The sequence below is a fragment of the Podarcis filfolensis genome (genome assembly GCF_964270895.1).
Source record: "Podarcis filfolensis genome assembly, chromosome: 12".
In the NCBI taxonomy this organism is placed as follows: Eukaryota; Metazoa; Chordata; class Lepidosauria; order Squamata; family Lacertidae; genus Podarcis; species Podarcis filfolensis.
This window is the reverse complement of record NC_139614.1, coordinates 39,267,881-39,394,216: the sequence shown is the minus strand read 5'-3', so window position 1 is coordinate 39,394,216 and position 126,336 is coordinate 39,267,881. Positions and strand designations below refer to the sequence as shown.

At 44.7% G+C, this 126,336-nt stretch overlaps 1 protein-coding gene and 1 long non-coding RNA gene across 7 annotated transcripts; both read right to left on the bottom strand.

The window, feature by feature from the left end:
- Window positions 1-5,131: 5,131 nt before the first annotated feature.
- LOC310746370 lies at window positions 5,132-19,744 on the bottom strand. Its single transcript, XR_014540679.1, has 3 exons — window positions 19,657-19,744; window positions 10,419-10,467; window positions 5,132-5,224 (listed from the first exon to the last, which is right to left on the bottom strand). It is a non-coding gene; the product is annotated as an uncharacterized lncRNA (long non-coding RNA).
- Window positions 19,745-22,746: 3,002 nt separating this feature from the next.
- On the bottom strand, window positions 22,747-99,758 carry JCAD (junctional cadherin 5 associated). 6 transcript variants are annotated; one of them, XM_083579259.1, is made up of 6 exons: window positions 99,274-99,758; window positions 99,028-99,165; window positions 90,310-90,464; window positions 36,075-36,432; window positions 28,625-32,313; window positions 22,747-24,877 (listed from the first exon to the last, which is right to left on the bottom strand). In XM_083579259.1, the coding sequence occupies exons 4-6, from the start codon at window positions 36,371-36,373 to the stop codon at window positions 24,843-24,845; spliced, it is 4,023 nt and encodes a 1,340-aa protein (XP_083435385.1). In that variant the 5' UTR covers window positions 36,374-36,432; window positions 90,310-90,464; window positions 99,028-99,165; window positions 99,274-99,758; the 3' UTR covers window positions 22,747-24,842. The 6 variants fall into 6 exon arrangements, with proteins under 6 accessions (XP_083435385.1, XP_083435386.1, XP_083435387.1 ...); XM_083579260.1 differs by lacking the exons at window positions 99,028-99,165; window positions 99,274-99,758 and adding an exon at window positions 98,744-98,819; XM_083579261.1 differs by lacking the exons at window positions 99,028-99,165; window positions 99,274-99,758 and adding an exon at window positions 98,682-98,736.
- Window positions 99,759-126,336: the final 26,578 nt, after the last annotated feature.

Sequence of the window (126,336 nt, the reverse complement as noted above, 5' to 3'; positions counted from 1 at the left end):
CAGGGGTCTTTTCCCTTTACCCTTTTAGTATCTCTGATGGGGTACATGTTTTGCTTCTACTGGGATAGTTTGCCCACGTTTGGTCCCCACCCTGCACTCAACTCTCATCTGTGGCTCTTAGAAGCTATCAGCATGTGATAGCAGACACACACCCTGGGAAATGGCTTCAGCTGGCCAGCTAAAACAAGTGATGATAACCAATGAGTCTCAAACCTTTGGTGAGTTAGGGACTTCTCCTGCATGCGAACACAGGCTCCGGAGGACTGAGCAGACAAGACCAAGAGTGGGTCCCACAGTAAGGAGGTGGTTTCTGCACATGCTGTAGAGAAAAGTGAGGGGCAGCTGGGGCTCATTGACCTGGGAAGGTAGCCCATCTGGCAAAAGGAAAACTCTGATCCCAAACCTCTGCTGCCTTGCAGGATATCTTCGGGAGAAGAAAAGGCTAAGGAGTAAACCTTACACAAATCTGGAATGGAGTCCCTAAGACGGCTGGGTGGTGTTTTGCACACCTCCTTCTGAAAACTCCTGCAACCAAGCTGGTGCCAAACATCTTGCTCTGTTTTCCTTTGGACCACATCAGCAAGGCTGAGAGGAGGGTCTTGTCATCTGGGCAGCCCAGGACCTCCAACACACTGCCCAAGCTTGTACCCCACGGAGGTCACGTCAGAGCTGCTAATGCAGCAGCTTGATTCCAAACCCCAGAGGCACACTCCATTGTCTCACGAGACAGACGGATGCCAACAACAGTCATGACTATCTTCCTTGCTTTCAACTGGTCTAATGCAAATAGGATATAATCAGGTGCTTCCAATGGTGCTAAGTTAAAAGTATTTAACTTTGGTTAGATTATACTAATTACGTTGCCCTAGCCAAAAAACTACAGCTGGCAGGTAAGCGCTAGCACAAGGTACAGATTTACTACACAGCAGCAGCAGCAGCAGCAGCAGCAGCAGCAGCAAGGTGAATCTTGACACAAGCGAGCCAAATATTTTTGGGAAGAGCTGGCAGCCCATAGGTTTGCATGCAAAGGGTCACAGTTTTTACCACAGGCATCTCTGAACAGGGCTGGAAAAGGTACTGGTTGCATCTGAAAGCCTGGAGAACTTATCAGGCAGTCTAAGCCAGGGGGAGTCAATATGGTGTCCTTGATGCTGTGGAATCTAGCTTCCACCACAGTCACCCTGGTGTAAGCAGTGCTGAGCCAGATGGACACATGAAATGATTTGGTTCAGGGGCCGGCAAATTTTTTTGGCCGTGGGCTAGTCCACTGTCTCTCGGACCTTGTGGCAGGCTGGAGAGGCAGCACCGGGGGGGGGGGGAGCTGGAAGAAGAAGTGAGGGGGGCAAGTAATCCTCCTCCCCAGCCCCCAGCCTCCAGCCCCCAGCCCCAGTGCTTACCTTCCCAGGGGCTGCTGCTTCTTGTGGGTAGGCAGAGGGAGCTCGTTCGCTCCGCTCTCTGGCCCACAGGAACACCAGGGCAGTGGCGGTGGGGGGGGGGGAAGATGAGGGCTGCAAAAGGGCTGGCTCTAGAGAGGGGCTGCTTAAAATGGTGCTTAACCAGCTCAGCCCAGGCCCCTTCCTCCTCTAGGCAGGGCGGGGAGAAGCCAGGAGGAGGGAGGGAGTAGGTGCCGCCGCAGTGTGTGTGAGGGAGGGGGGGAATGGAATGGCGCAGCAAAAAAAAAAAAATGGTGCAGCCCAAACAAACAGAATCTCCACACCAATCCATGGACAGTCCATGGGCCGGATCCTGAATGCAATTGGGCCCCCAGGCCTTAGTTTGCCGACCCCTGATTTGGTTCAAGGCAACTTCCTATGTATGCAGAAGGAGAAGACAGGCAGAGTAGTTTTGGAGACAGTCATACTGCTAAGGAAAAGTTTCAGTCCCCCTCCCCTCTGGGTTTCACATGATAAAAGAAGGGTACGTGGATTCATTTCCACATCTGTTCAGCTTCATATCAGGTGCTTTGGGGTTTTCTTCATCTTTAAAGAAGCCAAGATTAAGCCTCAGGGCAAAGCAAAGTTTAGTTCTGAATTTGCTTAAATAAGAAAAAAAGGAAAAGAAAGCAGAGAAGTGCAAATGGGCTAAGACTCAGGGGAGACTTATGATAACTGAACCACACACAACTGTGGCTCTGCATTCTTTTATATTTTCTCACACAGCCCTGCAAAACCAGCGAGGAAATCCTGACCAAACCAGCAGGGTGTTGCAAGTGCACTGCTGTTTTCAGTGGTCTGTGACTTATCATCAGCCTCACCAGGGATGCAAATTCCGTATTTGCAGCAAAACCAAGAGCCAAAAGTATACATGACTTTAAATTTGTTTTTGCACTGAACCTGGAGTGACAGGTCCTAGAATGGCTAATTAAACAGTCAGTCTGTGAGCACTTAGCCCTAGTTATGGTATTTCCACTGGTCCCTTTGACATATTCATCCAGTGTGAAATGACCGGCAAAATCTTTTTATTTCTGTTTCATTGTACCCCCTGAAATTTAATTTCACCCAATCTACCAAAGGAAGCACTAAATACACAGTGAGCTGCCCTTTCTCCTTTCCCATCTCTGCTTCTGCCCACCTGCTGCAAAATCTCATGGCCCTCCTCCTGAGCCAGATAAAAAACAAGGCAAGGGGAAGAGAGAAAGTGACAGGCTGAGACAGAGGGGCCACTTAAATGGAGATTAACAAGAATAACAGACAATCATGAACATCTGCTTCTGCCATTATCCCATTATGGGAATAATTACAACATGGGGCTTCTACTGCAGGAAGAACAATTCAAGGTAATACACTTTCCACTAACATTTGCTAAAGAAAAGACAAGGGTTTTCAGGGCCTGAACTCATTCTGTGCAGACTGTTTCAAATCTGCCTGGTCTCTAAGCGTGTTGATCAGATCTTTTACAATAACCAGTTGCAACATCCAAGGCTGGCACGATGCTGCAATTCTGTGCAAACTTGCTTTCAGCCCTTATGCACAAACCTGATCATTTCCCCCATTCCGTACCAATCTCTGTGATTTGGAGGAAGGAGCAGGTGTCCATCAGGTGTCAAAGTTAAGATGTTAAAGAGAGCAATCCGCAATGAAGTCTCTTGACAATCATTGCTGAAAACAGAGGTGGAACACAGAGGTAAAGAGGCGAAGGCAAGACCTTGCATCTGCGTTCATCACTGAGCTTAGAGGTTCTGAGTTTCATATTATTTTATGAAAGGGGTGTCAGAAAATATACTTTCATCATGTCTGACTCAGAACTTTTGAACAGATTGTTATGACGCCATACATTTTCCGGATAGGCAGCAGCTCCATGTTCAAGGGTGCCAACTTGAATAAAATATTTGGGGGGCAAGGTAAGCCCTGCCCCACATAATCTATCACAAGACACGGTGCGCACACACTATTTGAATGGAAATGCCCATCAATTTAGGGGGCCCAGCCCCTCAAACATTTTATGGGGAGGGACAAAGGGACCTTGGCCTCTAGGAGTTGGCTCCTATGTCCACTTTAATAAGGGTAGAGACCCAGGTGACCTGCACCCCAGCACAGGCTGCGGATGCTGGATGTCAACTCCCAAGTGGAACTTAAAAGAAATGTGTGCTGGGTGCTGTGCTTCAATCTCCCTGCTGCCATGCTTACAAAAATCAGTATACAGGGTATCAGTACCATGAATGTCCACACAATATTTATGTCACAAGGTTTATATCCTGCTTAATTTAAAATGCCACACACACACACACAAATTGGTTTACATAAAACAGTATAAAGCATTCATAAGAAAATACTGAAAAATCCAGCAAATTAATCTAAGCATGATCCTATAGTCGTGTGGTATAGTGGCAAAAGTGTTGAACTACCATCCAGGGAGACCAGGGCTTGAATCCCCACTTTGCCATGAAGCTTATGGGGTGACCTTGGGCCAGTCACTGCCTCTCAGCCTAAACTAGGCTTGTTGCAGGGATTAAAAGCAATAAATAAGCTTGCACATATAAATCAGCCCTACTTTTCCATTGCATGTGCAGGAAATAACTGCTACACAGTTCATTCTATACCATCACACCCCTGTCAGCTGCCAGCTCTGCTAAAGCACACCTGGGCTGCCTTCTCCTCCCCTGCACTGAGCACGCATTAAGCAGAAGAGGGAGAGAGATCATGGATGGAGTCTGGGTGCCTTCAAGCAGCTGATCCATGCCACCAGGAAGCCAGCTGGCTGTTTTCCCTTCCTGGGATGACTAACATCATGATCATGAAGATGTCAAACAGACTTTGGAAACAGTCCAGTTGGGTTCAGAGAACAACCATTAGCACATACCTCTCTAGTTTCAAACAACAACCTTCCCTACTGAGAGAAGGTTCTGCAAAAGTTCCCTTTCTCTTAAATTTTAAAAGAAACAGCATCAGTACCTGTTTCCAGTTCCCCCAGTCCTACTCCCAACAGCAATAAGCCACTGTGCTGCAGAAAGCTTTCCAACTGTGTAACCCCACAGGCAGGACGGCAGGCCCAGCCATGGATAGGTTTCGGCTGCTGGCATGCAGGTTGATGTGCATCCATAGGAGTCCCTTTAGTGCAACACCATAATTCAATATCTAACTCTGGAAATATGTCAGCGCAAATGAATTCAGTATGCCGGCACTGCCTCATGAGGTCTCTTCTAAAATATACATATGCCAAAATAAATGAGGTAGTCCCTGAAGATAGCACAAGAACCCATTTTGTTTTGTTTTTTGTTTTAAACAGACTGGCTCATTTTGTCAGAATGACTTGGGGATGAGTCAGCATCGTAGCAAAAAACGCAGAACAGACAGGAGCATCTCTGGCTGAAGGAATCTGGACAGGACACCTCACCATCTGATCTTAATAGAATTGAAGGTTCGCAAAGGAAACAATCCCTGAACTACACCAGTTCCAGCAACACATCCACTGCCATCGTTCTTCCAACTGCTTTCTGGACCCTTTAAGTATTAGGATCCTTCTACCTGCCATCATCTTCTTTTGTAGGACACTTTGGCATTAATCTAGGACGGAGGCAGTTAACACTATCACTTCCAGATGTTGTGGACCACAAATTCTTTTAGGTGATGGGGTGTCTGTACTAGCCAATCTGCCCGAGTCTTTGTCTGTTTTGCCACAAGAGATGCAATTCTTACCTGGTGGTGACTGAAATCTGTTGTATCCAAACAGGGCTGAGACGAGTGTGAGCTCTCATTCACTTGCGCAGGAGAAACTGGTTCTTCACCTAGCAAGGATTTTGAAAAAAAGGATGAGACATTGCCCCCTCTTCATGCTGACACATTCCCTCAATTTATGGAGTAAATGAGCAGAGAGACTTTTTACTACACTAGGATAGTTTGAAAATGGCAGAGTTTCTACACAGGGATTCACAAGATAAGCAGGGAAATCATGTGAGGCCCTGTGATTCAGGCCTGTAGTACAAGGGCCACCAGCGTGTGGAAGCTTCAATGAAGATGGTTGTTTGACTCTTTGAGCATATGGTTACCGTAGTATGACAGATTCAGGATTTCAAGGGACACCACTCTTCTTTGTGCAGAGGTTGTTGAAAAAACAGATGGCCGCTTGCCCTGCAGTTGTATGAAAACCTTCTGTAGCCACAGAGGGAGCTGGTTGTCACAGTGGTTCCCAATTAGCTAAGTATCACGAATCCTCTGTTTTTCAAAAGCCAAGCCATGGACCTCCTACTTTTGAAAATTTTGTTATCTCTTTGGTAGTTTTTGTTATGTGAATGGTGCCACAGACCCCCCTGGGTGGGTTATGCAAACCCCCTGGGGTCTGCAGACCACAACTGGGAACCACTGGTCTATAACATTCTGACAGGTAACAAGCCAAGGGTTAGCCTGGTCGCACAAACATAGTGAAACTTCATAAATGAGGAGTGAGGAACTTTTTCAGCCCGAGGGTCACATTGTTTCATGGGCAACTTTCTGGAGTACATGCACCAATGGTGGGTGGGACAGAAATGGGTGTGGCACACTCTCCAACCTCTGTCCAGTCCAGCAAGTGGTATTAGCACAGTTCACAGAACACATTCCAGCCAAGTAAAATCACCAGTGCAGAATACAGCCACTGAGCAGTGCAGTCTAGGAGGACATAAGCTGAGCAGGGTCCTGAGGACCACATTCAGACCTGCCATAGATAGGGCACATATAGCTATCTTCTTATGTAGTTTGAGCAACCAACTAGAGCATTTTCAGCTTATAATTTTATGAGCCTAAGAAGAACTCTGCTAGATCCAACCAGCAGCTTATTTAGCCAACATCCAAGTTTGCACAATGGCCAAGCCGACACTTCCAGGAAGCCCACAAACAAAGCATGAAGGTCACAGCCTATTCAGCCCCAGCAGAACACTGCCTCTGAACCTGCCTGTTACACCTGTCAGTAGTCCTAGCGTCCATGCATTGGTCTAATCCACTTTTAAAGCCCTATAAACTAAAGGCGATCAGCACTTCTTGTGACAGCAAATTTCATACGTAAATGAAATATGTATTGCGTGAAGAAAGTAGTAAATGGCTTTCTGCAAAGTTTGTGGCCTGTGAACAGGGCAGATGGAGGCTGGAATTCGCTCGTGCAAGTATGTGTACATGAGCAAAACCAGGATTTTTTTGTTGTTGACAGTCTTCTGAACTTTATGACCTTAAATTGCTGAACTCCATCCTCCATTATCAGTCTCCATCCTGATAAACTACTGCATACGGTTCACACAACAATGGCTCCTTTCATTTTAAGCTGCCGACCCATGAATGGATTGTCAGTAGCTTGCCAGATAAACAAGAGGATTCACCATCCCTTCAGAATGTGTGTGGAGAGGGAGAGAGAACAACAGAATAAGATATTAATAAGCCTTTGAGGAAGTTTTGTGTTTGTCAGATACAGAATCACAAGACTGAGCGTTTGATAAAGAAACCATCTTTCTTCAGTAAAAGTTGAACAGTTCATTATCAGCATTTTCTCACATGACGACTCTTTTTAGACAAGTAGAGGTCAGCCAATATGGAAGACAAATGGTATTTTTTCAAGTGATCCTAAACTGATGTTTTAAAAAAGAAAAAAAACCCACTTGCTTTAAAAAAATGATAAAATCAAATTCCCAGAATAATATTTCTGTTTCAGAATGTTGTAATATCAGTCAAATTATCAGATATGGCTACAAATGTTTAATTCCTTTCTGCAGAATATGGGAGGGGGCAGGATTTCCTTATATCATATCATATTGCTACACAATTTAAAATCCCGACTCAATGGTTGAATACAGAAGATTCAATTCTAATTTTAATTCAAAGTTATAGTAAAATGCTTATTGGAAGCTTTTGTCCATGTACCCAAGTGATTCCTCCCCCAAGCTTTACCTGGGCATTCAGAATTTTATACTTCAAGTTGGCAATGCAGATAAAGAAACAGGGTTTTCTAATGGAAGCAGCTTCCACACTCAGCTGTCTACGGTCAACAACTAACTTAATAAGGCAAATGCAGCTCGTTTGTGGCACCTGTACAGGTCACCTGGCTCTGCTTCTCCCTGTTGCACCGTTTTGTCTCCTCCTGCCTCTTTCTGAGGGGAGCAGCAATGTTACCACGAGGTGACAACAGCACCTGGAAAATTTGAAACAGCTACAGTCCTGCTTTGATTCCTCAGTAGTCAAGAGTAGACTATGGAAAAATGATGAAGCCCTCGAGTTTCTCAGTAGTACAGAGATACTTGGACAAACAAGGTGACTCCAAGCAGGGGAGTAGGAAGCGGGGGGCGGTCTGCCCCGGGTGCGGTCACTGAGGGGAGTGACATTTGGCATGCCACCCGCCCACGACTCTCAAGCCTACCCTGAGCCTACCCCTTCATTTTGACAGCTTGGTTTGGGATTCGTGGGCGGGCGGCATGCCGAATGTCCGCCATGGATGGCTCGCTCCGCCCCCGGCTGCAGGGTGTGCGTGCCGCTCTGGGCACCCAAGCAGCTATCCCATGCCTGAGAGGGCACCCTCTGTGCTATGCCACCCTCGGGAGCGCACTCACCCTGGGCAGCGCAGGCATATGTTCCGCTGCTGACTCCAAGGGTGCTTCCGTTCTTAATTGCTCCTCTGGGAGGATTGTTTACGTCTTCCTTACAGGTAAGTGATGTTGGAAAATTCCAACAAAAATAGAAACAGGAGCAGAAATTGTTGGTGCTTGCTCATTTGGCCCATGTCCAGAACATAAATCAACCCAATGAATACAAGTGGAATTTGCTGCCGTTGAGCCTACAAATGATATGCAATTAATTACGTTTCCCCTCCATTTGCGTTGTGCTTCCTTTGCGCTGTAGTGAATGGAGTGAAATAATGTAATGGCAAGGTAATTTCTGTAATTAACTACATAAGCCACACAGTGGACAGCGAGATGAATAACATGCTTTGAGGTGGAAGATGAAATGCAGCGGAACAGAAACACAGCTGCAGGTAGCATCTACAAGGTAGAATGGAAAAGAATGCCTTCTTACATCCCTACAGACAGTGCCCAAGGCCTCAGACAATAACTGCCTTCAGCGCAGGCTACAGCAAAGCAAACTCAACTTTCACTGGATGAAGAGGAAGAGACATCCTGGAGTTTGGATGCAGGCCATCAGGATCCAAGTTCAACTCGCCCTCCGTGGGAACGTTTGGGCTCTTTAAATAAAAGCCAAGCCTTGCAGCCATTGGGCATCCTCTAACAAAGCCCAAATTCCAAAACACTGAGGAACAAAAACCAAATGGTCTCCCAAAGTCCAACATAAACAAAACATCTCACAGTTTTGGCTCAGGGTACACAATGCGCATGGCATTGCTCTCTGCTGCCGGAGGACAAGGAAGGAAGGAAGAAGCTGCCAGCAGAGAGGAGAGAGAATGTGAGCTGTGTCTCCATTATAAACAGCAGCCTGTTTGAGTGCAGGCAGATTTCCCAGGAAGAGGACTCCGCTTTTCTGGGAATGAGGAGGATTGTGTTGTGAGAATATGAAGGAACTGAATGCTGAAAGTAATCAAATCAGCTGTTGAGATGCAGGGCAAGCTTCTCATCTTTGCCTTCCTTTTCTGAATGTGAGGATTGATCGGAGGTGGGGAACATCAGCCTGAGGGCCACATTGCTTCTGGGCAACCTTCCTAGGGCCACATCATGGCAGTGGTCAACTGGGCCAGAGGCAGAAGTGAGCAAAGCAACAAGCTTTTATAGAGTAAACTTGCTTATACACACACTCATGCCTCTTGCTTGTCTGGATGGAGGGCTGCATTATCAGAGATCAAGGAAGAAGAAGAGTTTGGATTTGCTATCCCACTTTATCACTACCCGAAGGAGTCTCAAAGTGGCTAACATTCTCCTTTTCCTTCCTCCCCCACAACAAACACTCTGTGAGGTGAGTGGGGCTGAGAGACTTCAGAGAAGTGTGACTAGCCCAAGGTCACCCAGCAGCAACATGTGGAGGAGCAGAGACGCGAACCTGGTTCACCAGATTACGAGTCTACCGCTCTTAACCACTACACCACACTGGCTCTCACACTGGGAACACAAAACAGGGCCGGGGTGTATGTGTCCTGGGAGAGTAGGGCCACACAGTGAGGCCTGGAAAGCCATATTTGCCCCCCACTCCACACCCTGGCCAGTCTGAGGCTCCCCATCCCTGCAGCAGAAGCTGTTTGCTCTTAGTTTTGTTCATATGTGCACAGGAAGATATTACCGTCTTTCCACCATTAAAACACCAAACACAAATACCAGTTGCTAAAGAGAGGCTAAAACACACCCTATTTAACTGGGGAATGCATGACAAAGCCAGAGAAACATAGATGCTGAATTTCAAAAATGTTGAATTGCTTTTTAAACACACACAGAAACACTCTCATTTTCTATCCACTTTGCAGAAGAGCAAGCACATTTCCCAGCAAGTGTTTGGTTACTTATATGCTTGAGTGACAGAAGGTAAAGAGAGTTTTGATATACATATGAGAAATTTGTTTCCCATCCAGACACCGTCCCAATCTGTCACCTAGATATGAATTTAATTTGCTACACAGATGTGCTACCATCATCTCTCATATGGTACATCAGGCAGCAAGGAGCAAAGAATTATCAACCAACGCCCAAGGATGCTTGCTAGAGTCCGTTTAGGTTGTAAATGAAGTGAAGAGTTTTTAGTTACCTAATCATCTGCCTCTTAATCATTGACAGATAGATGTGCCTTTTAGTTTGGGCAGCAATTCATTTAAAGCTTTTTTTTTGTCTGTTATCATAAATGAAATGACAGGTATATATAGCTTATCATTGGAGGTATGATTGCAAAAGTTTGCTATTCATCATACATATATTTGTTTAAAAACTTTTTAATATATAAACTGAACACATCTGTTTAAAATAATGCACTGTATAGCACTTATGTCCTTATCCCAAAAAATATAAAAATATTAGACACACACACAGTTACCAATGTAAAATTCCAGGACCCACTGGTCATGAGCTGTTCCTATGAACTCCTGTAAAAGGATGTGCTGTTAGATTACTAACCAATATATATTGCTCATGTGATCTTACAATGTTAATTAGGCACCTCACCCCATTTCACAGAAATCCCATGCATTCTGCAAAGACTTACAGTGGCAGCAATAACTAATAATCCATACATACATATATATATATATATATATATATATATATATATATATATATATATATATAAATACAGTGTAATAACCACAATGAGAAATGTGCCATAATTTCCTGTAAGACTATACCTTCAGATTCTTACATAACAAATATCCATTCCATGTCCTCATTAAGTCCATTAGGTGCTCCTGTATTTAATCTATACATCCACCTTCATTTTTTATTTCCTGGTGCCACATACTTTCTCCATTAAATGCACCATTAAAAAAAGCAGCAACTCCTATTACAACTTTTGTCTGTCTTGATCTTAATCTTTCTTGTTTTGACTATTTTTGGAATGCTTTTAAAAAACATTTTAGTACTGATGTGTTTGTTTCCCTGGGCTTCTTCAGGAGGAAGGGTGAAAAATAATGATGATGATGATGATGAATGTGTGTGTGGCATATCATATACTGGTACATACTGCAGAGGGAAGCAGACAAAGGTTGCTTGTCTTTTGCTCAGTAAATTCAAGTTGAGATTTGAACCCATGACTTTCTTGTTCAGACTCATCGGCATAATACTGCCCAATGCTGATACAATGGTACCTCGGGTTAAGTACTTAATTCATTCCGGAGGTCCGTTCTTAACCTGAAACTGCTCTCAACCTGAAGCACCACTTTAGCTAATGGGGCCTCCTGCTGCTGCTGCGCCGCCGTGTGATTTCTGTTCTCATCCTGAAGCAAAGTTCTTAACCCGAGGTAATATTTCTGAGTTAGCAGAGTCTGTAACCTGAAGCGTATGTAACCCGAGGTACCACTGTACAGTAAATAGAGCCTTAATAGGCTTACTGATCCCACAGAATATAAAATGCAGAGCAAATGAGGCTCCAACTAGGGCTGAAAATGCTTAAAACAAGCTTTCAAGTTACACTGGCTTTTTCAGGTTTAGGATTAAAAAAATAAATCAAAACAAATTATACAAGTTCAGTGTATGCACAGGCTGATATTGTTAATTCAACAAAGGAAAGTCTAAACAGGAACTATGTTAATCAGGTGATTACTTGGCAATGACATTATGGGTACTATCCAATAGGTGCTTCATGCCTGTACAAATACATATGCAGTTGTCATGCTTGCTGGAGCAGGAATAATGGATTCCCAGCAGTTTCGGTGAGCAGAGTTCCAGGAGGCGGTGATTTCACTACAGTGGCAGTGCTTACTGAGAAAAGGCCTGTGTCTGGAATAACATGGAGTCACCAAGGGCAAAGAAGCAAAGGGCTCCTGTATTTTTAAGATGCCCTTCTCAGGCAGGGGTAAGAAAAAACATGCCAGCTGAAATCTCCTCTTCGAGAAATATTAGTACCAGAGAACCCAATGTGAAGAGGTAACTATTGTCAAATGTGATGATTTCATTACTCTCCCTGTTTTCGCTTTTAAGAATATGAAAGCTGTTATCCCCTAACATTTCCCCTAGGCTTAAAATATCCAGTTTCTCTGCCCTTACTGCATCTAATGTACTTCGGAGACCCATCAATATCATCTTAGCTCTCCACTGCATCCTTCCTACATCCCATTATTGGCAAACCTATTAAAATATGGTGCTCAGAACCAGACACATTATCAGTATCCAAGAATGCTCCGAGAGGCAGGAACTTTCACCTCATTCAGGTTCTCCAAAATGCTTTTCCCTTAAGAAAGTTAAGGAGATCAGTTTCCTGCTTGGGGGTCTACAAGTTATGTAACAAATTGAAATAGCATTTGCTTCACATGTTTCCAGGTTGAATTCATTCTGACTTAGAAATGGATGCCTCTCTACATCAAAGTGGCCTATATATTAAGTTGAACCTTACACCTATACCACCACCTGCTAGTCTTCCTCGTATGAATTCATCTGGGTCTCTACAATTTCCACAGTATTTTCCAGCCTTGCTCCTAAGCATTTTAGCAGCAATATCTCTGCGAATTTCTCGAAAGCCTCTCTGCAATGAAGTGGGTCATTTTTCTTTCTTTCTTTCTTCTTCTACTACTTGATATACTCTGCAGCTGCAGTCAAAAGTAATAAAGGGTTATTTCCTTCTCTGCTAAATATTGAAAAAGTAGACATTAAGGATTGGCCTTCACTGTGCAATGGTCCCCTCCTAATAATAATACACCAGTTATTGGATCTCTGTTTCTGAAACTCTTCCTGTGACTCACCAGCCTGCACTCATAACTTAGTCCTGCACTGGTCCTTCATCCATCCCCACTGACCACTCCAAACTGCTAGTGATGGAGACTACAAGGTCAACAGAGCAGTTTGCATGATGGGAGCTGTGTGGAAAACATCCTCTCTGCCCCTGCACTACATAAACAACAGCATGTGCTTTCCCATTTCATTTGCTTTCTTCACCTCCAGAGCATGAGGAGGTGGGCTGGGCTGGGCTAGGGGCTGGAGAGACCCAGTTTCAAATCCCCACTCAGCCATGCAATGGCTGCCCCCTGCCCCCTTCCTATGCCCCTGCAGCAATGAACCTTCCTGGGGTCAGTCACTGTTTCTCAGCCTCCCCTACCTCACAGGGTTGTTGTGACAATAAGTTAGGGAGAGAGGAGAACCATGCGTTTGCTGGAGGAAAGGCAGGATATGAATGTAATCAAGAAATAAGATCTCTGGGATAAAATAGGCAGGTAGTCCTTTTTTACATGTTTATGTATTATGGGGTTTTGATTTAAGATTTCAACCCTAAAGTGATGGACTACAAAAAAGCAGCATTTGGAGAAGGAAACGGCTCAGTGGCAGAAAACAGAAGGTCTTGGGTTTAAATCCCACCCAATGAAGTACTTTAGACTGAACATATGCTCTCCTCCGTAGACGGTAGTATAAACGAATTAACTCATCAACCCTGCCATATGAGAATCCCTTGCAGTTTATTGCAGTGCCTGGAGATGACAGTCAGGTTGTGTATCCACAGGAGTGACGAGAGGAAGAATGATCTCTGGAAGGAGTGCAGAGAGAAGAAATGCCATGGTGCATCTGCAGCAGCACCACCAGATGCCTTCATCTGCCCCACCTGCAATACAGCATGTCTCTTTCGTATTGGTCTCTACAGCCGCTGTAACTCTTCAGCATGTCAGGAACAAGCCAGCAGTAAATCACACTGTGCAAGCTGGAGTTAACTCTTTCTTGGCAAAAACATGATTGATACAGGAGTGTCAGACCTAATGAGCACAGCAATTCATCTTCGGTAGGTCTTGCTCAGCAGTTGCTGAGACTGAAAGTCCCCACCCTCCTCTCCAGGGTTTTGCCCAAGCAATCAGAGACTGCATCTGGGCACAACCAACCTCCTCCCTTTTCATGTCTCTTCTGGTTCTGGGAGACCATTCCTCTGCAACCAACCAGTGTATAATGCAACGGTTTGACTTTACCCTCAAAGGTGCACTCTTCGATTGTCTCCCGAGACAAGACGGATGCCAACAACTCACTTCAAAATGTGGTGTCTGCGGATCTTTTGCTTCGTTCTGCTGGGAAGGGCCCTGGACTTCTGCCACAAGGTCCAGTCCTGGTGGCCCCACTGTCCCTGCCATCTTCAGTGAAAGGATCTCAGGTGGTAGAGGTGGGAAAGGCATGATGGAGACATGACTGTACAAGACTCGATGGACCCAATGCCAGTGGGGAGATGGACTCAGTTGAAGGCAGTGTCATAGATTCATATTCCTGCGGGTGTCAAGAGGCGTTCAGGGAAAACAGGAAAGCGAACTCATCCATTCAAAGAGGTCAACTTTGATATGCATTGCAAAAACTAAAAGTCCAGCTGAAGCAGGGGGAAAAAACCCTAAAAAGTGATGGGCGGGGGTAAATAACACGAGGCGTTTCACACAGGGGATCTCAATCAATTTATACCAAAGACTGAGCAAATAAATTAGCAGTTCCTTGTCTGATAAAGTAAATATGCCCCGAGAACACTGCTGATTGTAGCAAAATCATCTGGATGGGCTGGTAATCCAATGCAGATGTGAAATTGTGCGAGAGGAACCCCAGCCTTTCCAAAAACTCCCCCGGTATTCTCATGACAATGATTAGCTGGAGTATTGTTGTTGGCCTGGACCAGACAGCAGACAGCCCAGCTCAGCTTCAGATTGGAAAAGCAAAATACAGGCCTGTTTCATTAAAAGAAGATTTATTGGTGTTAGCGGGTTTTTCTTACAGAGCTCGTTTTCGTGAGATGTGCTGCGTACAGTGCTGGTTCCTGCATGCGCACAGTGGGAAGCAAAAATAAGAGGCAGAAGCTGAAGACAGCAAGGAAGGATCACACTATAATGTTGCCCAGGCCCTACAGAGCAGTGGAAAGCTTCTAGCACCACCCTCCGTGCCGTGGAGCACGTGGTACAGTCACCCATCAAAATGTCTCGTGCCACCTTTGAGACTAACAGGTCGATTTCCCCATATGCTTTCATGGATGACAGCCACGAAAAGCACCATATCATTTTATGTCAGAATGTCCCTTTTTGGTTTTGCTACAGCAGCCTAACATGGCTGCCCTTCAGGAATTTGCCACCATCAAACTGTGTGTCCCACTTCGGCCTCCTCTAGCCAACCACTTTGTTCGGCACTCATCCTGATTTGCTTATGCAAAGCTTATACAGTGCTTAAATTACACCTGGTCTTTATTGAGCCTTTCTTCTAATTGGTTTATGTGGTGGTTTTAGGACAATGAGCATTCAACCTGATATGCTGACAAGTAATTTAGGGGTCTTCCTGTAAATCGCTTGTCTGCCCCGAACTGCAAAAAGTCAGGTGTTCTTCTCATTTTTTAAGTGGATTTGTTGCACTAGGGTAACAGGGAACTTTAATCCACTCTAAACATGAAAATGTAAAGTTCTGCTCTGTGCATGAATCTCTCCCACAGAATACTGACAATCTGGAGGCGTTCTTCACTTTAACTTCTCAACGAGAACACAAAAAGAAACCGGGGGGTGGGAGTGGGGAATCCACCCCAGTACGTGTAATACTACCTTCCTCCTACTCCTGTATCTGGAAAATTTCTCTGCCCCTCTTTGGCAGCTGTACAGACCTTGCATCCTGAACATGTCCATTGTTAACCATTTACTAAAACCCTGAAGCAGAGCAATCGCACACAGTACTGCACATCAAAACAGATTCCAGATATCTCTGGGTGCTACAGTAAATTCTGGACGTGCTTCATACCTTGCAAAGATTAGATTTATTCGGGGGGGTGCTCTTTGGAGGGAGGGGGGAGTTGCCTAGGGCTGACATATTTCAAACTGAAAATCCGGAGAAAAAAGTTGTTGAGGTTCTTTTTTGTTTTGCAAAATCGCTCCCGGGCGTATGGCAACCCTTGCCCAACCTAGCATTTTCCTGGATTTTAACAATTGGGTGCATATTGTAACCAAGTCAGGGCACTCCAGGTGCTTTTAATTGCTACTTTGGCAGCATCTTTAAAATATCCCTCCATGGGGCAAGAAACAAAGGTGCCTTGTTTGTTCAACGCAACATCTGTAGGTTGTGAGATTATCCCAGCTCCTGTTAGTCAAGCTAGTTTATTGGCAAAAAGTCATTCCTAGAATAAATGAAAGGTTTTGAGTAATGACAGGTGGGATAAGGTTTTGAAACCCTGTGCATTTTTTCTATCACACCCCGGATTCCGTCTTTTTATCCCTCTTTGAAGTGGTTTGTCTGCAACTCAGTTACAGAACAGAACAAACACAGTTCCTACAGGATTTACAGTGAAAACGTTTAGGAGATAGCTACACCGTTAAAGGCACCGGGAGCATATGCTCGAACGTTTCTATTAACCATCCAGTAGGTGGTGCTATTGCAAAACCTTTACTCCACCGGAATAATTCCCCACATTTAAAAGGAACCAACTGAGACAGAATGGAATAGGATGTAAGCTCCAACTTTTGCTCGTCAAGGGTTATCTGAGAGAGAGACACTATCCTCGTTTGCACATAATGCTAAGCCACATTTTAGTGGCTTAGGGGTGCATGTGTATTGAAGGTTTGCTGATGCTTGTGCACATAGCATTAAGCGACAAGTTTAGTGTTCTGTGCAATCTCAGCTGCTGGAGGTGGCAGCTCTCCATGTTTTTGTAAAATCTCGAGTCTTTTTTGCATGACCAGTGGGATACTGGATCAATGGGAGGGGGAGGGGGAGGGGATGAGATTGCATTGGCAGGCTCCACCTCCAACAGCCACATGCCAATTGGCTACACAGCATGGCGCCTACACATACGCAGCCTAAATAATCAATGAATGTGGCAGGGGCTGAGATCCTGCTCCTACCCAGAAAGGTATTCAGTGTGTGACCTGCAGAATCTTAGCTGCTGATTCAAGAACGCCACAGACAATGGCAATGTGTTTATTAAATAGAGTTACACACAGCTCACTGGCAGGGCTCTAAACACAGGCTTGCAGCGGGGTTTCTCCTAGTTCAGAGAAGGAGGGTGAGGGAGGAGTCTGGCCTGTATTTGAGGGCACAATATACAGTTAATACAACCCCTGAATACAACACACTTGATATCCCGTTTGGTCACATGAACAGGATTCTTGTTCTTTCTCAGCTCTGAAGCTCACAGGGCCCTAGCAAGTTTCTGTCCCTCACTCTTATCTACCTCACAGGAGTTTTGCAAGTCTAAAATGTTATCATAAACTCACAGAATCATAGAGTCAAGGGTCATCTAGTTCAACCCCCTGCAACGCAGGAATCTCAGCTAAAGCAGTCAAACTCTGCTTAAAAACCTCCAAGGAAGGAGAGTATACCACCTTCTGAGGGAATCTATTCCCTTGTCAAACAGCTCTTACTGTCATAAAGTTTTTCCGCATGTTTAGTCAGAATCTCCTTTCTTATCATTCCACCCATGACACCCTAGGCTCCCTGGAAAACAGGCAGGGTATAATAAATAATCCATGAATCTTTTAAGTCCCTTTATCTCTTTTTTCTACCACTCACCACCATGCCTGACCAATCGGACATAGCATGTCATTCTAAAAATGCTCAATCTCAGCAAAACACACAACAGAGAATTGCTTGTGTTGTCTCTTCCACTGAATGGCGCATCAACTATAATATTTTAATTGGCATTTAGGAACTTGCAAAGGCCCTTTAAAAGTACAGTTGGTGTTTACTTGCTTGCCTTATCTATGCTCGTCTTGCATATTTTGTAAAGCTAAATGTTAATATACCATTATATATAGTCCATCTTCTCTAAACAGTTATAAAGCTGAGCTATGCTATTTATGTTCTCCTTAATCGTAGTTTAGAGAAAGTTCATATAAACATGACTCCCTGACCTAGAGTGAAGAGAAAGACAAATATCTAAGTGAATAATCATGAGGTTACACCCAGTGTTAGTTCTATGCAGAACAGATCCTCTGAACAGAACCTAAATTAGCCATACCCATTCATTCCAATGGGTCTGCTCTAAATAGTACCAGCTACCATGTTAGCACACAAAATTAGGGCACAATTCAAGCTGTAACTTGAGCTCACAATCATCTGACATCATATGATGCCAGGTGATTGACAGATGGGCGCCAGTGGGTGGTCCAATTCCACATCCCATGTCATATTTGAATGGGTGAGACAAGAATAAGTCTCTTCACTGAATTCACTGAATAGCTCGCGGCCTTTCCGGATAACAGGAAAATTATTCTTTGTTATCAATAGCTCTATCTATGCTGACCTCAGTCCAAGCCTAGTCAATCTGATATGCCACTCCCATGAACAGGATGGATGGGTGTCTGCTTTGCTGCAAGGGAAGCATGAAGGAAATTGGAATGAAAAGGGGAAAGAAATTAGTTTCTGTACTGAAGAGGGGGAAGCACAGTGTGGCCAAAAGACACCCGGCAGCTCTCTCGTAATGCTGTAAGGGGCTTTGTGGTGGTGCTGGTAAACATCTTGGAAGCGATGGTTGCAGTGATCCTAATTTACAGAGGACAGGTCCAGCAGGGAAGCAATAGGAATGGGCCAAGTGTTTATGAGATTTCAGGAAAGGTAAAGGGACCCCTGACCATTAGGTCCAGTTGCAGACGACTCTGGGGTTGCGGCGCTCATCTCGCTTTATTGACCGAGGGAGCCGGCGTACAGCTTCCGGGTCATGTGGCCAGCATGACTAAGCCGCTTCTGGTGAACCAGAGCAGTGCATGGAAACGCCATTTACCTTCCCGTCAGAGCGGTACCTATTTATCTACTTGCACTTTGACGTGCTTTCGAACTGCTAGGTTGGCAGGAGCAGGGACCGAGCAATGGGAGCTCACCCCATCGTGGGGATTCGAACCGCCAACCTTCTGATCGGCAAGTCCTAGGCTCTGTGGTTTAACCCACAGCACTACCCGCATCCCTTTTATGAGATTTCAGAGAACTCTATAAAAAGAAGAAGCCTGGCTTAAAAACTAGCGCTGTTGCATTGCTACTTATGATACAGAACTGCATGTCTTCTGCTGCATCAAGGTCATAGAATCACAGAATTGTAGAGCTGGAAGGGAATCAAAGGATCATCTAGTCCTGCGATGCAGGAATCCATGGCAGATGGCCACTCAACATCTGTTTAAAAACCTCCAATGAAGGAGAGCCTGCCACTTTCCAAGGGAGCCTGTTCCACTGACCAACACCTCCCACCATCAGATAAACCATAAACGCATACAAAAAAGAAAGAAAAAGAAGATCATATTGGAACGCTGAAACTTGCTTGTGAGTAAGGATGGGTGACTCTGTTTCTCATTTTTTACAACCTGAAGTTCTGTTCTCCACATTTCTACATCAGTTTGCAATATTTTAAAAAGTCTTTGTGAAAATTCATCAACATTTTAGCACGGATTTATCCTAATGTACAAATCTTTGTATGCATTTTGGCCTGATATAATGTTATGTTCACAAACATATGCATTTTGTCACCTGCTGTACCCTAGTAAATGCATTTTTTTGCAGACATTACCTGGCTAGAGAACTGTATCGCAAAATTCAGAGAGGTGTGAATGGCAAAGGATGGCCGTGTTTCGGATTGCAGATTATTTGGGGAAGTGCACATCAGTTCACCTTTACTGTACATGCAAACTAAATTTGTGTTTCTCCTGCATCCCTACCTGCAGGTCTTCTGTCTCCAGCAGGTGTGAGCAGTATTCTCTCCATGGTCAATAGGAGGCAGAAGGTCTCCACGACTGAATGTTGTGCTTGGGGGTCACCCTGTTTTCACAGACAAGCCATGCTGCCTTCAGCGAATGAGTCTGGCTTTATCAGAGCAGAGAACAAAAGATCCATTCTCTTGACAAATGGATCTCTTCTCTCTCACCCCTTTTTGTGAGTTGTAGTTGGGGACTATTTGCTACTGTGCCACTACTTGCCACATCGACTTGGACTTGGGGCTTTGTCATGAGCCTGCAGTTTCCCCAGCTAGACAGTCAGTGTGGTGTAATGGTTATATACAGTGTCGGACTAGGACCTGGGAGACTAGGGTTCAAATCCCCACATGGCCATGAAGCTTATTGGGTGACCTTGGGCCAGTCACTGTCTCTTAGCCCAAGCTACCTCACAGGGTTGTTGTGAGAATGAAGTGGGGAAGAGAAAACCTATGGATGCCACCTTGAGCTCCTTGGAAATCAAGTAAATAAATCAAATGCATCTTTCATGACAATATCCCCACCACGCCTCACCAGTACTTATTTTCTGATGGAGTTTTTAGACTTCTCTCCTAGCCTTTCCTGCTTGCAGGAATTGCAGTTGGACCTCAAACCTCAAATCTGCCAAGCCAGCCTCCATAGTGCAGGACCTAGTCTGCCAGGAGTTGCAGAGCCACTAAGCTGTCCTCACCTTCCAGAGCAGAGAACCAAACAACAACAACAATCTGCTGCTTTTAACTCTGGCACTGGAAGGAGCTGGTTCACTGAGAAGGGGCAGGGATGAAGTGTCAGCTTGGAAGGAAGAGAAACAGAGCTGTTGCCACTTCTAACATTACCCAGCAAAGATAGTCCTTTTCGGATATTGCCTGACCATAAAAGGAGGCATGCAAAGCATCAATTTTATGGTATTATCCATAGGCCTGTGTGACTGCTTAGCCTTTCTTCCTTTCCCTTCTAGCTCTGAAACCTCCTTGGGTTGGTCTGCCTTGAATAAAACCTTTTAATTTATTTCTGGCAGTAGAAATCAGTCACAGGGTCTCTTTAGAAAAATCACCTGCTTTGCTTAACTATATCATCTTGGGGACTCGTCAAGATGCTACGTAGTGTTTCCATGCTCTTGTCTTCTCTGGGCTCAGCTGTTCCTCCTGGGATGGGTCTGGTTATTCTCACCAACAGGCTTCCAGCACAAAGACAGAGTTTTCTGCTGTCTAGGATGGAAATTTCTTCGTTTGTTTCATAAGCAGCATATTATTGTGGCTTCCTTGGCTGGAGGATTTCATTTTTATTTCTAATCTCCGCCATGTGTTGGTCAATACGAGTGTGGAATTTGCCTAATCTCTTCCTCCTTCGCCCATGTGCTCACATGTAATTCTCCAAGCTGCGTTGCCAACACATTGCTCAAACTGGGTAGGAGACGGGACTCTCCTAGCAATCTGAAAATGAACAATTGTGGTATGCAGCATTTGTTCCACTCCCCTACAGAGAGACTTAGCGGGCAATCGCATGAATAACAGCAATTAGCAATAAGTGTCTGCTTTTCCTCAACTGCTCCATAAGTTTAGCCAATATCTGCGGACTAAACAGGCATTAACTTGTCATTCTCTCTCCTACTGACATATGGTCTATACTATCACTCATGAATCTATGGCTATGTAAACACTATACATTAAAAACACACACACCCAAGAATGTTGGGAACTGTAGTTTACCCCTAGGGTTAAAATTCTCAGCAAGTTTAGCAAACTAGTTTCCAGGATGTGTGCTACTGTGAATGTCATAAAGCCCAAAATTTGTGAACGTCTGAAAATTCAGAGATATGCCAGTAAATGTTGGTAAGTCGCCTCAATATGGTAGATGACATTTGCTAGTACAGTGCTACCTCGGGTTATAGACCCTTCAGGTTACAGACGCTTCAGATTACAGACTCCGCTAACCCAGAAATAGTACCTCAGGTTAAGAACTTTGCTTCAGGATGAGAATAGAGATCATGCTCCAGGGGCGCGGTGGCAGCGGGAGGCCCCATTAGCTAAAGTGGTGCTTCAGGTTAAGAACAGTTTCAGGTTAAGAATGGACATCCGGAACGAATTAAGTACTTAACCCTAGGTACCACTGTATATGTTGCCAAAATGATTAAATATATATCATACCCAACTGTACCGGAAAAAATGGGACATATCCCCCCCCCCATGAGAGCACGGCAACCATTTGGGGTACCTTGCTCTCACACAATATCAGGCTGAGTTTTTGCCCTGAAAGAGTGTTTAATTTGGGTCTGCAATATTGCACCATGCCCGAAAAAGTGGTTTTTTCAAGTCCACAATCTCATGCAGGTGACATGACTAGCATGGGATTTCAGACCTGGAAGATGGTGTCTCAGATTTGGGCTGCATCACGTTTCAAGTCATGATGTATGCACTTTTGAATGACCTTAATTTTCCATAAGGACCGCTTTCACCCATATAAACCTAAACTGAGGCATAGAACTGGCTTTAGCAGCTCTGTTCCACCACCATGGGAAATACAGCTGGGGGACTCTCCAGTATTAGTGTCACAGTTGTGGACTGTTCTTCCTGGCAAGATCTGACAGGTTCCCTGTCTTCCTGTGCCTCGTTTTACTGTTCTATAAGTTTATACTGTCCACTGCAGCTGCTTTTTTTACAGAGGCTGGACTCCTATATGCACTTACCTGTGAGTAAGTCCGATTGACTTATTTCTGAATAGATATGTGGAAAATTCTATTGCATTTTTTAAAAAAGATGTTGTTGCTGAGCTTTTATTACTTATTTTGCAAACCATTCTTGCACAATATTTTACAACGAAGAGCAGCTTCTAAAGAATATGAAATTTGTAAATTAAATCGGCTACCTGACAATATTTATCCATTTGTTTCAGGAACCACTAACTTGCTGCTGCTGAACAGATTGTTCTCTTTTGCTAAGGAACTATTATGTCGAAGTTTTTGAAGGACCCAAAGGGTGAAGAGCTGCAGGCCACCCAAAACTGTAGAAGAAAGAAAAATCCACATGTTCCAATAAAGGAAACCGTACAACCATCTTGTTTAGATGTATAACAAACTTTAAATATTTAATAAAGATTCTATGTAATAGAATCAGGCATTACAGATAAGCAATTGTGATTGCCAAAGCACAAGAGGTGGGTTATTTGTATATTTGGTCAAATAGGACCGTTCTCCCAAAAATAAGATACTAGGAATTTGAAATGCTTAACAGATCACATGGCTTTAGGAGGTTGGGAGGGGCAAAAGCATATAAAACGCCCAATACAAACAGAAAGAGGGGGGAAACTGAGAGGTGTGTTAGCAAACAAAAACAGATAAGGTCGTATTTAAAAGTATATCTATATATAAATACATGTTGTACAGGTTAAATCAGCTGTAATCCCAGGGGAATGTACAAGGTTCTTTTAAAATACACTTGGAATATTTTGAGAAAGGAATGTTTTAAAGATTGGCAACAATAGGTCTATGTGTGGCCACAAGAACTATCATTTTAAAAAAACACACAAAATGAGTGGGAAATATAAGAATCCAGATGCATAGAGTGTGACAGCCCAGTGCTATGAGTTGCTTATAAGATCTGGTCTAAGAGCCCCAGCATGGACTTGACCCTGGACACACGGGCTGGTGCTCCCTTAACCCCTTTGCAGCACCTCAGTACCAGCCAAAGCCCAAATGGGTAAAGTTGCATCTTCTTGTGTGACTTCCTATGTGCCACGGGCAACTTGAAGACAGGTGAAGCAGCACCCTCCATATCCTGAAGTTAAAGGATGAGACAGGACCCCCCGCCCAACAACTAAGGAAGACACAACAGACTCTGACTCATTCCGTTCATAAATGTGCACTTCTTCAAGTCTGCAATATTGGTGCCACTGTTGGGTCCTTAGAAGCAGTGATCTAACCAATAAGAAAATAAAAACTTTGGCCTTTCTAAAAACATACATATTTGCTTTATAGGAGATATATATATATACACATATGCACATACACACATACCTCTTCTTTTTTTACAACAGAGAGAGTTGCAGCTGTGAACAGGATGGTATGGAATGTGCACTAGATATAAAAAGTAAACACTTCTTTGCTAGCTCCTGTGAACAGCCTGTCAGCTTAAGGGGTGGACGGACACCCCATATCTTAACTTGCTCACCAACGGTTAGCAAATTGCTTAATACTGTAGAAAAATAGAGATCACATTCTGTTAAAAAGTTGCCTTGTTACAAGGATCTGCTCTATCAAACCAGCAATTGGGTCATACAAAGAGTTTCTAGTCCAATCTACAAAAACATAACCACGGGAGAGAGAAAAAATAGAACAAACTTCATAATAGTGAGTGCAAAACAGTAGCCAGGGTGGTGGTTATAGTGTTGGTTTGAAACAGTAAATTGGGGGCAGAGGCTGCACAGGTTGTAATCACATGTAAAACAATGCCGTGACTTTGTTTTGTTTTAGATTTGTGTGAGAGAGGGGAGGGGGCATTTTTTGTGTTTGTTTGTTTGCAGATGCCAGGTAAGGAACTTAAAAAGCAAAGCCCCTTCAAATGGTAGAAGTCCAAGCTGATTTCCCAGCCAGTCAATCAGTCTTCATCCCCTTCGGCCCTCACCGCCCTCAGCTGGAAATGCGGTCTCTCGCCGGCTGCCTGCTTTACGAAGACCAAAGTTAAACAAAGCTGAGGGTGCAGAGGTTCGGAGGTTTAAGCTCAGAAAATTCACATTCTTTCAAAAATCATTTTGCTAATCTCCCCTGTTTACATTTTACACAGAGCAAAAGCCAGCTTCCCCTCACACCCCTCCCATCTTCATCCTGTTTACCATCCTGCCTGAACAGGGCTCAGCAGAGTTTTAAAAATGACCAACCCATGCCAAGTAGAGGCATTAAGGCCTAATGCTACAAAAAACAGATGGTTCCAAAGTGAGAGGTTTTTGTGCACTCTCTCTCTCTCTCACTCACTTTCATGCAAGCTCCGTAAAGCTGTGGGATATGAACTACTTATTTCCCCCACTGGCAGAGATGAGGGCTTTGTCAGTACACTCTGAAGTCACTGCTTGTAGGAAGCTTAAAGCTATTTCCCTGTGTTGGAAACCAGCAAAACATTTGCGGAAGGCAGACATCTCCTGAGACTCGTGTCTTTTCCACATCACACCCTTTCAACTCTGGTGGGATCGTAGGCATCTGTAAAATAGGAAAGGCAGCCATGATTATTACCAGCAATTTATAATAGTCCCCCTTTTCCGTTAATGCAGGTCCCTCAGGCTTCAACTGGAATGCCGCATGGTCAACTCATTTAAAACACCAAAGCCCACCCCAGTTGAGTAAGATGGTCCTAATGTGGCAAGCTTTTGAGTTCTCCAGGACTCTTCAGCAGGCAAAGAGGTCACAGAGGTTTGGGAAGGTATGGGGAACATTTGGTCCTCCAGATGTTGCTGAACTACAACTCCTATCAGCCCCAGCAAGAATGGCCAGCTATGACTGCAGTTGTAGTTCAGGAGCATCTGGAGAGCTAAAGGTTCCCTGCACCTGAGTTCAGGGGTGGTGGGATGAGGAGAAACAACAAACAAAAATGGGGAGCAAAATTAGGCTGCATGTTAGAGCCATGAGCTCCACTTACAGCTTGAGCCTAAGATGGAGACTGCAGGCTAATCCCTTCCCAGCTGGTGACAAAACAGGTTACACACACAGGATTCCAGGAAGAAAAAGAAGAAGAATGGCTTCTCCTCCTCCTCTTTTAAAATAGACTATTTGACAATTTTTACACTGCTTGTTCTATCAGCAATCCCATATGGTGGCCATCACATTTTACAGGCTAAGTCGCAAAGACCACATATTGTCCAGGGATACCCATTAAGTTAAATGGTACAGTAGGACTTGAAACTCCAACCACTGGACCACATCAGCTCTCAGTATTATTAAATATGGGCTGTGGTGCTCTGTTCACTGGGTCTTGTGAAAGAACAGAATATGTTTGCCATGTGGTTCCTAAGGCTTCAAAATTGTTTCAAGAGATAGCTTTTGTTGACAGCATATCACTTATTGGCTATAACACAGGCAAAATGATGTGTAAATGGAAAATGGAAAACCCAGTAATAATAATAATAATAATAATAATAATAATAATAATAATAATAATAAAAAGAAACAAACATAGGAAGCTTTCAAAGTTGCACAGAATTCTCCATGAAGCAGGGAGTCAGTTGTGTGAACCTGGTTTAAGGATGGATGAATCAGTCAGTCAGTTTCGGTTTTCTCCATCTCTCATTTTCCCATTCTTAATTTCAGTTTTATTTTATTTTTTTAAAATGTCCTGATAATTCATCAGATATACATACCGTTGTATGCCAAAAATGTACACATTTGCAAGCAATTTCTCTTCACCAAAGATGCATTTTGTTTACACTTTCCCCTATTATTTTTTTGTAAACATTACTTGGGTGAAAAACTGAACTATGAAATTTAGAGCAGTGTGAATCTAAAAGGAAAACTGTGTTTTGGTTCATGTATTGTTGGGGGATTGAGAATTAGGTTCTTCTGTATTAAAATGAGAACTGAAATGAGCCTCTCCTCCATTTCTAGTTTGGCTTTAATCTATGCACCAGCCAATTTTAATACTATGAGATGGGTTTTTTAAAAAATAAAATAAAAATGAACAGAAAGCTAACGTTTGTTTCATTTAAATCAGAATTCACTACTCCCTACCCACACAGCTGCCATCAAAATGTAACTCAAGAAATGTAAACAAATAAATGAGACTATACAGAATACTTTAAGTTTTGGAGGATAATGACTTCCATATCCTTGTAGATAGAGAAAGCCTTACAAGGAATAATTTACCTAAGTAAAGATTTCCAGATCCACTTGTTATTTGGGTATTGAGCTTTGACAGAGGGCAAGCAGCAGCTTTCATAAGCAGCTCGGATATATTTTCTCTCTGTTTCTCACTACCATGAAATAATTTTGTCCTCAGCTCCAACCACTACAAAGAAAGGAACTTCACAAATTCATCATGTTTTAGAAATGGGGGGGGGCACGCCGTCGCCGACAGCCTACCTCCCATGATGCTGATATTTTCAGCATTTTCTACATACCGATTCAGAATGCCAGCAGTCACATAAATGCAGACAGCTAATACAGTCGTACCTTGGAAGTAGAACAGAATCTGTCCCAGAAGTCCATTCAACTTCCAAAATGTTTGGAAACCAAAGCGCAGCTTCCGATTGGCTGCAGGAAGCTCCTGCAGCCAATTGGAAGTGGCAGAAGCCCCGTTGGATGTTTGGCTTCCAAAAATAGTTCACAAACCAGAACAGTCACTTCCAGGTTTGCGGCATTCAGGAGCCAAAACGTTCAAGAACTAAGCTGTTCGAAAACCACGGTACGACTGTAGACAGAAAAGCAACTGTGTGTGCCCTGCAGATTGATTGTAGCCGGGCATTCCAGCCAAACTGGAGGCCTGCCACTGCAAAAGGGGTGCTGTCTTATGGCAGAGCCAGGTTGACTTCAGGATTCCAAGCATGGAAAAGGGAAATGAGGGAAACTGAGATAACCGGTCCATGTTATTGGTCCAACACAAATTGGTAATGGTGCAGGATACAGAACTTTGGAGGAGGAAAGAGGACGACTTCTCCTGGGGACAGAATAGGAAGAACTTTACTGGATCAGGCTAAAGGCCCATGTAGCATCATATTCTCAGAGTGGACTCGTGAACTTTTTAGCTGCACACCCTACCTAAAATTCAAGAGAGGGAATAAAGTGTTTTGCTGAATCAATATGTACTTCATGTGAGCCTTCCTAAGGGAGCTGTTTCCAGAGGAAGAACTGTAAGGGGAATGGGACTCTCTGTTGACCAGACAAGGGATTTTCCCACCTGCCTTGCCCCACCTTCCAGCTCTTGGAGCTTTCAGAAAGCAGTTGCTGCCATGGCCATTATGTTTGTGATGAACTAAGTGAACTTTACTTGCCTATTTTTAAAGTTGTTTTCTTAAGAGTGTTTTTATAGAAGGTGGTTGTTTTACTGATGATTTGTGCATTATTTTATATGATTTGTGTTGTAATTGTGATGGTCTATTATGTTTTTGTTATTTATTGTTTGCGAGCCACTTTGTGACTCGTGCAAGTGAAAAGCGGCATAGAAATATAAGAAATGAAATTAATAACAAGAGATTTGGGCCGCTTAGAAAAATGGGTAAAAACCAGCTTGCCTGTTGATAAGGGTGGCAGAACGGAAGGGTGTTCTGACAATTTGGAGAATTCTTAAGACCACAGATATTGGTGGCTTTTTCGTAACATATAATCATAAAATTGTAGAGTTGGAAGGGACCCCAAGGGTCATCAAGTCCAACCCCCTGCAATGCAGGAATTTCAAAGCATACATGAGGCTATTTCAAAGGCTATCCAATGTCTGCTTAAAAACCTCCAAGGAAAGAGAGTCTTTCATTTTAAAAATTATAGGTGCTATGTATAGTCACCTTAGAAGTTATGCTGTAACATGATTAAGTGTCTTCTGAAGTGAGGAGACCACTTGGGGAGGGATGAGACCCAGCCCATATTTCAGATCACATGCAATTATTCCTCTGCAGTACCTACGTAGCTGGTTATCCATTCACTTAAAATATACAACTTTTATTTTTTACTTTTTTGCAGATCTTCGAAGTTCACTTCCCTCCCTTTGGGCAGCATCAAAAGTGCCGTATTTTTCCCAACAGTGCATATCAAACAACATACCAGACATGGATTTTACTAGGCACTGACTGGCAGCTTTTTCTGCTTGTACACTTGCTTGCAATTAAATGGCAGCTGCAAAGTTTATATTTGAGATGGTACAGGAAAATGCTCTTTCTTTTCAAGGAGGCTTCAGAGGAAGTGTATAGGCATCATCACCCATCAAAAGTGCTGACCACAAAAACCCTGGAGGAATTTTGGTCTTACCTAAAGAAACTAAATCCCTTCCAGTTTTCTTCTCACTCACGTTGTCCCAGAGCCCATTTTCAGCCAATGAGATGATGCGCTTGGAAACGGAACTCCTGTGGGACAGTTTGCGGGGCAATTCATTGCGGCCAAAGGAAATGTCGCTTCCTCTTTCCTCTGGGCCTTTTAGCTGCTTATCCTCATCTCCATCCTCCACTGAATCTGCATTTTTTATGCTTAGACGTCTCATACGAGAGACCGAGTCAACTTCTTTCATCCTCACCAAACGGTCCATGGCAGCTCGGCTAGGGGCTGATGCAAGTTTGCCTTGCAAGGTCTCAATCACCTTTGAAGTGCATCTAGCTCTCTTTTCCACACCAGGTGGAACCATATTTCTTTCAGCAAATGGAAGCACAACAGACTCGGGAGAGGGAGTCTGGTCAGCTTTGGGTCTACCAAGACCTCCATGGTGCTCAAAACATTGTTCAGCTATCAAAACTGCTTGACCGGAAGGCTGATCTTCAATAGACCCCAATGAGATGTTTCTGTCTCCAACGAAGAGGGAGCTTTCTGTCCAGCCACACTTTCGTCTTCCTTCGTAAGAAGATACTTTTGCTTCCACCTTGCCCTCTGACACACTTTCTTCTGGCAATTCAAGGCTCTGGGGGACATTGTCAGAGTGAGAGTGTTCACCCTGAAGAGTGCTGTTGTCAGGAATGAGGGACTCCACAGCTACCTCTATACCCAATATCCGAGCTGCTCTTGCCTGAAGCGATTCATTTGGGGGGATCTCACTGGTGATAGGTTTCCCATGACTATCTAGTTCAGTTCCTTGACCGTCATCAAACCCCACAGATCTCAGATCTGGCTCAGAGAGACCTTGGTTCCTATTTGTTAAAGACAATCGCCCTACAGACCCTCTGTCCAAAGCCAAGTTATTCCATGGCACTGCATTTTTTGTCAGCCTACCAAAGTTGATGTTGTCTCTGTGATTCTTAACTTGCATTTCCTCACTGAAGTTAATGCTGTTGAATGGATTGTAGTGATCCTCATCGTCATAGCTGCCCGGCAGAACTTTTTCGATTGGGTGTGGACTCACAACCTGTGTTATTGTCCTTTTCCCAGCTTCCTGATTCCTTGATTCTGCAACCACATATTCATTCGTGGCCTTAACTGAACCACCCACCTCTTTTGCCTGCAAGCAGCTTTGGGACCTAGCACAAGATATGACCCTTGCACTTGAGCTTTCAAATGCACTTAAACTTTCAGGTTTGGTTTTATCCCTCTCCTGTCTAAATATAGGAGTGACTGATATAACAGTTTCTGACTGCATGCCAGGTCTATGGTCCTGGGTTGGCCCATCAATCCTAGAGGTCCCACTGCTATCTGTCCTCTCTCCTTTCTCCCTTTCTGACTCCTGGTTGTCCTCATTCTCCATACTCTCATTCTCTACCCCATCTTCACTTTGTTCTTCCTGCTCTTCCTGCTCTTGAAGCTCCTTGTTAAAACTTTCCAGCTCACTTATTATATCCCAAGGACGGCGGCTAACAGGTTTCAAGAGGAACTGCCCAAACAGCTCCTTACTACTGCAAGGGGAGCCTCCTTCCTCCCCAACGAGACAACTAGTTTCTCTTTCCTGCCCAGGGAGAGGGGTGCACGAAGCACAAGGCAGGTTCTGGCATGCCTTTGGGCTAAGGACTGCAGTCCGAGAACACACATTATTGCTAGCTTTGTCAAGATACCCTGGAGCTTTTGCACTGAGTGTAACCTGCCTACATTTTCTGTCATCGGCAGGTAACACAGATAGATGTTCCGCTTCCGCAGTGGACGCCCCACATCTTGACAACTGCGAAGCTGTCGGTATATTTGAGCCGCTGGGTTGGAGACGATGACACAAGATTTTGGGTTCTTCTGTGAAGCTGGTCTGCGTTTGCTGGTCTTTGTACTGATCACCTGGCCATGAGCCAGAGTACTGGAGCTCCTTGTGCTTTGCAGGCTGCAGGAATCTGAGGTCATTCGTTTGTTTGAACTCTGGTCTCCACCACAACTCCTGTTTTTGTAGCTCATTCTTATTGGCCATGCTTCCTGTAAGGGCTTGGAGCTCCAAGTCAGTGGAAGAGGTACTGAGGAGGCTTTGTTCCTGCAGACCCCCGCTATCGTCAAACCCATTCTTCTCCTCGGCTCCCTGGGTTAAGTTGTTGTTCCTATCGGTATCAGGCAGGTTCAGTTCAGATTTAACTGGGACGGAGACCAAACAAAATATTGTCTCATTGGTTTTTTTCTTTGAACTCCTCTTGCTCTGAATCTCAGTCCCAGGTTCAAATGTTTTCACTTTAGTGACCGTCTCGCAGGGGGTTTCCATCTGTGAGCTTTGGACGGACAGCCTGCCTTTTGGGTATCTGTGATCCAAGCCATTACCTGCGTCATAACCGTCTCTTTGGATAGGCAAGGCACAACTGTCTTGATCGACGCTGGACTCAGCTAGCCACTTGCCGCCGTGTGCAGAACTGCCAGGGACCTGGTCACATTTCACAGCAGTATTTAGCGAGTCGAAAAAGGCACTGTTGTACTCTCGTTCCAGAGAGCTCTCTTGGAAGGCATGGAAGCCTGTCCTATTTGTATCCACAGCGTATTTCTCATCATCCTGAAGTTTGTCTTGGTGCGCTACTTTAATATGCCGGATTCGAGGGTCATCAAAAGGAATGTACTGGACGGAAGACAGGTAGCCCTCCCCATGCCTCGGGTGGCTTTTCTTGTCACGAGGAACCTGCTCACCTTTGCAGTAGGTACTGGCAGAGGGATGGTAACCAAGCATGGCTCTCGTTCTCTCCACTGGACTCTGCCTACCATTACTAAAGCACATATCATAGTCAGGCACTTCACCAGGCAAATGCCGGCTCATACTTGGCTGAGCTGGAGATTTGTAACAGGGAGGGGGTATGTACAAAGGGGGCTCCAGACCAGCATCTTGGCTGCAAGCATCCTGGATCTGATCGTTTGCTTTGGTCAAAGAGGAGATGGCTTCATCTTTCCGTTGGTCATCCTGGAGCGAGCCGGCCTCTAGGTTTCCCCTGGTTTGCTGATGCAGCTCGTATGACGGGGGCTTCAGGGGTCTGCCGTACTTAGGCTTGGGCAAGGGATGGAAGTGGGCCACTGGCTCAGGGTGTTTGGAGGTCTCCAAGCCAAACCCAGTTGGGGGGCAAGATGTCGCTTTCGTTCCACGGAGCGAATGCTTGCTGTTGACCAAGGAAGGCATTTCAACACACCGCAGGCTCTCTGGTGAAAGAACTCTTGGCAAAGATTGCGATTTCCCCTTCGCATGGGAGGCAATGGCAGTACCTCCTCGTCTCACCGAATACATCTCATGAAGCAGCCTTTCTCTGTCACCATCTGTCATGAGTCCTCCAAAGTTGGTTGGTTGGTTCCAACCTTCTGTCCTTAGACTTTGCCACCTGTAGTCCCCAGGGGCATTCCAGGTCTCCTGCAGGCCAGTTCTCCTCACATTCTCCATTCCACCTCCTACCTCCCACTGACTTTCCTTATCAAGCCCATACAAGGCACAGGGCACTGCCATGCCTTTCATTTCAGAGTCTCCTCTGTCAGTATAACCCAACAATACGCTAAAATCTTGGCCCCTTCTTCTCCAGTAGGCAAGATCTTTATCCGTCTTGGGACGTGAAGGCCAGGCTAACTGCGGTCGGTCATAAAACCTGAAAAACAAAATGAAATCTTACTAAAGAGGCCCATACAAAAACAAACAAACAAGCTTTCTTTTCTTCCATAATTAAAAATAGAATCTCTGCCACTCAGAATCATGAGCTTGTTTCTAATCCCAACATCCCCACAGATATGATGCACGTGATCTTTCTATGAGGAACTGCAAAAGAGTTCTTTACTTACAAGACATTTTATTTTACTGCAGTGCATACATGTTGTAAAACTGCATGCATAACATTCCTTTGCACAATCACATTTCCTAAACTTCATGGTATTTCTTAACATGGAAGTGATTTCTGCATTGGACGTGTACAACTTATGAGTTGTCTCTTAGTGAGAAATCCATACAAATTCCTAAAACTGTCAACTCTCTATAGCACATCAAGATGCAATGTTAGTATTCCTGCAAACTGGAGGATCAGACATGTAACTGCCATTGAGTATAAGCCAAAAGAAACATCAAACTTCACTGACAGGGTAAGAATGTAGCTCAGATAGGATCATTTTCTTCCATTCCTGTCAATCCAAATATGTGGAGGTTGTTTGTGAGTGAGAGGAAGAATTGTCCATGGATGGGGAACCCAAGGACTCCTTTCCTCTTAAAAACAGAAATATTCAAAAATAAAAATGTAATGCACCCCCAAAAAAGATTATTATTTTTTTTTAAATGAAATGCACACATACACATCTGGCTGCCAATAATCCTCATTCTAAGCACTGTTCAATTACTTTTGTTACGTGCATAGATTCATCCTATCAAGCAAAACTGTTCATAGACCAAACTCAGATAATATATATTTTTCATCAGAAAGATTAAATGAAATCATCTGGGCAAAATGTTCAGGATGGAAAAGTACATCCTTCCAGGGGCCAGAAATGAGAGCACGATCATGTCAACAATGTACAAGATTAGTCCAGGCTATATAAATAAAATCACACCATGAACAAGAATGCTTAGTATGGTTTGGATTAGAGCCAGGATCTCTCACTTAAATGAAGTGTGCAATTGACCACCATCAGCATTTTGAAATTATCACATTTGTGTTAATTTCATTAAAGGTCAGAGGATGTTCTAATACAGTCCATCAAAAGGTGTAGAAAGTGTGTTTTTATGACCTGCTAAATAATACTCTAAGACTGGAGAGCTCTATCCATGGAAGCAAGAAGGTCCAACAAAGAGAGGAATGATTAATACAAGATGCATTTGTTACATTAGTTATTCTGCCTTTCCTCAGTTGAGCTCAAGGTGGCACACAGTCCAACTGCTGTTCTAGTCCAACTGCTGACTGGATCCTCATGTGCCTTCAGATCATTCTGTATCTTAAGGTTTTGTATAAATTAAAAAATTGTCCAGCAGCACCTTAGAGATCAACTAAGTTTGTTCTGGGTATAAGCTTTCGTGTGCATGCACACTTCTTCAGATACCAGACGGACTTCCATTTCATGCAACTCAATGTGGTGCCTTCCATGATTCTAGATTCAGGTAGGTAGTCGTGTTGGTCTGACGCAGTCAAAATATTTAAAAAAATTAAAAAAATTGTCCAGTAGCACCTTAGAGACCAGCAAAGTTTGTTCTGGGTATAAGTATCTGAAGAAGTGTGCATGCAGACAAAAGCTTATACCCAGAACAAACTTAGTTGATCTCTAAGGTGGTACTGGACAATTTTTTTATTTATTTTGACTGCGTCAGACCAACACAGGTATCTACCTGAATCTTAAGGTTTTGTATACAACATGGGAAGCTGAGTCAGAACACTGGTCCATCCATCTAGCTCAGCACTGTCTACAATGAGTGGCAATGGCTCTCTCCAAGGCCCAGGTGGACTTGCCAGGACTGAACTCAGGACCTTCTGTGTGCAAGGCAGATGCTCTACTAGTGAGCTAAGAATAAAAAAACCCACAAGCAGGAATTGAGCACTCTCTTCTCCTGTGGTTTCCATCATCTGGTAATCGGAGGCATTACTGCCTCTAGTGATGAAGGTGAAGCACAGCCATCACGACTAGCAGCAATCAAGAGCCATCTCCTCCAATTTGTCCAATCCCTTTTTTTAAAGCCATTGCTGCCTCCGGTGGAAGTGAGTGCCATAGTTTAACTACGCACTGGAGCCTTTCCCCAGAATGACAACAGGAGACGGAAGACTTGAAAACGAGCTCTATCTATCTTGAGCTGTCACTCTTTTTGCATCGAGGTCATTTTGCACAAACTGCTTTCCACATTAAAAGAAAGAAAGAAAAAAGTGATGGAAAACACTGCACTGAAACCTAGAGATGGGTTCCATTTACTTAACCAGGATCGAAACACTTTTAAAGTCCTGCATTAGCAGAAGGAGTGACAGTGGGGTGGGGGAGAGAGAAAGCATTTGTTCCGGAGTGCTCGTTTCCATTTTTGTCTGAGCACAACCTGTATTTTCAGCATTTGTCCCTTAAAATAATCTCTGCCTTTCTTTTTGTTCAAAATTTTGTCGCTGGCAGACGGCTGCCAAAGCAGAGTTGCTATGTGTCCACCGCCAAACACAAACACACACACCCCTTCCAGGATGATTTGTCCCAGTTCAAAAGTGCATGGACAGTCGGCCGCAGGGAAGCGCAACTGTAACGGCACCATTTTCTGAAGTGGTGACAAAGCTATCCACAGGGTGGAGTTAGTTTCACGAGACCTTCCGCAAATGCTCCTGAGAAAAGACGACCCTCTTTGGACAGAACACACACAGCTGACTTCACTGGTATAAAACTAATTTAAAAGGAACGTCTGCGCCCTAAAAGGGGGCAACATATAAAGGCTGAGTTTGGGTTGAATCTACCTGTACTGCTGTACTAAGGTAAAATATGTACTGAGAAAAAGACACCCACAGTGGCTGGGACAACCCAGTCAGATGGGTGGGGCACAAATATTATTATTATTATTATTATTATTATTATTATTATTAATAATAATAAGGGTTTCTTTCTTTACTTCAATATGGTTCCCCAAGCAATTTCTCTCTTTCTCTTATCTACCCATTATACTCCTGTAACATTTTTTAAAAGCTCACTATGCAAAATGCACTAACTGATTAATAGCATTGATCAAGTATTAATTTAAAAGAGGAACCTCTGAAGATTCAGATACTTCAGCTGGCGCAGAATTCAGCGGCCAGGTTGCTCCTGGTAGAAAGACGGTCTGAGCACGCAACACCAATCCTGGCCTGACCGCACTGGTTGCTTTGCATACAGAAGATCTCAGGATTCAACCCCCTGCATTACAGGTAAGGATGGGGGTGTCTTCTGCCTGCAACCCATGGAGAGCATCTGCCAATCAGTTTAGACGATACTGAGCTTGATGGACCAATGGAATAAGACAGCTGTTCATACCATCCTACATTCCTCAGTTCTTATTTTCCCCTGTCCTCCAAGCTTTTGACAAGCCAACTCAAGAAAATCCAATCTCCGACTGGACATCCTCTGCATCACAATCTTACTGAGATACTCACTTAGAACCACCAACAGACTGATCGCATAATAAGCAAAGAAACTCACTTAATTAGAGATGCTTTGGATCTTTCCAAAGTCTCTCTCTGTCCTGTTCTGATTAAGGGCTAGACACAAAGAGGGTATTATTAGCAAAAACAACCACTGGTTGTCAAGGCTGGAGGTGGTCACAAGCAGAACAAATTAATAGTTGCTCTTAACATAATCAAGGCTGTTGGAAAGCTAAACTGAGACTTTGGCTTGGATTTGCACATGTCTAAGAAAATCTAGGAAGTGGGGATCTTACCGTCCTTCTGAAGCATGAGTATTAGCCAAACTCGAGAAGTCTTTATGGTAACTGGGACCCAGTTGCCTCCCTTGGATGGCATGCCTAGCTTCATTGTCATTCAGGTAGCTTTTAGCTACTGTCTTCTTGCTGCCAACACTGGCTCCAGAGTTTGTCGGGAACCCATTCACAGTTCTATGACAAACTCTCCTATCTGTGATCTCTTCCTGGAATCCATCAGTTTTGTTCTCAAATGAATTGGTGGGGGCTTTAGACAATTTGTATCCATGAGAAATCAGGAGATCTTCTACGCTGAACATGTTGCACTGGCTTCATTCACCTTGGTACCCCTGGAAGTTCTCTCGAACTGGGCCCATCACTAAAAAAAAAGAGAACGCAAAGGACTTGTGTGAGTATAGAAAGGCATATTGGTCCAACTCCAAAGCAGACAACCAGCCCCAGTTTATATATACATATATAAAAGATCTAACTGCATGCAGAGAGATTTCATTAAATCACCATCAAATCTATAATAATTTATAGAATTCTGTTAACATAAAGTGTGCTTTACCATCTTTATTTGGTTACTTCTTGCAATCTCCATGCAAGGTACGCTGCTACTGTTACATACTTAGGGAATTGAGGCTGAGTGCCAATGAATTGTGATCCCTGAATTTCTATTACTTGTCGACCAAGTCTATGACTGAGGTGGGATTTTAACCCAGAGCATCTGGAAAGGTATTTCATGGCAAAGAGATAAATGTTGTCTTGAATGGTCTTGGACTAGTATAAAAGGCTGAGATTTAATACATTTTGTAGCTCTTCCTCATGCATAATGTAAGAACACTGGTAGTACATTTCAAAGGCAAAAGCCCAGCAATGATACACTTGAATAACTCAAGAGTCGACCACATCAAATGCCTCTGCTAGCATGACCAACTTGAAGGTCCATGCATAAGTCATGTGTCTTTCCTGGCCGCGTGTGGCTGGGTCTACCCACTTGTTTTGCTGTACTGTTTCCTGAATCCTCTGCAGCTCTGGGGAGAAAATTACTAAATGCCTAGATGCCCACCCAAACTTCATAGACACCCAGGTGCATAGCATTTTTCGGTCCTGGTAAAAGCCAACCATACAAAAAGAAAAAGGAAAGACAGGACTTTGGAAATTCAAAGACCACAAAGCCAACTCCAATGTTACTTTCCCCACAGCTGCTTTCTAAAAGGAGATTTACGTGTGCATGGGCATCCCTTAGCTCTTGCACGTAGAAATGAAACGTCCTTTGCAAAAAGTTGCCATTGCGGCAATGCCAGACACCTGGTAAGCTTTGCCTAGAGCAGGGGTAGCCAACCAAAGGCCCGTGGGCCGGATGCGGCCCAATTGCCTTCTCAATCCAGCCCTTGGATGGTCCGGGAATCAGTGTGTTTTTACATGAGTAGAATGTGTGCTTTTATTTAAATGCATCTCTGGGTTATTTGTGGGGCCTGTCTGGTGTTTTGACATGAGTAGAATATGTGCCTTTATTTAAAATGCATCTCTGGGTTATTTGTGGGGCATAGGAATTCGTTCATTTCCCTCCCAAAATATAGTCCGGCCCCCCACATGGTCTGAGGGACGGTGGACTGGCCCACGGCTGAAAAAGGTTGCTGACCCCTGGCCTAGAGAGTCTGATCTATGATGGCCATTTCACCATGCTGGACATCACAGCCATTTGGTGATAGATATGCATCCTAAAGGGAAAAACGTATGTGGGGAATGAGGACAAAACTGCAAAGATTAACATCTCCTTCATGTCTGAATTCACAGGTGTTTTACACAGCCTTTGCTGGCTAAAGCTGTTGGGAATTGCAGTCCATAACATCTGGAGGGAACCAGGTTGGCAAAGACTGGTCTAACACTTACTTTCATCACACAAGGTTTATTGTACAGTGGATTTAAACACACGCAAATGCAGAATCAACCTTTGTGGTTTAATGGCATGAACATCTTTACTTTGAAAAGGATCATTCCCACCATTGAGTCGAGTGTTTCCAAAACCTGGGTCTCCAGCTGCTTTTGGACTACAATTCCCATCATCCCTGACCACTGGTCTTGCTAGCTAGGGATGATGGGAATTGTAGTCCAAAAACAGCTGGAGACCCAAGTTTGGGAAGTACTAATCTAATCCAGAGGCAGGAAGCCATCTTCATTCCAAGGGCCACATTCCTTTCTGGGCAACCTTTGTGGGGCCATATGTCAGAACAGCGTGGGGCCAGAGACAAAAGTACGTGGAGCAACAAATGAAAAACTCCACTCTTTTCACATTAGGGTACTTTCGACACTCCCTTCTCTGTACTCCATCCAGGCAAAGAAGATGCGTTATTTGAATTCAAGAATATGTGCCAGCCAAGCAAAAATATCCGAGGAGGCTGTAAAACAGGGACTGTCCAGGAGGCAGCCTGGAGAGAGGGGCTATGGCTAAGGAGAGGCCTGAGGACCAGCTAGAGAGACCTGGAGGGATAAGCTGAACTAGTCTAAGTAGTCGTCGGAGGCACAGCAGAAGTTTGAAAGCAGCCAAATCCACACAGGAGCAAGTCATTGTCAGTTGCAGCAGACGCTGCAAATGCAAGGAGTCCCATTCTTGAAGGGAGGTGGCAAAGAGAAGGAAGAACTGCCAATTCTGGAGCAGTCTTCTAACAGATGGGGAAGTTGGTTCAGGGCAACTTGCAATTATTTCTCCATCCCTAATTGTTTTTTCAAGCATAAACACCTGGGACTTTGCGAGGAACTCATAAGTACAGAACATGGACGAACAGCTGGCTGCTAGAACAATTCGCCCTCCAAGAGGAAGATCCACTTTGAGCACCGTGAAACAACTGCATGGTGTTGACAGGTCACAGGTGCAAGGAAGAAATGTGCTTTTCCTGGTGGTATATAAATTAACAGGAATGGTTGTGTGTGCAGTGTCCATTTTCCGGCCATTGACACACTGTTGCCTGGGCAGAAAATAGGATCTAAGAAGCCCTTGAGAGACCCCAAGAATTGGCAGTGGAAGTAAATCATTAGCGGCAAAATTGCAAGGTGATGAAAACCATCCCAGGATAACTCTGCAGACTTTCAAGAAACCTGGCTAGCTAGCTGTGAAGGGTGATAAACAAATACTCTTTGAAAGACACAAACTACTCCAAGATAGTCTCTTTGGGAGCAGGATTCTCATCTTGGAAGTTGGAAATGGTACCTTGGGTTTCATATTGCCAAGGGGAAAGAGGTCACCCCAGTGTAAAGAACAAAAAGACCCAAACTTGAGCTGTAAATCTAAACTTAAGAACTGATGTAGTAAAGCAGGTAAATCTCACTTCTGCCCCTAATTCAGCCTCCCCACCTGCAGCATAGGGACCCACTTTATAGGGATACTGTGAGGATAATTTATGCAAAGCACCCTGATTAGTGCTGTATAAATAAGTATAGTTCCTCCCTGAGGAACGGCTAAGGGAGCTGGGCATGTTTAGCCTGGAGAAGAGGAGGTTAAGGGGTGATATGATAGCCATGTTCAAATATATAAAAGGATGTCACATAGAGGAGGGAGAAAGGTTGTTTTCTGCTGCTCCAGAGAAGCGGACACGGAGCAATGGATCCAAACTACAAGAAAGAGGATTCCACCTAAACATTAGGAAGAACTTCCTGACAGTAAGAGCTGTTCGACAGTGGAATTTGCTGCCAAGGAGTGTGGTGGAGTCTCCTTCTTTGGAGGTCTTTAAGCAGAGGCTTGACAACCATATTTCAGGAGTGCTCTGATGGTGTTTCCTGCTTAGCAGGGGGTTGGACTCGATGGCCCTTGTGGTCTCTTCCAACTCTATGATTCTATGATTCTATTCTATAGCATCACCATCATTTTGCAGCTCACCACAAGGAGCCATTGGGAACTGTAGTTCATTGGGGATGTAGAGATTTCTCTGTTAGATACCTTAAACTCCCTGAATTATGATCTCCAGGATTCTTAGGGAAGGGGTGGAACCAGGGATATATGAAGGTTTCTGTTGGAAATAGAGAACTGAAATATGTGCCAAAATGGAATTCAATGAGAAGGGCTACAGAGCACATGCTTGGCATGCAGAAGTTCCCAGCTTCAATCATGGGCAAATCTGGGTACAGTTAGGAAAGACTCACTGCCTAAAACCCTGGAGAGCTGCTGCCAGTCAGTGCAGACAATATGGAGACAGATAGGCTAATGGGCTGCGTCAGCATAACTCTTACTTTTCATTCGCACATTTGCACACAAGAAAAACAGAGACAGCAGAAAAGGAAGTAAGAACTTTATTTTTAAAATGTCATTCTTTGTGTTAGGTTCTGAAATAACAAAAATACAACAACGATGATGATTATGATGATTACATTTGTTAGTCATTTATCTTGCGCAAGGCTATCCAAAATGACTTACAACCAATAAGATCACATGGAGTCTTCTAATCTGCTATGTGTTTTGTAATTAAGCTTGGCAGGCATGGTATTTGCTTTCATTGTCCTCTCTCTCTCCACCCCACTCTGTCTCTTTTTCCATATAGTAGAACTATATGGAAACTAAATATTATACAATGTCCCTGTACATTCCCCCCCTTCCCTAAGCCATAGTTTGTATGAGCACTACAAGTAAACTGTGGCCATTGTATCAGATATTCAACCTTTTATTCCCTCCCTACTCCCCCAGATTGGTTATATTGATCCCAAATCTAGCTACATCATTTACAAATAAATATAATTGCATCATGGATCTCTATATTATACAGCAAGCTGGTTCTGGCTCATACTGCTATGTAGCCATTCTCTAAACATGGAAGGTACACGGGAAAGATCCCTCAGTGAAGGTGTTGCCTCACTCAACACACATTCACAAACCCAATAGCAGGGACAGTATGAGTGTGTGCTAATACCTGGCTGAATTCCTACTCTGGTCTGAAATGCCAAAGCCGCAGGGGGGGTGATTGCAGTATCAGTACTTTTAGATGTGTATTGCTGGCTTTGGAAGTTCATGAAATGAAAAAACAAGCCCTGTCAAAAATATCTTTCTCCCCCAGCCTGCCCCAGTGGAGCTTCATTCTTCTAAATGCTGTGGAATTAAGCCTGAACATGAGATGAGAAACACACAAATACACAGGATAAGAAACAATGAAACAAGTAACAGGCAACCCAGACTCATGCATTTCTGATCTGATTCCCAAGTCCATCTGGCTAGACTTCAATCTCTTAAATATTTGCAGAACTCTGTATTGGCACAAAAACTCTTGTCCTGCACATGCCCAGCAGGTCCTTTGTGCTCCAGAAAATGATATTCAAAGTGTTAAACAGGAAACTTGTCCATCGCTTCCCAAATGACACGGAAAGGCAACTCGTTTGCAGCTCTCCAAATGATGGTGAAACAAAAGGACTGTTTGGACTGTGTCAAAGCAACGAGAGAAGATAATCTTTTTGAACAGTGGACTGTTTGCTAATGGTCAGTGGACTTTTCTAGAGCCAGCTGCAGATGTTCTGCTCAATCGCTTTCGCTAGCCGGAAAGCGTTGCTCGAGTAAGTATTTATGGCAGGAGGTAATTTTTGTGGCACACCACATACATACGGGTGGAGGCTAGAAGAGCTGGAATGTTTCTTTGGCAAAGGAGATATGAGCTAGCGGGAAGGAACCATACACATTATGCTTTGCTTCTGGAGAACTGAACTGATGCTGCATTCAAGATTAGTACCATCAGTCTGCTTGCTTGCCTGCTCTCCTACTCAACCTGTATTTTTGAAAACAAGCAGCTATCACAAAAATGTCCACAATCACCGCTACTCTCTCTTCAAACAGAAATAAATCTGATGTCCCTAAAACTTCCTACAGTTTACAGAAACAGGGAGCAGCACATGGAAACAATGTGATCTCATTTGCTCCCTTTATACCATTTGACATAGATTCCCCACCCTCAATTGGTGTGATTTTTATTTTATTTTTTGCAAGTGTTTTCTGCAGCATCTCTTCATAACCATGATGGATTTATATTGGCCCATGTGCACATCATTCTGCTGTATTCATTGTTCTGCAATGCTTCCCCAGTGTATAACACAGCAAAAGTGGGGCAAAAATAAACAAAACCCCCAATTTTTGTGGTATGAAAAATTACAGGATTTCAACATGAAGCTATAGGACATGCAATGATTAGGAATAATTTGTATGCCTGCCCCAAAAGCTTTACAAACACAAACACAAACTGTATTGAAAGCAGGATTGCCTTGATACCATCCTGTGAGAAAATTTGTTTTTTAAAATTAATTTTTAATTTGCAAATTTAACAAAGAAAAGGAAGACAATATAAGAAGGATGCAGTAACTGTCAGTACATCCATTAAATATATCAATTAATGTAAGGCCTCCAAATGCCCACATAGATATCCACATGAATTTGATGTCTATAGGAAATAACGTTCACATGTAGCCAGGGCAATGAGATCCTCAGATCATTGTATGACAGTAGATATTTATCCTTCCAGGCTCAAAATCTCCTAGCAACTTTAAGGGCTTTTGTTGTCCTGCTGCTAATCCCCATTTTATAGGAATGAAATTTCAAAGTACATGAACATCTGTAAACATTTAGGATTTCGCCAATACACAATTGATACGGATGAGTTCAGACCAAAAAGAATATGTCACTGGACAAGCCCAAATCATATGCCTCAAAGAGGCATTTTCAGTTTTACACCTCCCACCGCTGTCTCCACAAACGGTTGTGGAGTCCAATATACCCAAAACATTAAATTTTGCTGGACCAATCTCAAATCTAAAGGAACATTCCATACAAATTATAAAGCCACTTTCCATTGTTTAAGATGTACTAAACATTCTAATTCCCTATTCTGCACCTCTCTTAAGGTCTTGAACCTTACAAAGATCCTTTAAGCCTTTATTAACAGCAGTTATGGGGTTAGCTTTCTGTAACACGTATAACTGCCCCAAAACCACCACGGGTGCAAATCATCATGAATGCACAATAAAAAGGGACATCTGGAGGGGCTCATAATTATAATCTCAAGCAGGCAATGTAGTGCGCATTAAAAGCAAATGCCCACTGAGCAGCAAACAAAGCAAGAAAACGAACAGTGTGGACCCCCGGTCTTTCCCATCAGAAACTGGCTGAGATTGAACGTGCAGCCTTTCTAATCTGATGCAAGAGTTAAAAAGGCTGGGAAAACATTGTACCTTCCTGGGGCTCCTTTGTTTTGTTTGCCAATGACATCACAGATTTCAGAGCCGATTTCGCTTCCTCAGGATGCTGGCTATCTCCCCAGAGTTTCCGACTTGTCAAACTTTAAGCCAGAGCAGTTTTGTGGAAACATGAGCCAGACCCTCTTTAGCTATCTCCAAGCTACACTGGACATGCTTATATTTTAAAAAGGACTTCCTCACCCAGCCGTTGCAGAAAAGAGAGGAAGCAATGAGATCACCCTCATCCTACTGATTTCCCCCCCTTCTCCTGTAACTCACTAAGATGACTTGTTTCAAAGAGGAGGACTCACTCTCATGCCTTCCCCCGGATTAAGGCCATAATGAGGGCTAACAGGAATGTCACTTGATGCAGAAGTGCTACAGGCAGGCACTCAGCTCAGGCCGTTCTCCTAAGTTCCTATCTCTCTAATAAGTGAGCAAAAAGGGGGGAAAAGATGCCTGGAGGGGAATGTCAAAGAAAACAACACGATGTTCTCCAGTGCCAAATTTCCTTGCCTGCCTGTTCATCTCAACACATTGCTGTTTCTCTCAAGGCGGCTTTTGCACAACAAAAAATGTCTGAACATTTATCATCTGAATCAAGCCTGGTGGGGAACCTGTAGCCCAGGCATAGGCAAACTTGGCCCTCCAGATGTTTTGGGACTACAACTCCCATCATCCCTAGGTAACAGGACCAGTGGTCAGGGATGATGGGAATTGTAATCTCAAAACATCTGGAGGGTCGAGTTTGCCTATGCCTGCTGTTAGCCCACCAGACAGTAATGGACTCCAGGTTCCACTACCCCCGACCACTGGCTATGCTGGCTGGGCTGATGGGAGCTGGGAGTTCAGCAATGTCTGTAAAGCCACACATTCACACAATCTAAATGGAAGTCGCTAATCCACAGAAGAGATTTCAGGGGGCAGGGGGAAGAGGACAGTGTGTAACACATATCTAGACAAAAATATTTAGTATTGTGTACACATACAGCAGGTGTATGGACGCGGGTGGCGCTGTGGGTTAAACCACAGAGCTTAGGACTTGTCGATCAGAAGGTCGGCGGTTCGAATCCCCGCGACGGGGTGAGCTCCTGTTGCTTGGTCCCTGCTCCTGCCAACCTAGCAGTTCGAAAGCACCTCAAAATGCAAGTAGATAAATAGGTACCGCTCCGGCGGGAAGGTAAACAGCGTTTCTGTGCGCTGCTCTGGTTCACCAGAAGTGGCTTAGTCATGCTGGCCACATGACCCGGAAGCTGTACGCCGGCTCCCTCGGCCAATAAAGTGAGATGAGTGCCGCAACCCCAGAGTCAGCCACAACTGGACCTAATGGTCAGGGGTCCCTTTACCTTTACCTTACACTTACAGCAGCAACAACAGACATCAGTATGTTGTCAGGGACAAGAGCAGAGATGTTAGGGTAGGTGCTGGGTGCTCTTGGGTGGTGTTCTTCCGACCCACAATGCTAAGAAGAATGGAATTGCCTATATTTTGAGAACTGAAAGAGCACAGACTTTATAATTTGGCATTTTGAGACCCTCAGCTTTTACTTTAGAAAAAAATGGCCCAAATCCAGGTAAAGGTTAGTCATATTTGTCTCACAGAGGTCAATATGACAAGTTAGCAGTGACTAATTGCAGTCTCATCATCAATGAAACTTCAGCATGACTTTTTTTTTTAATTTAATGGATTTTGTCTACCTGGACACTGTGTCTCATCTTTTAATTTCCTCCATGCATACACACATTTCCCCCATTGTGTGTAAAGTGACACACAAGAGAGTATGAATATGACAACCTGTATAATGCCCCTTGGCAGAAGATGTGGGAGGTGGTAATCTATTTAACATAAGTTTTGGTTTAAAGGAAACTTCAAAAGAATGTTTTAAAAAGTCGTATATGCCATCCTGGGCTCCTTTGGAAGGGCCGTATATAAATTTAATAAATAAATAAAATTACATCTTGTTTATGGACTTAATTTATTTTTTTCTGAGAAAAGGCAAACAAAACAAATGTGCTTGTACTCTCCAGAATGATAGAACAACACTTTTAATTTATTAGGCACCACCCGCGGATGTTCCTTGCTGATGTGCCCCTGGAGTTGCATAAATAACTGAAAATATAATAAAAACAATGCAACATCTATCCCCCAAGCCCCGCCCTCTCGTTTTTCACGGATAACAAAAATATTATTTAAAGGATGGGGGTGGAGGAGAAGACGTGGGAGAAAAACAAAACACACATTCAATTATGGCCAGAAGTACAATTTAACAACAAAAGGAACACAGTTTGAGGTGTGGGGGGGTCCTCCTTAAAGAAAAAGCCATGGCTTATGGTTGTTACAATGATGAATGAGGTGCTACACACACACACACACACACAGAGAGAGAGAGAGAGAGAGAGAGAGAGAGAGAGAGAGAGAGAGAGAGAGAGGTAACTAGCACAGTCAGATGAAGTCAACCTGAGGTGACCAGTGGATTCTTGAGTAGATGGGTGGTGCTGAATCACAGATAGCCATCAGGACACAGCCCTGGCAGAGACCAGCTCACAGCTGCCAAGATAACTACTGAAGCTCCTTTGATGGTGATAAAGAAAGCACATCAGTCTCCAACATTACAGAACATGGTGTGTGTTGGGGGGGGGGGTGTCCCTCCATCTTTCTTTCTTTTATCCCTGGATTCCATGCTCTTTTTTAACAAAAAAAACCACCTTCTGTACAACAGTCAGTATTCAAGAACTCTCTCCTCCCAAGCACCAAATGTCTATTTCATTACATTTAACTTTTAAGCCATTTCAGGTTGCCCTGTGTTCCCAGAGGACTTTAACCAGTGCTTTTTTTCTGGGGAGATGCAGGGGGACACATACCCCTAAACATTTTGTGGATCTAAGTTTGGCCTCATTGAGGGGCAGTATTTCAATGAGAGTTAAGAAAAAAAGCACTGGCTATAACCATGTGTTCTATGGATGTTGAATACTTAATAAAGCTATGCCAGGTTGATTCAAAAGTAGACTTTATTGTCTGTTTGGATCTCTTGGACATGGGCTGTCAGTTTCTCCCTTAATGTTAAGTCCCGGCATCTCAAATCTCAAACAGGTCTACATTGAGAGTCTTGCAATAGTAAGCCATGCAACAGTCATGAGGTGAGTAATAAGATCCATCAGGAAGAGAGAGAAAAACCAAGGGCTTTATCACTGGTGTGATGTAGTGGTTAGAGAGTCAGAATAGGAGCTTGGAGACCAGGGTTCAAATCTCCACTCAGCCACAAAGCTCACTGGATGACTTTGGGCAAGTCTCGGTCTCTCAACCCAAGCTACCTCAGAGGGTTGTTGCGAGGATGTAACGGAGGGGGAGAACCATGGTTGCCACCTTGAGATCCTTGGAGAAAAGATAAAGAGGAGATTTTAAAAGACAAGAGTTCCTGAGCTCTTTTGGAAATCCTGCAGCAGTTCTACCCAACACTGTTACTCCTCCTCTCCTTGAAATATTTCAATTCCAGCTAGCCATTGCAAGAATTCAGTAACTAAGAAACATTGCTCATTTCCTCCTCCCTCCCAATCCCTTCTCCTTTTATGCCATGTATTTTATATTGTAAGCATGAGAACAGGACTGCCATATTATTTGCATTTGTAAGCCAAGCATTCCAGACGCTGCAGAGATGGCACAGTTCACACAAGGAAAGTGGCGCCAAATCTTTGGCTCTGCCTCCTTGCAAAGCTGGACCTTTTCCCAGTTATTGCATATCCAGTTCAGACGTTGGCTTTGTTTCATTATCTTCATAATAATCCCTGCCTTGAGTAAATGCCTGTTAAGAAAAGTAAGGCTGGTGACAGGGTTGTGTACATGTGGGTTTTTAAGAGTTTCACAAGAGTGTTGTGAACTTCACAACAGAAAGATGTGGCTTGTGTGGTGTGAACACTCATTTTGTTTTTCCTGCTGGTAAAACAGGTTTTCAGATTGCTTTTAAAACCTGCAAAAAACAGTTTGGCCACTGCTCTGCCCATTTCGGTCTCTGACATTTAGACCCCACCTTCTCCCCCAAGGAGCTCAAGGTGGCATACAGGGTTCTCTCCCTCCACATTTAATCCCCACAACAACCTGTAAAGTAGGCTGAGAGGCAGTGACTGGCCCAAGGTTACCCCAAGAGCTTGGGGATTTGAACCCTGATCTCCCAGCTCCTAGTCTGTCACTCTAACCACTGCACCACACTGGCTCCCACCAGAATTTGTGCTTGCACAACAGAATGATCTCCCCCTCTCTATCCCCTGTGCATCCCCTAAATCATCTTTCCCTGAACCCCCAAGGCTCATCTTTCTTGACAGCCTTCTCCTTCCTTGCCCATCTCTCCATGTCATCTCATGAATTAAACCTATCAAAAGTACAGGGAATGGACCTCTTTCTCCGCTCGAAGAATCAACTCAAGAAAGAGCTTCAGACAAAAACGTTTTATTCCTTCTGATCCACCTCTACCAGTTCTGAAAACAAAAGAACAGCAGCATCAAAATAAATTCTGCTGGTTTTTAAAGACACCTAGCATTGGACAAAGTCCTCCAACGAGAACATGCCAAGTTTGTTCTTGGTGGTGGAGGGGGGGGGGAGGGAGAAAAAGAGCAGGGAGGCTTAAGCAGTGCTCACTGGCATTCCAGAGAGATGTCACAGCCTCCTTTAGTTATTTGGCACGGCAGAGTGTACAATTCCTTCAGGCACAACTCCTATTTCGCAGTCTTCAATGAACACGTTTGAGGTGTATGTTGGTGTGGAAATATAGTGTCAATACCTCCCACCCACCCCAAGAAAATCCACTAACCCGAATAGGCTATTCTTTCATATTGATTACAGTTGCCACCTAACTTGTAAGATCTTGGGAATTATGAGGAAGACTGTATCAAACCATCCCTTTCCCCCGCCGCCGCCCCCCAAAATAATCCTTTGCATGATCTGCTACAAGGTCACAATACCTGCATTTGGTCATAGAGTGAGAAGAAATGTTTTAACGAAGAATCCCATCAAGGCGTTTGTATGACAAGCAACACGGGTTATAAAACTTGGGCTCCACAATCAAAAGGAACACACACATCTACAACGCAAAATAGTACATTCAGTGTGGGAGTTAAGTGGGGAGGCATAAATGAAGATACCTCTTTGGTGCCTTTTAAAACAGTGTTTCCCAACCTTTGGTCTCCAGCTGTTTTTGGACTACAACTCCTATCATCCCTAGTTAGCAAGATCAGTAGTCAGGGGTGATGGGAATTGTAGTCCAAAAACAGCTAGAGACCAAAGGTTGGGAAACACTTGTTTTAAAGGGGTTTGTTGATTGGGATACAGACAGAGACTACCCATTGAGCCAAGAGATAAAGACCCAAATGCTCTGCCTGCTTCCTTGCCCTGTCTTCTGGGACAATTTACAAGACCTTTGGGACAGCTTGGGGGAATTTTTCTGTCAAGCTGACATAAATTAATGCCACAAAGCTATTGAATGAATTTGTTTGTGACACATTTGTATCAGCAACAGAAATGATCACAGGTTTATGGTTAGAAAGTTACCAAAATACTTCTTTGCTGTACAGTGGTACCTCGGTTTATGAACTTAACCCGTTCCGGAAGTCTGTTCTTAAACCAAAACTGTTCTTAAACCGAGGTACCACTGTACTTATTTGGATGCTTACTTACGGCACACTTCAGAATGCCTTGACTAAATATGCAAAACATCAACCTGGCTCTAGGCAACGGTTGATGGACAATTTCACCATTCATTAGATTCCACCCCCCAAATGTTGGTTTCACGGCTGCCCAGCTGCTGTTGACCCATGAAAGGGCCTACTCCTTCTTGGTGGAAATGTCCTCATTAACAACATTCAGGAAGAATTTTAACAATTCTGCTCACTTGATGGCTTAAAGATAGACACTGTTCCCAGCAACCGTGAAATTATTAGCTATGAGGGTATGTGACCTTTTCAAAAAAAAATAGATGCTCTTAATATTTTTAGATGTCCTAAATAAGTTTTCATTTTATTTTTAGCAGTATTGTTTTGCTACTTCATTGTCTGCCGCCCTTTGGAGAGGAAGGGTGGGTCAGAAATTTAAGAAATAATAATGATGCAATATTCATCTTTTCACCTCTGTAGTGAATTCCACATGTCCCTCCAGCAGTTTATCTTGTTATTGCAGAGAGATAGCCCTGTTAAGTTGTATTTGAGGTGAGTGGATGAGGAACAGGACAGAACATGCTGACCCCCACTTCACTCCAAACCTTCATGCATTTTGCTTAACATCTGCATGTAACCTGTGTGCGTACACAACAAAAGCTGGAAAGAGCGATGTGCACACACAGCTGCATGCAGATGAGCTCGTTTTGCTCTGAAAGGCCGCCTATGAATATTTCAAATAAATAAAAATACATGCTCAGCTGAATGTGTGAATGTGGATAATCCTTCCACCCCAGTCACATCTTTGTTCATCACAATGTGTGAATAGGACTATTGTTGTTTCAGGGTAACTCCATCATTCAGAGAAATTTCAGTTTACCCACAGTGAAGGCCTAGCTAATTTCAGGGTCCTAGCCAAATTCTTCTCATGGGGCTCATGCCACACCTCTATGACCAAGGGAGCAGGAACTTCAACTCATGAACTTTCAGATGTTGTTGAACCACAGCTCCCATCATCCTTGTCCACTGGCTGTGCTGACTGGGGATGATGGGAATTGAAGTCAAACAACACCTGAAGGGCCACCAGTTCCCCACCCTGATCAACTGAGAGGCCAGGCCAACTATCCGAAGCTAGGGATGATGGGAGCTGTAGTCCAACAACTGATGGAGACTCAAGTTTGGGAAACCCTGCATTAGAATATTTATACCTTGTTTTGCAAATAAAAAGTTCCAAATAGTTGCCTATTAGATACCAATATTTCTCTACAGAGTTATAGAGGGAGCAATGAGGGAAGGAATAAGGGAGGCTTACTGCCACCAGAGAGATAAGCAGTGCCCAGATGTGCCTTACACATGGGATGGAGAAGCACAAGTGTCCTTGGTTAAAATACTGAAGGTGAAAAAGAGGAGGAATGGAGAGGGAAGCAAGAAAACAACGTATAACTTGGAACTATAGTGAGACGCTACCCAAGAGACTCAAACTCTATTCAAAATTATAAGGAGTACAACACTGAATTGAGTATGCTACTGCTTCTCACTTGCTGAATGACAAACCTCAATTGCTTAAAGTACTTCTCACGGAGTTTAGGCATGTTCAGTATTCCAGTAGTAATAGTAATAATAATTTATTATTACGGTCAAATATTAGTTCAAGAAACACAACTGAGACTGCTTTCACAAGAGTGAAATAGACATTTAAAACAATATACAATAACAGCTTATAGATTAAAATTGAAATAGGCACATGAACACAAAAAGACCTAAGGTTAAACTAACATGCAGATTGACCCTGGGACACCCAGGAGGCCGGCTACGGCAGTTTTCCTAGTGAGCTATTAGTTCCAGGGTTGTTCTGCGCCTACAAATCTGTGCACAGAATCTGGCGACCATCCGGGTCGTCTTGTGATTTTTGCCTAAGAGGAGAAAATTGAGTTTAGGCTTGTCCACAAGGTCAGCAAGCCTCACCAGATGGGGGTCGATGGTATCTCTACGTGCCTCATCATAAAAAGGACATCTAAAAAATAAGTGTTCAGGGCTTCCTATTTCCCCTAATGTGCAGGCGCAAAGTCTCTGAGCGTATGTGACTTTTCCAAAAGGTCCTTCCAGAACCGGCGAGGGCAGAGCCGAACTTCTGGTAGTTTTAAGTAAGGATAATGCACGGGCTTACGCTGAAGAAGATCTGAATGTAGAGACTGGAATGAGACCATTGTAAAGTGGGGACAATATTTACTACCCTGGTGTTACAGATGTGCTTCAGAGAGCACTATGTGATCTACACTACAAGAAAACACCCAGTCAGCCTCACCACTCTGGCGAAGCAGCTGATTTTTCAGTGTACTGAAAGGACAGAGAATTGCTGGTTATTTAATTTGCCAGCACCAGATTTAGGACAGTGCAGGCGGTTCCTCTGCCCAGGGTACCAATGCAAGGGGGCACAAAATAATCATGTACTTGGGGGCATGCGCAAAACAGAAAGTGAGAGAGGGAAGGGTGCCAAATTTTGTCCTCGCTCAGGGCTCAGTATTACCCAAGTCTGCCCCGATGTTACTTTTTGTAGCAACTATAGCATTTTTCAGGTGTGGGAGAAGCACTTTGCCTTAGATGCTAGAATCACTTGGCTGGCCTTTGATACAAGGCACCTTGACTTAGACCAGTCCTACCATCATTGTGACAGGTGAAGAATGTGCAGAAGGCTTGCCTATTGCATCTTGGCTCATTCTGTACATAGAGACAAATTGCAATAACCTATGGGATCCCCATCAGTAGGAATGAGCTGCCCCCCCTACACACCTTCCCAGTAACAAGAGTGATTTCTGCTCTTATCATCACAGTGCCCCCAAAAGAGCAGTACCATAATGCCCCTTCCCAACTGGAATGAAAACAAAACAAAGAGCCGCTACTACTGAAATTATGGTTGGAGTTAAACCTGATTCCCATCCTTGCAGTTCTGGTGGGAGGTGAAATTCCCATCCCCAACAAACTGCAGTCATCAAGAACAAACCCTGGATAGCGAAAACCCCAGAAAAGGGGTACAAGGTTTGCTTCATAATACAATCAAAGTGATCAACCTGTTCCGACAAGCTTCAAGCATTAACAGCTCTTTTCCGATAGCTCAAATCACCTAGAATTTAGTTTTGTCTCCTTTCCTTTCCTTTTTATTTTTTTATTAAAAAAGAGCATTAGAAGAAAAAGAGGATGACCACAAGTAAAGGAAGACAAGGACTCCTGTACCAGGCTGGTATAGTTGGGATGATTGAAATCCATGTTACTTTCCTTTCACCTGAATGGTTCAAGTTTGCATACCTTTAAGGCATGCATGCCATTTCTTTTCCTCTGCACCCATGAAGATATATGCCTGCCTACCGAGGACAACCCTCCATGCATCTATTAAAATGGAAACTATACCACATGCAAAAATTGTTAGGCTTGGATCAAGTTCAATTAAGCGAAGTCTGCCACCCTAGTCCTCCTCCCTTCAGCTATCTGTGCTCCCCGAAAAGATCAGCTGCAACTTTTGGAAAGCCACTATGATAGAAATCAAGGTGCCAAGCCATTAGCGAGAGACTGACCTGTAAGTGTGTGCTAGGTACGTGTGGATGCTGTGAACCACCAGTTGCTCCAGAAGTCAAAAACTTATGTACCTTATGCAGCCATCTTTCAGCATCTGTTATTATAATGATTACTGTTCCATTGAATTTTCTACGACGGTGCTCTCGAGACAAACTTGGCCAGGCCTCCCTTGCATGTTAATAGATCCCATCAGCCTGCACAGTCATCTACAGTTAGATCCTACAGAGTTCACTGAGGCCGCTGAAGACTTGCACTTTCCTTTGTAGCTGGAAGCGAGCAAGCTTCCCCCAGCATTCCACTGCCAGGCCATGGGCCCTTGGAACAATGCACAATAGCCAGCAAGATAACCTTTTCCACGAAAGGAGTGGAAAACAACATCTGTTAAAACCCAAATACATGGCTTTGCTAAAAGGCCCAAAGGACTTTGGAGGTGCAGCTCTTGGTGAGTTGAGAGAGTTCAGAAAAGGAAAAGTTTAAACACAGCCATGATTGCATGCTGTGCTGTATTCTCCTCCATCAAACACACATGCACTCCAGCTCAAAGTTAATTAGGGTGGACTCCAGCCAAATCTGTTAACATGGAAGACTCAGGCCACGTTTCACAATGAGCAGGTCACCTCTCCCAAGAACTTCAGAAACCATCACCCCGAAGATAAATATACTCTGGCCAAAATGAGGCTTGCATTTGTGCAGGTGGCTGCTTTGACACAGTCCAAAAAAAGTATTTGTTCAACCATCTCACCATAATTAAGCACAGTTTTGCAAAGATTATTTGCTTTCCTCTTCATCAAACAAGAAGTCCTTTGTTTACTCCCCCCATTGTGTTCCTTAGATCATGAGAGACAAGTCTAATTGTGTACAATACAATATACCACTGTAATCTGTCAAAAATGGAGAGAGGATAAAGTGGTGATCCTCAAATTGCTTTCGTCTCGTTGGCTACTCCGAAATAAGCAAGCAATTACAGAAGAGTGGTCTAAGGGATCAAGGCACTCTTTGCAGTGTTATTTCTGGAATGTGGAGTTATTTCCTCCTCACCCACTACTGTCACTAGTAGCATGTCACGTGGTATGCAAATCTAGGGGTTGATTGGCACACTGGGTGGCATGCAAATTGCATCCACTCTTGGATCAGTTTATCACAGACCACCTTGGGAGCAAACTAAGCACAGCACAACTTGTCAAAGACTAGAAGAGCTTCAGGTCCCATGCAAGGGCCTGTGCCCTCAGGATATTGTTGTATACAACTTCCACCAACCTTGACCATGCCTTTTTTGCCTGGGTCTGATGTCCAGTTGGAGTCCAACAGCTGATGATGTGGTGTTGGGGTGGGGCTCACCTAACCGCCTAACAGCCAAGTCACTAGGGAAAAGGGGGGCGGGTAGGCGGGCATGGTGCAAATGCACCAGCAGAGCCCATCAGATGCACTTACCGGTCTGTTTGCACTGCAACCACCACTCCATCCACTATTGGCAACATCTGCACAATTAGCAACTGCAGGAATAGCTTTTAAGCAACAAACTAAAGGCACAGGGAGGCAAGCAAGATTGGGATCTATACCTGTGGGGCAGGGGGCTTGAACCCTTTTGCCCCCCACATTGTGGGCCTGCTCTGGATTAGTGCCCCATCTGCTTGCAATCTGCATCGTGAAGAACTTCCCACTCATTCCCATCACCAAGTCTTGGGGTGCAATGAGGTGTATCTTTCTGCACCAATTTGTCCAAGACTGATCCAGAAATGAACACAGTCTTAAAGGGGGTTATTAAATGATGATGAAACAACACCCCCCACAGTCCACCCCAAACCAACTTACAGCATTTACCGAAGGAACCATACTTTTCATTAAACTCTTTCCGTAGGCTATAAGGTTTTAAAACCCTACCTATACTTGTTCAAAGCTGCATTTTTTTTCCAACTAAAGCTGACTGTGTCAACATTGCTGACTGTTATAAACTAAATGTGCTTAAAACAGCAGACAAGTGTGTGGCATTTTATGGCTGAAATTGATTACATCTTGGAAGAGCGGTGCAGAGAATGGGAGACCTGGAGTTCACTGCAGTCTTCAACAAGCATTTAATTCAATATATTTATAGTGTATAGCTCTGGACAGAGCTTTAGCTGGGGAACAATAAACACCCCAGGGATGCAAAGGCAGCAGGATCCTGGCAGAGAATTTTGCATGCTTTAATTTAAGTGTTAGATCCCTAAGACTTAATGCCTATCACTCTGTGAGCACCAGAAGTATCACATGTCCCAGTTCAAGAGGATTTTAAGAGCACACGAACTAATCCAAAACTTTGAGAAAGGGGGCTGGGAATATTACATGGCGTCTATGAACTATATTAGTGATGGGAAAGAGGCTTAACTCAGCAGAAGGTCCCAGGTTCAATCCCTGGTTTCTCCAGGAAGGGCTGGGAATTTCCCCTCTCTGAAACCTGGGAGAGCTGCTGCCAGACAATACAGACAAGCAAGATGGGCCAATGGTCTGAAGGCACATGCAGACTGCATGGCCAGGTGGATGGGGTATGTCAAACATTTATGTAATTTGCTAAAGGAAAGCAAACTGCATCTCACTTTGGGAAATATTGGAACAAGAAGGAGACAAATGGAAATTGCAGAGTTTTGAAAAACTAAAAGATAAAGTGCGAGACTGGCTTCATTATTATCAAGTAAGAGAGGCCTATAATTTGGATAAAAAAATTGGCTTCCAGGTGGAAAAATCAAAATTGGAAACAGAACTGTTAGATCCTAAAACTAAGATACTTTCAAGAACGTATAACTTGCTGTTAAAATGGAATACGCAGGATGAAACGGTTAAATCTGCTATGATTAAATGGGCACAAGATGTTGGACATAACATTATGTTGGCTGACTGGGAACAGTTGTGGACCACCGGTATGAAATTTACGGCATGTAATGCCTTAAGAGAGAATATTATGAAAATGATTTATAGGTGGTACATGACACCAGTCAAGCTTGCAAAAATCTATCATTTGCCCGATAATAAATGTTGGAAATGTAAAGAAAATGAAGGTACATTCTTTCACCTTTGGTGGACGTGCCCAGAGATTAAGGCTTTCTGGGAGATGATCTATAATGAAATGAAAAAGGTATTTAAATATACCTTTCTGAAGAAACCAGAGGCCTTTCTTTTGGGCATAGTCGGCCAATTGGTGCCAAAGAAGGATAGAACTTTCTTTATGTATGCAACAACAGCAGCAAGAATACTTATTGCAAAGTATTGGAAGACACAAGATTTACCCACCCTGGAAGAGTGGCAGAGGAAGGTGATGGACTATATGGAATTGGCGGAAATGACTGGCGGAATCCGAGACCTGGGAGAAGAGTTGGTGGAAGAAGATTGGAAGAAATTTAAAGACTATTTGCAGAAACACTGTAAAATTAATGAATGTTAAAATGATGTTGGATTGAAAATAAGTGGTATTAGCAACAAAGTTAATAAGAATATGCAAAAATGGATTGATAATGGATGAAAATATAGAGTTATAATATGTTAAGATATAGAGTTAAGATAAAGGAAAGAGGGTAAGGATTTGCTGATTTGATTATGTAAATGGGAACACAAAAAGGGGAGGTGCGAGGAGGTCAAGGAAACAAGCTAATGCGTTTAAAGATACAATGGATTTGTTTTTAATTTTTTCTTACTTATTCGTTTTTTGTATTTTGTATGTTTCTTTTTTCTTTTTTCTATTTTATGTATTTTTTGTATGTTTTCTTTTTATTTATCTTTTTTTATATGTTTTCTTTCTATTTTGTAAACCTTTGTTTTTTGTAAAATCTCAATAAATATTTTATAAAAGAAAAGAAAAGCTCCCCTTTATATACTGTTTTTCGCCACAGGTGAAAACATTTTGTTTCTGAATTGTAGCAAGAATGACATTTGCTAGGTACTTGTTATTTGGGAGAATGGACTGCATTCTTTCAGCACACCTGATCTCCATGGAAGATTCAACTTACACATAAAACAAACAGGGGCAGGGAATCTCAGAGTGGTGCTCAGAAACTGACATTTAATATGCATTTAGAAAACCATCTTCTTCAGAGTCCAACGATTCTCCATTTACCCAATTTTTTGGACTACAACTTCAGCCTGCAGGCTGGAGGGCACCAAGTTCAAGCCTGGAACACCTTTTTTCATTATTGCACTGATAGCCCATTTCATCACACAATTTGCAGGCATGATTTTCCTCTTGTCCTGTAAGACAAGGAATGTATGTGCTCAGATCTGCAAATCTGCATTTCTTCACACCATATAGAAATGCTATTGTTTCTGTACTGCGTTACTATAGCCAAGCAGCTAGTCCATAGCATCCATTGCTTTCCAAGAAGGGCACCACAGCTGTCTAACCCTAAATCCAGCTCTGTGCAAAACAGAAATGCACCAAAACTTCTCAGGGATTTCCTTTCATTCCACTGGTGCGGCTTAATGTTAAGTGTTCAAATCTCCACTCAGGCAAGAAGCTCCCTGGGTGACACACATTGTCTACCTCACAGGGGTGTTGTGAGGATGAAATGGAGGGAGGGAGTGAAGGGCAGCCCTGATTCCTGGAAGAGTGTGGGAGGTAAACTTGAAATCATCTAAAATTTCTATGTGCTTCTCCCACAAACTGAAGGAGAGGGAGCAGGTAGATAAGATGCAGAAGTACATTTCGTGCCCCCCCCCACCCCCAGGGAGAGAGAGATGCAAAGGCTTTTTGTGGTGGAAAGAACGGCACTTTGCACATGCTCAAACCAAGCCTCGTTACTTATCAGCTGGATAATGGAAACCTGCTTCTGGGCTAAGACCTTCTCAGGTGCAAAGCCACCGCTTTAATTCTACCCTCCATCCCCCAAAAGTGGGGGGGATTGAAATGGGGCAACAATTAGATAATCTCCCTCCCCAAACACACACAAATAAAACTCTGAGTGAGACACTTTGCAGAGCGTGAGAAGAGAGTATCTGGCCTCCAGATCTGGAGCGGAGTTGTTATTCCTTTCCCCTACTCCGCACCCTTCCAGCCCAGCCCGGGCAGCGCCGCGCCGAGATCTGCCGGGCTGCCACAGTCCTGGCTGCCAGCACGTGCAGTCGGCGACCGCACCCTCCGTACATCTCCATAGAGGGAGGGGGCTGAGAGATGGCGAGAAGGGAAAGGCAGGCGGAAACGACGCCCCCCCCCCCGCCACGCACAAACACCAAAATCGGTTGGGGAACGACGGCCGAAACTTTTGAGGCGCCCCAGTCTAGAATCGCACGGCTACGTGACAGCCAGGCCGGCTTGGAAAAGGAGGGCGGAGGTGGGGGGGGGGGGAGAAGTCTCTTCTCTTCCCCCGAGGCAGAGTTCCAGCACAAGGCACCGCAATAGTCCAGAGGAGGTGATGGACGGGAGAGAGAGAGAGAGAAAAGCAGCCGCTCGGCCGGCCGGCGACTTACCCTGGGGCTCGTCCGCCCCCATGGTGGCCTCGGTGCGCTCTGCGCTCGGGACGGAGCCCCGCAAGGAGGGAGCGGTGCGGAGGGAGCAGGCCGGGTGGAGAGAGAGAGAGATGCCTCGCCCCCCTTCCCTTCCCTTCCTCTCCTCTCCAGCGCTCGGCTGGCTTTGAAGGGAGCGAGCAGCTCTCCCTGCAAGTTCTGCAAGCCGCCTCCGCCTCCGCCTCCTCCTTCCTGAACACCTTGTGGGCTTCCTTAAGTTCGCTTCGGCTTGAAAAAGGAAAGCAGCCTCTTTGGCAAACCTACAGAGCCGGGCGGTAGCATTCTCTCAGCGCACTGTTTGTCAACACACACACAGAGAGCCACAAAGACATCACCGTGGCTTTTAAACAAAAAACAAAACACACCATGAAATCTTCGGAAAGTTGCATCCTTGTTGTTTAGCAGGGATAAGACACATAAACTTTCGGTGACAGCTTGGTCAGGTTTTTGGTGGTCCAGCTAGAGGTGAGGAACTGGTTTCAGTTCGAGGGCAGCACTGTCTTCTTCTGGGTAACTTTCCTGCGGGCCACAAGCTGGCGGTGGGCGGGGCCAGGGGCACACTTGTACATTTACACATGTAAATTTTACTTCTGTACAGCAGTCTAGTTTCTACACATGCTCACACACCCCTCTCAACCCTCCATACCCGCGAGCATCCTCAGAAAGGAGGCACAATCTTCTTATGACTACACTTAGAGCTCACCTTTCCTCCAGGGAGCTGCTCTAGGTGGCATGCATAGTTCTCTTCCTCCCCATTTTATTCTCACAACAACCCTGTGGGGTAGGCAGTGGCGTAGCGTGGGTTGTCAGCACCCGGGGCAAGGCAAGTAATTTGTGCCCCCTAACCCGTGGATTTGCGCCCCCTAACCCATGGATTTGCGCCCCCTAACCCGTGGATTTGCCCTAACCCCAGATGTTGCGCCCGGTGCGGTCCGCCCCCCCTGCACCCCCCACGCTACGCCACTGGGGGTAGGCTAGGCTGAAAGTCAGTGACTGCTCCAAGGTCCCCAACATGGCTGGGATGTGAACCCTGGTCTGCCAGGTCCTGACCTAGTCCAACACTCTAACCTGTACACCACACTGGCTCTAAACATAAAGCAAAATTAAGGCAAATTTGGAAGGACCTGTTGAGATGGAACAACTGTAATCCCAAGCCTATGCAGGTTGGCGTTGCCAGTAGGGGGAAAGTTCTATAGAACACAGTGGGAATTAAGGTACTTCTGAGCCAGAAGCCAAAGGGAGGGCCATGACTCAGTAGTGCAGGCTACAGTGCATTATGTTCAATCCCTTACATCTCTAGGGAGGACTGGAAGAGAGACCCCCCTCTGAAACCCTGGAGAGCCACTACTTGGAAGGACCAACAATCTCACTCAATCTCAGGCAGCTTCCAATGCCACCAAGCAAAGGATTGTGCAGCAAAAGAACTTTTGATAATATCAGTAAACTTCCTCAGGGATTTCTCCCACTTCTCTAGAACAGAGATTCTCAGACTATGTGCCGTAAGAGCCTCTCTCCCACACCTCTTACGGGACACGGCTTGAAAATCCTTATTCCAAAGTGTATGCCATGAAAAATTAAGGTAACACACACACAGTGGCATAGCGTGGGTTGTCAGCACCCGGGGCAAGGCAAGTAATTTGCGCCCCCTAACCCGTGGATTTGCGCCCCCTAACCCATGGATTTGCGCCCCCTAACCCATGGATTTGCCCTAACCCCAGATGTTGCGCCCGGTGCGGCCGGCCCCCCCCTGCACCCCCCACACTACGCCACTGCACACACACACACACCCCGCGCTTGAAATATTCACACTCTGCACAGCGCTGGTGCTTCTTTTGCCACTATATGGGCAACAAATATCATCCCAAAAGAGGCAGGACTCTGGATGATGAGTCACAAAAACAAACTTGAAAGTCTCACTATCACCTCATTTACTTGCCACAGCAAGGGGAGCCTGTTGATTACCCAGGTACTTCAGCAGATGAAGTCGCTCTTGCTCAGGGAGGGAAATCCTGGGGCTGTTCCTCCCCACCCCCTGGTTTTAATGCTATATGAAGACACCATGACTATGTACGGTAATCATTGACATGGTAAACCTGTGCCCAGGTTGTACCACTTCAGACTTGGGGGGGGGGATGTTGCTTCAGACCATGATTCTCAGCTTCCTTAAAGCATCTGGATGGCCAGTTGGGAAGAGAAGTGCACTGCTCCATCCCTTCCTACTGTGGTCGCATGTTTCCCCTATCTTTTAATATCCTGCTTATTATGGATTCATTTCCTATGAATGGAGTCTCTACCTTCTACCTTGCACTTGTCTTATCTATGCAGAGCAAGAACCATGTTCTTCAGGGTCCCTGTCAGCTCAGGCACACTGACTTTGCTTCATTCAAAATGCATAGAAGAGTTATTTGTTCAAGAAGAAAGCATAATACTTGTACCAGGAGAGGAATACAGGCATCCACAGGAATTATTGTCACTGTGGGGCGGGAGGCAAAGAAAAACACTGGAAGGAAGGAGGGAGCAAGCTTGTTGTTTTTTTTTTGCAAAGAATAACACCTGTACATTTTGTTGCATATCTCAGGTTCTACAAATGCAATAAACATACTCATTCTGAAAAATGAAAGCTGGGAATCTGGGGATTAGGGTTCATCTGGAGGGTCAAACATGTTGGGCGTTAATAGAAAGCATTACATTTTTTAGACTGATTCATTTTTTTGTCATTTAACAAGAGTGCGACACAGAAAATTATTAGGTGAAACTTTCCCCCCCATGCCAGGTGATGTTTGGGCCTCCTAACAACTCTCAGCACCCTTTAAAAGCAGCAGTTTCCTGCATTCTTTGGGGGGAAGCGATGACTGTTTCTGTAGTATAAGAGGGTTTTAAATGTCATGTGTGAATGTGACAGTAACAAAGAAGGGTAGCAAACCTTCCCAGCAAGCAGAAGAACGGGAGGGGCAAAGCTGTCTGTGGAAAAATGGGGTGGACGGCCATTATTTACTCTTACAAGGGGAGCTAAAATCTAAGCTTATTCCCTAATAAAGAAATGCTCTGGAGAATGGCAGCAGTGGCCTATTGGGGAAAAAACACACCACTTCGCTTATGCATGGCAGCTTCAGTCTGTGCTTTTTATGGTGTGAGATGATGAGAGATTAAACTCTATCTCCCCCTCACATTGTGTCCCCTTATCACATATTACTTTTGATGAGTCATGTTGTGGTAAGTGAAGTGGTGTGTCTGTTGAAAACCAAGATGGGTGATACTGTTGTCTTCAGTGGGATCAAGGCCTGGCTGCAAGTGATTATTCCCCAAAGCACAGGCACCTAGATTGGCAGATGTTGCCCCATCCTCAGCTTTGCTTGACCAGGGTCGGTGATTTTCCTCTGCCTTTAGAAGACAGAGCCCACTCCCTCTTTCTTCCCCTGCCCTTTACATCTCATGAGTTTTTTAGATTATGATGCCGTACGTCACATGCATCCCATACATTTGCAGCAACATTATACTGCTTTAACAGTCATGCTTTCCCCCAAAGAAATCTGGGTACCACAGTTTGCTGAGGGTGTTGAGAGTTGCCTATTCCCCACAGAGAGCGGCCATTGGTAGAGTGGGTTTAACGAACGACAGTTCCCAGAATTATTTGACAGCTTAGGTAAAGGTAAAGGGACCCCTGACCATTAGGTCCAGTCGTGACCAACTCTGGGGTTGCGGTGCTCATCTCGCTTTACTGGCCGAGGGAGCTGGCGTACAGCTTCCAAGTCATGTGGCCAGCATGACGAAGCCGCATCTGGCAAACCAGAGCAGCGCACGGAAATGCCGTTTACCTTCCCGCCGGAGCAGTACCTATTTATCTACTTGCACTTTGATGTGCTTTCAAACTGCTAGGTTGGCAGGAGCAGGGATTCGAACCGCCGACCTTCTGATTGGCAAGTCCTAGACTCTGTGGTTTAACCCACAGCGCCACCCGTGTCCCATTTGACAGCTTAAAGGAGTGCAAATTATAACTTATTTCTGAAAATGAAATTGTGTATATATATATATTTAACAAATCACTCAGCTGGGCATGAAAGAAGTAATTACCAAGGCAATCCTACACATGTCTACTTGTAAGTAAGTCTCACTGAGCTCAATGAGGCTTACTCCCAAGGAAGTAGGTGTGGGATTGCAGCCTCAATGACACGAGCAGACTTTAGCAGCTGCCAGCTGGTTTCACTTTGCAGAAGTTAATATGTGTGTTAATTTTTCATTCAAAACTCTCTCTCTTTTTTACACAGTTTTCTCTAAAGCCCTTGAGGCCTGGTTTGCATTTCAGAGCATATCTCGAAACTGCCAAATACCTGAAGGCGACCATAACTAACTCATCACATATGCAGATTAAATGTGCAGCTCTGTTACTCCTCTTATCCTACTCAGAAGATCTTAGAGCTGCAATATATTACATGTTCAACAGGCGCTATTCAAAAACAAAGTCACAGTTAGCCTTCCCAGGGAAAAATGCCCCAGGATGGCTAGCCACCTGTTTAGAAAAAATATGCACCCCTGTATTTTATCTAAAGCAGAGGAGCACCCAGTGCTTTACCGCAACAATCTGGAAAGAGGGGGAGTTGACTCTTTTTTTTTTACTAGCTCTTTGGTTCCCTTTTCACAGCATTTTTGACCTTGGTCATGTGGTGATTAAATTTCTTAACAGTTTTAACAGCTTCCTAAACATTCTTTCGCATGGAGAACAGGAGGGCTTGTGGGAGGCAAGGAAGGAAGCCAAGCAAGGAATCCTTTTTGCCAATGTGCTCCTTGACATATCACACAGGCTTATTCACTGCCCCTCACACATGATGCTAGCAGGTGCAGTCCTCAGGTCATTTACTCCAGAGCAGCCTACTCTTTCGTAATCCTAGAAGGAATACTGGTTTGGCCTAGGACAAAGGCTGTAATTCTATGCATAAAACAGTGAGATAAACATAGGAAGTGTTTGGATGCAGCACTAAACCACAATTGTGCAATGTGAACAAGTCTAGCCTCCTCCTGGTCACACATGGTCAAGAAGAGGGAGTTGGGAAGCTTTTGTTAAAACACACATACACACACAATTTGTATTGTTTTTTAAACAAATGTAAGAGCCATGAAACACTTATCCAGCAGTACATCTAATGGTGTTTGTTCTATCCAAGGCCTTTAGACATAAACTCACACTTTTGCTTCACCTTTTAGCTAACAACATCCTTTCCTTCACCTCTTGGCTCCCCACACCCAATCCAGCATCGTATAGGAGGGTCTCCTGAGCCTCCAGATTTTTGGGGCGGAGGGGATATGCGGCTGTAGCATGGAAGACAGGGCAGGAAACCCCTTCTAAAACAGGTATCCTACTTTCCACGCAAATTAGAAGATAATCTGTAGCTATAGAAAGGCAGCAAACACATAGACAAACACATCCCTTAACTGATAGGGCATCAGACTTCAATTCAAATCCCATGGAGAGATAAAGCAGAACTGGTGCTGTTGTTACTTCTCTTCACCTCTCTGCTAATCCAAAGAAAGCATGACATCTGAGATAATACAGAGGCAAAGAGCATACTTATTTACTCTATACATTTGGCTGCCAGATAAATGGATGATCTATCTCTGCCCTTTATGAATCTTATCAAATGGTCATTAATTTGTTCTTGCTTGATCTCAGCTGCTCCCTAAGCTTCTTTGGGGAGTCTTTCTTGAGACTACCTAAACAAGGGGATGGGTAATTAAGATAAGCTTTGCAAATGCTGACCTGCTAGATCAAAGAGGGGTTCAGGGAAAGTACTCAGGCCCACCATACATCAGTAAAGATGGAACAGATAACTTTAAGAAGAGGTCAATTGCAAGTCAATTACATATGCTTAGGGTTGTTTTCTGAATTAAACAAAATATATGAGTTGTCCTCTTTTTGCAGACAGGAAGTAGAGAATTCCTAAGAAGGGATGAGCCAAAAAAGATCCTTGCTAATAAGTCAACAAAAGTTACAAGGCTACAAAATTGTTCCTGACCTGCCTGCCCATAATAAATTCGTACCTATATTAGGGAGCAATTCTAAATACAGGCAACTCCCCATTTACACGGGGGTTACATTCTGAGGTATCACACATTCAAGTGAAGTCATGTGTATTGGGAGCACCATTGAAAAAGCCTGCAAGCACACAATCGCTCCCTCCAAACCTTGTTGCTCAAACTCAAACTCTCCACAGGCCTCAAAGGTCAGTGCAAGGGCTCCTGGGATTTCACTTGCAAAGGCCCATGGGATTGCTAGATTCTGTTTGTGTGCAAATTTTCCAATTTTCACACTCTTTTACAGGCATTTTAACCCCTTTTTGTCTGTGGGGATGCGCTGTCGCCCATGTCTTGTATGTACATAATCCTTTGAAATAGAGTTGAATTACACCACCTGCCAACCTAGCAGTTCGAAAGCATGTCAAAGTGCAAGTAGATAAATAGGTACTGCTCCAGCGGGAAGGTAAACGGATTTCCGTGCGCTGCTCTAGTTCGCCAGAAGCAGCTTAGTCATGCTGGCCACATGACCTGGAAGCTGTACGCCGGCTCCCTCAGCCAGTAAAGTGAGATGAGCGCCGCAACCCCAGAGTCGTCCGTGACTGGACCTAACGGTCAGGGGTCCCTTTACCTTTACCTTTTCACGGGTACAAGTTCTGCCAGGTTGCCAGGTCACATGAATAAGCTGAAGAAAGTTAAGATCCAGCATATGCCCATCCCCACCTGTTCCCCCTTCAACCACCCATTTTCCAGGCTTACGCTAGGGTAAGTTCCACCAGCTGCAAGACCACAGGTTCCCCCACCCTGCCCTAGATCAATAAATTCTAATATGGTTGAAGTACAGGCAAAGGACTGTGTGATTACTATAGACAACTCAACTGCTTTTGTGCTTGATGCTCAGTTAGTAGTTTGAGCTTGGATAATGTTATGTGGCATTCAAGAGGGCTGCCAGTTTTACTGAACTCTGCCTAAGTCAGAGGCTTTCTCAGTACATTGAATAGGGGAGAAACAAATAATTTATTTATGTGAGCCTCACAAAGGAATGAATGGTTGAGAAATTCATGCAGGGAATTCGTTTGTTCTACTGGCCATGCCTCTCAGCTAGAACTTGACTATCTGTTTGGGTGATCTGACAGAAATCTTTCAAATGAGTTCATATGCTGCCATATGAGAACTGCCAGGTTTCTCCGACCATATGATAAAGCAGTTAGAGGTCCACAAAACAGTGACTCTTGCACTTTTCAAAGTTTTGCCTCTGGTGAGACCCTCTGTGAACAATGTGCTTTATTCATTAAGTCATGCAGTCTGGGGATCTTTCAGTGCAGCCTCCATAAATGCACTCCAGACTCGAGAAAAAGCCTGGGTCATTAAGCAGCTCAGGGCTCATTCGCACATGCAGTTCTTTCATTAGATCTGCCATCACTAGATTACTCAACACTCAAGCCTGGGTCATACGTGCAGATAGCACAAGTGAATTCTCTACATTTGTGGTGAATGTGTGAGCTGATTGTGAGAAGATGTGAGGAGATTAAAAAGCAACTAACAGAACCTTTGTTAGTTAGAACCTTTGTTAGAACCTCAATACCAATTCATATAGATGTGCAGAGGAGGTGGCCAAGATAATAAAGGGTCTGGAAACCAAACCTTATGAGGAATGGTTGAGGGAGTTGGGTATGTTTAGCCTGGAGAAGAGAAGACAAAGAAATTATATGATATGGAAAGAAGATAAAGTCCAGACCAGAGAAGAATGGTAGATTAAGTTGATGGATTATGCTGAAATGGCAAAAATGACCAGAAGACTCAGAAATCAGGAAGAACAAAATTTTAATAAAGATTGGGGAAAATTTATAATTTATCTTAAAAACCATTGTAAACAGTTAAAATTGTTAGTAGGAATGGAATAACACTTGTAGTTTAGTGGTGAATTTTGGATATAATGAAGATGTAAAAGATTTGGATTATTATAAAAGATGCAGGAGGAAATGATTAATAATAGGACCCACAAAGGGGAGGAGCGAAGTCCAGGAGATTCTATGGAATCTTCTCTTTATGTTGTATGTTGGATATGTGATTATAAAACTGTAATCTGGAAAACAAATAAATAAACTTATTTCAAAAAGGAAAGCCCCCCCTCAAAGAGATTAATGATAGTCATCTTCAAATATATGAAGGGCTGTCACATGGAAGGAGGAGCAAGATTGTTTTCTGCTACTCCAGAGGACCCAAAGTGATGGATTCAAACTGCAAGCAAGTAGACTCTGACTAAACATCAGGAATAAGAGCAGTTTGACAGTGGAACAGTCTACCTCAGAAGGTGGTGGACTCTCCTTCATTGGAGAGACTGGATGGCCATTGGACAGGCATTCTTTAGTGTGATTCCTGCATTGCAGGGGGGTTGGATTAGATGCCCCTTGGGGTCCCTTCAATGGTATGATTCTATGAAATGGTGGGTGGGCACATTTCAGAAACCGCATCATTTCCATTTAGAATCAATCTGTCCTTAGGACAGTGCAGTTGCAGCTTAATGAACAATGTGAGCATGAGCTTGGGAGGGAAGGAAATTCTCCCCTATCTTGTGTAGTCATGCTCAGGCCCATTGCCTTCTTTTGCAGCCAGCATATAAATGCGTGTCCTTGCTTTAAAATATGCACATGCATGCAAACAACAGGGAAACGGAATAATGAGTAGCATGACAAAGAACAGTGTTGAAGATTAAAGAGCCTTGTGGTCCTCTGTACTTGTTATACAGTTTATTTCCTGCAGCCGGCTGCTGTACTACTGTGGTATTACCGTCCCTGTTTCTAAGGGACCATCATTCCTCCTAAAATTACCAGGAGCTGTGGAGCCAGCAAACTCACTCTGGAGAGCAAATGCATCTTCGTGTCCAAGTGAACGAAGTCCAAGTAGCAATTTTCTTAGAGATCTAAGGACATAAATCTGGCACCAGTTGGAAGCAAGAAAGTGAGGCACATTGTAAAAAGAATAATAATTACGGTACATTTTTAAAATTCTGTTTTTTGTTTGCAATAATTACAGCAGTGATCTGCTACTTTCCCCTGTTTTGTTGAGTTCAAAGCCTTTGAGTTTGGAACAGTTGCCTGGGTAGATAAATAATACAGAGCCTGCGTTCAACAAGGAGGGGCACCCTAACCAGCAGCTGGCTGGCAATGGCCTACTTTTGCAAATCTAGAGGGAGATGTGGGAACAGTGCACCCCAGGATATGTCTGGTTAAAATGGCTCTGCAGCAACTCATGAGCAGCCAAACAGATGAAAGAAGCAACTGAGTACTGTAATAAGGCTGCAGTCCTAACTCTGCTTGCCTGGGAGTAAGACACGTTGAATTCAATAGGACTTACTTCTGAGTAGACATGGATAGGATTGCACTGTAAGCCAGCAGCGCTGAAAATATTTCCCTCAATGGGGAGAAGACAGTTGTGCATTTAGGCTAAACTGAAAGTTTTTAGCTGGGAATTTAAGTTGATTGCAAGCAGCATCTTTTTGCAGTGTATCTACAACTAGGCACCATTGTTTTTGTTTTTATTATACAGTATATCCTGCCTTTTGTCTGTCACCATGAAACTCAAGGCAATGTCCATGTCTTCTCATTTCAAAGAGTATATTGCAAAGGATTATTATTTGTTCTGCAGGTCAAATGTTCATTGCAGCACACTGGTTGAGAGGCAGAGCAAGAAAGTGCCCAGTTAAAAATCTCACCTATGACTTATTTTCCATGCTCATTAGAAGGATTTGGCAAGCCTCAGTTGCCTATGGGGAGAATAGTGCTGACTTCTTTGGCACCTGAGTTGTCAACAAGGCCACTGGGAGTGGAGTCCCCACTTTGACTTGGGGCACCTTGTACAGATCCTGCTTCACCTTGGACAAGCCCAATATTCCTTCTGAAGCTCCCTACTTCAACTTGGCATTTGGGACGCTTCCAAAGCTGCTGCATACCCCTAGGATTTAGGCATGTGTATATGTCAAACGAGGATAACACTGTGCATCTGTTGAAGTGGGGACTAACCCACCAAAACTTAATACAGGGCTGTCCCTACCATTAGGCAGAGGCAGGCGGCTACCTTACGTAGATGATGCTGGACAGTGGTGGCAACATTCACACACACACACACACACACACACACACACACTATTTTTTGTCCCCTGCTGAACCCCTCAGCCATTTGCAGTGCTCTGATGGTACCTGTCCATCCAGCTTATGTAGGAATAGTGAGCTCACCCTTCATTTCAGGAATCAAAACATTTTGGGGCCAGCTCTAACAACTGTTTGTCGTTTTTTTTACACCTTTGAGCCACAGGGCTACCCCTCTGAAAGTTGTAACCAGGGCTTGTTTTTCAAGTTCAATTTTGTCCCTTTATTTCCAGGCATATACTCCAAGCAGCAGGTCATCCTAGCTAATGTTATCCAACACCTTGCTTATTGGAGATGCAGTAGACTTCTGACTTACAGGGTAAACTATTTTGCAGTTCACCAGTATTACGTAATGAGGCATTATTCTAGCAAAATATACTTTGGGGCCCCTATGGTAGGTACGCAGGGAGTGAAACTCATTTTCAATCTATATTCAAGAGGTGATTGCTGAAAAGCCTAGCAGCTTTTCTTCAACTTTCTCTTAGATCTTTCTCAGCAGGAAACAATTACATGTAATACCAATTTCCTGCAGAATCTCACAAATCCTTCCCTGCAGGGATTTCACCTTCCAGTGGTCTCTAGAACGCACTACACAGCATCTAATTGGAATAGTACTAAGTCAGAGCTGCTAGGTAAGAGGAGTTTTTTTTCTTTGTTATTACTATTACTCTGTTCCCTGAAGGCTGGATACTTTCAGATTATCTCAACTTTTCCAATAGGCTCATCTTTTTCAAGATCATCTCTGTAAATCAATGCAGCTTATGATGGAAGGTTTACTACAGCCTGGTGAAAAGGATGAGTATGATGCTGTGCTACACAGATAGAGAATTTGGACACAGAATAGGACTTACTGCCTCCAACGGTTGGTTCACACAAGCCTGCACATCACTTAATGACTTGCATCTGAACATGTGAAATTAAAATGCATTTGTTTCCTTTGAAATGCATTTGTTTCATCCAACTCCATTACTGGAACCAAACTGCGGGCTTCCCTGCCAACGGAAAGAGCAGCTTCAGGGAGACTCCACTCCACCCCACCCCAGTATTAAGAGACCTGTTACAGGTCTGACTTGTTCAAGATCTGTATTCCAACTAATGTAACTCCAAAACAAAGCCTCCCCTTTCTGATGACATCATCTAGCTGGATATAACTCTTTTTACTACAATTTACATCAGGGGTCAGCAACCTAAGGCCCATGGGCCACAAGCGGCCCACAGGGATCGTTTAACCAGCCCATGAGCCGCCCCCAAACCGAGCCACCTGCTCAGCAAGTCCCCGCGCGCTGCGCTAAACCAGCACAGCACGGCGACTCACTTCTGTGGCACCGGAAATCACGTGTGCACTCACACACACACGCAATCCGGCCCACAGAGGGATCTCCACTGGAGTGAACTGGCCCAGGCAAGGTAAACCTTGCTGACCCCTGGTTTACATCATGACCAAGGCAGAGGGGGAAAGAGGGGTAAACTTTCCCTATCAGCCCCATGTGGCCCCACAACTGCTATTCATGTTTTCTAAAACAAACTGCATATTAACTGCATCTACAGAACACCATACAGTATCTAGTTTAGGACACAATGGGATTCTGCTGAGTGAGTGGTAAGCTTGGAAAATTCTACCCAAACAATTAGGTTTATTTTATTTTTTTTCATTTATATCCCACTCTTTCTCCAAGCGGCTCGGGAAGGCTTACATGTCACACTTTCTAAGAAAGAAGGGCCAACGGGCCTCTTCTTGCTCAGTAATGATCTCCAGACACTCAGCTAGGTCTGCATTTTGTAAAACCCTATCCATCCTTTATACAGTTGCAACTGTTTATTAGCCAAGCTCACACTGAGGTGGCATTTACAAGCCATTTGAACCAGCTCCCAGTCTTTTAGCCAAAAGAGAACAGCATTTCCACATGGAAAGCACATAATCACCTACAGCTTAATCTTGAAGGTTAATAAGGAAAGGCACTAAGGAATGTGCTGCTGGCAAAATAAAAATAAAATAAGAAAAACGTAGCAATTAACCTTCTCTTGAAAATGGACTGTTGCATAATGAGAGGCTAGAACAGCCCAACTGAAGGCATATCTTGAGGATAAAGGACATCTGTGAAACTCTGCATGAATGAATAAGAATATATTTATTGTGGAATAAGTGCTTGTGGACCAGTGGTGTAGTAAAACAGGGATAAGGAAGGGTGCTGCCTGTTATTTCACAGCTGGGATGATAATGTCACCTCCTGAGGTGCTATTTGCCAGACCCCTGTATGCCAAATAAAGAAACTGTTATCAGATACAAACTCACTCAAATAAGCTGACCAGAGGAAGAGGTAGGTTAATATGCATGATGAGGGTTAAACTGCCACTTTTAGTTTGCAAACGTTCCAAAATGGAACAACAAAAATATGACAAAAATATAACGAGCAACCTTTTGAAGCATTAGGGTTTAGTAAGTCAGATCACACAGGCAGGGTCGGATTAAGACCTTTAGAGGCCCTATGCACTTAAAAGATTTTGGTGCCCCCATATATAGATCTAATTCAAAATATAAACAATAACAAACCATCAAATAAAATTGTGTTTTTCGAAATGAAATGAAACCTACAAGAAGATGGAAAATAATGTTGTTGTTTTTTGTATACTTCCACTATTTATATTTGATTCCCCCCCCCCTACTTTTACTTTTTCTAACTGCAAAGCCTTTGCAGTGGCCCTCCAGGGATTCAGGCAGGGGTTGTTCCCAGCCCTACTTAGAGATGTTGAGGATTCAACCTGGGCTCCTTTGCATGTGGAGCATGGGCTCTACCACAGAGTCACAGTGCTTCCCCAAGCACCCCACACCAGTGCACTTCTTTGGCCTTTAAATCATCCTCCCTTCCCTGACTTAGACACAGATAAATTAGAGTTGCATTTCAAAGATATCCATCTGCTCCAGGAGAGCCCAAGTCCTATGTAATGACAGCAGCCGGCTAGCAAAAGCCTTTAGAAAAGACTTCTGGAGGTTCAAGGAACTGATGGGAGAAAGGGCAAGGAGTTAACATGGCACTAAGTTGCAATCCCTTCTCTTGTCTCCTTCTAGTAAGCCTTCTCCATGGTTATGCACTGGCTAGAGGGTTTGGTTTAATGTTGCTCACTTCCTTCCACCTCCAGCTGACCTTTTCAGATTATGCCAACATGGAAGAGGCAGGACTTCCCCACTTTATGTCAGCATGGCCCCCGTGCAGGTGGAATGGAAGATTCACCAGTCCCTCCTGCCATATCCCTGACCAGGGTGGGCCGGCAGCTGACAAAGGGAGGAACACACAGTTACACCCCTTTGCAACCATAAAGCATATGATCCACATATCAGTAGGAATTTAAGCAGACTCAGAGGAGCTGGTACATCTGCATGGGGATCCATTACATAAGTGGCATGCCAGATGAGTGGGCTCTAGCTAGGTTTCTACCTGGAGCGTTTGTTCTTCTCATTCCCTCCCACAGCTTGATATGGGAGATGGTTGGGTAGGTTATTACTCATGTCAGCACAAACTGGTGGTACCAGTCATGCCTCTTCAGTTGAGAAGGAATATTCTGGCTCAAACATTTTTCCCCCTTTACAGCATATGTATGTGATGAGATAATACACATCTGGTGCTGAACAGTCACTGAACTCTGCAAATCTTCCTTACATAGTGTGTGGGCAGAGCAACTGTATATGGGAGATTTAGCAGCACCCAATCATTGATGTTCTGCTTTAAGCTGGAAGTAGAATAGCAGCCTTCTAGCACTCTGTAGACAAATGAGCAGTCCCGTTTCCCCAAGCCCTAACTATTGGAAGGGGACAATTTGCATTGTGGCCATTAAGTGTGGGTGAACTTCCTTTCATGCACTTCCAGTCATGATTCCCCCTGCCCTCCACCACAGCTGAACTTTGGGAGTGGGGAAGAGAGAAAAGGTATAATGGCAATGCATGTGGAAAAGGAAGTTTCCTAGAGAGAAGAGGCAGACTACAGAGAAGCAAATGGCAAGAGCAATCTATCCTGGGTAGAAAAGCAGGGCAATAGGCCTGGGGAAATTGCACTACTATTCCACATCGTTAAAAAAGGAAAAAGTAAGCTTTTCTTAGCTCTAGAATGAAACAGCAACTGAACAGAGAAAACATGAAAGGGTAATGTTTTGTTCAGGATATTGTGCAGATGCCCCATAAAAATGGATGAATAAAGCATACCAATTTCACAGTAAATGCCCAGTGTGCACACAGCCAATACCACCTATACAAGTGAGATAATCCTAAATTATTCTAGACTTTGAAGAAAATGCTTAAGGCATTTGAAACCTATTGATAAGGACCACTTCACACTTTAAATGTAAAGTATATGCATAAGATGTATTGAGTACACACACAATGTGTGTACATTGTATGTATAGATGTACACACCTAGTATGACAAAAATATATTGGGGATCTCCAGTTGGCTGCAGCTCCTTGTTAAGTGTACACTCAATGGCAACTCCAGGTTTGCTCTGCAGAATATGCCCAATGCCTTCAAAGGCTTTACAAATGTGTCCCCTTGACCCATTCAGTTCATACCTGTCAGAGTCACATTAGACAAGGTGTTCAAAAACTATGAGCAGTCTTTCCCCCCAAGTCCTAACCTTCACCTGCTATTTGCCTCTTTAGGAAATTTCCTTTAAAAAAAAAGAGAGGTTGGAGAACTGACCATGAATCTCCAACCATTTACTTTGGCCCTCAGTCCAAAGGGTCGTCATTGTCTTTGGTCTGACCTGCTTGCTTAAGCTTCAAATTTGGATCACACATTATCTCAAGTGCATTTTTTCATCCACAGGAGTTGCCAATGCATGAGCAAAGTAACACCCAATCCATCATGTGTTGGAAACTTGGGACTCATGGACAATTATGCACCCGACATCAGAGAGTCATTGGCCCAATTTGCACACAATGCTAAGCCAAACCATGGCTAAGTGTAAACAAGCAAGCATGGGAGTGCATGGCGTGAAGACCATAGCCTCTGTTTCATTGGCCACATAATTTTTTGTACATTTGTTTTGCATTGTTACAAACATTGATTTGTTTTTGTTTCCTATTCACTGCTTTGGATTATCAAAATACAGTGAAGAAGTCTATACAGAATACAAGAGTCTTGGTGGTCTTCCATTTATTTCGCCACCTCCAATTCAGTTTTAAAATGAGCAGCAGTTGGAAAAGCTCAGTTAAGTTTACTTTAGCTTTCCTTGCTGTAATGTGATTCCCTTCTTTCCAGGGAAGTGAACTTTGAAGGTGAACAAAACAAAATAATTGTTGGAGGTATCAAAGATTGTTCAATAGAAATAACACAGAAAGTGATACTACGGACTAAAATGTGCTGATATAAGAAGCCAGCTAAGGCGGGAATTCTTCCCCCGGGGAGTCCTTGCACAAAGAACACAGGCCTATCAAAGCAAGAAGGATAAGAAAGCTCCGTGTAGGATTCCTTTTGCTCTTTGCAACCTTTGACTAATCTTCTTCCATGGACAAGTGATGCCAAGCAGTGACAGAACTAAGGTCCTGCTGTGCAGGCCAATCAACAGTTCATCCACAGTCCAGACCTCCTTGTTTTATCACTCTCTTAACTGCACTTCTAAATGAGCACAGGGGGCCCATTTCCTAAGAAAGGGTAGTGGGAACGAGAATCATTGTCTGCAGCTAGAAAGAAGATTTGATTCCAAGCAAAAATACTGGATTGAGATGGATGGAATGTAGTTTCAATTGTGCTCATTTTAAATTTGCTTCATTTTTAATGCCACAGTCTGCTGAAGGCTGTAGGTTAAATATGATTCTCACATATGACTAATTCTTTCTTCGCAATCTGTTTCTGTTTTGACTGCTTGTTGCTCTTATGGGTTTTTGACAGCTTAGTATGCATGCTTTTAGGATGTCAGTTATGGTGAGCTGAACGGAGCTTTTTTTGGGAAGGTAGGGTAACAAATGGGTGAGGGGGGAATATAAAAATTCATAATGTGTGGGTGATCCTGCAGCAGCAGGTAAATTAATCTGCGAAGGGTCAATAGGTCCATCTGCTACACCCCTCTCCAGCCAACTTTCATATGGTGGAAATTAACCTCAGGGTTTTGTGGGGTTTTTTTGCTTTGGTGCTGGTTAACTGATTGGAGTCATTTGGGTCTGAGAAAGGTCAGTTGACCCCAGATTATTTAAAGCCCAAACTGATAAATGTAAGCAGAGCACATGACAGACTGCTCCTTGGAAAATAAGTTCTGGTGAGGTGGCTCAGTTGCGAAGTAGAGTGGAGGTGAGAAGAGAAATTGCAGGGTTCAAGCTACTAGACAGTAGGTAGATTCAAAGGCATATGCAAATACAGGTGTTTCCGTCTTTGTATAGGTGGGTATATATGTGAACTGGCAATGCCACGTTGACCCACTAGGCAACTATTGAAATAGTGAACTCAGAAAGCGACGCAGAATAATCACACATCTCTGTTGGCTCAGGAGCAAACAATCTTGTTACCAGTTATCAGTACAGTCCATTGTCCAGGTATACAGATATGGGAGTAAGTTTTATTTAATCTCAGTAAAAGTAATGCCTGTTAGCCCAGGGGTCGTCAACCTTTCTGGGCTGGTGAGCACTTTTGCAAACTGGAGAAATATTTCCTCAACATCTTCTGTTGGCTGCAACAGAGTGCTTCTCTAGAGCTTATTATCAACAGCGGGAGGGCCCTTTGGGCACTATGGAGGTCGTATGCAGGTGTATTTGCATCTGTGGGTGCTGTTTTGGTAACACACACACACAAACACCCAGATTAGCCCTTGTTTTGAAAGCATTTTTAACTATGAAAAAAGCTTTGTCCCTCTAAGGAACTTTTAACAAATTGTGTCTTTGGCATCTGCCCAAATAACTGGTGCACTTTCAAAAAGCCATTAAAAAAACCCCCACAATCCTCTTCAACTTGTTATCACTCTGCATAGCAACATGCTTTATTTTCATGGGTTCCAAATATTCATTTAAGTAACTTTCCAAAGTTAGTTCTGTGTTAAGTTATGCAGCAAAAGTAACAGCAGTTTTGTGGGTAGATGTTATCCTGACTAATTCTTTGCTCCGTGTGGGGGAGGTGAATCCTGCATCCATCTCTCTCTCTCTCACTCACTCTCTCTCTCTCACACACACACACACTTATTAACCAAGTTTTCATTTTTGCAGGACGCAATCACTCTTTTAGTGAGTAATTCATTATTACAAGCGTAAATTTCAAAGGATTCGAGAATATACAGCTTGACGATTTCAACACCTTTTTTAAAAAAATGAAATGAAACAAAAAACAAGCCACCAAAGCCAAAGCACAGAATCTCATTTTGGTGGGACTTGCTCGGCATCATAATCTAGAAGCTTTGGCCTGGTGAAAGTCATTAAGAATTAGGCATCTCAAATCTCTGACAAAATATTCTCTGTCAGGAACTGAAGTCCGAGTGCTGATAAAAAAAACCTAGAGCAGGTGAGGAAGCAGGCAGGTAATGTGGAAACAAGGGTGCAAGGTTGGGGAACCTCTGGTCCTGGGAGAGTCCCTCTCAAGCACCACTTGATAGCCAGGAGGATTCTGATCCGTATTATTATTATTATTATTACTGTTGATGGTGATTATGAAGATATTGCTTTCGATGCAAACATCTCAACAGTTGTTCTATCTCTAACCAGCTGCAATTTCCTTTCCCAGCCAGCAGCCTGGAAGTATAGAGAGTAGAAAACCAGTGCCTGGCATACTGGGTCCCAGTTTAAGACTTTTGGTGCCTCGTCACACCCTAGTATTGAATGAATCCTGAGTATAAGTGAATCACAAGTGCAAATGAATCCTGAGTATTCTCACCAGCTTCTTTTGCACATGTCCAGTGGAGAATGCACAGCCACAGCTGTATAAAGCCTGAAGCTCTTTGCGCAGGACATCCCCTTTGTTTAGCTAGATTATTCTGAGCTCACAGATCTTCCAGTAGACGCTGCAAGTGCAGAGACGAAAAGCTGGTGTCAGAGACTGCCTCTAGGTCCCGGCTCACAAAGGACCAACGCTAGCCGGTAGAACGGTATAAAGTCTTTATTGAAGTATAGTTTCCATTTCCAAATCTTAGCGTGCGTCTCTACGTCTATTCCCTAGATCGGCGAAGTCCCATCTGAATCTCCGCCTCCTGTACACCAGTTCAAGACCCTAGCCTTGCTCCACCTTTTGCGTCTCTCCTTTCGCCTCTGGGTCCTACCACCCCCCGGGGTTCCTTCCTTCCTGGATGCCTCGGATGCGGACCCTTCGGATTCCTCCCCCTCCCTTCGGCGGGCTTTAGGACCTGGCTCCCTTTCCGGGCTGCTCATTGCGCCTCCCCCTGTTACATTTGAACTTGGCGCGCGCGCGCTTTCTCCGACCCTCCTCTCTACCGTTTCCTCGCTCTCCGACGCAGGAGTGGCTGCTGCCGGAGAGCTGCCTGTCGCTGGTGCCTGGAACTCCTCCCCCCTGCTGCTCTCTGGTGGCGTAGCTGGTCCGGATTTCCAGCTGCTGCTCTCTGAATCCCCTCTGGTCCCTCCTTCCTGAGGTGCCCCTCTTGGCAACCCCCCAGCTCTGCCCACGGGAGCCCCTTTCTGTGAATCCTCCGATTCGCTGGAGAGACTTAGGGACCTTGGTCGGCTATCGTCGCTAACTTCTCCCTCCGATTCCTCTCCATCCGTCCCTTCTGCTCCTGAACCCCTGACATCCATCCCCCCCTCGAAGCCCCCCCTTCCCCCCTCCCCTCCTTCCGGTGTGGGTTCTGGGTGCTCCGTCGTGGCGGGGGTGAGTGCCGGATACAGTTCTTCCCCCGTGTCGTACATCACATCGGGCAGGTCTGGCTCTTCCTCCGTGCGCTCGTCGACGTCGATCTCCTCTGCTTCCATCTCCCTGCCTTCGTGTTCAAATCCCACGTCCTCCCCCAACACGTCCATGTCCATCTCTCCCCCGTTCCCCTCTGAGGGTGATGCCTGCCAGGGACCCCCCAGCCACTTCCTGCGCCACTGCTCCTCTGGTTGAGTATCCCACCAATAGGAGCGGTCTGAGGCAGAACCCGAGGTTGAACCCTCCGGAGAGCGTATGTGTGGTGCCGTCTCCTCGTCCGAGTCGAACCCCTGGAACGTGCTGCCTGAAAGTGTGGGTGTGAAGAGCCAGTCGTCGAAATACTCGGCTGGCATGGGCCTGTGTGGGAAAATGGCATGGAACTCTTCCTTGAGAAGAGGCTCGTCCAAGGCATAGCCCGGCACCCAACTGTTGGCGCTGGCCGGGGTATCCTCTCTGGCAAGAAGGTATTCTACTCCCTCTTCCCCCCATCTCGAGTCTAAAATTTCTGTGGCTTCGTTGATGCGCTCCCCTCTTGGCGACCCCCCTTCCCTGGGTCCTTCTCTGGGCGGATCTGGTGCTGTGCCTGGCTCCTGAAATCTATGCGGTGCTTTGTAGGGCGTGAGCACCGATCTATGGAACACCGGATGCATTCTGGAACCCTCCGGAAGCGCTAACCGGAAGGCCACTGGATTGACCTGTGCCTGGACTTGGTAAGGCCCTAGCTGCTTATGCCCTAGCTTCTTCTTGGCCAACGATTTGGTCGGCACTGCTTGCGCTGCTAACCAGACCCAGTCTCCCACCTGTATGTCTTCCCCTACTCTCCTGTGTCTGTCAGCCTGCAGTTTGTATGCGTGCTTGGCCAGTTCCAACTGCCTCCTAAGCTGTTCGTGGACTTCCTGCAACTCTGACGCTAAGTCTTCCGCTGCCTGCGGCTCCCCCTCCCCCACTCTCTCTAAACCTGGGAAGGTTCTGGGATGCCTCCCGTTGTTGGCGAAGAACGGCGTCACCCCCGTCGACACGTGCTTCGTATTGTTGTAAGCGAACTCTGCGAGGGGCAGGTAGTCCACCCACGTGTTAGGCTGCTGATTGGCGTAGCATCTCAGGTACTGCTGCATGATGGCGTTGACCCTCTCCGCTTGTCCGTTGGTCTGCGGGTGTCTCGCCGACGCTAGATTGATCTTGACGTTCAGGATGCCCATCAACTTTTGCCAGAAGTTCGAGATGAACTGCCGCCCCCGGTCGGATAGAATAGATCGTGGCAGACCGTGGACCTTAAACACGTGGTCTATGAACAGCCTGGCGGTCTGTTCTGCCGTGGGCACCTTTGCACACGGGATGAAGTGTGCCATCTTGGTAAACATGTCCACCACCACAAGCACTGCCGTCTTTCCCCTCGAACTGGGCAGATCCGTGACAAAGTCCAGGGCCACCCGTTCCCACGGCTCAGACGGCGTCTGCAACGGTTCCAGCAATCCCGCCGGCGGTTTGTGCACTGACTTGGCTCTTTGGCAGGTGTCGCATCTCGAGACGTAATCCGCTACTTCCCCCCGCATCTTGGGCCACCAAAAGTCTCTGGTCACTAGTTCTACAGTCTTTTCTCTGCCAAAGTGCCCGGCAGTGGGGGCGTCGTGTAGCTGCTGCAGCACCCTCGCGCGGAGGTCATTCCCCGGCACGTAGAGTGCTCCCTTGCGGATGAGCAACCCGTCTCTGATCTGGAACTCGTCGTCCTTCACCGTGCCCTTGTGCACCTCCTCCATCTTGGCTTGCGCGAAGGGGTCCTCCTGCAACGCTCGACGTACGGCGTCCAGATCCACGGTCGCCGAAGCGCAAGCCCACGCTTCCGGTGCGAAAATGTGCTTGGCTGCCGACGGTGCCTCCTCCTCGAGGTATTGCGGCTTTCTGGACAAGGCATCCGCCATGATGTTGTTGTCACCCGGGATGTACTCTATCTTGAAGTCGAAGTCCGCGAAGAACTCTGCCCATCTAATGTGCCTCTGATTCAGGAACCTCGCCGTGCGCCAGTACTCTAGATTCTTGTGGTCCGTGCGGACCTGCACTGTGTGTCTGGCTCCGATAAGGAAGTGCCGCCACGCCTTGAACGCTGCATGGATGGCTAGCAACTCCCTGTCCCAGATGGTGTAATTCTGCTCCGACTTGCTGAGCTTCCTTGAGTAGAAGGCGCACGGCCTCCAGTCCCCCTGCTGGTCTTGTTGCAACAGTACAGCTCCCACGGCTCTGTCTGAGGCGTCTGTCTCCACCCTCATTGGTCTGCTGGGATTCACATGCAGCAGCTGCTCCTCGGACGCGAAGAGACGCTTGAGTTTCTGAAAGGACTGCTCCGCTTCCTCCGTCCAGAGAAACTTCTTCTTCTTGGAGCTGAGCGTGTCGGTGATGGCCGCCGTTTGCATAGCGAACCCCTTGATGAACTTGCGATAAAAGTTGGCAAAGCCGACAAACCGCTGGACTTCCTTCCGATTGCGCGGGCTTTTCCAGTCCAATACTGAGCGAACCTTGGCGCTGTCCATGGCGAGCCCCTTGTCCGACAGTTTATAGCCCAGGAAATCCACCTCCGTCACGTCGAACTGGCACTTCTCCAGCTTGGCGTACAGCCTGTGCTCCTTTAGTCTCTGCAGAACTTCCCTGACATCCCTCTCGTGCGCCTCTCGCGACTCAGAAAATATCAGGATGTCGTCCAGGAAGCATACGCACTTCTTGTAAAGGAGTCCCGCCAACACGTGATGCATAAAGGCTTGAAAACAGTGAGAGCCATTTTGTAATCCGAAGGGCATAACTCTGTATTCGTAGGTGCCCAGTGGTGTGAACATGGCCGTCTTCCACTCGTCGCCCTCCCGCACACGAATCAGGTTGTACGCGCCTCGCAGATCCAACTTGGTGAAAACGCGTCCTTTCCTTACCGTCGCGAGCAGGTCGTCTATTTTGGGCATGGGGAAGGACGAGGGCTTGGTTTTCGAGTTCAAAATTCGAAAGTCCACTACAAGCCTCTTCTGGGGCGTGTCTCGCTTCTTCACAAAGAATACTGGGCTGCCCCCTACAGCTTTCGACTCCCGGATGAACCCGCGCTTCAAATTGTGGTCTATGAACTCCCTAAGTTCCTGCAGTTCATCCTCAGACATGGAATACAGTTTCCCTGTTGGCAGCGTCGCCCCCGGCAGGAGATCAATCTTGCAGTCATAGGGTCTGTGGGGGGGTAGCTTGTCCGCTTCCTTCTCGCAGAACACCTCCAAAAATTCAGAATACTTGAGAGGTACTGCTTGCAGCGTGCCCAAATGTAACTGTGGGTCATCCTCCTCCCCTTCTGGTCTAGGCAGAATGCAGTGTTCCGCACAGTAGGAGGAGCCAAAAGTCAGTTGGCGTTGGTACCATGCCAATGCTGGGCTGTGCCTGTGTAGCCAACTCATTCCCAGAACTACTGGCGTGTCCGACAATTGGGTGACGTTGAAGCTGATTATTTCTCGGTGATTCCCAATTTGCATCACCATAGGTGGTGTCTGCTGTACCACCTGCCCCCCTAGCAGTTCCCTGCCATCCACTGTGACAACGTTCAGGGGCAGTGTGGCTGGCAGTAGCGCTATGTTGTGTTGTTGAAGGAATTCCAGTGCGATAAAGTCCGCATTACTGCCAGAGTCAATCGTAATCGGCACTTCTAAAGTGAGACCACTGGGCAGCTGGAGCGATGCGGTGAGCTGCACCACTGGTTTGGGCGGGAGGGGATCCGTGGGCTTCAAAATCTCTGGGGACTTCTTTACTGACTCGCCTGGCTGGCCCCCAGTGCTTCTGTTTCCAGCCAGACTCCTTCGTTTCCCTGCTGTGGTTCACTTTGCTGAGTTGCTCCCATTACTGTCATTGAAGCTGCAGTGTGCTTGTGGAGCCTCTGGGGACACTCTTTCGCCATGTGCTTAGGACTTTCACAGATGTAACACTTCCTGTTCCCTCTAGGCTGCTTTGTTTTGACTGCTCCCGGTGTTAAGGCTCTGGTGGCTGATTGAGCTCTAGCACCGCCGATCTCCATTGGCTCCTCCCCCCCTGCTTGCGGAGGCGTTGATTGCGCACGCGCGACATCCCTGGGCAAGAGGGAGGGCGCTCTGGCTGGTGTGCGTCCCCAACGCCCTTCTTCTCTGTCCCATGGGCGGTCCTCCAGCCTCACCCCCACTGCGAGCGATCTGTCCACCACTTCCTGGGTGCTTTTGGGTCTCTCCCCCCGCGCTATCTCATCCTTGATTTGGGGGTTCAATCCTTCCCAATAAAGATCTCTAACGGGGGGGGAATCCTTGTCCCACCCCAAGGCATTGACCAATGCAAAAAAGCGGGAGTGATACTGCCTCACGCTGGCTTTCCCTTGTCTCAGCCCAAATATGTCCTTACGGGCAATGTCAATGTCTATTTTCGATAGAAAGCAAGAATCCATCGCTTTAATGAATGCAGCTGAACTCTGGAGCGCTGGGTCCATATCTCTCCACAGATTGCGCAGACATGCTTTCGCGTCTCCATGCAAATGAGACAAGATAAACCCCACTTTTTCCTGCTCATCTCTAAACTCTTTTTCCAGCAGTTTCAGCGCAAACTGCACGTCTGCTCGGAAATTGGGGTACTGCTGTAAATTCCCATCGAAGTGAGATACAATGCTGCCTCCTCTCCTCCCCAACCCGATCCCCTCGGATCTGGACCCCGTTTGTGCCTGCTTAGTAAGCACGTCCAACCTGGCTTGGAGATCTCGGCATGCAGCAGCCGCTTCATCCTCTCTTTTCCTGGAGGCGAGTATCTCTGCGCTGAGCTGCGTTACCGCTTCTTGCAGGGAAGCAATTTGCTCTTCAGTAGACATGTCGCTTGACTCTTGTGAGCTCCCAAGGCACCAGTCCTCTTTCCTCCCTGCTTCGCTCCCCACACGCCGCTTGAGTCAAAGAGAACTGATGAAAACTTTGTGAGATGGGACTTACTGTCAGAGACTGCCTCTAGGTCCCGGCTCACAAAGGACCAACGCTAGCCGGTAGAACGGTATAAAGTCTTTATTGAAGTATAGTTTCCATTTCCAAATCTTAGCGTGCGTCTCTACGTCTATTCCCTAGATCGGCGAAGTCCCATCTGAATCTCCGCCTCCTGTACACCAGTTCAAGACCCTAGCCTTGCTCCACCTTTTGCGTCTCTCCTTTCGCCTCTGGGTCCTACCACCCCCCGGGGTTCCTTCCTTCCTGGATGCCTCGGATGCGGACCCTTCGGATTCCTCCCCCTCCCTTCGGCGGGCTTTAGGACCTGGCTCCCTTTCCGGGCTGCTCATTGCGCCTCCCCCTGTTACATTTGAACTTGGCGCGCGCGCGCTTTCTCCGACCCTCCTCTCTACCGTTTCCTCGCTCTCCGACGCAGGAGTGGCTGCTGCCGGAGAGCTGCCTGTCGCTGGTGCCTGGAACTCCTCCCCCCTGCTGCTCTCTGGTGGCGTAGCTGGTCCGGATTTCCAGCTGCTGCTCTCTGAATCCCCTCTGGTCCCTCCTTCCTGAGGTGCCCCTCTTGGCAACCCCCCAGCTCTGCCCACGGGAGCCCCTTTCTGTGAATCCTCCGATTCGCTGGAGAGACTTAGGGACCTTGGTCGGCTATCGTCGCTAACTTCTCCCTCCGATTCCTCTCCATCCGTCCCTTCTGCTCCTGAACCCCTGACATCCGGAATAATCGGCACTGACATAATCACAAGATGCTTGGCTGAACATGAGGGATGACTAGGCCAGTGGCTATAAGCATCCCTATGAGGCTAATGTGCCTGTATTGTCGATTCCGGCGAAGAACCCTTTCTCCATCAGAAATTAAACGGAGGGAAAATGTGTCTAACTGCCCAGCCTGTAACTCCCTGACTGTCAAGGTATTTATATTGAACCTGATGGGTGTCCCACTGATTCCAGTTGGCTTGGATCTAACTGCCAATTTCAATTAACTCTTTCCCCGATGGAGGAAAGCCTTTAGAGGAAAATACATTAAAAAGCTGCATCAGAAAATGGCATTTTAATACTAGAATCATAGAATCATGGAATCATAGACCCCAAGGTTCCCCCTCCCACCAGAAGCCTTTCTCTTCACCACCACCACTAGCTGCTGTCCTGCTCCTTTTCCGCATCCTTGTAGCACCCATTTGCCTGCTACATAGGGAGCCAACGAAGGAGCTGTCAGTGGCATCTTCTGGTCCTTTTTTGGCTAATACTCCATAGTTTGGGGCAGAGCAAGAGATGCGTGAACAAGGAGGTTGCAGTGGTGATGGGAAAGAGCAGCTGCAGGAGATTCATGTCAGTGGCTGCCTGGCAGGACTCACTCTGGTTATCTGCGTGTATTCTGGGCAAGAGACCTGACGTAGGCACTTCTAGCCCTTTCATCATCATCATCTCAGAGGACCTGAGAGAGTTCTTTCAGTTTGTTTGCAGCAGACATCAGCCCTGCAGAGCAGACAACATTTTAATCCACCACGGGAGGCAGAAATGCTTCTACATACCAGTTGCTGGAAGCCACAGGAAGGAAGAGTGCTCTTGTGCTCAAATTCTGCTTGCAGGTTACACACAGGTATCTGGTTTGCCTCTGTGAGAACAGGATGCTGGACTAGATGGGCCATTGGCCTGATCCAGCAGGCTGTTACGTTACAGAAATAAAATTTGCAAGGGCTAACAAATCTGCCATTTGCTTTTCCACAGTGACCATGATAAGCTGCTTCTTGGTGGTGGTGGTTTTTTAAAAAAGAGCTGTGGCTCTGTGACTGGAGTGCTCCCATTCCCTGATACTCTCAGCTAACACTTTGAGCTCACCCAAGCCCATCCCCATCCTATTCCAGTGGTGGCACTCTCCTTCCCCTGGTCTAAACCCAGGAAGCTCCGTTTTCTAAAGGAGGACCCAGTTATGAAGAATGACTGCACAGTTCCAGGAGAACAAATGCACACAAGATGTGCCATTTTCATTTTTTTTTTTAAAAAAAGAAATGCTAATTAAGGCTGTAAGATACTTGAAAAACCAAGGTTTTGCAAACAATCTGGAAAGCAAGATCACATAAGTGCCTTGTTTTTCTATATATGTAATTCAAGTCCATTTTAAAAGGGCTAACATACTTCTCTGGCAGGTTCCCATAAATATTTTCCACAAAAGTTCATTTTTCCACATGAGCAAACGCTTTCAGTGTGTGTGTGTTTTAAACTAAGTCTTGATATGGAACTTAGAAAATTCTTGGCACTATTGTGTGGAGTTAAAATGACATCAGCTGGACTTTCTATATTGAAACGCAACCACATTTCTTTGTTCTGAACACAGCAGCTTTGCATCTTTCATGCAGCTCTTACCAAAAATAGAGTGTGATTACAAAGTGGCCGTCTGTATTTAGAGCAACCCTGATTACATGCCACGAAAGTGGGAAACCCTAGGGCAGCATCTCTCTCAATGCAACAAAAAGAAGTACCATCATCATGAAGCAGGGGTGGTGTGTTCCATTTTGCCACTTGGGGCAAAACGGAAGGTGCTGCCCTGCCACTCGGCCACCGCAGCCTCCTTTATATGGGTAGTGTGGCGGCACCTGTGAAGCACTGCAATGATGGCGGCTTCCATCATTGTAAGGAAGGGTATACTCATTGATGGAAGTGTGTGCTCAATTCTGACCAAACTAAGCCTCCTATGCTCTACGATTGGTCAGAATCAAGTATACATTTTCCAGAGTTAATGCTAAATACATTACTTCTGCTACAGAGCCAACATAGCCAATTTTGTGTCCTGGGCTTTTTAGACACGCCTGCCCATATACTATCTGAAGCCAAAGGGGTGCATTGGTTGCCAGATGTTAAATATATTGGCATTATTTTCAGCTCTCCTAGCCCACTATAATGCTCTTCACTGAGTGTGATTGAACCAGTTGCACTCCCCTAAATCCACCTCTGACTGTCAGCCAGCCCACACCTGCCTGCAGTCTTACTTAAATCTAGTCCAGGGGGTCAGCTTCTTCCTCCTTTTTAGACTCTTTACGTGGGGACCAAACTAGAATTAGTTGCCTCTACCACTGACTCTGGCTCCAACTATTGCTGTTGGCTCTCTGCCTTCTGCCCCACTAGCCTCAATGAGCACAAACCACCACTGAGGATGTGCATACCTCTCCCAGAACTACTGGCTTGCTTCACAGCCATGCTACCCATTCTCAGGCAAACAGGAGCCTTGCATCCTTCATCAACCACAAGTCTCATAAAAACAGTGACATTGAAGACAGGCACCTAACATTTCTAAATACATACAAGTGTGTATTTTAAAGGGAGGGAGATATATGTTTGTACCACAGAGGTAGGGAACCTTTTTCAATCTAATGGGCCACATTCCCTTGTGGCCAACCAGCTAGGAGCAACATGCCAATGGTGGGGAGGGCAAGAGGCAAAAGTGGGCGGAGCAATGAATGTGCATTGAACAGCAGGCTATATTCTAGCAGTGCAAGCTTTAGAGGTTTACACACATATATACATACATGTATCTCCAGGCCAGAGGCATCACAGTTAAAGGACACATTCCAGCCAGGCAGAAGCACTCACTGAGTGTCTGCAGCAAGCCATGGAGGAGTTTGGCCCAGGAAGGGCCTGGCTATAATCCCAAGGGCCAACATGTGCAAACACATGATCTTTTCCAGCATGAAGGAAAATGATGTGCATCACATATGTGCATTGCCTGCATTGCATCTCCACACCTACTAAGAAAGACTCAATGTGGTGTAGTGGTTAGAGTACTGAACCAGAACCTGGGAGACTAGGGTTTAAATCTCCAAACAGTCATGGCCTTGGGCCAGTCTCATTTGTATAAATGAGACTATTGGGTGGGGCATAAATAATAAATTATTATTATTATTATTATTATTATTATTAGCCTACATGCAGGTGTCTAAGCATATGGCACCTATGAGGGAGCCCACAAAGCAATTCCCTTTCTTCCAGTTTTGGTTGTTTGTTTTTTTAATGGTGATCACTGATTGCCAATCCTGAACCAGAATGTGGTTTGAGATTCCCCTCTGATTATCTTCACAGCACGGAGAGGAGGAAGGAGCAGGTACTGTTTGCATAACAGAGTACTATGTGGAGAGTTCTCTTAATCCAGCATTTTGCAGAGCTGCTTTGTTATTTGCATTTCGGCATAAAAGAGGTTTTCACCAGAAGCAAACCCTCACTGTGCCTTTGAAAGGAACCCAGCAGACAGAGAGGTGCTTAATTATCTGGCAAGGCTGCATTAAAGAAATACTCTGGAACACAGGGCAGTCTTGTGGTTACTATAACAGCATTAAGACATACACTGTAAACACAGCTAGTGCGATCCAAGTCAGGCACAGCTTTAGCCTTTGGCATAGGGATTACACCGAGAGACCTGGAGAGAGACTGTGCTGAATATTCAACCAAACAAAACCAGCCAGGAGTGGAGCGTTACTACATCAGATCAGCTCCACAGCAGCAACATCCAGTTGTGCCATCGATGTCCCAAGACCCACAAACAGTTTTCTAAACACATTGCCCTCCTCTCCATGTGACACAGGAGTGCTGGTTTGCTCCTATCTGCTCAGGGCACTGGGATAATTTCACTCAGGTTGCATGTACAGAAATAGCCACAAGACCAGCTGTGAACAGTTCAAAGCCTTTGCCACTAAATGCTTCTCATAATAGCAACAGCAGTTTTGTGGCCACATTCACACATACGTAGACGGCAACACTCTCTCTCACACACACAGCCCAGAAAATCATTACCTTGAATGCAAAGAGGAGACACCTTGCTTTCCTCTCATGGATCGGAAGAAGCAGGATTTTTAAAAAGCCACCCTAACACAGACCCGCCTGCTGAGAGTTCTTTCAATCCCACTTTGGCTAGCGACTGTAAGTTTGTGCTCTGAATAGAGGCTGTGTTATTTTAACCGCAGGATTTCTAGTCATGGGGGAGGAGAGATGGATTAGGTACGTTTGCAATCTAATGCTCAGCATTCAATGCTGGAGAAATGAACCAGCCCTAAAGCTTGACGGAAAGGAGAACTTTGTGTCAAGAGATACATTTCAAGAGACCCTGCAAGCCAATTATGGCTAAACTAACATGCTAAGGAACTGTAAAATTCCAGAGGAGTAAGATAACATACGCTTGTGTTCTTTCCTAAATAAAAGGCATGTGTGGAATTTCATGCCAGAGACTGACATGAGGGAGGCTGAGCAGATGTGCTCAGTGCAGGTCAACCTCTGTCTTGATACCTGAGCATACCTGACCAAGAAGCACGCCCAACACCTGCTAAAGTGGGTTTCAGCAGCCATATCATCCATTTGTGTGGGACTAGGGGAGAAATTTGATTCAGTCCACACTTAAATTCACACTTCCTGAAACAATGTACTGACAGAAATGCAGCCACCTTGTGAAATTCACGCTTCTCCGAAGTTTGCAATACAGTTCTCTAGCTAAATAATGCTTATAAAAGTGCATATGCTACAGTTAAGTATGTATAAAAATGTACATGTTAGTGAAAAAGAACAAACAGAAATGCATTATATTGGAAAAATACTTTGCAAAATATGCACATTAAGCAAAATTCCACACAAAGATATATATTAGGAGAAATCTGAGCTAAAATGTTGGTGAAGTTTCTTAATGACTAAAATATATATATTTATGAATGGATACAGAAATATGGAGAACTGAGCTGAAGACTGGGAAAATGAGAAACAGAAGGAAACTAAAATGGATAGATTCACCTATCCTTACACTTGGGGCGTGTCCACGTGTTCTTGCCCTCTCAACTCAGTGCATGTCAGGGACTGGCAGGATGCTGATGAGTGTGCACTGGGGAAAGAGGGGCAGGAGTCTGACTTGGGAGAGGGGGGCAGTGATGGGGGGGGGACTGTACCAGCCAGAAGAGAAGAGTTGGAGGCTGGGAAGCTTCAGAGCACAGGGTGGGTCAGAAGAAGAGGTGAAAAAGGCAGGTCAGGCAAGTGAAGCGGCTGGTGCTTCCCCACCCTCTCCTGCACCGCTGTCTCCCTGAACCAGGAGGGGATTGAAAAGGGATGAGCAGAGGAAGCTTCCATGCAGGCACAGCCTCTGGCTGCGTACGTACAACCTGCCAGGGGAAAATACATAAACAGGTGGAGGGGGGATGGTCCTCTGTTGCTGCAACTGCTCCATAGAGCACAATACCTGGGAATAGCTGATTAGATGCTAGATTGATGTGCATAGGAACCCAGAGCTGCAGAAATGGCTGCAAGTGTTTTCTTTGATGTGCCATGTGCATTCCTTTAGCTGGGAAGATCCCTTGACAGGGCAGAAATGCACAACAGCATGCTTCGTGTGTCACCAATTGAATCTTTCCTTCGTGGCTTGCTCATATTTTGGGAGATTTGTCCATAATTGTCAAGCCTGAGTTGCAGGCAGGTGGGTGATGGGGGGAAAACTCAAGAGTGTCATTGCTCCTATAGGCACAATGTGAGTAGGGCAAAGGGCTTGATCTCAACACTTTGGGCCAAGCGGTTGTGTGGACAGGCCCTAAAAGGGCACATTGCTACAAATGCACCTATTAGGCTTCTGCATTTGGATGCTAGAATGTAGGCAAGATTTCTGACTTGCAAGTGGAAGGAAGCAGCTAACATGTCTTAACACAGACATGTGTACCAGAAATAATTACAGACCTAATTAAATGCAAGGATGAAATTGTTCCTGCAAAACTAGTTTGGAGCATCTGGATTAGATCCCAGGCTTAAGATAATACATGCCTGATGTCACGCTATTTCATGGCAATACAGCTTTGGGCTTCTGTACACACCTCAGAAACAATTGTTAAAAACCATAGCCATTAATAGCACCCTGTCTTCCTAAGATGAATGCTTTTAAAAAAATAAACAAATAAAAAAACACACACACACATACATGAATTTGAGGGAGCAGTGTGGGGAACACACACAACGAAAGCGAGGATCAACTTTAATCCGTCCTTTGAAACAAAAACACTTGGGCTTAGTTCCATTGAGAGCAAAATCCAGATCTATAAATAAATAAGCAACCGCTTATAGTGGGGCATTGTTTTGCCCGCCCCTAAAATGCAAGCATCTCTTTAGTCACAGGCAGAGCACAGATGCCAGAATGCTCTGCTACCAGTGTAAGAAGGAAAGGACAGCAAATCCCATTGAAACCACAAGGGGGATTTAAAAAGGCTGAATAGGCTGCAATTACCTACCCTGGAATCAGGCCAGCATGTCAAGACTAATACCCTTTACTCTTGTGAAAACGACATGGTGGAGAAGAGCCAGTCCTTTGCTAGTATTTAAGCCTAACACACACAGAGCTCCTTTGAGATTCCAAAGAGCATGCTCCAATTAAGTGAAGGGCTCAAATCTATTTAATTATCATCGCAAAACTGTTAAAGAAATTTCAGTGCAAAGCCTCAGCTGCCCTTTTACTCCACCTAGTGGCCAGAGGAATTTGGTACTCAGTTTCTTAGAGGGCAAAGGGGAAACTCCAGCAGGGAGATGTTTAACGGGGTCCCCTGCCTTTCCCTTTCTCATTTGAAAGCAGCATCTTAGTTGGATCAAGGTCACAGTGCAAGGGAACAGGGAGTTAGCCCTTAACCCCTATATTGCTTTCCAATACTAAACAGCCCTCTGAAGCTGCTTTATTCCATTAAGTATAATGATACTTGTCTGTTGTCCAAGTCAAGGCAAACAGCAGCGGGGAGCAAGGTGTGTAGATTGAGGAAATGGCTAAAGGAGGAAAGCATTACAGAAACAGACACACGTCCCTGGCTCCTGCAGGATTAGGCTATCTATGAATACTAGCCAGGATGGCTATGCTCTACCTTCACCATTGGAGGCTGTATGCTCCTGAATGCCATTACAGTGGTACCTAAGGTTACAGATGCTTCAGGTTACAGACTATGCTAACCCAGAAATAGTACCTCAGGTTTAGAACTTTGCTTCAGGGTGAGAACAGAAATCGCGCGGCAACAGTGGGAGGCCCCATTAGCTAAAGTGGTACCTTAGGTTAAGAACAGTTTCAGGTTAAGAACAGACCTCCAGAATGAATTAAGTTCTTAACCCGAGGTACCACTGTATTATTATTATTATTATTATTATTATTATTATTATTATTATTTGCTGGGAATCCCAGGAAGGCATAGTGCTATTGTGCTCCTATCCTGTTTTGGGATTTACTTGAGCAAACAGGAATTCTACCCCAACACGCAAGGTACTTATGAAACAAGTTGGGATAAAACCTGAAATCCTATGCATGTTAACAAGTATCTGCTAAGAAGAATTTAGTATAACAAATTAGGTAGTCATAAATAATAAGGATGTGATTAGTAAACTTGATAAAATAAACCCAACATATGGAACGTATAAAAACTGTACTGAACATCGGACTATAACAAAATGCTTTCTCACCAGATGGGCTTTTGGGTGGATCTAGCAGGCTCTTCTAATGTTCTTAAATAAAAGGTCAGAAGGTCCAATCGTGGATCTCTAGTGCCTCTTCTGGCTTGGCCCTCACTCAGATAAATTTGAACACTTTCCCAACCAGAGTAGACCCATAGAGGCACCTGCGCAAAAAGAAACTTGGACATATTAATCTTGCATATATATTTGTGTTTCAGCTTTTCAGAAGAAGAAGAGTTTGGATTTGATATCCCGCCTTTCACTCCCCTTCAGGAGTCTCAAAGCGGCTAACAATCTCCTTTCCCTTCCTCCCCCACAACAAACACTCTGTGAGGTGAGTGGGGCTGAGAGACTTCAAAGAAGTGTGACTGGCCCAAGGTCACCCAGCAGCTGCATGTGGAGGAGCAGAGACGCGAACCCGGTTCCCCAGATTACGAGACTACCACTCTTAACCACTACACCACACTGGCTCACAATGATTTCTTTACAGCGTGGAATTATTAGACATGTTTTCAAAATGGGTAGGTGAAAACTCAGGTGTCAGGTAGGAAATACCAGCTAAGGTGGAGAGAAAGTGGCATAGAGTTTTTCTAGACATGCCTTCCATTGACTTTAGTTCCCTCGCCTGGAATGAGGAACAGAATGGAACTTGAAACCAAATATAGAATTTCTCTAGTTTATGGGCTAGCAAGATTAATCACCAGAACAAGATGATAGATGCCTCACACCCACATTCTGACATATTTTTTCACAGCTATGTGGGATGCTAGCAGAGATGGGATAAGTCTTGTTTTCCAAGCAATCAAAGACCAGGCACACCCACTGATTTGCAGCACAACGTCAGTTTTAATTAAGACTAAGAATATTATATTTGGCAGGCATAGATAGATAAAGGCCTCAATTGGACACCATGGTAAACCAGAGGTGAGGAACCTTCCAGAGACCACAGAACAGTAGAGTGGAGTTGGGGACAAAAGTAAGCAGAGCAACTAATGTAAATTTTACCCTTGCGCTATAGGCTATTTTCTACACACAAGCATCTCTCTAACCTCCACCTAGGCAAGCGAGAGGCATTATCAGAGTTCAAGGATGAATTCCAGCCAGGCAGGATGTAAAGCAGGGCCAGTGAGGGGTGTGGCCTGAGAATAGGGGGTGTGGCCTTTGGAGAGCTCCAAGGATCAAATGGAGAGACCTGGAGGGCCACAGTGGGTTCCTGGGCCTGAGATACCCCATCCCTGTGATAAACGAGAGATAACATTCTACCACGATCATATTTGCACTGGGAGGAAACAAACAATAATATCAGGCTGAGTGTTACATCTGAACCCGGGATCCTGTTTCCTTTCGCTATAACAAACCCTGATCAGCAAACCTTGGCTACAGATCATGGCATATTGAAAGCATTATCTAGCACTCTTCAAAGGAGGAGGCTGAGCAGGAGCAGGGGAGGCAGTTAAACAGATCGAAGGATGAAGAGAATGGGAGAAAAGTCACACTGGGTGGGGAGCATTTCCTTGTCACAGAAAGCCCTGCTTCCAAATATTTAACGGGGAAACCACCCACACTTTTTACATTTTTCTCCAAAGTCATGTTAAGCTGGAAGTTCTGACTCTTCAAATTCCACAGCAGATATCATTCGGCACCAGAGTTATGTGTTCATTAGCACAATTCCAGCCATGTTATTTTCCAGAGCCCTCTGCTCAAATGGTTTGAAGTTTCACGAGCACCGAATTTGTCAACATCATATCCATGTCAATATCTCAGTTTTGTAGATAATGTATTAAGCCACTGAATAATTTGCTTAGGGGTAGTCATTATCTCAAAGAGTTTCATTCTCCTCCATTAGTGGCAGCTTATTTTTATGCTTGCTTGCTTCCTTCCTTCCTGCTTTTGTCCCAGTAGATTATTTGATACATCGGCATTTTAAATAAGCCAAGAAACTGGGGTAACCCAGACACTATCATCTAGCCACCATTTGCCTCTTTAAATAGCACTAATGACATCAGAACTTTCCAAAATAAAGTTCTTTCTTTGCTGAACTAGCAGACACTGCCTTCATGGATAATGAACTGGAGGTTAGATACAACCTGGCCGGTTGCTATAACTCTTGAAGACTTAGGACCTACGTAGAAGTTATTTATCATTATTTATTTATAAAAACATTTCTATACCACTAAATGATAAAAATAATCAAAGTGGTTTACAACATTAAATGATTCTTTTTCAAAAACAAAAACCATGCAATAAAAGCATAAAAGGCTAAAACAATTTTAATGCAAAAAGGTTTAAAATGTGCATCAATAAAATTAAGAGGGTGAATTCTTAATCCCTGCATAGGCCTGGTGAAATAGAAAAGGGGCACATGAGGAGGTGACCAGCCTGCACCTCCATGTTATCTCCCCAGCATGCCGTGTAAAATATTTGATGTTGTGTTGCCTTATATTAAGAATTTCCTGGCCACCAACAAATTGGATTGGAGATGTCATGGCATGTGTCTGTTTCATTGACCTTAGTGGAAACAGATATGGGAAGGGATGCAAGTCAATGTCAGCTACACATATCCCAAATTACCAAATGAGGCCCTGAAAGCCTCTTTGTGTGTGTGTGTGTGTGTGTGTGTGTGTGTGTGTTGCTGGCTCCTACAGGCCAAATAGAGAGGCCTGGAGGGCTGCATTTGACCCTGCACCTGAAGTTCACCACTGGTGCTTTCCACAATCCCCATGCTGATTTGTTACCTGGTTCAGCATAAAAGGTAAGGTTCCTCAAATTATTTATATTCATTTATTTATAAAAAAAATATACACCGCTGTATCATAAACATGTTTGACAGCGGTTTACAACAATAGGAAAACATAAAACCAGACAGTAAAACCACAAAAAGTTAAAAACAAGTTTAAAACATAAGAAACAAACAAATAAATTCTATTATGCCTCCTCCTTTCACACACGCACACAGCCCCTGGACAATGGCTTCCCATTTATGTCTCGGCAGTGGTTGCAGTTGGTGCATGTGGATTTATTAGAGGAACGGAAAGTCATTGGTTTGTGGTCTTGTAACTCCCCTGACCAGTTAGGCAGCCTTACGGGTGACATTGTGGGTCTCTGTGTGTTTGGGATCTGACAGGATGAAGCTGCCTGAGTGTTAGTACTGTGTGGCTGTGGTATGTCCCTGGGGGTTCTGGTGCCAGGGCACTGGGGAAGTTGCATGAGCAGAATGGTATCTGTGGATCGTGGCCCACTCTTCTAAACTTCTAATGTAAGCTTCTCCCCCTTTTCAGAAATTGATTCATCCTGCTTCTCTAATGCAAAATGCTGGCACTGCAATAGTCCCTTCCCATGAGATATAATATAGCTTCCAATATTTAACTAGGAACTGGAAAAAGCATGATGAGAAATGAATACCAAACAAAAACAGTCTGCCTTCTGTTCTTCCCAACTCAGAATTTCAGAAAAAGAAACCACCCCATGTGTTTTGCTTAATTAAGAGCTGAAGGCTCAGGTATCAATCTATTTTGATAAGTACACTATTAAGTATCTACTTTCTGCAGAAGGAAAATATTTTTGTTTTAAGTGAGATTTTTAGAAAAGAATGTTGGTCCTAACCATATGGTGTTTCAAATTCATCACAAGGAAATTGTGGGGGATATCACAAAACTGCTCTGAAGTAGGTTGCAGTTTTCTATGTAAGCAGGCGAATTTGCTTTAAATATGTATTTGATTCAGAAATACAAAACCAACCAACCAACCAACAAACCAAAACACTCCTTTCAAAGCTGATGTTTCAAAGCTGATGTTTTGCTCATTGAAAAGTACAGACACTTTTTAATAAATGAAATCAGTAAATAAACTGCTTTTATTTTGATGTACTGTAGAAATGGTTTGTGTTTTCGCGCGCTCTAGAATTCTTGATTCTGGGATACCTATGCAGAATATCAGTCAGGAATGAACACAGGAATTATGTAGTGAAAGCGGAGTGATAAGGGAGTGGAGTGATAAGGATCAAACATCTTCACAGAGAAATGAGCATCAAAAGGGATTGTTTATTTAGCAATATAAAAAAGAGCAGAGCAAAATCATCCCATCAGCACAAAATATTTCCACATTTAGAAATATGGCAAGAAATTATTGACTTAATTGACTTCTGCTATGCTCCTATAAGGGACGCAGGTGGCGCTGTGGTCTAAACCACAGAGCCTAGGGCTTGCTGATCAGAAGGCCGGCGGTTCAAATCCCACAATGGGGTGAACTCCAGTTGTTCGGTCCCAGCTCCTGCCTACCTAGCAGTTCAAAAGCACGTCAAAGTGCAAGTAGATAAATAGGTACCGCTCCGGTGGGAAGGTAAACGGATTTCCGTGTGCTGCTCTGGTACGCCAGAAGCGGCTTAGTCATGCTGGCCACATGACCTGGAAACTGTCTGCGGACAAACAACGGCTCCCTCGGCCTATAGAGTGATATGAGCGCCGCACCCCAGAGTCGTCTGCGACTGGACCTAATAGTCAGGGGTACCTTTACCTTTACCTATGTACCTATACAAAAATATACATTAAGAAATGAAATAAATGAATCTTCTCTCTAAAGGAGAAAGACAGTGGGATTTGTTTCTTTTTGGGAGGTCTCATTTCACCAGGTGATACTAGCTAGGCTTATTTCTGGGGACTCTTTTGTACTACATGCAACAAAACAGATCATAAGACTCACTCTTGCAGTGCTTCCAAACTGTCACTATTTGGGGGGGGGGGTCGGTTTGATTCAATCACATACTGGCAAATTTAGGTTGCGCAATTTTGTCCTCTTGCACAACAAACCCACTTACTCCAAAATAGAACTGTTTGCAATGAGAAATGTGACAGGAAAGTGTGGGATGTATCATCGTCAGAATAAACGTTCATCGAAAAGCCAGTGTCATCTGGTCTCCCTGAAAACAAATCAGGATGAATTCTCAATAAACAGGTTATCTAGAAGTGCCATGCTTCTTTTTTTGTGCTTCCTGTGTGGGAGATGCACAAGTTTCCACTTCACACATAGCAACAAAAGCACAAAAGTCAATTGTGCTTCCATTGAGGGGGCGGGCACTTCCCTCAATATGTGGAAGAGACCTCTGTTTCATTTCTGTTAGCCAGAGACTAGTGACGCCATTTTCATACAGTTGTAGGGAAACACTTCAAACACTGCCCCAGGAGAACTCTCTTCCTTAGAAGACTCTGGGCTGTTTCAAATGCTCTGCATTTCCAGACCTGAAAGCACTTCCCCGTATGAAATGGGAGAAACCATATAGGAAAGGTCACCATTCACATATATTTCATCTCCTTTACTTCATATAAAAGCTGCTTTGTAGGAAATGCATAACATTTGGAGGAGTACCCAGCCAAAGGTAAACCTCAACCTTTTTTCAGAAGCAATGTAAACCTTTTCATTTCACTTTTGGTGAGCAGGATTAAGCTGTTAACAAAAATTCTGTTTGGTGTTTCGGAAGGGGGTCTGATTTTTATCTGGTGCTGTTATTTTAAAACTATGACCCACTCGAAGTCCTAGGGATGGGGCAGGCTAGAAATGGAACTACATGAAATATATAAATTATTCCATGCATAACTAAATGAGAATATTTATGGAACTCTGTGAACCATAACCTAATTCCACCAAAGACGCAAAGTGAAAACATACCATATTTTGCAAGCCAGCGTACTTTGTTATTCTCCATGGGAAAGCCGCCACATTTTTAGTCACTGCAGAACTAACAAGTTTATTAGTATAGAAGAGCTTGCTAGAGTTCATGCCTTGTCCATCCCAGGATTAATTCAGGAAAAGACTATTTCTTTGCTCAGAATATTTATACCTGCCACTGATAAAGGAGCTTCCAAACATGAGTGTATTTTGGAATTGATGTTGCTCAGGTCCACAACTTTCTTTTGTAGCATCCATGTGATGCCATTGTCATCAAAACACCAGATTTTACTTTTTTATATGTATTTAATTTAGATACAGTGGAACCTCAGTTTTCGAACGTAATCCGTTCTGGAAGTCTGTTTGAATCCCGAAACGTTTGAAAAGCGAGGATCAAAGGGCTGCCAGCAAGTTCAATAAGGAAATTTGAGAAACACACCTCAGAAGACGTTCGACTTCCAAGGCACATTTGAAAATGGAAGCATTCGCTTCCGGGTTTTCGGTGTTCAGAAACGTTCAGCAGCCAAGGCGTTCGAAAACCGAGGTTTGACTGTAATTACTTACCATGGAAAATCCAGTAAGTAAAGATAAGCTATTAAACATCCACAGTCATTGTTGGTTTGGAAGTTCATTAGCACATTTGTAAGCGGGCATTTTGTCATGTGCATTTCGTAGGTGGTCTCTTTCAACACTTCCCTACTTCCGTTTCCTTTGATTATCACCAAAACACAACTTACCCATTTTGTTTCCAGCAGCCCCCAATACCAAACATAATGCTAGTCGTTGTATGCCAAAGTAATATCCAGAACACAGGAGATATTGTCCATATGAAAAACGTGGGGATTTTCTTTATCACCCTTGCACGAGACCTCACTGTTAAAAAGCCAAATGGAAATAGATATTATCCTTCTCTCAGAAAGCACAAGCCTTCATTTTGCTCACTATGATAACTGCCCACTATGTATTTTCACATTGCCAGGTTACAGATAAGGAAACAAATCGCAATGAGTACACACAGGTTGTACAGTATAGCACACAATTCAGAACAGTAAAGAAGCAAAGCAGAGTGAAACCAGGACTCTTCTCATCAAGGGTAAAATGAGCTATAGCTATTTAACAGCAAATAATTAAATAGCACAAAAGTCACATAGACCTCAATGTCAGTTCAGCATTAAAAGCTCTGGGTGAATTCATAACAAGAGAAAGAGACTAAACTACATGAAGCATAACTTGACTTGCACCGATTGACTAACAGCAATCCTAACAATCCTATACTGGGAAGTAAACCCTACTGAATTCAGTGGGACTTACCCCCAAGCAAGTGGAGTTAGGATTGCAGCCTATGTTTTCGCATGCCATTTCAACCTAAGTGGGGAACATGCTGAATTTCAAGGAGAACTCTGTAAAATGCTGCATAGTTGGCAAGAATGGTAACTACAAAGAAATGCAGAACATGTTTGAGTCCATCAAAGTTACCACAGGCCCCAAAGAAATATAGTTGTGGTACTATAAAACAACACTGCCCTGTTTCCAGCCTCCAAAAATCTTGTGGAATGTTAGAAGAAATAATATACATCTCTAATATCCTCAACATTATGATACAGTGGTCTATTTAACTGCACCAAGAGAAGGCCCACAGCTGTAATTTCAGCCATCAAATTTCCTGGGTTTGCAAGCTTAAGCCAGATGCTCAGGTTTGTTTTTGTGAGGGAGTAATATATAACATCACTGATGCATGCATGGTTTTATAAGGGAAAGGTATGTTCGTTGTATATGAAATGGTGCCTCATTATGATGTTGCCGTTTGAGAGCTTAGGGTACCGAGCAGAAAAGATTCTTGAAAGTACAGTCTTCTAGAGGTTGAAGAAACTTGTGAAGCATATAAGTACCAATGTTTTCATGGTGGTGTGTTACAGTGGCTGCAGTGAGGGGAGGACGGCAGTCACAAACTCACAGGTGACCTCAGTCTAGTGGCAGGAGTGATGTGAGGATAATAGGAGGGTTATGTACACTGAGATTATTGGAAGGTGGTATAAAAATGCAATAAATAATGTTTAAACTTGCTTGATTGCCCCCTCTGTTTTGTTTACAAGGTTCTCTATATTTTGTGAGGAAGGGCAATAGCAAAATGCTTACTTTTGTTTTGAAAGGAATTTTACTCTCCATTTGTTATTGGAGATGCGTTTGAGTAAGGAATCATCAGTGCTTAGTACTAGAAAATGTTTTCGGTATTAGGCCTCAGAGGTGATAAAGAGTGAAGTGATTTGAGGATGTGCAGACTGTGTCTTCCTCGCAGCGCCGAACAAGCACAGTGAACAATTCCTAGATCACATCAGCCTATGGCTTCCCCCCAAAGAAGCCTGGAAACTGTATGTGTTAAGGGTTCTGGGAATTGTAGCTCTGTGGGGTATAAACTACAGTTCCCAGGATTATTTCAGGGAAGCCATGGTGTGTGGGTGTCACCAACGTGCCTGAAGGCCACGGGATGTGATTCACCCTACCATTTTCACACAGTGTTTTGCTTTCTAGGATGTGGTAGCTTGTGATGCCACCATACAGAGCTTTCCAATCCCAACTTCTTCACAAAAAAATTGAGAGGGTCAAAACTCAAAAACGGGTCACGCAAATCAGTTCTTCTCTTGATGAATCCCCACAAATTGCTCCCTCCAATAACCTCAAACAAACAACATCCCCAAAATGGATGCCGATTTGCTCTGTACCTGGCAGTGACTTGCCAGGTCCCAACTCCCTGAACTTCTGAACTCGTCTTAATTCTGTGTACCTGGTTAAAATCACTTGGCGCTGTGTGGGGACGGGATCCAGGCCTACTGGCAGCAGCATTTAATGAGCCCTCGCCCTGTTCTCGGCTTGAGGGAGTGAGAGAGACAGAAGGGATTCTGGTGGCCTTCTTGGGGCCTTTTTGCATTTCTGAATGATGAAAATGCAAGAGAGCGGGACGTACACATTTTTGAGTGAAGCGCTACATGTGTTTAGCCCCTTCATCTGGCAGTACATCTTAAGTTTGTTTGGATTTTTTTTTAAAAAGACAAGGCAGTAAGATTTTACCTGAGTAGGCCCATCCATTAGGAGTTGCCCTGGGCAACCAGGACACAGAAGGTGATTTATCTTCCTGTTTTCTTGTGCAGCATGACAGTAATATTTCAGTGACCATCTTTCCCTTTTGTGCCTCAACAGCTCAGCAAACTGAGGAGGAAAGTTAAGCAGCATTTGGTCAAACTGTGCCACAAAAGCGTCTTTCTAAAAAGGAGTCTGTGTGGGTGTGTTTACAAATACAAATTGAGCACCCCTTACCTCAGAACAAAGATCTTGAAGAACATGAGCCAGTGCTTTTGTTAAGTCCCCATCTAGATCTCTAAAACAGACATTTCTTGAGGCAGACATTCTTCCCCTGCCCACTGTGTACTTTCCAGCACTTTGAAGCCAAAATCTGGGGCGCCGTCTTCCCAAATGTAGCCTTCTCATTTTTTAATTGCAAAAGCAAAGCGGCCATTTTGTTTGCTGTGATCTTGCGCAATTTTGTATCACGTTTCCCCCACCCAAAAAAGCCCTGATGGATGCTTTTTCGGGGGTTGCTTGGTGAATTTGCTTGGGATCACAGCAACCAAAATGGCCACCATTCTCTCATGATGGAAAACAGGATGTCCCTTTAAATACAGCTCAGCCTACAGATTCCTGCTCTCTTCCTTTTCACGAGGGCTGGGCCAGGGATAATCAACTTGGTGCCCTCCAGATGTTGTTGGATTACAGCTCTCATCATCTCTGGTTAATGACCATGCCAGCTAGGGATGATGGGAGCTGTAGTCCAATATTATATGGGTTAGTATGTACTTTTGGTAGCAGTGCACTACTCTGTAAAGTTTGTTCCTTCTAATCCAGTCTGTGGATGATTTATAAACTTGCAAACACTACAGTGGGTGGGTCTCTTTACAACATGATTAAACCAGACAAGATCCCTTTCTCTGCTTTTATTTTCCTCTGACTGGCTTCTCCTTTTCTGTGTAGCCAAGCTTTATACAATCATGCTGTCTTCAGAAAGGCAACAGATAAGTCTTGCAAACACATATGAACTCTATTTCACTCTAGTTTTCTGAAGAGTCCCTTTTACCATCTGCTTTCTTTGAAATCTAGACTCTTGCATGTAAATTGTTGATACTAACAATAAACATTAGTGTCTGCTTAGAAGAAATGGTAATTACCCTTTACAAATAGGTGATGATTTTAGTTTCTTCTTCCCAGACGGAGAATTCATTGTTTATTGAAGATAAATTCTAGGCGGCAGCAGGCTCCGAATTAGCTCCTCCAGTAGAAACAGAAGATAATCTGAATGCATTTTCTCTGTGTAAATCATCCCAGGCAAATAGCTGGACCTAATTTAGTGAGAGAGGGTGCTCTGTGATTAATAAACATATACCTTAATCCAAGGACCAAATCAGTGCTGGATTTACACACAAGATTGTAAGCAACAGCATAGGACCTCAGAATATGTGGGACCACTAAATTAAAATAAATAAACAGGCTAAATTTAAATTACTAAAACATTACATAACTGGTTAAATAATAAAGGAAGTAGAAAACACTCTAAGACATTACAAGTTTTTATATATGGAAAGTAGGAAGTCATAAGGTATTTTCATTTAAAGGCATTTCGTATGCAAATAGACTTATTGCAAGGTTTAGTTATATTGTTAGTCTACCATTGAGCTAGGGGACGCGGGTGGCACTGTGGTCTAAACCACTGAGCCTAGGGCTTGCCGATTGGAAGGTCGGAGGTTCAGATCCCTGCGACGGGGTGAGCTCCTGTTGCTCGGTCCCAGCTCCTGCCAACCTAGCAGTTCGAAAGCACTTCAAAGTGCAAGTAGATAAATAGGTACCGCTCCAGCAGGAAGGTAAATGGCGTTTCCATGTGCTGCTCTGGTTTCACCAGAGACGGCTTAGTCATGCTGGCCACATGACCCGGAAAAACTGTCTGCGGACAAACGTCAGCTCCCTCAGCCAGTAAAGTGAGATGAGCACCGCAACCCCAGAGTCGTCTGCAACTGGACTTAACTGTCAGGGGTCCTTTACCTTTTTACCATTGAGCTATGGTGTCTCCAAAACCTGGAAAAATCTGGTGGGTAAAAAAAGGAGCCAGTACAGAGTTCTGGTGAAGTCCTGGGGGAAAACGGCATTTGCTGACTTTTCACCCCAGCCTCTCCTCCCAAAAAAGGGTCACCATTTTGGGGCCAGTAAATGTGACACCAAAACACAGGATGAGCTCGTGTATGAATGTCAGCCTCAGCTTCTCAGAGGAACAGTGGGATATACGTATGAGATAAAACCTAAGCCAGGGATCAGCAAACTTTTTCAGCAGGGGGCTGGTCCACTGTCCCTCAGACCTTGGGGGGACGGGACTATATTTTGAGGGGGGGGGAATGAACGAATTCCTATGCCCCACAAATAACCCAGAGATGCATTTTAAATAAAAGGACACATTCTACTCATGTAAAAACACGCTGGTTCCTGGACCGTCCACAAGGCGGATTTAGAAGGCAATTGGACCAGATCTGGCCCCCGGGCCTTAGTTTGCCTACCCATGACCTAGGCCCTAGTCAAGAGTTCAAAATGTGTACAATGAGCGCATGGATGTGTGTGACAAGTTATACATGTGGAGGCACCCTGCAGATGCTCTGTTAAGGCACAGGTTGAGGGCCAGAGTCTCCCCCTCCCAGTATTCACTGCTTGCACTTTTGAGTGTCTGAACAGAGTTTAGGTCTACCTGGTCTCAACAATAAGAAACAGGTGTTGGTTTGGTTTGAAAAGAAATACAAAATGCACACTTCACTCCATGATCATATTTCTTCCTTGTATCAGGTTCAAAAAATGCATTCCACAAGTATATGAAATAGAACTGCTAGGTGTATTTTTAGGTACGCTTATTGCTCATCCATTGCATAGCAGCTCATCAGAACTACAGCTTCCTAACATGTTCGAAACATATGGGCCAGGTGACATATGCCACACAGATGCACTTTAGCATCCAGTGCATGAACTACAAAGGAAAGAAGGCAACTCATCTCAGCTGCAGGTGATCCATTGATTTGCTCTTAGTATCCACTTTCTTTATTCTTCTTTCCCCAAGATAGAAGGGGGGGGGGGACCCAGGCGGTTAAACTTCTCCCAACCCCCCCCCCATGAGTCGTTTCCTATGAATCTGAGCATTGATGTTTCTAATTTTCAGCACATGCAAGCTCTTAGGAGAGATGAGGTGTGATTTCAAACACAAGCTTTCGTTGTCATATGGGTCAACCATCTAACAATCTGGCAATTTAGTGTGATACTTCAGCTGAGGTTTCTCCACATGAAGTACACATAATTGGTTTGCATTTCTTTCAGCCATCTGCAATCCATGACAACAAACAGCTAAAGTATATATGCAATTCTGCTCATCGTGGCTCTAAAGGGCTCTGATGGTCATGGACAAAATATCCCTGGATATCCCTGGTTATTCCCAAAACAGTAATGTAAAGCTAATAATGCTACACCTGGCTCCAGGTAACAGAGTGAGGCACCTTCCATAGGCCCCCCCCCCCAAAAAAAAAATCACCACTTTTCTCACCAGCTTCTCTTCCTGCCTGCCTGACCCCTTCCTATTTTTTTGTAATTGTTTTATGAAATTGTTAATGCTTTATGTTGCAAGCTGGCCTGAGAAGTGTTTTTACACTAGAAGGGCAGGATATGAATGCATTAATAAAATGGAATAAAATAGAAGCCCTGCAACATTGGAAGAATGCCAGATACACTGCCTCTGGGACAGATACGCCAGCAGAACACCCCAGTGTTATGAACTGGCAGGACACCACCGGGACAAACTGAACATTGGGAAGGGGAGGTTGGGGACTTAGGAGGTACTCACAGGCAATGCCTAATTTATGTATAAACTAAACAAGCTATAGCTTAGGGCCCCACTCTCTTGGGGGCCCCCAAAAAATTTAAGGGAAAAAACCTGGATGTACATTTCCAAAATATAAGATAAAAAACAAATAAAATAAAACCTACATACAGCAACAGCGTTTTGTGTTGTGTAGGCTCCTATGATGTAAGTAATAGGCTCCGCCTGCTAGCCTGCTCCCTAAAATATCACTGGTTTGCTCATTTCCATATATAGGGTGCCTATTAGGTTCATAAATTGCCATATAGCATATATTCAACACAAAAAACAGCGACACTTTGTTGTTGACAAAGGACAGCTGGACATATAAAGGGCCCCATTATCTCCAGTAGCTTAGGGCCTCATCAAACCTAAATCTGGCCCTGCTCACAGGACACTGGAGGACATCGCAGGGCCAGCTGACAGTTCAGGGAAGGGGGACCTATCATTAGGGAAACGGTGGGCTCTGAGGCATCAGGAAGAATGAGAAGTGCACTCCAAGAGACTGAGGCAGGCAAGTGAACACAGCCCAGGCCACTAGTGGACTAGGTGGAGATCATGGGGCTTCTTAGGTCGAGGAGGAGGTTGGTGGTCACTCAGGTGGATTAAGATCAGGGCAGGTGAGGATCACAAGCTTCATCAAGTGGCGAACGAGCTCATATGCAGCAATCCAGGTTGGGAAGGCTAAAAGGGGAGCAAGGCAGAGACTGAGTGCAATGGGCAGCAAACAATGGCTGCTCTCCTAAGTCATTCCCACAGAATGTTCTGAGGTCCATTGTATATCTAGCTTTCAAAAAGGATTAACTATACAGAGGGTCAGCTTATCAGCATTATTCATGCTGAAATACAGTGGTGCCCCGCAAGACGAATGCCTCGCAAGACGGAAAACTCGCTAGACGAAAGGGTTTTCCGTTTTTTGAGCTGCTTCGCAAGACGAATTTACCTATGGGCTTGCTTCGCAAGACGAAAACGTCTTGCAAGTTTGTTTCCTTTTTCTTAACACCGTTAATACAGTTGCGACTTGACTTCGAGGAGCAACTCATAGAACGCAGTGTACATAGTAGCCTTTTTTGAGGTTTTTAAAGACTTTGGTGATTTTTGAAGCTTTTCCAAAACTTCTTTTGCAGCCATTTGGTAAGTTAAGCTTTTAAAACTTTTTTGGGGGGTTTTGGATTTTGGGTTGGGGTGTTTGGAATTCAAGGACTTGGTGTTGGGGAGGGGTTTGCAAGAATCTGGAAGCTTGTGTGTTTTTTTCTGCATTTTTATGATTTTCTGTGACCATTGGGCCACTCTGCTGTTTTTTTAAAAAAATTCTGGATTTGAATTTTGAAATGCTCTTTACAGTATGTGTGACTTTAAAGAGCACTTAATAAACTCTTGTTGTACCAAATTTGGCTTTGTTTGGACTTTTTTTGACCATAGGAACGCATTAATTGATTTTCAATGCATTCTTATGGGATTTCGTGCTTCGCAAGACGAAAAATTCGCTAGACGAAAAAATTCGCGGAACGAATTAATTTCGTCTTGTGAGGCACCACTGTACTATATACGTGTAATCAATGTAGAAGATGAATATGGCAAAGACTGCAAATTCCCCTGGGACATCTAGCCAACCAGGGTTGGGATAATTCACTATACCAGGGTTTCTTTGGGTGGGTGTGTTTTTCTTTTAGTCTGAGGGCTGCATCACCTCATGGGCAGCATTCTGGGGTTACACACATGGGGTTACACCGGCTGCAATGGACATGGCCAGAGGGGGCAGAACAACTGGTGTGCCTTTTACCTTTGTGTAGTTGGCTACATTCCAGCCATTCAAAAGTCAGATCTCTCTCTCTCTCTCTCTCTCTCTCTCTCTCTCTCTCTCTCTCTCTCTCTCTCTCTGTCTGCCCAAGCAAGCAAAAGGCATTAATACAGTTCATTGGCACGTTCCAGGGAAGGAGAGAGCAAGGCAGGGCCACTGAGGGAAGAGTAGTCTAGGGGGAATCTTGAGAGCTGGATAGAGAGGCCTAGAGGAGTCCCCTGGGGTTCCTTGCTCCTGCACTCTGCACACATTGCAATGAGCAGGTCATTGGTCTGGGTCAGCATGACAATCCTTATCAGCCCTGATCAGATTTCCAGAAAGAAATCAGTCCGTAAGCTCAATGATTACTTGGCCTCTTTGAAATGGTAGTCTCAGTTGTGGGGATGTCTGACCTTCTTGCATTACAGTGGTACCTCAGGTTAAGTACTTAATTCATTCCGGAGGTCCATACTTAACCTGAAACTGTTCTTAACCTGAAGCACCACTTTAGCTAATGGGGTCTCCTGCTGCTGCCGTGCTGCCGGAGCCCGATTTCTGTTCTCATCCTGAAGCAAAGTTCTTTTTTTTTTTTAAAGATATTTATTGGAGTTTTCAAAAAATAGAGGGGGAAAAAAATAAAAAAACACACACATATAATTTACATTCCTTACTTTCAGTAACATATTTCCCTGACTTCCCCACACCTCCCCTTCTTGTATTCCAGTTCAATTTTTTGTTCAGCAAGTTCTTATCCCAAATTTTACCTTATTATATTTAATTCATTTTAGTTAACCAATTTTAACATAAACCTCAGTCTTTATACATAAGTACTTATTCTTAATATCTTTTTCTAAGGTCGACCCCAATTCCCTTCCACGAATTCCCCATTTTTATATAAGTAGCAAAACAGAATAAAAAGAAACAAAATATAATTGTACACCCTTTGGATTCCCAAAGCCCCATGCCCCGCCTTTCCCGGTTTCGAACCCCAACAAATGTCCATCAGTCTATCTGCTGTCAGCCTGGTGACCTCACGTCCGAGGCTCTTAATTCTCTCTCAATTCCTCTCTGCCGGTTTTTTTGATAGTCCTTTGTATTGGACACCAAATCTCGGAGAAGCTCTGTCCCAATAAGGTCCATGTTTCGCAAAGTTCTTAACCTGAAGCACTATTTCTGGGTTAGCAGAGTCTGTAACCTGAAGCGTATGTAACCTGAAGCGTATGTAACCTGTGGTACCACTGTACAAACTTTTGCAAAGGTCTTGGTGACCAGGAAAGATTTCTGCATGGTCATTTTTCATAGTGTGTGTATAATATATCTATCTATCATCTATCTATCTATCTATCATCTATCTATCTATCATCTATCTATCTATCTATCTATCTGTCTATCTATCTATCTATCTATCTATGACCTTAGAATTCGTATAACAGTGAGCATAGTCTGAGCTGCTTCAGGATGCTTTGGCAAACAAAGAGAAAGCAGAAGGCCATTTTCCCAGCTGCGAGCGAGCACTGCAGGAAGTGTGGCTCAGTGACTTGGTGACTCACACAGTGCTAGCCAACAATTGGAGGAACTCTCTAGAGGAAGTGACCAAAATAGCTGTGCAGGATCCTGCTTGTGGCTGTTTAAATAAATACGGGTTAAATAAAAGGCCAGGCTGTAAGGCACAAAGTATGGATGCCAGGTTTGAGAATTATTTAATGCCAGTTCCATGTCAGGCGCACACACACACACACCAAACACAACATGTGCGCTTCCCTCAGGAAACACCTACGTCTTAAGGTGTGTGTCCTTAGGATATTTCATCCCCTGTGCCAGGAGAATAGATGGAAACTTCTGTTACGGCTTCTTAAGCTGCGCAGATGCTTCGACAGCTGCAGGGGAAAAGAAGAAACAGGTGGTGCTGCCTCCAGTTCCATAGGAAATGGATGGAGGATGGGAGGCACAGAGGACTGTGCAGCAGGCGAAATGTTTGGGACCAGATGGGTGTGACTGGTAGGGCCCCATGCCCAGGAACTACCTAGGACATTTGTTTGGAAGCTGTGGCTGGAGGAAGGCTTGTCGGCGTTGATGTAAACATCTGTGGAAGCTGCCAGGGATGTCTGAGAAACAAGGCAATAGCTTCATCATCAGTTTCTCACTGACAGAAGATAGCATGGGATAGCAAGGCATGCAGAGGGTCTGGTTCACTCTCGCCTCATAAATTTCTCCCCCAGCTAAGCTTACTTTAGGAGCTGCCAAGATCCACAGACAGCTGCCCCATGTGGTGATCCCTGAGACTGCAGGTAGTGGTGCAGTACCCTGACTGACTCCATCCACTCAGGTCAGTCATTGGTTCCCCATAGGCAGGAAAGAGTACAATATGGCTTCCTAGCTTAGCATTGCTTGAGCTGCAATGACTTCCTGAGCTCTGGCATAGTCCTTATTGATTTTTCCTTAGTTCTGGATTGCTCATTGATCTTGTCTCCTGGTTTGTCCTCACTTCTGATTTACTCTCTGATCCCGCTTTTCCACCACAGTTCAGGGTTCCTGGCTCACCTCAGTCTGCTAACCCCTGGTATGGCCTTGACATCCTCACAATGCATTGTGCTCATGGACTATATTATGTGTTTCAGAATGGAGTACATGATTCAGGCTCAGTATTTGCTTATATGTTGCTCTTCAGACATGCATATTAATTATTCTATGTATTAAGTATTATACTAAAACAATATGGAATTCAAATTTTCATGCAGTACAGTAAGAAATAAAAGAAGCAATAAAAATGCAAGTGCTGGACTAGGACCTGGGAGACCAGGGTTCAAATTCCTACTTGGCCTTGAAGCTCACTGGTTGACCTAGGGCCAGTCACTATCTTTCAGTATAAGCTACCTCACAGGGTCCTTGTATGGATATAATTGGGGGGAGGGGATAGAAAAGAATGTACACAACTTTGGATCTCTTTGGAGGAAAGGTGAGATATAAATGTAATGGATGGATGGATGGATGGATGGATAATGCAATGGGTGTGCATGTTGTGTTAAAGTTCTTCAGTGTTTGGTGTGATATAACTCAGCTTGAAACCTTGACTACTTTCATTCTAAATTGACACTCGGAGTTACTCTCTCTCTTAGCTTCTTCCTTCATTCCGCTGTAGTGAGTTTCCACTCCTTTCTATGTCTTGCAAACCTGCCCCTGCCCCACCCCATTATTTCTGGCCCATCCCACTCACCTTCCAGGAGGACTGCCAAGTTCTAAGAATGACAGAACAGGTGCTCTCTCTCTCTCTCTCTCTCTCTCTCTCTCTCTGTGTGTGTGTGTGTGTGTGTGTGTGTGTCTCCAGTGGATGCACTGAATAACTCAGTTGGTTAGAGTATGGTGTTGATGATGCAAAGGTTGCAGGTTTGATCCCCATACAGGACAGCTGCATATTCTTGCATTGGAGGTGGTGGAACCCTTCCAACTCAACAAGTATATAAGCCAGTGTGGTGTAGTGATTAAGAGCGATAGACTCGTAATCTGGTGAACCGGGTTTGCGTCCCCACTCCTCCACATGCAGCTGCTGGGTGACCTTGGGCTAGTCACACTTCTCTGAAGTCTCTCAGCCCCACTCACCTCACGGAGTGTTTGTTGTGGGGGAGGAAGGGAAAGGAGAATGTTAGCCGCTTTGAGACTCCTTCGGGTAGTGATAAAGCGGGATATCAAATCCAAACTCCCCCCCCCACTCCTCCTCCTCCTCCTCCTCTTCTCTCTCTCTCTCTCTCTCTCTCTCTCTCTCTCTCTCTCTCTCTCTCACACACACACACACACACTGTTCTTCATACATACTAAGCCACTCCACCATAGACCACCTGAATGAAGCTCGTGGACCACTGGTGGCCTGCGGACCACACCCTTTGAACCACTGCATAGTCTACTGAGTTCACTAGAGACCTAACTCTTGTGGAAGCTTAAAGACTAACACATTTAGAATGGCAAAAGCTTCCACAGGCAAGAGTCCACTTCATCAAAAGTAAGCAATTAGATCAGAGAAAAAGGAAATGCAAAAAGTACAAGCAGTGGCGATTCAATTACAGTGGAAATAAGCAGTTACCCTTTACAACAGCAGTGACTTGTAATAAAGCAATCAACATAGCAACACTGAATTAAATAATGCGTAATAGGACAGGAAACCATTTTTTTCATTCAGACACGGATGAATAGAGTTGGGCTTCTTGATGAATTATAATGCAGCATTTTCCTTTCTTGGGAGTCTTCCTCTGAAATTGTGGCTACAACAATATCAGTATCAGAGTGTCCAGACTGCAATGTTCCCGCATGTATGCAAAGGGAAATTCAATAATAAATAAATACTACAGGTTACCAGGATAGCCCACATGCTTCAGGTAATTTGTTATTAACTCAGTCAGTTTGCTAGGTGTTAATAGCAACAACAAAACGTAGCAGCAGCCCCCCCCCAACCCCGGTAACATTAAGCCTGGTGTCTGCTAACAGAAAAACAACCTTGGTGGTAAGATTCAAACTGAGAGATAAGCGCTTCACATCTGCCATTGGGATGGGAAGTGCATTGGAAGAAAACACAAATCAGAGTTTCCACTTCCTCAGGCAATCTGCAGAAGGAATTCCTGTCATATGACCTGTCCATAGAGCAAACCATCAGGCATTAAACCTAGAAACTGCAAGAGCTCACCTAAACCTCGCACCATCTTCAGTAAACGGGGTGCTGGGAATGATGAAGGTAAAAGAACAGGGCAGGTAAAGACAGGAGAGCCACACTTCCTGGCAGAGGCCCCAGTGATTATTTATAGAGAAATGTCTTTGCCCCACATTTTGGATTTACAACACAGTACTCTAAAGAAGGGCTGGGGGACCTGTGGCCCTCTAGATGTTGCAGGACTCCAACTCCCATAAGCCCCAGTGAGCATGTTCGGTAGCTGGACATGATGGGAGTTGTGGGCTGCAACATCTGCAAGGCCACAGGTTCCTCACCCCTCTGCTAAAGTAGCCATTAATTCCTTGGAAAGGACAATGGTAACCAACTCAAGTTGCTGGTTCTTCAAGAGACAACACACATATGAGTCAGCAATGGTAATAATCCCAGTGGTTGCAGGCAAATAAATGTTTAGAGTGGTTATCCATGCTGAAGTCTTAGCAGATGATAAGCCAACTTCCACATACTGTATTGGCTAGCACTTTGGCTTCTCAAATATCTATTCTGGATTCTCTTTAAATAGTAGTTTTATTGTTGAGCCAAACTGGAATCCCAAACAATAACTGAGACACAGACTGTGCTCTACAAAATTTACCTGCTGGAAGAATTGAACAACTTCCTTTTGTCCAATAAAAACGAGCAACCCCAGCTGCGCTGTTATTAACTCTGGGCCTAAATGCTTTTATCATAAGCCATCCAGGATCCTGAAAAACAAAGCCTCAATACTTGAAGGTTTTATCTTGCTTGTCCAAAAGTCATTTAGAAACTCAATTCCTCATGGACAAGACCAGTATTTTAGTTTTTTGATAAATTGAACCTGGGTTCCTTTGGAAGAGAATTAGGATGCAAATATAATCAATTAATGTGGGTGCTGTTTAGCCTGCAACAACCCAAAGCTTTTTGACAAGTGCATACTTTAAAATTTTTATTTTATTTTACTTCCTCAGTCATTTGGCAGCATGGAAGCCTCGAAGGCTGCTATGAACTTCCATAAAAGGCTTCACTCAACATGTATTAATAATATTTGTGCAAGCAGTTGGCCAGGGTTTAAACAGGACAGCGAACGGAACTAAGTCCTGCCAGCTCTCCTCTCCCATTCTGAGTGATGTGACCAAAGTCATTTGTGGCATAACCCCACAGCAATCAGGGTGTCCTTGTCAAGGTGGAAGGCACAGACCACTCCCTATAGCTTTTGAGGCTTCTGCATTTGGTTAAGAAAGCAATAAATTTGCGTAGCATAATGTCTCTTATCATATCCTTTTTATCCTTTGCTTCAAAGAAGCCAAATATATTTACACAAAGAGCACAAGACTTTGTGGAGTTTATCTTAACGTATGTGCCATAATAAACAGGACTTCCAGTAAAAACAGAATCATAGCTCTACTTCATCCTTTGTTTTACAAGGGGTTCATAATATAGTTCTTCCCTCCAGCTAGGCTTTAAACATATTCATTGCCCTTTTCCTTTCCTTTTTCTTTTTTCTTTTGCAAGGTTTCCTCTATATAAAGCATAAATATATGTTGCTTGCTTTGATCTGCTCACTGGCAGCACTTGAATTTGGTCCAGACCTCTGTGTAGTTAAACGTTATCATATGCCATACAGCATTTCCTGCGGACTGTATTTAAAAAGAATGTGAAATCTATGCATGTCTTGCTGTAAAGGATGGGGCATGACCTGTGTTCTGTTTTTCGAAAACCTTGATTCAGCTCTGCCTTGCTCATGCTTAGGCTACAAGTTGGCTGGCTCGAATCCATAGCCTAGTTAAGCCACGGTACTTCATTTTAACGTGATGTATTCCTCCTGATTTCAACAGGAGCAAATCTGTTTAAGTCTAAGTCCTTCAAGTTTAAATAGGATGTGAATGGGGCTCCACCGATTCCCATTATTGTTACCTAAAGTAACTCTGTAGCCTTTCAGCAGCAAAGGGAAAAAGCTGAATAAATACATCAACTCCAATCAGCAGCACTATTAAAGTCTTTCTGATCCTTTGTAATCCCTCCACAGTTTGGTTATGTTTAGCCTGTATAAACTAGGGAGACTTTGCGGAGGGGGGTATTGAAAAAGGACTGCATTGTGTGAAAAAGAAAAAAGCTTCTTCCCTCCCTCCTAGTTCTGTCACAATACCCAAATCACATTCAGAATCTGATCCTAGTCATGGGCAACAAGTAGTTCTCTTTGAGCAGGGGTCTGCAACCTAAGGCCCATGGGCCACAAGTCGTTTAACCAGCCCATAAGGCGCCCCCAAACCAAGCCGTCCACTTGGCGAGTCCCTGTGCGCTGTGCTAAACTGCTGCAGTGCGGCACGGGGACTTGCTTTCGTGGCGCTGGAAATTGCGTCTGCGCACGTGCTCATGAGCGCGCGATCCGGCCCATGGAGGGATCTCCGCTGGAGTGAACCGGCCCAGGCAAGGTAAACCTTGCCGACCCCTGTCTTTGAGGAAGGGCTGTGGTTCAGAGCACATGCAAAATCCTTGGCATCTCCAGGTAGATAAAGTTTTAATTCAAAGACAATGCAAGAAGAAGAAAAAAGAATAACCCAAAGCGTCATATAACCGTAACATATCAGATGAAAATCATCAGTATTATTGGGTTGTGTATTTAGTCTAACTTCAGCAAATAAACCAACAAGACACCTTAATCATAGTTTGCAAACTCCCTTTGATTAGGGAAAGTCTGTAGTGAGCAGAATGGAGAGAGAGAGAGAGAGAGATGTTTCCTTTCCATCTCAGAAATACAGACAATCCAGAAATACAGACAGCTCCACATTCTGGCTCTCATTGAGAAAGAATGTCCCTCAATATCTCAATATTTCTTTTAAGCAGGAATAATGAAGGCTGCAGTCGTAATACCGGCTTACCTAGAAGCCCATCAAATTCAATGGGACTTTAGTTCTAAGTAGACATATACAGTATAGGGTTGCACTATTCCCAAGATAAGCAAGCTTACAGTGCAATCTTTTACACATCTCTCCCAAGAATCATAGAACTGTAGAGCTGGACTCCCAAGGGGTCTCCAACCCCCTGCTTTCAGGAAGCCTTCCCTTGTGGCATTCATGTGTTTAGCAGCTGTACTGGCTCTAAGTTTAAATGGTTCCACTTAAAAGGCACAGTAGTCATCCAAAGTGGCTTCTCCTTGCCGCTCACTAGGAACCATCCTTGTCTTTTGTTGCCTTGCTCTGACTTTGAATTTCCAGTGTGTTTTGAATGCACACACTAATGGCTCAGAAGGGAGTGACGTTGTGGGAGAGAAGTTAAAGATTCTGGAATTGGTGTTTGAAATCTAAATCAGCTTTGAAGTGCCCAAGACTCTCTGCTCTCATTAGAGAAAGTTGACATTTTCAATAAGGAAGGTCAATTTGTGGTTATTACTACAAATGTATTGCTTCTCCTGCTGTCAAAAGCTGAAATTCAAGCCACCTAACTGTGCTGGAGACATGCAAGAGGCAACATTTGAAGAGCAGTTTATTAAAGGAGGAAGCTCAGATGTCACAAAATAAGGGCAGATTTGTTTTTAATACCCTCCATATAACTTTAAGATTATTGTATTATGATTCACTTGTTACGAGACTCGGTGATCTTCAGTAAAGCAGAGCAAAGACAGTGGTTAGAAAACACAGTGCCTCAGATTGAAAGTACAGACACAGTTTAGGGATATATATGCTGTGTAGGAAAGATGTCATAGGGGTACCGGACTACCTGTTTATCGAGCATTTATCCTGTTTCGTTTGCAGGAAGACTAGACATTGGCTGCTTAATAAGCATTCACTCTGATTTGTTTGAGGAGAGGTTATATGACATCGCGTCAAAGCAAGTGGTATCTGACTTTCTCTCTCACTTTCCTTATTGAAAAAAATTCTGTATGAGCCTTTTCTTTACACCAGGATTATATTAAAAAGATGCTGATTGCACAGCTCTTGTCTTCAGTCACCACTGCTATCGTGTGGCTGTCAGTGTGTATCAGCATCCATCACAGCAGTGCGCCAGGAGACCACTCGTGCTTTTGTTTTTTAATCTAGCATCTTCCTCCATCATTGCAGTCATCTCAGTCCCGCTCAGAAACACAACTGAGTTGCTGCGATCAACTTCCTGTTAGAAAGTGGGGGGGAGATGCTGGGGGGCAAGTGTCCCTTTTCTTTGCACACACGGGTGTGTGTGGGTGGGTGGGTGTGCTTTGTCATCCAGCAACTTGATGTGCCAGGATGTGGCCTTCCTGGTGGCCCTTGGTTTTAACACACTGCAAAACTGCTTGCTGGTTCCATTTCTTTTCTGCTGGGAATGCAAAGAAACAGTTCACAGTTTCCTGCACTTTATTCCCCCAGGGTGTCATCATTATGGGAAACACTGCCGAAAGAGGAGGAAATGTGTATGCGAAAATAGCAACAGAAATCAAAGGGAGGCATATTCCGTATAAACTGCAGCACAACTGCAGCAAAAGCTGTCGGCTGTGACATGTTAGCAGGGCCGTTCTTCTGCTTTGGGTGACTGTGTTTTAAACATGTACAAATTCTAGAAATTCTGGAAGTGGGGGTGGAATAGGGGTTTTCCCCTAATGGGTGGGTATTTTTGTGTCTTTTTTAAAGGTAGAAAAAGTTGAAGGGAAATTATAAAGATCTCCAACATTTACTTAACTATTCACAATAAAAAATACACACACAGCCTGTGCTAAGTTGGGACTAAATATTAGGAAGAACTTTCTGATGGTGAGAGCTGTTTGACAGTGGAACAGACTACCTTGAATGCAGTGGACTCTTCACAGAGGTTGGATGGCCAACTGTCAAGGATTCTTTAACTGTGATTCCTGCATTGCAGGGGGTTGGACTAGATGACCCCCCGAGTCCCTTCCAACTCCACAATTCTATGATTCTAAAGCCAAACGGGTTATTAACTGCACCAGACTAGAAAAAAAATCACACTTAAGTTCCACTGAATTCAATGTTGTGACCTAAGTTCAGGATGTAACCGTAAGCAAGGCTTTGTTCTCTAGAGTTAGCCTTAAGGTTTCCGTTGAATGAAAGGGTTCTTACATTGTGCCTTTGCACTGGCAATGAGGAGCTTCTTTCTGTCCGGCGAAGGGCTGGCTATTCTGCTGATCTGCTGGTTGGCACCAATCCCCAGTTCAGACTGCAGAAAATAGACTGATCCCAAGGCAAAACCACTGTGTGTCTCCTTCCTCTGCTTTAGCTACCTATGATTCCCCATTAACTCCTTCCTGTGGGGTGTTCCCAAGCACAGGGATTTGGGAGTCTCAAACAGCGGTGCAGTGCAGGAGCTCATCATCCCCAGACCTAACCCTAAACCCCAAGGAAAATCAAGAAATGCATGATTGGGGCAAAGGGTGGTATTAAGTTGTGGGTGAACATATCAGACAACACAGCAATTCTTCAAACAGCTCTTGTTTATTCACAGGCCAGAACTGAACTGAACTGAAGGGTTCAGTCAGCCTGCTTATATAGAGCTCCAGTACAACGTAACTGTAACAACTTTCTAAAACTATCCAATCACTGAACGTCACTTTCAATCCCTTATTTGCATAACTATCTACAGTATCCCCCTGCTGGCCCAGGATGAGAACTTCAGTACATAAAAGGTGGTACAGGAGTTCACCTGTGAAACTTTGACTGGGCAGACCTGGGTTTTCATGCCTCATCAGTCATGAAGTTCACTGGGTATTCCTGGGTCTGGGCTGAGCCTGCCTAAAAAAGGGCCCATGTGCCGGGCCATCCCATGGGCAGATCTATTATGAAACTAATGAAGCTTAAGATTCAGGGCCCTGAACCCTGGAGTGACCCCTGAAGCGACTTTAGTCTACATTGCTTAAAGAAAAGAGAGGGTCCAGAAAATCCAATTTGAGTCACACAGCTCAAATAGGTTAATTTTTGGTGGTACCTATCTTGACAATCCCAAAGTTTGAGAGTCAGTAGTGCAGGTGCTGCAAAGGTAAGTTGGTAAGTTGCCTGTTCTGCTGAACAGTGCTTAGATTCTTTTTGCGCTTTGTCTCCAGAAAATGACATTGCAAGAAGGCTCTCCGCTGATGAAACTGGGTGTAAGTTGCTAGAAGAACCAGAAATGATAGAGGTGGAATACACTGAGCATCATCTCGTCCAGCCCCCTGCAACGCAGGGATCTTTTGCTCAACATGGGGCTCGAAAACTAATAGGCATAGGGCATTCTTAATCACCCCAGTGACTTTGACAGGTGAGATAATCCAGGACTGCCATTTTAATCAAAATCTGGGATGTAGTAGTTAATTAAATGTGGTGAACTGTCATGGAACAACTCCACTGAAGAAAGTAACAGGGGTCACGCAAACCTCATTGCAGGTTGTGAAGGGGCCACCATAACAGTTTGAGCTTCAGGGTCCCCAAAATGTAGGTCATTCCCAAACATACAACACTGGCAAATACTTCAACAAGTGATGCCAGCCCTCCTGCTGTGAAAAAAGTACCAGAGCTGCACTCCCACGCATTAATACTCCACAGCCCCACACTGGTCTCAAGTCCACACTGATGGCATTCATAAGCTTGTGCCTGATTTTACTAAAAGTTGGTCCAATTAATCGTGCACCATTTCCTACTCTCTTCCCCGCCCCCCCATCACCCAGTAGTATGCAACAGCTGTTTCCAGCAGTCATTCTTCGTATTCAGCAAACCTTCCTCTCCCAACAGCTGGAAATCGATCTTTTCTGTGTTAAGACCGTTTGCTGAGAAGGTTACTAATATCCCTCTTGGGTCTGCCTTGATTTCGCCTGGCTACATCATTAAGCAGGTCAGGACTTTGATCTTTTGTGCTTTGTACTTTGGTTTCACAGGGCTTAGATGCTTGTGAAAGGAGAGGCCTAACATGGTCAAAATATCTGCTCCGAGTTAGCAGCTCTTTAAATTCTCCTGTGTTAATGAACCTGCGAGGAAATTTAAGGAGGGTCAATCCAATAGCAAAACACTCAGATCGGCAAACTAGGAGTTCCTATGTAGTTCATACTAGAAGTTCATGTAAGAGCTCCAGTTATTGTTTGCTTTATACATATTGTCACAGTATTCATTTTAGGAGGCATGGGGGACCCATGAACCTGTGGCCAGGTCCTTAAAAGATTCAGGGTGTGAGTCTGTAGACATACATTGGCATAGAGTTATATGTGTGAATTTGAAGGTTACAGAAGGCAAGTCAACTAGTTTTTTGTCCAAATGAGTAGAGGAGCTCAAGAGCAGCTCATGTCATGGGGCAGAGATGCAGCAACAGCCTCCCAGCCACTCCCTCGCTGCCCCTTACCAGGAAGTGAGCTTAACATCTGTTCCAGGAAACTGGTATAAAACATTGTCAAAGAAAAAACCACCACGCATGTAGAAGAACAAGTCTTGCCGAAGCAGAACCAGCATGTAAGGGTAAGCCTCGTCTCACCAACCTGTTAAAGTTCTTTGAGAGGGTCAACGAGCATCTACAGCAGGGGTCAGCAAATTTTTTCAGCAGGGGGCCAGTCCACTGTCCCTCAGACCTTGTGGGGGGCTGGACTATATATTTTGGGGGGGGGATGAACGAATTCCTATGCCCCACAAATAACCCAGAGATGCATTTTAAATAAAAGGACACATTCTACTCTTGTAAAAACACACTGTTCACAAGCCGGATTTAGAAGGTGATTTGGCCAGATCCGGCCCCCGGGCCTTAGTTTGCCTACCTATGATCTAGATAGAGGTTATCCACTTGACATTGCTGAGGGAATTTGTCAAAAGTATGCAAAGACTCCTTGGATCACTAAGCAGTGATGGAAAAAGAGGAGAGGTCTTATTATAGATCAATAACTGGTTTAGAAACAGGAAGCAGAGAGTAGGAATAATAGACAGTTTTCCCTATGGAGAGACTTAGAAAGATTATTGGGAGTCCCCCAAGGCAGGGGTAGGGATACCTTCACCAGATGGTTTCTTTCCCTGCACCGAGTGAAGCTTTGATCTGCTCACCTGCGTGCATGTGTAAGAGCAGCCTGAAGTGTCCATTGCACGGCGGAATTCTGGAGGGTGGGACTCGAACCAATGGCTTCAAGTTACAATAAAGGATTTTCCAACTAAACATCTGGAAGAACTTTCTGACAGTAAGAGCTGTTCAACAGTGGAACGCTCTCCTTCGGGAGGCTGTGGACTCTCCTTCCTTGGAGGTTTTTAAGCAGAGGTTAGATGGCCTTATGTCACGGATGCTTTAACTGAGAATCCTGCATTGCTGGGGGTTGGGCTAAATGACCCTTGTCATCCCTTCCAACGCTATGATTCTGTGATTCTAGCATTAAAATGTCCTTCCTAGCATTTTCTGATGCAGCTTTCAAATGTAATTCTGTGGTTTCTGCTTTCAAATCAGATGGGAGCTTGTTTCAAGAAAAACACATTGAGGAGGAGTATTTCCCTTACGGCTATGGGACACAGATGGATTGTAGCTAACATCGTCATGTGAACCCGGCTTAAAAATATCGGGGGCGGGAGCATGCTGGAGTCACAGTAAACGGTAACATGAACACAACCAATTCTTGCTTCTAACAAGGTGACCCCCCCACCCACCCAAAGCTTGGTCTCAGAGATTTAATTCCTGCTAAGATAATTTGTGTCCTGGTTCTCAGGAATAGAACCCCCTTTCTCTACATGGCCTTCACTCCGGGGATCCGGGTTAACAGCTAAGGACTGGCTATAAATTGTAAGATGCATCTGAAGGGAAAAAATCTCTGAGTAACAATGATATTTGTCACAGACTTGCTGGAGGGGCATCAGCAAGGTAAGTCCTGGCTGATAAGACAAGGTTTGAACTTCCAGTTTCATACCTCAGTATATTAACTGCTCCCCTACGTTGAATATGAACTCCTTAACTTCTTTGTAACATTCAAAAAGATGGTTGAGAAAGGAGATTCCACGTGAAGCTGCGGAAAGGGTTCACCTCCCAATGAAAACAAATGCATGCCCCAATGAAGAGCGTGCAATGAAATAGATTTTTCGAATCCCTGGGGCTCTTTGGCTTCAGATGAGATACTGCTCCATTTGTTTGGGTTTGTGGGTGTGCAGGAGGCTGTTCTGTTGGCCCCGGCTCTGTTTTGCCTCAGAGAGCAGCAGAATCCGTGCCAAGTGCAACCCTGCCTGCTCATAAACATGTCCAAAAGGGTAGGGGCGTAGGGAGGACAAACATGCCAGCGGCTGCACATAAATAAATAAAACCCAGTTCTCCGGCCTCTGTTGGCATAGGGACTCCAGGGAGATCCCTTTCCCATTAATGCTTCTGAACTTTCAGATTCTCCTTGTTGGTTTTTTACTCTCTCTTTCAAGAGGAGTTTTTTATTATTTCGGGAGGCGAGGCTCTCTGCAGCACACTGTGGGACGTTCTGAAATGGAGTCCATGTGACTTAGTAGAAAGCTCATCATTACCTTGCTGGGTAGCCGGGTCAAGGTCTGTCCAGTCCAGCAGTCTTCATCCTTCCCACACCTGGAACCACCACCTTTAACCAAAACATGCATTTGGGCACCCATTGCTTTCATATCTTGGTAGGGTGGTAGTAGTGCTCTAGCAGCCCACCTTGGATGAGGTGTCAATCACCTGGTAGTGGGTCCCTATCTCCCCACTTGAAGACCACTGGGCTAGTCCACCATTCTGCTTCTCTTTGTGGTGTGCCATCTGTCATGAGCCCCATGGAGATGTCATGGGGCGTGTGGTCAGACTCAGAGGAGGAATGGGAGGAGAGCAGAGAGAGCTAGATGGAGGGAATTGCTCAAGGAGGTATCTGAGGCTGGGGAGTAGGCCAGCCATTTGGGGAATGGAGAGATGGATCCAGGAGAGGGACCACTGACAGAGGAGTGTCATCGGGACATCGGACACTCCTAGTCAGAAACCTCCTGCTGCAAAACTGCCTCAGGTGCCTCCTCCTGTCAACGTGGAGCCTCCTCCTTTGGGGAAGGCGACTGAGAGTAAATCAGATGCTGAATTGGAGCTGACACCACCTCTATCTCCAAGGTCAAGGCCATGCCAGCATTAATAATAGTAATAATAATAATAATATTTATTTATATCCCGCCCTCCCCAGCCGAAGCCGGGCTCAGAGTGGCCAACAACAGTAAAATTAACACGGTTTACATAAAATCACAATCAATTAATTGAAATACATTCTAAAATCAATTCAGAATCAAATTAATGGCAACCATTGGGCTTGAGTTCTATGAGGATTACCAAAGGAGGGGGTCAGACTGTGCCTTGGCCAAAGGCCTGGTGGAACAGCTCTGTCTTGCAGGTCCTGCGGAAAGATGTCAAGTGCCACAGGGCCCTAGTCTCTTGTGACAGAGCGTTCCATCAGATCGGGGCCGCAGCCGAAAAAGCCCTGGCTCTAGTTGAGGCCAGCCTAACCTCCCTGTGGCCCGGGACCTCCAAGATGTTTTTGTTTGAAGACCGTAAGGTCCTCCGTGGGGCATACCAGGAGAGGCGGTCAACCTCACAAGCCCAGCCCACTCAAAGGAGTGCCCTGCTTGCTTGCCCAGTGGCTGGACTCCATCTGCTTGCTGTGCTGTGCACACCCCATCCTTCAAAAAGAAGGTGCAGGGGGTCTGTTGCCTCCATCTACATCTTCTTTGTGCCCATTGCTCTGTGTAATCCAAACCTTGCCTATGCATAGAAACATAGGAAGCTGCCTGATACTGAGTCAGACCGTTGGTATATCTTGCTTAGTCTTGTCTACACTGACTGCCAGTGGCTTTCCAGGGTTTGGGGCAAAAGTCTCTCCTAGTCCTTCCTAGAGATGCTACCAGGGATGGAACTTGAGACCTTCTGGGTGCAAGGCAGATGCTGTACCACTGAGCTACGGGTCTCCCTCGTTCACATGTTAAAGCCTTTTGCCAAGTCTGCCGTTCCGGACCACATCCATCTCTATGTAAGCAAGCAAGAGGCACTATCACTATTCAAAGATGCATGCCAGTCAGGCAAAAGCGCCAGAGGAGGACATGGATCCAGAAGGGTAAGAGGTGTGGCCTGGGGAGAATCCCAGGAGCCAGGCAGGGAAGGCTAGACTAATAATAATAATAATAATAATAATAATAATAATAATAATTTATTATTTGTACCCCGCCCATCTGGCTGGGTTTTCCCAGCCACTCTGGGCGACTTCCAACCAAGATGAAAAATACATTAAAATGTCACACATTAAAAACTTCCCTAAACAGGGCTGCCTTCAGATGTCTTCTAAATGTCATGTAGTTGTTTATCTCTTTGACATCTGATGGCAGGGCATTCCACAGGGCGGGTGCCACTACCGAGAAGGCCCTCTGTCTGGTTCCCTGCAGCTTTGCTTCTCGCAATGAGGGAACCGCCAGAAGGCCCTTGGCGCTGGACCTCAGCGTCTGGGCAGAACAATGGGGGTGGCGACACTCTTTCAGGTATACTGGGCCAAGGCCGTTTAAGGTCAACACCAACACTTTGAATTGTGCTTGGAAACGTACTGGGAGCCAATATAGGGCTGCTTGTGGCAAACAGACAGCAAAATCCCCACCTCCAGGCATGAGGGTTCTCTCTCCTAAGCATGTGATAGTCAGGACAGTGGTTTTCAACCAGTGTGTGCTTTGAATGATGGTCAGGGGTGCCACAGGCAACACTGGCCTCTGTCCCTCTTTCCTCCCCTCCCTCTTCCGATGCCTCCTCTTGTCTCTGCCTCCCAAAGGCTTTTGCAGCTGTTTGTTGCAGCAGCCCTGGATACAAGCTCAGCAGGCGAATGGTGCCTTTGGGGCTGGCCAGGGGGTGCTGGTTGCCAGGAGCTGAGGCAGCCTTGGAGTAAGCAAGCAAGCAGGCGAGGCAGCCCAGCCAGCTAGTCCACCAGCCCTTGCTGTTGGGAATGGACGGACAAGTCCCAGGCGCCTGTGGGGCAGTGTGAAGAGGCACCTCTCTTTGGGGCGGGGGGGGGGGGTAGTTCAGAGACCAGGGCAGCAGCAGCAGCTGCCTGGAGGACTCCCAATGAGAGGGGAGGAGGCTGAGGGAACTCTCCACAAGGGAGGGTGTTCAAAAAGGATTAGAGGCTGCCAGCTCTGCAGGCAAGGGGTGACATAAGTGGGCTCTTGAGCCCCACAGGGGTGCCCCAGAAAGAATGTAGTTGGTCAAGGGAGCCATGGACTCAACAAGGTTGAAAACCTCTGGTCTAGGGGTTGGGGGAAAGTGATGGGTCACCAGATGTTGGACTACAACTCCCAAAGTCCCTGGGCCATGCTAGTTGGGGCTGATGGGAGCTGGAATCTTGAAATCCAGAAGCACAATATATTATAGGGTGATTGAAATATTAGAGTTGTGTGCTTTGTGTTGTTAAAAAACATATCTATTGATTCATTGAGCAATAGATATCCATATACACACATTTTTAAAAAAAGAATTGACTCTTGAGTCCATGCAGGTGATGCCCTTCACCTAGATGCCACAGATGATATTTCTTAAGTCCAAATGCATTTGTCAGGTTACTCAAAATATATATTTTCAACCATGTGCCGCCTCCTGAATTTGAAGGTTTTGGGCTAATATACCTTTTATTGTTTTGCAATTAATATTTGGCAGATGTTTCTAGTCAACCCGCCCACGCCTATTTTTCAGCGTGATTTGAATTGGCCATTGTGTCTCTTATAAAAAGTGAAATGAAGCCGCTCACAGAGAAGAATCTATAAACCAAAATATTGTTCAAAGGAGTCCAAGAGGTTGCTTTCCACAAACTCTTTGGCTAGCATAAAATCAACACAGAAAGACAACCTGTTCCCAGGCGTTGCCCAGGCTGATGTCTTTACTGATAACGGAAGAATTTCAATTCAGGAAGCAGGTGAATTAAGATCTGTTTATTATTTGTACTCCCAAGCCCTTGATGCTTTTCCAGTCATCCCCCCTTCCAATTCCTTAAGCCATATCTTGTAGCACAAGCGTGCCTCAGAGCAAAGTCTCTCTCATCATATAATGTTTAATTAAAAGTGCCATGAAAAGCAGGCTGGCTACACAACCGCATAGCCCAACCGCAAGGATTTCTATTTACTCCACCCAAGAGAAAAACATGCCTGTAACTTGAAGACTTGCCTGCTCGTTTTCATGTCTTAAATAAAGAGCTTGTGAGAAGAAGAAAAAAGAGATATGCAAAAGAGGGTGACATCTCTTTTGCCTCCCAAATTTATCCCTGAGGCCACCCAGGGAAACTGAGGGTCAAAAAGAACACAATACAGTCATACCTTGTGTTACGTTTGCTTCACGTTGTGGCTTTTCAGGTTACGAATGCAGTAAACCTGGAAGTGTTTACTTCCGGGTTCATCGTGTGCACACGCGCAAAAGCGATCTGCGCGCTTCGTGCATGCACAGAAGCGCTCTATCATGCTTCATGCACACGCAGTTGCAGCGCTCTACTTACGAACGGATCGTGTTCATAAGTAGAGGTACCACTCTACTTGTGTAGCTTGTAAGTGTAAGTAAAGGTAAAGGGACCCCTGGCCATCAGGTCCAGTCATGGCCGACTCTGGGGTTGCAGAGCTCATCTCACTTTATTGGCCGAGAGAGCCAGTGTACAGCTTCCGGGTCATGTGGCCAGCATGACTAAGCCACTTCTGGCGAACCAGAGCAGCGCACGGAAACGCCGTTTACCTTCCCGCTGGAGTGGTACCTATTTATCTACTTGCACTGCATGCTTTCGAACTGCTAGGTTGGCAGGAGCAGGGACTGAGCAACAGGAGCTCACCCCATCATGGGGATTCGAACCGCCGACCTTCTGATCAGCAAGTCCTAGGCTCTGTGGTTTAACCCACAGCACCACCCGCGTCCCTTGCTTGCAAGTGTATCAATGGTTAAAACAAAAACAAAGCGTGGGGCCAATTTTAATCAGGGATCCACATGCAGATAGATTTAACATTTCACTCCCTGTGATCCTGACAAAAATGCCACCCCATTCTACCTAACGTTAGGGCTGGTCCTTAGTGGTGCCAAGGGGTCCTCACAGCTAGCCATCCATGCTACTTTCTGTGACCATCTCATACGGAGGGCATAGATCTCTGCCTTTCATGCTGGCTTTGCTTGTGCCAAGCTCCTTCAATAAACTAGGGGCCTGCTTATTTCCCTTTATGGGTGCCTGTCTCTTTCTTCCTTCCTTCCATGACCAGACTACCTTCCTGGTCTTCTGTGCCTCCAGGCCTTTAGAGCAATAAACTGGGTTTGGTTTGGGTCTTGACAGAGAACAGAGTGCTGGCTGGAGGTTTTCTCTCATTGCAACACACCCTGATCTGCGCATTTAGAGGCCTTCCAAGATGTGAAGTTTGAGCAGGTGCCCTTGACTCCTTAGCCACAAAACTCCACACACGCAACAACAACAAAAGCAGAGAAAGCACATTTTATTCCCCTGGGAGTTAGCAACTGCTAATCCAGACAGCTCACTAGAGCAACCCAAAACCTGTCTGGCATTAAAAGCAAACAAAAACAAAGCCTTCTCCTTTCCACCAAAAAGAGTCGTACCAATCTTAATGGTGGGTACGAAACCAGAGAGAGAAAACCTGGACACATTGACAGCTGGCACTGGTTAATATTTATGGACTTTTTCTGTGATGAGCGGAAGAGCCTTTAAAAAATAATAATAATCCAGGAGATTTGGAGTGATGAGGTGTCTCTGAATCAAGTCAGCTTTGGTCTATGTGATCTGAAGTATTTCTCTTACCGGTATTTGGAGCATAAAATCCTATCACTTCTGCCCAACTGTCATGTCCAAGTAACCCTGCTCAAGACAGCTTGGGAGCAAGAAGCAACCGGCACTTGGCTTCCTTCCCCCTACAAGTCAGCACGACAATGCAGTGCCTATTGCTCATTCGATTCTGGCAAAGGAGGATGGGTTGATGGGATGATAAGAGGCAGGGAACCAGAACAGACAATGCTGCCATTACTATTTCGTAGAAGAAATGCATTCCAGAAAGAACAAATTAAATCTACTCACAATTGTTCCTTATGACCCGTAGAGGCTGGCCTGTTATAGTGAACAGGACATTGCCCCAACAACGTAAGCCTGTCCTCAACCAGCCCCCAAATGCCTGTCTTCTTACAACCAGCCCAAAGGATGGTCCTGGCTTTCAGCTTCCTCCTCCTCCATTGTGATTCCCTTGTGTAACTCAGCAGGAAGGAATATGGTGAGAAAGCCAGAATTATTTGGCTCCACCTGCCTGTGGCTTTGGGTCCTCCTCCTGTTTGGGCTCCCTGTCTTCTGCTCTACCAATCCTAATAGGCACCAGCCAACACTATCCACAGGGCAACCCAGATCGCTTTCACTGAAAGCTTTCACTTTCACCTAACTCTTGCTCTGATTAATGCTTTATTTCACAAATTTTGACTTGCCTTATTCCAAATACTTACCTCAAACTTTCAAGCCAAAAGCCCAAAAGGTTTGCTAACAAAGGTCCGTATAGTTAAAGCCACAGTTTTCCCAGTAGTGATGTATGGAAGTGAGAGCTGGACCATCAAGAAGGCTGATCGCCGAAGAATTGATGCTTTTGAATTATGGTGCTGGAGGAGACACTTGAGAGTCCCATGGACTGCAAGAAGATCAAACGTATCCATTCTTAAGGAAATCAGCCCTGAGTGCTCACTGGAAGGACAGATCGTGAAGCTGAGGCTCCAATACTTTTGCCACCTCATGAGAAGAGAAGACTCCCTGGAAAAGACCCTGATGTTGGGAAAGATGGAGGGCACAAGGAGAAGGGGACGACAGAGGACGAGATGGTTGGACAGTGTTCTCGAAGCTACAAACATGAGCCTGACCAAACTGCGGGAGGCAGTAGAAGACAAGAGTGCCTGGCGTGCTCTGGTCCAGGGGGTCACAAAGAGTCGGACACGACTAAACAACAGAATGTAATCTAGATTTGCTTAGATAAAAATTGCCTTGATTCTCTTTACTCTCTGCCTAACAAGGAACCTTTATGTTCTGGTTAATGTTAGAGACAAATTTGGGTAACTGCTGGCTGTTTTTATTTTGGGGAGAGGGGGCAGAACAAGCAAGGGATGAGGCATGAGGCTTGTCTCAGAAACCTGCACAGCAAAGCCGAATTATGTCACTGACATGCCAGAAGCATGCACTACCTAATTCAATGGGGCTTTCACCCAGGTAAGCATGTGTATAGGATTGAGGCCTCTATCTTAAGGCTTCATTATCCATTGTTATGAACTTGGAGGACATGATAACTTGCTCACTCTTTTGTGACATTTTGCATTTCTTAGGGTTTCATTAATGTAAGTTGCACGAATGTTCATTGAGTATGCAATGTTTAAACCAATTATGGCCTTCAAAGTAGTGACATCTAATAAAAATAGCAATGAACACCATTTGATACCACATTGTGCAGAAAATGCTCAGGTGCACAAGAGCTGGAGGGAAGCTCACGAAACCTGGAAGCCAGCAGCTGTCATCCACATCCCACTTTACTCTTACGGAAGTGTGCTGAATGTGTCAGCGGCAAGTGCTTAAAAGCTGGAGAAATACTTAGCACTGTAAGTGACCCGTCAAGCTGGGCGTCCCAAAGTGCTTTTAGATCTGCTTCCTGCCTTGTGAATTGGGAGGGTTTCGATTCCCTAGAGTTTTCAAAACAAGACGTGGCAGCCCCTTTTTGCAAGTCAGGAGGTGATTCCCTCCCCCATAAATCTTTAGAAGAGATATTTGTGTCGCCTCCTCCTACCCCCTTCAAACTCTACAGGGTCAAACCCACATCATATGAGCCTTTAAAGTTTTAAGTGCGGGTTCCAATCCTGTTGTTGTTGTTGCTTTTCTATACAGCCCTTCATCAAAAGATCTCAGGGTGGTTCACAAGATAAAAATACAAGATAAAACCACAGATAAGTAGTTAAAACAAAAACAAAACAATAGCCTCCTCTCCCACAAACACCTTTAAAAGGCTGTAGAGTAATCAGCCAAAGGCCTGGTTGAAAAGGAACACTTTTGCCTGGCACCTAAGATATATAATGAAGGTGCGAGATAAACCTCCCTCC

What these genes read in the sequence shown, in the direction of transcription:
- JCAD (XM_083579259.1), bottom strand. Translation starts at nt 36,373, where the DNA reads ATGTTCAGCGTAGAAGATCTCCTGATTTCTCATGGATACAAATTGTCT. An exon ending in ACTCATGCTTCAGAAGGACG is followed by an intron (nt 32,314 to 36,074) that starts GTAAGATCCCCA and finishes TTTGTTTTTCAG; the next exon opens with GTTTTATGACCGACCGCAGT. An exon ending in AAGGGATTTAGTTTCTTTAG is followed by an intron (nt 24,878 to 28,624) that starts GTAAGACCAAAA and finishes CCTATTTTACAG; the next exon opens with ATGCCTACGATCCCACCAGA.